At 40.7% G+C, this 138,151-nt stretch overlaps 2 protein-coding genes across 7 annotated transcripts; one reads left to right on the top strand and one right to left on the bottom strand.

Moving 5' to 3' along the window:
- Positions 1-12,147: 12,147 nt before the first annotated feature.
- gria1a (glutamate receptor, ionotropic, AMPA 1a) lies at positions 12,148-92,690 on the bottom strand. 6 transcript variants are annotated; one of them, XM_086308074.1, is made up of 16 exons: positions 92,155-92,690; positions 91,868-92,002; positions 71,585-71,824; positions 66,267-66,451; positions 59,859-59,912; positions 56,431-56,589; positions 55,966-56,133; positions 54,943-55,047; positions 54,076-54,183; positions 45,003-45,209; positions 43,865-44,310; positions 30,297-30,495; positions 29,328-29,575; positions 25,497-25,611; positions 18,704-18,838; positions 12,148-16,842 (listed from the first exon to the last, which is right to left on the bottom strand). In XM_086308074.1, exons 1-16 carry the CDS (start codon positions 92,240-92,242, stop codon positions 16,675-16,677), a joined length of 2,760 nt encoding a protein of 919 aa, XP_086164200.1. In that variant the 5' UTR covers positions 92,243-92,690; the 3' UTR covers positions 12,148-16,674. The 6 variants fall into 6 exon arrangements, 5 of the variants coding, with proteins under 5 accessions (XP_086164200.1, XP_086164193.1, XP_086164218.1 ...); XM_086308067.1 differs by lacking the exon at positions 25,497-25,611 and adding an exon at positions 26,333-26,447; XM_086308084.1 differs by lacking the exon at positions 25,497-25,611 and adding an exon at positions 26,333-26,447 and having other exon boundaries at positions 16,703-16,842; positions 18,549-18,838.
- A 10,209-nt stretch (positions 92,691-102,899) lies between these two features.
- LOC147337686 (uncharacterized) lies at positions 102,900-104,161 on the top strand. The gene is made up of 7 exons (XM_086309053.1): positions 102,900-103,060; positions 103,149-103,216; positions 103,295-103,477; positions 103,596-103,657; positions 103,758-103,805; positions 103,886-103,921; positions 104,000-104,161. The coding sequence occupies exons 1-7, from the start codon at positions 102,900-102,902 to the stop codon at positions 104,159-104,161; spliced, it is 720 nt and encodes a 239-aa protein (XP_086165179.1).
- Positions 104,162-138,151: the final 33,990 nt, after the last annotated feature.

Below are 138,151 nucleotides of genomic sequence, written 5' to 3' on the forward strand. Positions count from 1 at the left end.
CATATCAGACCTAGTGAATACAGGTGGTTAGTTCAGGCCCGTGGCGCAGAAAATCATACTGAGATGTCAGACACGTTTCTTCAAACAGCCCTATTTCAAAGTCACAACAAGAATTTAGAAAGTTGCCAGGTCAGAGGAGGTAAACCCAACTGCAAAAATCCTGTGACTGCTGAAAACACCTCACTCAGAAAAAAAAAGGAGACAGTGGCAGAAAGAGAGACAAAAGAGATGTTAATTATACAGTAGGCTGCTGGCTGTCAGAGTGAAAAAGAGTGGGGCCTCTCCGACGGTTGATGCCACTAATCATGGGGTGTGACACAGCATGACACCCTGCTATCTCTAATGTAATACACAAGTGCACACACACACAAACTCAAACGCACACACACTCAAAGGCGCGTGTGCTCGGCGCAGCGCACGCTGGTACATTCTATATTTGTATCTTCATTATAATAATAATAATTTCTTCTTCCAGGCTGAACAGTGATATGAGAAGCGGGGTGTTGCATGAAATGTTTATCCCAAGAAATGAAAACTATTTCTTCTTCTTTTTTTGTTTTCACCCCTTATGCATCAAAAGGATGATGCATCAAGTCTAAATATATGCAACATACCCGGGGAAATAGATTAATTAGTGCGCTAAAAAGAATTTGAATCGTCAAGGGGTAAGATTTGTACCAAACCATCAGCAGCTTCACTGACACAGCATGAGGTCTGGTGACTGTAGAGGCCATTGGGGTACGGAGGACTCTCTGTGATGTTCAAGAAGCCCGTTTGAGATGATGGGAGTTTTGTGTCAATAAAATATAGGCAACACAGGATGTATTAGGGCGTTTTTCCTTTCGCACATTCAAAACTTTGCTAAAGTGTAGAAGTATTTGTTGTCAAGAGTACATAAACTTTCAAAAATGACACTTCTCAGTAAGAATTACGTGTTCTAATTGAAAGATAGTTCTAGTTGAACGATGAAATCATGCATACTTGGTCACTTGCTGCTAATTATAAAAGCACATAAGCCTGACTTGGCAGTTATCTGTCAGTTATTGTCACGGTATGGCATGGCACACCGTGGAAGGAGTGGGGAAGGAGGACCCAGGCGCGGTGCTCTATGTATGGACAGTGTTTATTTACAAAGTGAAACAACGTAACAATAAATCCCCGTGTTCTCCCAGACTCCCGTGTCGTGTCTCCCCGTGAATAGTCCGTGTTTCTGTGCTCTCTCCGCTCCCGTGTCAGCACCCCCCGGTGCTCGCTGCTCTCGTGTCTTCCACGCTGCTCCTGCGGGAAACAAAAGACGCAGCCGTCAGGACACATACAACTGCGGGCATGCACACACTGACATACAGAAACACAGGGCTTAAATACATAGAAGGAGCAATTAGGGAATGGATCACAGGAGGGAAACACAGCTGGGGCAAATTAGACCTGACGAGACAAGGAAACGTAAACTGAACACACTAAGATAACACAGACTTTCAAAGTAAAACAGGAAACACATAACAGTCACGCCAAACCAAAACGCCTAAAACAATACACTACCAACGCCGAACCGTAACACACACACTAACTCAATAACAGGACGACTAACGTGGAGTCTCATGCAATGATCCCGCGTCAGTGGGAGCTCCAAGACTCTCCTAAGTAGCTCCCCCGACGAGCCCTGATCAGCGGCAGGTGTGTGGCTTCGGGTGTGGCCAGTCCTTCCACAGGGCCACACCCCTCAGGCCTGCAGGTGGCTGAGCTCCATCCTCCAAGCATACCCGCAGACGTACACACACACACACACACACACACACACACACTCACATCTACAAGCATGGAGAAGAGCAGCAGCAACACCAAAATACATATAATAATAATAATAATAATAATAATAATATAATACATAACTGCTCAGGGATCCTGGGTCGCCCAGTCCCAGGACCCTGACAGTTATTTTAGGTAATTAGGTAAAGTAGGTTCACCATGCTAGTCCCTCACATAAACGCTGTCCCATCCCTCTCCACCAGCCTGAACTGTTGATACAAGGCAGGATGGAACCATGCTTTTATCTGTTTTGGAATAAATTCTTGAGACTCTTAAGATCAAGCAACATTTTTCCAATCTTCTGTTGTCCAATTCCTTTTTTTTTTTTTCTCGCCTGTCCCATTTGGTTCTTTAGCCATCAGAATTGTTGTCTGAAGACCAACAAGGATACCCAATGGATTTACTTTGCCAAATGGATCATCGTGGCATTGCCGTATTGGTCCATTTGGTCGATCTTTGTTTTTATTATTTATTATATTTTATTTTCAGATGTTACAGACGGGACAGACATGAGTGAGAGATAGGAAAGGGAGAAAGAAAGAGGAAGGAAAGGAAAAACAGAAGGGGAGAGGGACAGTGAGAAAGGGGGGGGAGAAAAAAAATAAAAATCTCCTGGATCACCTGTTGAGAGAAGAATAGAAAACAAGCAAAAAAAGACAAAAAAACAAAACAAAGCAACATACTAAACACAACACCATCGCATTAATCTAGCTAAGTGTAAACAGCAGTAAATACTAAATATTCAATGTTGTTGTGCAGCACGCAGGACAGATGTGCTTCGAAGTAGCAGCCAAGAAAGGTGTAATTTGGGTCTACGAGCAGTGAACACCCGTGTGCATACCTGTGTGGATCAGCGCGCTTGTATTCCAAAGGTTTCTCCATGTAACGATCTGCTAGGGAGTGTGGGGGGGGCCACAGCCCCGTCCTCCAGGGTGTGAAGCAGGTATGGAGGAGATCAAAACTCCAGACATCCAGAGGCCCCCAGAACACAAGAAACCATGGAAGACCAACAGAGGGGCAGCCGCGCCACTGTTCCAGTAAGAGCTGAGGAGAGTCCCAGATGAGGGCTCACTCAGCAGCCGCGGAGCAGAAGCCAGGGGGAGTTGCAGTGACGCGCCCGTGAGCTCCGCCGGCCGCCAGCTGTGCCTGAGTGACCGAGCCCCAGGCCGAGAGGCCGGGGGCACCCCACCCCCAAAGGGGCCCGAGCGAGCCCCAGGCTCCAGGCCCCGATAAGCGGCCGCCAAGGAGTGAGCCGGTGTGTACCTGGACGCCCACCCCCAGACACAAAGAACCACCAACGCACCGACACCTGAGGGAGTCCGCCACCGGCAGGGGAAGTGGTGGTAGGTGGAGATAGGCCTCCAAACCTTGGAGGGCCTGAGGTGTCCCCAGAGAGGTGGCGTCTGATACCCAGCCTGACATATAGACACAGACATACAGGCACACACAGACACAAACATCCATTCCCCCCCTCATGCTCTCATATGCACTTACTCCACACTCAACCAACGTGGAGACAGACATAAAGAGACGCTGTACACACGATCACACTCCCCAAGCGTACTCTACAAACCGGGTCTAGGTACCCTTGCCCCTGGAGGGGAGAACTGCACCCAGACCCAGGTGGTGTTACCCTTTTCCCTGCGGTGGGGAGAGGCAGACCACCCCGACTCCGTAGCAGCAGGGAGGCCCCACACTCCAGACCGCAGTCGGACGGCCAACTCCACCTAGCCCTCCCGCTCCAGCAGGCCGCAGAGAATGGGTGTGGGAGAAGACTCCAAACCTCCCTCCACCCGCTCATTGTAGTGTTGATGCATGTGTGTTCTAAGGTGCAATTAAAACCCAGGAGGGCATAGAGCTACCTGCCAAGGAGCAGCAGGTAAGCGCATAGTCCCTCCTGATAGCTCTCAATGTCTAAGTATATTTAAAATTGAGAGGTGGGCAACGACGCCAGGGGTGAGGTGTACACCCTGATGGTAATTTGGACTCCGTGATTGTGCCCACCCCCAAGATCCTATATGTATGTGTAATGAGAGTGTGAATAATGTGAATGTCTAAGTTGTGGGATAAAATTGAGGCAGAGGCAGCCAGAAGGGGACAGAGGGGGGGGGGGGGGGGGGGTAGCCTCCTCTGCACCCTGGTGACATACCCCTACTCCAAGGCCCTGCATGTGTGGGTGGTTGTGGTGGAGCGGGAAGAGGGAGGCAGCTGGAGATGGGGAGGGAAGGAAGGGAGGGGTAGGTAACCCCTCCCTGGGGCCAGCTCCCCCGCTGACCCCAGTAGGCACTCCCACACTCCGCGACCCGCCAGGGACAGGGGGCCCAGGCCCATCCAGACCGGGGCCCAGTGCAGCAGCGCCTCCCGGCCCCACAGAGCCCGGGACAGTCCACCCAACCCCACCACAGAGAAAACTGCACCCACCCCACCATCCACTCATCTTCCAGACTACATAAGACAGTAAACGCCCAGGCTGAGATCTTCCTCCACCTCTCCTGTATCTCCCCCTCCTGCAGAGAGAGTTCCTGAAGAGAGGAAAGCTCCTGCAAGATGTGACCATCTCCCCCACCAGTTGAAGAGCCCCCCAGGCGGTTCGACGCACCGGCGGCACCCTGCTCCAGGGCCGGGCCCCCATGCACCCACCCGCCCACAACCCCGGCAACACACCAACCAGGATCCAAGCCCCCGAGGCCCGGCCCGGGCCCCAGCCCAGAGACGGAGCGCCCCCAGAACCTAACGCCCATCCCGGACCCACCCAGGGCCAGCCAGGCTACCAGGTCAGTAACCCACGTCCGTCAGCACAGACCCTCCCCTAGCCCCGCTGCACGCAGCCGCGAGGAAACAGTCACCTGAGAGCCAACAGAGCCCCCAACCGGACATGACCGCTACCCCGGGTTGAGCCCCCCAAGGAAGATGCCTCCGGGGAACCCCCCGACGCCCTAAGCCTGTCCCTACCCCCACACCAATCACAACAGTGAAGGCGGGACCAAACTATGACCCCCCACCCCCACTAGGTGATGGAGCTGATAAAAGGAGTCCAGAGCAATTGATCTGATGTGGTGGCAGAGGCTGTATCAAGACTAATGTAATCTAATAGATAATTTCTATATTGGTTAGAATTAAGATTATTTTTATTTTTCCAGTTCATGAGGACTGTTTTCTTGGCTATGCATAGGGCAGTGAAAACCATATGGGCTATATTCTTTTCTGAAGTGACATTATCTAAGCTGCCCAACAAACACACTAAGGGGGAGGTTGGAATGTTACATTTCAGACACTTTGATAAGTCTTCACATATCTCGCGCCAAAACTTCTAAACTCGTGGACAGAACCAAAGAGCGTGGATGTAATTGTCTGGTGTATTGCCTTGACAGTGTGAGCAGTTGTTGGAAGATGTAAAGCCCATCTTGAACATCCGATGACCTGTATAGTGCACTCTATGTAGTATTTTGTATTGTATTAATTGCAGACTGGGATTTTTAATTAATTTAAAGGTTTTTAAGCAAATCTGAGACCAGAAGTTTTGGTCTAAGCTGACTGATAAATCTGCTTCCCACTTTGCAATAGGAAGGGATATTGATTCCTCTAATTTAGAAAGTGTTCTGTATATTTTAGATAATAATTTGGGGGATTTAAGAGTAAGAAAATGTGCCGCACTTAGTGGTGTTTGTAATTCAACTTGACTGAGGTTAAATTTCTTTTTTACTATGGATTTAATTTGTTGATATTCTAAAAATCTTGTCTTGTTGATCCCATATTGTGCAACTAGTCTGTCAAATGGAATAAATTCTGTTCCCTCTAATATATGTTCTAAGTATTTAATTCCTTTACAACTCCATTCTGGGAAATTAATCATATTATTGTTTTGTAATATGTCAGGGTTATTCCAGATAGGTGTACGTTTGCATGGGATTAATGAAGACTCCGTTATTTTTAGAAACTCCCACCATGCTGTTAGAGAAAAGCTGATGTTGATACTTTTAAAGCATTCATGTCTTTTGATGTTTGAGCTAATAAATGGGAGGTCTGAAATCTCTAGATCCTTGCATAGTGCCTGTTCAACATCTAGCCAGGGCTCAACTAAGAAGGTATGTTTTAACCATTCTGAGATGAACTGAAGCCTGTTGGCTAAGAAGTATTGGTGAAAATTAGGCAGATCTAATCCTCCTCTATCCTTGGTTCTTTGTAGCGTTTTTAAGCTGATACGCGGGGGTTTATCTTTCCAAAGGAATTTGGAAATATATGAATCCAGAGATCTGAACCAATCTTGTGATGGTTTGTTAGGGATCATCAAAAATAAGTAATTTATTTTTGGCAAGATCATCATTTTTATAGTGGCGACCCTTCCCATGAGTGATATGGGTAAAGATTTCCATCTAGTCAGATCGCCTTCTACTTTCTTTAGAAGTGGGATGTGGTTTAATTTAGTTAAGTCTGAAAGCTTAGGAGAGACATTAATACCTAAATATTTAATATTTCCGGATTGCAGTGGGGCAGAGGAAGAATTATGGAAGGAGCAGTTAATGGGGAGAACTGTAGATTTTGGCCAGTTAATTGAATAATCTGAAACTCTTGAAAACCAGTTTATTAAAGTAATTACCTCAGAGAGGTTGGTTTGTGTGTTTTGCAGAAAAAGCAACACATCATCCGCATAGAGACTGATTTTATGTTCTATGTTCTTACATTTTATGCCCTTAATTGTTGTAGCCTGTCTAAATGCTGCTGCTAGAGGTTCGATAAAAATTGCAAAAAGTGAAGGGGAGAGTGGGCATCCCTGTCTGGTGCCCCTCAGGAGACAGAAGCTGGAGGATGTCTGGTCATTTGTTCTGATACGAGCTGTTGGGGAATTGTATAATATTCTTATCCAGTTTATGAAAGAGTTTCCAAAACCAAATTTGTGTAAAGTTGCGAATAAAAATTTCCAGTTAACTCTGTCAAATGCTTTTTCTGCATCTAGAGATAATATTATGGCTTCGATGTTTTTATCGTATGAGTAGTCTATTAAATTAAGTAATCTACGAGTGTTTGTTGAGGAGTGCCGACCTTTTATGAAACCAGTTTGGTCAGGATGAATTAAGAGGGGGGTCATTTTCTCTAATCTCTTTGAGAGAGCTTTGCAGATTATTTTAAGGTCTACATTTAAAAGAGAAATTGGACGATAGCTTGAGGGAAATAAAGGGTCTTTGCCTGGTTTTAGCAGGAGACTAATGTTGGCAGAATTCATATTTGGTGGTAGTCTGCCATTTTCCTCGATTTCCTGCAACATGCCGTGGAATACTGGTGCCAAAATTATCCAGAATTCTTTGTAGAATTCTGCAGGGAAGCCATCTGGACCTGGAGCCTTATTATTGGGCATACTTATCAGGGCTTCCTGGAGTTCACCTGGTGTCAGTGACGAATCCAGTTCCATTGCTTGACTGTCTAGTAATTTTGGAAGAGTTACGTTGTCAAGAAACAGATCAATTTCATTTTTAGATGGGTTTATTTGTGGTGAGTATAAAGTTTCATAGAAATCCCTAAAAATGTTGTTTATTCTTCCAGGATCATATATTATGTTCCCCGATAAATCTTTAGCAGCACATATAGTTGTTTTTTCTTTATTTATTTTTAGCTGGTTAGCTAGAAATCGACCTGATTTGTTACTGTGTTCAAAATTCTGCAAGCGAAGTCTTTGTATAAGGAATTGTGTTTTTTTATTAATAATTTCATTTAATTCTAGTTTTGTTTTGCATATTTTGTTCAATGTTTCCTGATCTTGGTGGGACGCGTAGGCTTCTTCTAGTGATTTGATGTTTTTTTCTAATTCCTGAATATTTTTGTTTTCTTCTTTCTTTTTGTGTGATGAGAAAGAAATTATTTTACCTCTCATCACAGCTTTCCCTGCTTCCCATAGAACAGAAGCAGATATTCCGGGAGTGTCATTAAAGTCTAAATATGAAGTCCATTCTTTTTTAAAATATTTAATAAAGTCTTCATCTTTAAGTAGTGATATATTAAATCTCCAGTTTTTTCTTGGCGTAGTGTTATTCTTGTGCATTAGTGTTAAAGATACAGGAGCATGATCGCTGACAGCTATAGGGTGAATCTCAGTGTCTGAAATGTCACACAGCAGTGAGCTGCTGACCAAAAAATAATCCAGACGAGAGTAAGAGTGATGAACATGCGAGAAAAAAGTATATTCCTTACTGGTGGGGTGAAGAGAGCGCCATGCATCGCAAAGACCAAAGTCGCTCATATACTGTTTGATTATATTTGTGGACTGCCAATTGCGCTGAGTTCCTGTTGTGTTGAGCCTATCCATGTCTTCATTTAGTCCAAGGTTGAAGTCACCGCCAAGAATGAGTGTGCAATCAAGGTGTTCAGAGAGTGCACTAAAAAAATCCGTGGAAGAATGAGGGTTCATCAACATTTGGACCGTATATACTTACAATACATAGTTTTTTGTTCAATATTGATAGTTTAATAATTAGAAATCTACCCTCTGGATCTATAACTGTATCCAGTACTGTAAAATAAAAATTTTTATGTATTAAAATTGCTACTCCCCGTTGTCTAGAATTATAACAGGCTGCAAACACGTTAGGAAACTCAGGTGTTTTAAGTTCGTTTAAACCTGTGACAGGTCTGTGAGTTTCTTGTAATAAAACAACATCTGCCTGTAGTTTTTTAAGCTGGTTAAATATCTTTAACCTCTTTCCTCTGGAGCCAGCTCCATTTACATTCCATGTGACAAACCTCAGCATGCCCATAATTGTGTGTGTATGTCTAATGAGGTATGCTGGGTGTTTCGTTTAGACAGGTGGAGAGAATGTGGAAACATCCCTTGTTTGTAAATAGAAAGAGAAAAAGAAGTGTGGTGAGAGGCTCCATAAGTCTGACTATGTGTGTGAATATTCACTAATATGAATGTTGTCCAATTCCAGTGAGCCTGTGTGAACTGTAGCTTCAGTTTCCTGTTCTTAGCTGACAGGACTGGAGCCTGATGTGGTCTTCTGCTGCTGTGGCCCATCTGCTTCAAGGTTTGACGTGTTATGGATTCAGAGATGTACTTCTGCATACTGCAGCATGTGGTTATTGTTTCCTTCCTATCAGCTTGAAGCGGTTTGGCCATTGTCCTGTGACCTCTTGACATAAACAAGGCATTTTCTTCTAGAGAACTGAATATTGAAAATAATGGATATTTTCTTTTTATTCAGACAGAAAAACCTGTTAGATCAACAACTCCTGAAATACTCTGACCAACAACCATGCTACGTTCTAAGTCACTTAAATCAACTTTCGCCTCTATTCTGGTTCAGTTTGAACTGAGTTGCTGCCATATGATTGGCTCATCAGATATTTGTATTAACAAGCAGAAGAACAGATGTACACGGTGAAGTGTCTGGTGAGTGTGATTTGTTTTTCATTTGTTTTAATCTTATTCTCTAAATGTGCACACAGGTACACAACACCCATGGAAGTCCTTGAAAAGCAGGTTTTTAGAAGATTTCTGGGCATTCAATAAAGTTGGCCACTGGTAAAAATGAACAGTTTCTGCTTTTTAGAACGACTACTGCTTTTTATTATAAGACAAGCTTAGTACCTAATTTAGCAGAAGTGAAGTAATAAAATCTCCCACAAGCTTGGTGACAGGGATCTATTGTATTCCAAAGCGTCCCTTGGGCATATCATTCCAAGGTTGTTCAAAGTTGTTGAGCTCTCATTGACAGATTTTGGGATGCATTTTGAAGAGAAAATTTCAGAAAATAGGTTAAGGCTTTAGGGGCTAATCACTGTGGAGTATTAAAGCTGTCAGTGCTGGATCTTTTACCGCAGTGCTGTCTCCTTCGAAAGCTATGGTAACACTTGTTATGACTGTTCATATAGAATTTCTCAAAAAGTGCTTCCAATCAGTATCCACCTGTACGCTCGGGTTTTCATTCACCATTGGGAAGGGGGAACGCTATTACCACGACTCCCCTGCTGTGCTGATCATGCTGTTTTTGTTGGGGAGTGATGAGGTGAGATGAGCCAAACATAGAACATAGACCGCTTTCACACAATAGCTTCGTTCTAAGCGAGCTTCCTGACTGAATCGAATTGATTCACATAACAACAGCTGAACAGGTTGGAGTACTACCGTGTGGGGCAGGAATGATAACAGCATAACGCAGGTACTTCATGTAAGAAAAATAACAAAGGTGCATGGAACAGAAAAAAAAAAACACTATCTGACTGCTGGCCTAATAAAGTGTGTTAATAAAAAAAGAGCTGTTATAGATTAAATATCTAGAATGGGAAAAATGACTGCCATGTCAGTAGAATGAACAGCATGCCATCACCGTTTTACACTCCCCTTACTTCCCATTACATCCACTGATACACACACACACACACACACACACACACACACACACACACACACACACACACACACACACTGTGCTGTTTGGTAATGCATATGCACTTGCCTGTTTCTGTACAGGAAATGATGCATATTACAAAATCCCAATTAATTCAAGTGAGTTGCACACTGAGTTGCTGCTTGATTAAGTGTCTGTACACACTAATCTCGATGACCCTGATTGTTTCTGTTCAGTTGTCTAGCAGCTTATGTAAAACAGTCTTCCTTCGTCTGCTTTCAAATAAAACAGACTACCTCAGATTATTATTATTATTTTGGATCAGCGCACTCCTTTCAGACCTGGGCAACGCTTTATCCTTCTCTGCTTGTAATATCTAACGTCATATACCATTTGCCTAAGGCACGGAGTGAGATTTATGACTCCAGTGGAAATAAAACTGAACAAATATCCATAGTTTATTCCTTTATTCAGTTACAAAAGCATGATGACTTCTTTCCAGGACACTTTGGTTAGAAAAAAAAGAAGATTTCTCAAAAGTCTGACTCCTAACAGTGTTCTGTATTCTTTTATATTTATTTATTTTAAAACTTTGAACCCATTTATTGAACTTTGAATTTTAAAACTCAATTTTAACATTTGTAGAGTCAAAAAAAAACATGACAGTGTTTCTGGTGATTAGATTCCAGTAGTAAAAGTACCATGAAAAAAAAAGAAGAAATATTCACATGGTGATAGATTTTAAGCACTTCAAAAAAAACCCCAAAACAAAACAAAAAAAAAAACCAACAGGAGATTAAATTAAAATCAACTCTAAACTGGCTTTGAACAACAAAAAGCGTCTGCAGATTAATTAACATCAGTGTGTTGTTTACTTTTTTCATAGCCTTCAAAGTGCCACCTAATTCTCCTTTACAATACAAACACTGAATGTCCCTTTTTTAAAAAAAACAAAAAAACAAAAACTTTTTCATTTTGTTTAATTTTTTTTTTGTTTTTTTTTTTACAAATCCTGTTATGCCATATAAAACATATTTCCCAAGATAAAGCCTCCACAGAAGAGTGCTGTGCTGTCGTAGTAATTAATACATCATCAGAAAAAAGAAGACGCATATGAAGGAGGAAAGAAAAAAGTATTCACACGGCAGGTAACTAATTCTGGTACACTGAGGCTTGATTTAAAGGAGAACAAACATTTTCACTGGGGAAGAGAAAAATCCTTTTATATACATAACAATGTGGAGATACATATGATTTTTGCTTGCCCACTTATGGCGGAATGGCGGAAAGAGAGGTTCCACATTAGATTTGGTACCCTCGAAAAAGGAAAAAAAAGGATACAAACTCAGGAATAAAAATAAAAGCACATCCATTTGTGGAAGCAGAGGATGAGTGCTGCCTTTGTACAGGCGCTTGGCTGTAAAATAAGAGGTCAGCTAGATTCTGCAGTACATAATCCAAAGCTGACCTCTGGCATCCAACAGCAGTGAAAATCCCATTTCAAGCGCTTCGACCTTCCAGTCACCTTAGACTAAACTCACCCCCTTGGACACTGTTAAAGACACGCAGATATCAAGCCAGTGGTGATGGTTGATGCATTTTAGGACTTCTCTTTTCAAGGACTATAATTTTGAACCACTTTTTAAAAAAAGAACTTTAATTTTTACTCACATTTCCCTCAACTTGCTCCCTCTGCTTAATCTTCGGTTTTTCCTATATTTACTTGAAAGCCTTTTAACGATTTGGGTATGTGAAATTGCTGTACTCTGCAGTGGAATATTTGTGGAGGTGGACTGAGGTGGAGTGATAGCTATGTAAGAGGAAAAGATGTTCATGCTAGCTGAAGGCACATAATGCATCCTTTACATAGCTCCAGGCTCTGATGTGTTATGAAAAAAAAAACTGTTAGTGATTTCTCTCCTGGCACATTTTTCAGCTGTACGACTACTCCATTTAAACAATCAGTTTGGCAATAGTATATATATATATATATATATATATATATATATATATATATATATATATATATATATTAGGGGTGCAACGATATTCGTATCGATATTGAACCGTTCGATACAGTGCTTTCGGTTCGGTACGCATATGTATCGAACAATACAACATTTGTAATTTATTTTATCAATTTTCCTTCTGACGATGCTGTCTGTGTTGAGCGCTCAGTGAATCTGCGTTCGACTACTCCGCCTAGGCTGCACTGTCCAGCGCAGATCCACTGAGCGCTCAACACAGACAGCATCGTCAGAAGGAAGAGGGCAGGGCACCTCCCCCACCCTCATTCAGATCTGGCGTTTGGAATTATTTTGGTTTTCATGTGACGTATGACCCTGAAGGTAAGAGAGTCATGGACTAAAGTAAAACAGTATGTTGGATGTGCCACGCAATGCTCAATTACATTGGTGTGAACTAGTGTGTTAGCGCAGTTAGCTCGTTAACGTGTTGGCCGTCTAGCCCCATGCACGGAGCTATCGGCGGTAGCTCGTTAACGGAGATTTGCCGTGTTGTGGCGTTAAGGTCATTTCAACGAGATTAACCTGAAAGCACTAGTGGGAACACAACGAATATGACTGCACATTTACGCCGACATCATCCTAGTGCAAAGACAAGTGGAAGCAGAAAAAAACAAGCAAGCATGCTACTAACTTTAGCCGAGTCATTTAGACAGCTGTTAGCACATGATTCTCCTTATGCTGCTGAGAATATAGCCCAGAAGAAGCGGATAGTATAGCTTTTATTTTGGAAAGAGCCATTTCTCTGTAATAAACTCTCTTTTCCAAAGATGAGTGATTCCTCAATCAGATACAGGGCTTGCAATATCGCTAGCCCGACGTCCCGGAGCTAGCGATTTTTTCAGTCGGGCTACCAAAATCTATGTCTTCCCTGCCCGTCGGGCTATTGTAGGAAAAATATATGTCAATGCTTTTGCATTCTTTCAGAAATGTAGCTGGGTAATTATGTCATTGGCATCGGTGAGCCACTGTCAATATGTGACATATTGAAGTCGCGTTTGAATTTGCGCTTGTTTTTTTGCTTTCACTTTGCAATCGTGCGAACTGTGTATAGAGAGCGACAGCACTGATCTGTGAGTGATGATAATTTGTGCACCAATTCCTCTGACATCGTCTTATTAATTGTTAGCTTACTATGCAAACATGACAAGTGAAATCTCCTGCAGCTTAAACATGTGAGAGGTTGATCGCGCAGAGAATCGCTGAGCTTATGTGAGTGCGTGTGTAAAAGCATTTCAGTTCTGCTGAGCCAAATAAGACAGGTCAGGGTGAAGAAGTGACAGCCAAAGAAAAGCTTACCACAAAACGGAGAAGTTATGACAAATCAGACTATAAGGCAAAAAGAAAGTGCAGCTTTATGGTTTCATGGACAAAAGAATTTCTGTGGCTGCAATATGATGAGCTAAATAACCAGGGCTGCACATAAGTGGTCCGCAGGTGTGCATTCGCTGTCAAAATAAAAAACACGCACAAGGGTTAGGGTTAAATTTAAAAACTGTACTTTTGAGTTAAAATATATATTTATAATTTTAATAAATGACAAATTAAAAATGCATGAACATTTTTTGTATCGAAAAAATATCGAACCGTGACACCAAAGTATCGAACCGAACCGAACCGTGAATTTTGTGTATCGTTGCACCCCTAATATATATATATATATATATATATTTTTTTTTAAATTATTGTTGACAAATCCAATGAAAAGAACAAAACCAGCTATGATTATCAATCTTTCAAACCAAAAATGAACTAGTCAAAGTCTGATACTGTAACTTATTGCTCTGATACTGCCTAAAAAAATATCAGTGAGTCACCTGACCCTGCTGAAATTTCATTTCGATACAACAAACCAGAATACTGCATATTTCCTTCACTTTATCCTGCACCTTTTCTGCAATAATACCCAGAAACTGGGACTGAATGCTTCAGAGAGGCTGGCAAAACACAAAATTCCTAAGGATGATCAAGGCATGATGCATTTGTCGCAAAATGTGCAAGCCTGGGGAGGAAAAAAAGGAAAAAGCTAAAGCACTGGACCCTATCCACTTATATGCTTTTGTGCATTTATGATAAGAGCGCAACATCCAATACATTTCTTATCACCATGTGTATGTTCTCAGTTTTTCTAAAATAACAGGTCCTCCCGCTATTTGCAGTCAGCATAGTGCTACCAATTATTTCTATCTATTTCTATGTAAAGAAAATGCAGAGAGGGCTATCATAGAAAAAGTGTAGAAGTTGTTTAAAAAAATAAAATTGAAATATTACTGTCTGTGGTGAAAGCTTAAAAAAGGACACGTGATTCCCCGTAGTTACTGGATAAGTGGGAAAGCCACATTATTAATGAATGTACTGCTTTAAGGATTATTTCCTAATAAACCTTTAAAAAATACATATAAATTAGGTTTTAATATGTGATGCACTTTGTGGAAAAAAATTACAGCTGACTGTCATTTGTTGGTACATGGTTGGAGGCAATTCATTGGTTTGCATATATGAAAACTATTTTCATACATGAAAACAAATGTGCGCTGTTATTATAATTGCTACTGTCATGAGAATATTCATGAATATCTTACTTGTGTGTAAAATGTTGGTTTGAGGTCAGATGGGATTTAAGCAAAAGCTGTTTCGGCCCGTTGTGATTTATTGATGATCAGAGCCTTGTGAGAGCGACGGGGGTCAACACTGTCATCGCGTTTTGATTAAAACATCTTCATACTGAAATATGTGACAACACATTTCTCCTGGCTATAAAAAAACAAGTAAACTAGTGCAGACAGCAGCAAAACACTCAAATTGTTCTAATGAAAAAAAAAAACAAAAGTGAAAATTGTTGGTATCGTCGCATCTCTGGAATTATTGTCAATAAACGAAAAAAATAAAATTATAGAATCATGCCAGTGTTTCTCGTTTTCCCTCCTGTTACATCATCTTTCCGTTTTAAATCACAGAATTAGCTAAAGGTTTGTTTTCTGCCGTTGGCCACTTATGCATAAGAATATAAATTACCATGGTGTGTGACAAAATGGGCCCAAGAAATACAAAGTGCATCACCGACGGTCGTTTTATGTTAAATGTACTGAAATGCTCTGGTATGGAATCTTACTTTAGGGCCTAAATGCCAAACCTAGGATGTCTGCCCTTTGTCACATCTGCCCTCTAATGTCCCAGGCCTGTCACTCTGATTCCTTGATACTTGATGTGATCTGAAAGGGAGAACTCGGGAGAGCCAAGTAGCGCAGTGATCACCATAACCTTGACTTCCAATAGCAATACTAACTCCAAATCTGTCAGTCACATCGAGTGTATCAATCGCACCCCCTCCTTGCTGTGCTAGCTAGCAACAGCGAGGAAGCCGGCTTTCTGGCTTTTTCACTCAGTACTGAACAAAACATATCAATGCTGCAACAACTGTAGATAAACTCTAAATTTGTCTTCAAAAAGACTGTCCAGTGTATCAGTGATTATGCTATAAATGTCACAACAGCAGAATACAGTTTAAGGTCACTCAGTATTGTACATACAGGATAATGTGTCATTGTGTCATCTCCATTCTCTTTTTCACGTAGGTTGAGGTGAGCATTTATGAATGTGCCCAATGACTGCTTTGATGATCGATGTAAGTACTCAAACTCAATCTGTGTACAATGTTCCGCATTTGAATGGTCATGTGGCACTAAGACAAGGCATGATGTGCTCAATGACGTCTAGCAGCAATGCTTGTTTGTCGTAGCCTGGACAACTTCTGATTTGAACATCATTAACCGTCATCGAAACACAAGTCAAATCAAAAATACGTGAGACGAACTAATCTGCGCTATCAATCTAGCGTAAACCACTATCTCACAAAAATTGGCTATGCTACTCTGAGCACTTAGTCCTTCAAAAATGGAGTATAAATGTAAAAGTGAAGGAAGGTGGGGACATCCCGAAAACAACATCATATCATCGTAGCAGTCACAAGTGTTTGTCCTCCTCTGCCACATCTGTGCAAAGACATGATCCATCAGCCATCGGAAAGCATCTAGGTAGTACAAGGTCAGCAGTGGAGGTGAAGATATTGCACAAGCAGACTAACGTCAACAGCTCCATCGAAATGGCACAGCGCAGGCGTCACACTGAAGAATAAAACTCTTTTTTTTTTCCACATAAATGAACACGGTAAAAAAAAAAAAAAGTCCAAAAACACGCCCAGTTGACGACTTCTTTATTGCAGCACGTTTCCCTTCTTTTTTTCGATATCTATTTTTCAAACACCCACTTACTAAAAAAAAGAAAAAAAGTTGCGATTCTCTGTTCATCATTTGCGAGGAGCGGTTTTTAAGAGTCCGTTTTGGCAGTAAGTTTTTGTTCAAGTTGGGAAAGCCGGGAGAATAGATGGGTCAAACCGGACAGCCATGGGTTTTGTTATGTTTTTTTTGAGGTTATTAGAGTCCTGTGCTCTTCTTCTTCTGCCCCACCCTGCCTATCCCCTCGCCGCCAGCACAGTAATATGATGATCACATGCCGGAGGCACCCAGTCCCATGCTGGCGGTGTGGCTCATGCAGGGCAGTGTCTGAACGGTCTTGGGGAAGTCGTGGGTGAGGATTCGTCCGTTCTCTCCGCCGCTCCCGTTGCCACTCATCCTGGTCAGGGTGGAGCAGTGCATGGCGTCGTTGATGGATTGCTGTTGGAAGCAAAAACATCGCAATTAGCCCACAGATCAGATTTTGGTGTATTTGTGCACACATGCGATATCTTGTAATCAAAACGGTGAATGCAACAGTTTGAGCTAGCAGCACACAGATAATGTCTGCAGAGAAGTCTTTTTTTTTTACGTTAATACACGCACAAAAGAGTCTGCTGCATGTACCTATGTTCCTTTTTGAATGTTAGGCACACCCAAAAAATCTGGAGCAAGTAAACTGTTAAACATTCCTTATCAGTTATATTTGCCGGTGTTAAAATTGGGGTACCAGACATTGTGCATCAAATGTACCAATTTGTAGCAGGAGGAGCCGAGTGAAGGGAGGGCAGAGAGAAGGGAGCTGAGGCTTCACTCATTGGTTTACTAGCTTCATTCTCCAGTCTAGCGCAATAAAAGCCACTGGGCTCGAATGCTGACTTAATGATGTGTGATGCTTGTGTGTGTGCGTGCACGTGCCCATGCGTGCCACTTCGCTATCTGTCCGCATTCTATAGCTGATTAAATCGGGCAAAGCCAGTGCGATCTGGAGCAACCAGTAAGTGCTGCACGGGGATTGGAGAATTATACCGGCCTCTAATTGGAACGGTGTTGTTGTTTCTTTCAAGTCAAACAGCATAAAGGCACCGCTGGACTAATAGGCTCCTCACCATTCTCTTCAGCATACTGATCAGGTGGCCCCTTTGTGGGCTGATTAAAACATAAGAGATTTCATGTAGACGATCACTCCTCGCATTCAGCCTGCCTTTTTTTTTGTTTACATGAAAACGATATCAGTGCGCCCCCCTGGGGGGGCTTTGAAGCTGGAAGAATAAATCAGAGGCTGTTTGTTGTAAATTGATCCACGAAGCTGATAACTAACAGCTGCTGAAGACCAAACCTCACATCTACCAGTAAAGTATAAAGCAACAAGTTCTACATTTTAGATCTGTGAACATAACAGCAGTTTGAGTTAAGACTTTTCGAGGTCAAAGCAGTGATGGAAGACATGCGAGCCGCACGACGTCTGCCTTATGGTATACATATAAACGATGTTCACCACAATGGGGCCTGCGTTAGTGAGACAGTCAGCAAAAAGAGAAGAAGGAGTAGGGCAGAGAATTGCTCAGAGGGACAGAAGTAGATAGATGTACCACTGTGATTCAAATTGCCTTTATACCTGTGCTGTGGTAGATTATTGTAATGGGTTAAGTAATGGGTTTTAACAAAAGGCCTGTGAGGAACATTGTGCAGTGTGACATTGAAAAGCAACATGTGTACTTAACCACACAGTCAAGAAGGAAATATTAGTTAGAGAACAACATATAGTGACAAATAATCCATCTACATGTAAATTCAAAGGCAAAAACTAACTACATTAAAAAAATGCTACATGCTAACAATCCTGCCACATTAACACATGAAACTCTAAGCAACTGCTCTGAAAACTTACTTCTCGAACGTGACGAAACAGGCATAAGGGCAATTTTGGAATCAAGTGATTGAACAACACTGCAGGAGATCAGTGACATAAAGACTGAGCGAGGGAGCGGCAGAGGTAGAGAGAAGTACAGGAGAGCGTTTGCACTGGAAGCCGTGGGAGGCCCTACTGTGATCACGGTTAGATGGGCGGGGAGGGGGTGTGGAGGCAGATGTCATCATCATCATCATCATCATCATCATCATGGCTTGATCACAGCGTTTCCTACCCCGTGGCTGTGCTCTGCCCTTATATCTTAACAGTGTTGTTGGCGTACAGGCCGTAGCTCTGCAGCTCTGTGTAGGGGGCGCTAGCACCACTGTCTAAGGCTGAGCAGTGAAAGGCCTGAGCGGCTGAGGCAGCAGCAGCTCGCGCGGTGGACACCTTCATTCGGCGCGACTCGGTCCTGGACTTGTAGCAGAACTCCACCAGTGCCACCAGCATGGCCAGGCCCAGGCCTCCAATCAGGATGTAGAAGACTCCCGCCACATTGCTGAGGCTCAGAGCGCTGGTCTTGTCCTGGGGGAAGGAGGGCGGAGAGAAGTCGTGAGGAGGCAATAGCGGCAGCAGTATATGACATATAATTGGACTCTTTCTCTCTCTCTCGCTCTCTCACACACACACAGACAAATTTAGCTATAAACTAGTTTCACAGACAGAAATCATAAGTGAAACGACTCAAATGGAGTACATGTACAGCAAAATGACAACTATAGACAAAAATATTGAGCCACCGCTGACTTCTTTACAATATTCTTAGTAAAACTGAACAAATTGTGCAATAATTTATTGAAACTTGTGGAACCACACGTTGAAATACTATATATATTACATTTGCAGTGTGTTTGGTATCATTATCATGCTAAAAGAAAAAAAAAGATGACATTGCACAGTGGAATATAATCTACTTTTCTTTTCTGCATGTCGAGATATTCCAAGGTTTTGAGAATCACTTTTAAAAATTTTTGCCTGTCAAACTGTGTTATATTTGACATTTTTTGTAGATTCAGGTAAAGAATTGGAAACAAATTATGTGTTTTGGCTAAAGTAGTTCTTTGATAAGCTGACCGTTGTATGTAGACAAAACATTGGTTCAACCCTGGAGTTTGGTGTCTTTTTATGCTTGAATCATTCATAGATCACTGTTCAGCAGCTTCAGGAACTAGGAATAGATTGAAAATGAGTGAAAGAAAGGAACAAAAAAGCCTGAAGAACCATTGGCCAGGAAGTCTGAACAATAATCTTGTTTCTTGGAAATAAAATGTTAAGAAATGAGGGTGGCTCGAGATTTTTTTGCACAGTACTGTTTAACCCACACTAATCCAAACCACATTGTAAAGAAAACGCCTCAACTATTAAGGCACATGAAGACAAGTTAACATAAAAGTCGACAAGCTAAGACACACATAACCACACAACAAGAAAATAGCAGGGATAACAATATATTTCAGAGGCCTGGCTCACAAAGCAGTTTTTAACTTTGGATCTAACTTTGGCTTTCTTATCTTGGTGAACTTGGGGAGGAGACCTAAGAGGGGAGGGGGGACCTTCTTATATGATACAAGCAGCAGCAGTAAATACTGCAAGTGTTAAAACGATAAGTGCAAAGGGCACAGAGTTATTCTGTGAAACTGGTTCAGTGACTTTGCTTTTCTGAGAAAGTTAACTCATAAATATTTGAAAGATCGTTGTGTGCGCGGTTACAAAACAGAAGCCCTTACAAACGGGAGGTACTACAAAAAAAAAAAATGTTCGGCATGCGAAGGTAGGACTCAAAAGGCAGTTTGAAGGTACGATGAGTCAAAGTTAGAGAATGGTGTTCCAGTCAAAAGGCCCGAGTGAATTTATGTTGGCACAGACTGATGCCCACTGCAGGCTCCAATGATTCATCAAAACATCCTTAAGCATGAATCGGGCTTAGGAACGCTCCCTCAACATTTGGCTCATTTTATCACCTGTCCCTATAAAAAGGATATCATGAATAATTTGTAGTGCAGCTAGTCTTCTCTCAAAGCCAGTACTTCCAAAAGCCACAAACAAAATCTGCCGTTGCAAGTTAACTACAATGATGAGCTTTTAGTGACTGCTTAGATTTACATAACTTACTTATTCTGTCGCTACAGGAACAGAACATTTGAGGCTAAACTGTAACATCTGATGACACTATCATATACAGCAGACAAACTGAAAAAAAGCCTTAAGTTAAAAAAAAGAAATCAAACTTTACAGAGACATCATAATAAAACACTTTGAAATTATGCTCTGTCTTAGACTAAGTTGGGATTTATTGTTGTCTTCATGAGAGAGGAAGGCAAAATTATTATTTCCCAAAACAGACTTACATAGCACATTAAAATGTCAGCAATGATATTGAACCCTGTTTAATAACCCTACACAAGTGTATATTCTTTTTATAGTATTTCATACTCTACCTGCCTTCAAGTGCCGTGTATCTCTAATTCACTTCCTGCCACTTTGTGCGAACGTCAAGTCAAATTTCACACTTTTATTAAATTCTAAGTGGCTGTTTGCGTGAAATCCCACCTCTTGCATGTGCTCTGTAACAAAACTTTGCTGTTTATCCACTGTTTACTGGACTGAATTTAACTTTTAATTAATGTTAACCATATTAGAGGCTTTCTTTATATGGATGCTAATATTCTGATTCTATTAAGGAAAAATCCGAATAAAGAAAAAGCTCAAAATAAGCAGGTGGAACTGATTACACCTCTTCACAAATCACTCAGAAAGAAGAATTTCATCACGTAATGTTCACTTTCTCGTTTTCTTTTCCTGCACACGTTCTCTGTTATGACGTAAATGTACGAGAACCAAGAGTGGGGACGCAGCGGGTAGCTGATCAATCGTGTGCTACAATAAGATAGCCACTGAGGCATGTGTGACATTTTCATTTCTTCTGCATGTCACTCCGCTCTGATTAAGTGCACGTGCATCCTCGCGTAAACACCAGACCGTATTAAGTCATGTTCCAGCATCTGACCCCAAATTTTCAATCAGAATAAAGATAGTGCGTGCATGACTATGTGCGACTCGCTTTGTGTGGCAGGCCCCAGATAGCATTTAACACTGACTTACATTTTACACAATGTGAAGTCAAAAACATACAAATTACAGTTTTCTTTTTAAATGATAACTTTTTGTTGTGAGGAAATGGGTATAGATAAACACACAAACACGCCCCATAACACATGCATTCATGTGACAACAGCACAAACAAGTTTTTAGTTTGACATTATTTCATATTATGGTTTGTTTATCTCTGCTGCAAGTGCCCCTAACGTTACATCTGTGTCTGCTGATGATATACAGAGGACATTGATTATTAAGGCTTGAATTAGTGAACCTACCAAACTGATATTTTCTGTATATTAAATATTCTTTTTCATGAAATTATGTGGGGAATGTTTTTATATCACTCAAATAGACACATGGAAAGTTGAGTGGTTTTTAGCAACTAAATAAAACTGAGGCATCAATTTGTTTGCTCAGATAAACTGACTTTAAACCAAAGTGCAAAATTGAGTTTAAAGTCTGTCCAAATATGTAGATATACTCTATAACAGGTGACGTGTGCCAAACTATGTGCTACGGAGGACTGAATCTGCTGTTTTATTCCCCAAACACACTAGACTAAATCTTGAATTTGTGTTCAGTCAGCTGAATTTGAAAGTCTTCCAATTTATTAGTTTTGTTATATTAAAACTGGAAGAAAATTTTACCACTTACTCACTTACAGTAATACATACATACATACCCCCCCCCCCCCCCCCAAAAAAAAAAAACAAACCCTAATGACTAGCTAAAGTGTTTTACCACTCTACAGTATAAATATGCTCGCAGAGGGTAGTTAAAGTCTGAGTTTTTCAAGAAGACGATTACAGTGTAGTGAAATAAAAAGCTGAATAAGTACTACAAGTATGCTGTATAGAGATAATGCTAAATAATTAACACTGGACCATTCCAGGTTATTTTGTGGCCACAGAAAACAAATAAAGTATGATGTGGTTAGTTTGAAATCCCTCTGGGTGCTACTAGGATTGTTAGCTTTGGAAAGAGAGTGCTAGCTTAACTGCTGTTAGCTCTTGCTACATTGTTAGCATACAGATCTGAGAGCAGCATCAAACTAATCACTGAATTCGATCAAGCAAAAAAACTTGATCACTTAATTTAAGTACATATGTGCATATATTACAATAAAGGCTTTTAATTAGTCTGTTATATGTATGGTGGCAAGGTGGTTCAGTGGCTGTCATCTCACATCTGGGTTTGATTGTGTGTGGGGGGTTTTCAGGGTGCCTTGTTGTTGCAGTCTCTGTCTGTGAGACACCAGCAACCTGTTGAATCTTAACCCTGTCCCTGACCCAATGTCAAACTGGATATAAAAATTGTATGTCACTATGAATGCACCCAGTGCTTAGCAAAGTCCCACTGTGACTCTTTAAGTTTGCCACTTTTGCTATGTCTTTGAAACCAAATGTACAAGTGAGGTGGGGATTTGACAGAGGAACTGGATGAACATAGGCTTGCAACAAAAAGGTAGCATACCCTGATTGATCATTCACCTGGACGATGACTAGCATATAAGCATCTAAGAAAACGAATGGATCACAATGGTGTATTTAATATGACTTCAAACTATCGACTGAACCTATAATTCCATCAGAACAGTTTTTACTAAGGTCTGTTTTCAACCAGAGGAGACGTCTCCTGCTGGGGGGAATGCAGGTTTATGGCTTTTCTGCAATTACTTTACTTTTCTTGAACACACTATTGTTTATATACAGTTTATGGCTGGGATAGGCTTCAGCTCCACTCTGAACTCTACAGAAAGCCTAACCTCAAATGTAACTCCTTGCAACTACTGTGATTTTGTTTGTAACATGCTCCTTGTAGACTGAGCTCTTCATGGCACATAGTTTGACACTTCTGCATAAACTACCAATAGAACTGTCGGTACAAGCAATGGGAGAGTTCAGTGGGCCACATAGAGGTACATAAAGAGGTATCTGAAGTAATGCGCTAAAGCTTTTCTGTCGGGAGAAACTCCTTTTTTTTTTTACAGTAGATAACAAAATTCTAATGCATGCAAGAGCAGTGGGCAGACTTGATACAACTCCGGGTTAATATGAATTGACATGGCATCCATATATGCATACCTTAAATTAAAAGCGTTATGCCAGGATTATTATAAAGGCTAATATATAAAGGCAAGGGCCAATAGCTCATGTTTCATCTTTCTCACTTCATGCCCTTTTGTGTTTCTCATTCCTTTCGACAAAAAAGATTTATGTTCAAAAAGCCTGCTTGAGTAATTCATATTTGATCTACTGCACAAATATAATGTTATCCTAACACTTTGTGTGTGTACATTTGTTTGCAGGATTGGACAAACCGTTTTATAAGGATTCCTTCTACCCAGATCCAAATGTTTAACAATTAATTTTAACAGTCCTTGCTAATCCACCACACATTGTTTATTTACACACTGGGAACGAACATCAAATCTCTGACAACACAATCTCATCAGAAGGAAGAAATAAACAGCAGAGTACCATTTACTTTTCGTAATCAAAACAGCAGATTTTTTTTTCTTTGAATAATGGAACTGTCGATGCACTTGCACAGTAAGCTGCATTGAGTTCATTTGCTTTGGTGTTGCTGAGAAAGCGAGATTGAAATTATCCCTCGGCATATATCTACTAGTATTGATCAACACCCCAGCCGGCCTGTTTCAAAGTGAAAATATGTACATTTTGAAACAAACAAAAATAAGCTCATTTCTCCCTTGGTAATCAAATGTGTTTTATGCAATAAACAAAACTTTTGATCAATCCAGTAAACTTAGTAGCAAGACCACAAGGTGGTCTCTGATGGCAGTCTGGGGAGCTGTCAGTATAATTATCATAAATTGATGACTGTTGTAAAACTAGTCCAAACAGGAATTCATAAAATATTTGCAAAAGTATTGGGCCACACCTCTTAATCTTTGAAATCACCTGTTCTCAGTACCTTTGCAACAGGTGTATAAAATCAAGTACCTAGCCATGCAGTGTGGTACTGCATGGCTAAGTCCATTCATGAAATCTTATCCCTCCTAGATCCATAACTGTAATGTAACTGTAATGCTGCAGTTATTTAACTGCAGCATTAACATCAGCACAAACGCTGTGTGCCAGGAGCTTCATGGTATGGGTTTCCAGCTCATGGTGGCCCAGTACTTTTGTCTGTATGGTGTAGCTAATGAATTTTCATATGGTCTAAAAAAGATCTGATCAGTTAATGCACATAAAATGAAGTCATCTTGTTGTCCTGGATACACCTTTACATTAACATTTACGTCATGTTTTTGTGGAGCAAGTGGAGCAAAAGTCTAATAGATAATGCTGTGAACCGATGCTAATGACTCACACTGCAGACTTTATGACCCTTTTGTGACATTAAAATTACCATGCCATTTCCTTGCCATTCATATATGTGCACAGGCTTAGTTTAAATAGTACAATCTTTCTTTGCTGGCAAAGGTTAATGTTAATGTTACAGTAGAAGTGGATTGGACAGGCGGTCAAGTGGTGCCACTTTTGATCACGGACAGCCCATAAAGACATTGTTAGATATTATTAAACTACAAATGTAACAGTTTAGCTGGAAGAAAATGAATGGATGGACAGATGTAACAATCTCTTCGCTGTGTACTTACATAGTAGCAAAGTGTTTAGAATTCATTCTCCAGAGTGAAAGCTGAAGTAGATAAACTTTAGAAAAAGTGGCTTTCATTCACTTTGATTTGTGCATTTTTATTGGTTTCCTATTAATTCAAAATTAAGGTAATTAAATCCAAATATTTTGTTTCTGTAGAGAGATTGCAATAACAATTCTTTCAGGCTGAACTGACATTTATTATATTCTTCTTTAAAGGTAATGATACATGGAAAAACATTGATAAGAAAATTTTGTTTGTCTATTTTAATGCATTTTTCAACCATAAACAGGTGAGAGTTATCCTTAATCATCATCTTATATTTGGGCCAATACAGTAGAGCTGCCAGAGCCACATGGGGAGTGCTGCTAAGTGCAGCACACTTTGGGCTGGTCTAGTATTAAAGGAGGGTTGTGCTGCGAGGTGCTGTGAGGTGCCAGGTTCGGGTTGGAGACTAACCTTTCTTCCGGAGTCCTTGCTGCCACACTCCCCTTTATCGTACCACCATTTGTTTTTCAGTTTGTCTAAGACGGCTTGCTCATTGAGCTTCAACACCGCTAGGTTTACTGGGATTCTTCCAACCATAAGGGAATAACATAAATAACATATTATACCATGTTATTTTATGTTATTAATTCAGAGACATAAAGAGCAGCAAATAGATACACATGCCTGGATTTGCTTGTTGTCAAAAAAACAAAACAAAAGAAAAATGTCACACAAACCACACCCACGTGCACACAAATATATTGCAGAAACATCATTAGAAACATCAATCAAAGTGATATGAATTAATACTCCATCTAGCTCGGTTAGTTTGCTCCCTAAGGCAGTAGATGTGTATTACTATATCACTTGGGGTAACCGGCATACTGCTTGCACTCACTTATGCCACAAGGCTTTCTTAATTTGATCTTTTCCTATTCGAAATCAACCATGTTGTACAGCTAAACTTATAGTCCCAGAATGGATGCGTGGGAGCCACAACTTTGCCGTTTTAATTAGCACTGATCAATTTTAAATCAGTGCTATTTTGTTTGAGCAGGGAGACATGATGCAAAAATTCCCCTCTCTATGCATTTCAAATTCATCCCCTGCCGGCCAAGCAATCACCCCCCTCAGTCCTTTCCCTTTGCTCTTCCCCACACCACACAGAGAGATTAAGTGTTGCTGGAGTGGTGGTGCAGCGCAGGCCTGCCAGTTACCCCTCTGTTCCCCTTCCCCCACTTCCCACCCCACCTCCCACTCTCAGTGGTGGTGGGTTTACCCGCAGGGTTTATCAAACTGGCTCTGACCTTGGAGTCCCCGCCCCCGCTGCCGCACTCTCCCTTGTCGTACCACCACTTGTTTTTCAATTTGTCCAAGAGGCCCTGCTCGTTCAGTTTTAACACTGCCAGGTTTACTGGGTTTCTTGAAAATAATATAAAACGATAACCATTAGGAGACACTCTATGGGACAGATATAAAGAGATTGGTCGTATGGTGGTGGTGGTGGTGGTGATAATGAAATGCTGACTTAGAATTGGAAGCACTCCTGCGTTTGGCTACTGGTGTTAAGCAGGAGCGCTGGCTTTAGGATGCACGTGTTAGTCACATACCTGCAATGGGGCTTAAACACTGAGTGCCAATACAGTGGGTTTTACCAAGGAGGGGCTTGCCTCAGAGAGAGGCAGAGCAAACACTATAAATGGAGATGCTTTTGGATGCGGAAGTCTGACTACAGATGGTAATTTCCTTTCAGCTGCACCAGCATACAAATTGCTATGGCAACTAACCTATCAATATTCAAGCCATAACAGCATTCTTGTGAATAGAAGCTGATACTGAATAATTTATAAATAACAGCAGAAACAAATTCCAGCAGAAGCTTCGACGGTTTTAACTGCTACGATCACTTTCACGATAGCTTTATTTCTCTAACTGGCTGAAAAAGATGTTGCCTGACCAACTGCAGACACATCACCCAAAGCACCTCCCCATGGGTAGCTCTGTCTCTCTCTGGTCACTGTGTATTTCCTAAAGCTGCAAGGTTGAGGACAAAGACTATCCATCCACAAATCACAAGAATGCCAGAATCTGCAATCAGAATTTGCATATAAAAGTAAAGATTACAGCCTTTACGTGATTGCCTTTTTTTTTTGCTCAAATCAGCACCAATTCTTCTGCACAGGAACAATTTAGTTTGTCGGCATCCTGCCTTTCTCATCACTGAACACAGAAGAGTCTCTACCCCCAACCTGGAGGACATCACACAGCTGTAGGGAAGACAGTTTTTTTGGAGCTGGTAAAACCTCTAAATTCTTTCTTAGCCTGGCAGACTCAGAGAAAAAAGAAAGAAGTCACGAGAAGAATTAAAGTGGACATGGATGTTGTGGAGAGTCATGGTTTGGTTGGTTCAGCGTGAGCAGATGTCAGGGAGGTTACTGAATGTTAGCGGGATGGTGCAGACCCTGAAGATTGTATATGTCAGAAATGAAGATCAGAATTTACACAGAACGTCAGAGCAATTGACAAGAAAGTGATCTCTGAAGACATTCCTGCAAAATGAAGAGTTATTTTAGGTTTTTTTTCCTCAAAAGTTCTGTTTTCAATCAGGCCTGCAATGCAATATTAGCGCTATCAGCGCTATTAGTCTCATTTACTGTGTAGAAAATAAATCTCTACTTATGCAAAAATCTAAAAAGAATGACAGTATATAAATGTCTAATTAGGAACTTCTATTGGAACGGGTATCAGTTCTGTAGTTCTGCACAGATACTCTATGAAATTTAAACACGATGAGAAAAAAAGAGTCAGATTATTGCTTCTCTAATATCCAGTCGTCCGTGCAAACTGATTCATTATCAATGCATTGCAGGTGCGATTGGACTCAGCTCTTTAAATTCATGGGTAACTCATTCATGTCCCATTCCGGATGAGCTGAATACATTTCCTCCTTAAAACCAAAAAAATCCGTGAGTCATTCTACTTGCCATGCTTTAATACCACTCATGCAATCGCAAATGTTTGTTATCTGTTAATGGAACTCCATATCAGACATCTGTGACCACAATGACAACTTGGGAATAAGGTACATCGCTAAGTAAATAATTAACACAAAGAGAGCGAGATCAAACGGGGGCCACCCTTAGCTGTTCACCACTCTGTCCCACTGCTATGTTGTGGTCTGGGCCAATCCCGACTACATGACTCTGAAGCAGATTTATATCAACCTCTTGTCTTATCGTTCATGCAGCATTAAACTTCATTTGCGGAATCTAATTTGTATTAAATTTTAAAAAGGAGCTTCTGATCGAGGCTTTAGAAGCAGTTCTACTCAGCATTCTGACCTCTGGCTGTCAACCAAGGAGGAAACCCATATGAATCCGCAGCGAGTTTGAATAAAATCTTCCCATATGGCTCCTTTCATTAAAATGAATGAGGCCTATTAGAAATAGATTAAAAGCTTCAGATGCCACCAGCTTCTGCACTCTCTCTGTAGTTGCGGGAGAAATTTAAATGGGAAGTTGGTTAAGGTGTTAATGTAATGTGAAATAACAGCTGTTGATCTTGGACATCGATGGCAGGAGTAAATCCGGGATGAATTATCCTTCAATATGTCAATTATCACATTAAATGTCGCAAAATACAAATTCCACTCTGCTGACTTCACATTCAAGGTGTGAGCTCTGGCTTAAGTGGTAAAGCAGCTATACGGGATTCTTTAAGTTGTAAAATTGCTTTAGGGGCTCGGATTTTTATGATTGGCACGTTTCTATTTTTTGCGTGTGTGTTTGTGTTTAAGGGGGATGATTTGAAGAATATAAAGAGAGTTTGAAATATAATTGGAAGGCATCAAGGAAGCAAAGTGCTACTTAAAGAGGATAAGAGATCTCATCGTCCTGCTTTATACTTCTGCTAGTGCTCACAAGTCAGCTGGGAATAATCTAGCTGCGTACGTAGATGTGCAGACACAAATAAAGATGATCAGAATTGAAAATGGGAGGGATCGAGCTATAAATGCCAGTGCAATATGTGCAAACAGTTGGAGGATGACCGTGACAATAATGAGATGCCTTCTATATCTGATCAGAGCATTTATACTTATAAATTAATCTGGTAGTGCGTGCACAAAGCATTCAGAATGCATGAAATGGCACCAAAAAAAAAATCAACCTAAGCACATAAATATGTTCATAAATGAGCAAATGCAGACCTCCAAATAAACAGGTGAGGGGTAACGCTCATGCACAGGCACCAATAAAAGCACATGAAGGCTTTTATCCAACCACTGCAGTGGCAAAGGTTTACCTGAGATGGGAGCCCTTTGGTGTGGCAATTCCATAACCTTTGGAGTCCAGGTTGCCTCCCACCTTCATAGTGTCACAGGGTTTCCTCTGCTCTATGTACTCATTCATAGTGGACTCCAGCAGGTAGGCATATTTGCCCTTGGACTTCCTGACTCTCATGACACCCTCGTCTGTCGTTTTGACAAACACAGACGGGTCGGCTGCCTTCATGTAAGACCACATCTTCTCAAACACGGCGATCTTAGACCTCTGACAGCCAGAAATGTTAATAAGAAAAGGGATAGAAGTACAGGGAAAGGGACTGTCAGTATATAAATACTTTATTATCTATCTTTAGAGTGTTAAAGGTAAATGTTAAAATCCTTAAAAATGTCAGGACTTTACTCCCAATTTAACTATTTATGCTCTTTTCATCCAACCCAATATCACTGCAAAATGTGTAACAGACGCAGGTCCACCGTGTCCATTTCACATTTTGCCTCTCCAAAACATGAAATGGACACACACGCAGACGTTGCTGCACTACCAGCACAGGGAGTGAAAATAATTCACAGGAAAGCGTTTAAACAGACATTAGTAACACATTTACATGTATGTACACATTAGCTGCCTAGCTTAATGGTTTCTGGTGATTAAGGACCCTGGAATGTCCAGGAAGTCACTACCGACTTTGTGCCTTTAAATATATTATCCCCCCTGCTGGTAAGCGTGTACATTTCACGTTTTAGAGAGGCAAAGCGTGAAATGGACACAGTGGACCGGCGTGTCTGTTACACGTTTTGCCGTGATACTGTGTTGCTTCGTCAGTAGTTACTCACCGTTAGATTGCTGGCAGAGTCCACAGCTGTGTTTTTGTGATTCTACATTTACTGTCCTCTTATAACACTTTAAAATAACTTATACTTCCCAAATGCCGCTAGCTCACAATGAAAATGTTTAAACCCCGGGTGTGCCAGGTTTTGTTCCTCACCCTGAAGAATTCTTTGGTGGAGCCAGCATCCAGCGTTCCATATGCAATCTCTGTCTGCTTGGCCAGATCCTCGGCACTCTCTATAGGAGACACCATCCTCTCCACAGTCAGGAAAGCAGCCAGATTCGCAGTATAGGATGAGATGATGATGAGAGTGAAGAACCACCAGACGCCTCCAACAATGCGGCCTGACAGAGAGCTAAAAAGAGAAGGACAGAATGTTGTTAGTCTGTCAAAAATAGGTATGCAAAGATGCTGTTCACACATATCTTTCACAGACAGAGCCAATTCTGCATTAAGGTGGGGGAGAAATAAATAGGTGGCATCCATCTTTCTCTTTATGGAAAATTCTGCACGCAATCAAGAAGAGCTATCTAAAAGAACCTGGTGATGTTCGCACCATTCAAATGATCCACATTACATCACACTCACTGTATCATTCCTCTTTTCACTAGGCTTGGAGATCATACCCCGGTCTGCTAAGGAAAGATAACCAGCTCCACAAAGGCCCACTCAGCTTTCTCCCTGCCAAATTAATCTCACTTTAAGAAAGTCGCCAATATGGTTTATGCCATACACATTAATTGTTGGGGATTAAGAGGCAGACAAGAACACTTAGCCACTGCTCTAATTGCACTTCCAATAAAAAAAAAAAGCCAAATTCAAATGCCTGCACTGTGCAGTTCGTTTCCTTGTATCTCTTCACCTCAAGAGAACCCAGTTTGAACAGCAGCAGCAAAAATCATGTTGCATTACATATCAGACCCCCTCCCAAAAAATCACTGAGGCACAGGGTGGCAGAGCTTCTGCAGTGAAAATGACACAAATCTGAAACAAAAAATAAAAGGCTTTCGTGATTCACCTTTGTACCCACGACTCAAATGGAGCATGAACATGAAGGCAAGATTAAGTATGGAGGGGAAAAAAAGAGACAGGGAGAGAAGCCGAAACGTAATCATTTAAGATGCTTTTCAGATGACGGGCAGATGATGAAAGAGCAGCCATGGAGCGAGCCGAGAGCAAACACAGAACGGTTGCAGAGCCTTTGAAAAATCAGTCGGGAGGCTGTCTGTGTGTGTGTGGTGTGTGTGTGTTTTGACTTGCTCACTGCTCAAAGATCATATGGGTGTAGGTGAGGTTAAACTTTGACTGCACAGTGAAATCTTGTGTGTGTTGTGTGATGCAGGGCAATATATGTATATTGCCCTGCATATATATATATATATATATACACACACACACTTGTACCTAGGTGAGTTGGGGACAAGAATAACCCCCTCTCAACCTGAGGCAATGGTTCTCAGACAGAAAAGGGCGGATTGCTCGCTCAGGGTTGCTGCCTTCAAGTGAAGAGGTTCAAGTATGTCAGGGTCTCATTCATGAGGTGAAGAGTGGCGTGGAAGACTGACAGATTGCTGCAGTGTCTGCAGCGATGCAGATGTGATGCTATCCCGGTCTGTCCTGATGGGGAGAAAGCTGAGCATGAAGGCAAAGCTGTCCATTTACCGGCTGATCTATTTTCCTACCCTCACTTGTGGCCACAGCGTGTGGGTAGTGACCCAAAGAATTATGGATACAAGAAAGCAATGAGCTTCCTCTGAAGGGTATCTGGGCTTATCCTTTGAGAAAAGGTGAGGAATGTGGTCATTCATGAGGGGCTCAAAATAGAGAGCTGCAGTTCCTCCACATTGAAAGCAGCTGGCTGATGTGCTTGCATGGAGCTGTTTTAGGCATGTCCGACTGTGAGGGAATTTTGGGATATATCTAGGTACAGCTTACGGATGCCTCAGTGTCACCCTAGAAGAGCTAATGGAGGTGGAAGAGGGAGGTCTGGGTATTTATGCTCAAACTGCTGCTACCAAATAAGCAGGAGAAAATGGAAGCGATGATGGATGCCTATTTTTATGATTTACAGATATGTCAACACACTCATATATTTAACATACACAATACACACAAATATTGAGATACAGTTATATAACTTTCTGCACATCTGCAAATAATCCTCCTACAATAATATGCTAAGGTTCTTCAGGTGATATTCATAGAAGTGAACAACCCTTTTGTCATTTATACATTAGTCAAGAAGCAAGCAAGCCAGCCAGCCAGCATCCATACATCACATTATGGTTACTGAAGTGTCTGTATGATTCCTATAAGATCTTTTTGAATTTTCACAAGAAATCTGGAATCTGGCAATGCCATGTATTGATTGTGTGACTAACTATGCTACCTCTGCGGGCTTCAGGTATCACCTCAGTAGTGACACTGACACTAGCTAAATGCAAAACTAGTGAAAAACAGTGAGAAAAGATGAGGAGGGGGGAAAAATGTCAGTGTCCTCCACCTGTAAATCATTCCTGTTTTGGGGGTTGTCTCATTGTTGCCCCTCTAGTGCACCTGTTGTTAATTTCATCAACGCCAAAGCAGCTTAAACTGATTAACAGCCCCCTCTGATACTTAACTGACCAGATCAATATCCCAGAAGTCTAACTAAATAGGTGTTATATCTCGAGCAATGTATTACTATTTCCTATTTGTATAGGTTAAAAAGGCAGATCAGTACGGTCTAAAAAATTAATTGATAAAACAAGAAAGTACAAATCTCAAATAAGCCCGCTAACAAATATATTCAAGATCTAATATTCCACCAATATGTTCCCAATCAGCTGTTTTCTTTAAAATAAATGAAAGCTCTAGATTATGCTTTGCCGGGATCCACTATAAAACTGGCCATCTCCTATTATTCGTGACAACATAGAGATAAAGAGCAGAAATGATGAAAATAATGTTCAAGAATTTCAGAGTCCTTGTAGAAATAAGTTATTTTCAATCCTTTATGTTAGCGTTCAAACTACACGGCACACATTTTATTGTGAAAAGAAGAAGTTAAGTCTGTTATTCTAGGCTGAAACAAGTGAAACGAAGGAGGAATGTGTGTGTGTGTGTGTGGGGGGGCAAATGGCATAGAAGATGAAAAGTAAACTGGATAGTACCACCAGAGGCAGACAAACTCCTTAGCTTTGACTGCTGCTGGCCTCCAGAGATGGCAGTAAACAGCTGTCTAATCCTTCCCCCTCAGTTGCCCTTTTTTTTTCTCCTTTCGTTTTTCTTTCTCTCGCCTCCTCTCTTCCTCTCTTTTCCCTTTCCTCTCCGTTCACCCTCCATCTCCGCTGTGCACGCCTGCCTGTCTCTTCATGTGCTGAGAGGGATGCGATTGGGGGGTGGGGGGAGGGGTGGTGACAGGGGTTTGGCCCGAGACAACAATACCCTACACCTCGGCATTGATGCTGACAAATTCAAGTATGCACGAAAACACACAGAAGTGCGTGCACACACAACACACATATGACCCACATGTGCATTTGCTGCCTTCCCGGGGATGGTTTACTGGCATGAGTGTGTGTGTGTCTGAGCAAGGGAACAAAGGGGTCACCATTTGGACGAAGAGAAAAGGGCTGTGTGTGTGCATGCGTGGATGTGAGGGTCGTTTGTGCACCTCAGTGTGTGTGTGTGAGAGTGTGAGTGGGTGTGTGTTGGGCCTCTTGCAGCAGTCCTCCCCATTTGAGCAAAGTGACTGGCAAACACAGACCTGTTTGTCTCTGTTTGTTTCCTTTTGAACTGCTTTCCTTTGAGCCTCCTTTCCGCCCCTCATACATTATTGCACAGCAGCCAACCTTGGCGCCTCAGTAAAAGATTAACTAAGCTGTCCTATTACAGTAAAGGAAATCTTCCGAGCAGCACTGTAATTTCATAGTCATGTTAAGGCAACGATTAATCAATTATTCACTCCGCCTTTAATTTTTTTTATTGTATTGAGAAGAAAATGAATGTTAATGGAAGCAGCAGCAGAAGCACAGGCTCAACCGCAGCGGCACAGGCAGAAATACAATACTTGTGTGTATGCACATCGTTAGTGCTGAAATGATTAAACGATCAATCAAAGTGTCCAGCCACTGACATGTGATCGAGCAAATATAGCACACACTTACCTACCAAACTCTCTTAACCTTAAAGATCTATTTACCTTCTTTGGCTTCTCTCACTATTACCTTAAATATTAAATTTAAATAAATAAAAAAATACAGTAACCAAATAATATAATAAGTATTTTAGGAGCAGAAAAAGGAAACAGGTCTCATTGGTGTTGTTAAATTCAGTATCAAATCCAAATGAGCCTTTCGTTCTGTTTGTGTATTTTTCTAAAGTCTTTCCTGGAGCGTTTTGCTTCAGCTTCATAGTGATGGAGAGAAAACATGTCATGCAATCAAGAACTGCACCAGGTCTGCGGGAACACTGATTACACAGCTTCTTAAAGCCCCCTCGGCCACCAGGACTCACCACCCGACACCTACCCAAGTTTAGCATTCCCTAAATCAGCTTCTTGCTTACAGTGATGGGGTCCCTCAGGTTTGGCTTGCAGTGGTTGGAAGAGGACTGGGCTGTGACCTCACGTACAGTATTTACCTTTGGAAAGCAGATGTTAAACTCTCTTGTCAGAAAAAAAATCATCTTAAAAAGCTACACACGGCAGACCGGATCTCTGGCTTTGACGTTTCCTACGCGATCTCCACCCACAGTTCCCCGGGAATCTGCTATAGCGCTAAACTCTCATTAGAATTCCCCTGGCTGGCCTCCTCTTTTCGATATGGTAATTAGCAATGACTAATGACTTTAGCAAGTGTAAAAAATGAGCCAGTAATGGCCACATTACAATGGATTAGGAATTACAGAGGTTTAAATGAGAAAGAAAATGGTCTCTAATTATGGTGTGATTCTAAGACAAATCAGGGATGGTACAGGAGTTTTCTGATATGCAGCTTTTTTTTTCTTGTTTCCTTCTTCTAAATTAGTAGCCGTATGTTCTCAATGACTGGGAACGGCCACTCCCAGTGTGTTTCCACAGGCGAGCCTTCTTACATGCAACGGCATGAAACAACAGAAACGGCAAAAAGGGAGTGAGAGAGTAGCAAAGTGGAACTGGTGAGGTTATTGTGCCACTAAGCAGAAATATATATATAGATATAATCCGAGATAGAGTGATTATATCTGAGCTAATCATCCCCTGCTCTGGTGAACTGCGAAAAACATCCTTAGCAAAAACAACTCATTAGACGTGGAAATGAAGAAAGCGGTATAAAGAAGAAAGGACCACTATTCAATCAACACAATGAGACTGCAGAAGATAAAGTGGCCGTGCGTGTGTGTGTGGTGCAACAACCAAGTCAAGGGTTACTCCATTAGTTATTCTAGCATAATATAGCACACAGGGCTCTACAGTCATAATTCCGAGTTGTATGTAAACATTATTTGTATTCTGTTTTGAAGGAGCTGAAGGTTTGAACAGGCCGTGAGAACTGAGGTGAATCATTTTTAATACCTTACTTGATGCGTTTGTCACACAGTGCTGGCACAGGATGATGGCCTGCATTACATTTGAATGAAATTAGAGAAGAAGAAGAAAAATAATAACTCCATAATTTATTCTTTTATTTGGAGGATTAAATGATTCTACTTATATTTCCTTTAAGAGTCCTTCTACTCACTTACTGTATATCACAGGGCTTTTGTTAATGAGCCTTTTCCCCAACTATGCCTCCACTGCTTGTAAATGTTATGGGTTGATAAAATTTTATTTAAGCTTTCTCCACAGTCTCCTTAGCAAATTAAAAAAAACAAACAAAAAACAGGCGGCTCAAATCATGCCTAATTGCACAGGTATGCTGGGATAATGAACCAGAATAGTATATTTATGAGTGCTGAACTTTTTTATGTAAAGCTGCCTCAATATAGGTCGCTGCAGTTGCAGAAAGCACATGCACGACCCCGGTCACGGGTTCAGAGCTCAGCGCAGACGTGGCAGCTTTGGCTTGATGTGCCACACACGATGCTTTTAGTGCACAGAAAGACAACAGACGCACACTTGTCTGACGCTTTTAGTGTGTTCTTGATATTGCCAAAGGAGCCTCGGGGGAACAGTAACACACTACGGCCGATATTGTTGCAAAGCCGCAGGTTTTGCTTTTGTGTGCTTGCGCTTTTGTTGCAAAGACCTCCCAGTTGTTAGGTCTGTATTATTTGAGAGCACTTTCATCTCCAAGGCCAAACTACATGTGAGCTTTAAGCATGGAGCACAAAAAATAACGATTTATTAAAGCTTCTCTCTCCATCTAAAGGTCAGCATTACCATGCCATTGAGCTGAAAAGAGAATATTATGGTAATGTTACCAGCCTGAAGCAAACACACCACAAGCTTGTAATTATACTCATTCAAGTAGACTATGGGAAAAAAACAAAACAACACTGACAAAAGCATTATGATTTCAAACGCTTTGTAATTATTTAATGCATGTTTCTTTCAATAAGAAGCAGTAAAGTTAACAGGCTGCTTTGCAACATATGGCTCATTTTGGAGCGGTCATGCGTGAATGCAAAACAAAACAAAACTTCAGCTTGCAGCCACCGCACGCTGCCGGTGCAGGGGAATCGATATAATTGAGATGCAACTCTAATCGTTATATCTGTGTCCGCACACTTGTTTGCTGAATGATGCTGCGGATTGCTGTCTTAGCCTCAAGTAACCTGAGAAAAGACAGTTCTGGCAATCTGTGAGAGTGCTCAGCTCCGCGCCCACACACATACGCAAAGCCTCTTAGTCACTCCAGCTAGAAAAACAGGCAAATACATCACAACTGTTTCCCGCAAATCAATGCCATCAACACGCGTGTAAGCGGACTGACAGTGCGTTCAGGCTTTCTGAGCATTAATACAAAAAAGAAAAAAGAAAAGGAGATGCTGTATGTGTGCATTTGAGTGAAGTTCTGCACATCAGAGAGACTTGAAGGGAAACTGCTATGATTTAAAAAATAAATAAAATCTCTTTACGGTTGCTATGGTGACACACTCTGCACTCAAAACAGTACAGCTGAGCTGAGAGAGATTTTAGTCATCTCACTCCTCCTCCTCTCACTCTTTTTCCTCTCACTACATATATAAGGGCATCCACCCCTATAGTAGAGTGGGCCTGCCATCACAAAGAGAAAACTCTCATCAACTCGCAGGCCCTCTCATAAGCCTCACAGCATCGCATCTTTCCAGTCAAATAACTGGCAGTGTTTACACTGGCCCAGGTAGATTTCCCATGTGGCCTCGAGCTCGGTGTATTATTCATGGTTGCAAGAAATATATCCGTATACTGTCACAGCTTGATTACAGCAAAAAGAAAAAAAAAAGCCCTCTCTGCATGTGGAAATGTATGTGTGACTGATGTGACAGAGTAAAACGCCTCAGAGGCGATGGTGCCTTTGTCTGTGGTACAAAGTGTGATACGCCAGTGGGGAGTGTATATGGGCTCGTGCGTGCGTGTGCCTCGGTGGTTTCTGTTGGCGAGTGTGCATGCATGTAAGATCAAAAAGTTGCCTTCATGCGATCTCCGAATAAATAAAACATAAGTTGTGCCGTGAACTAAACCGAGCCGTATCTTTATGAATAAATCATCCCTTCCTGAACCCCCACCCCCCCACTCTCTCCAAAAAACTGCTTTATAGCAGCTAACTTATTCCACAATTATGTAACTCGGTGGCGTGTAACACAGTCTATTTTCTCAGTGCTCGCGACATTAATAACAACAATAAACACAGTGTGACATCCCGCTTGATCCCTGTGCAAGATCAATAATTCCCTTGATCACAAGAGTTCACCTGGTTCGTCACTGAGGGTTTGGTTAGCAGCCGAACAATAGCTTTCATGTCAGAAATAATGGGTGTGCCTGCATTATGTGGGAAACCTTTAATTTCAAGTGCAGTGTGCTGCGGGTGAGTCTGTGTTTGGGTTGAAAGGAAGAGGAAAGGAACACGTACAATATTCAGTTTGAAGCGTGAGCCATTTTGAAAGCTCTTCTCAAAATGGAATGAAGACAAACCTATAGGGTATCTATATCTAAACAAATAAAGTGATCACATCCTAAATGTTCTGGAAAAAAGTGACCCAATGCAAAATAAATGTTGAGTCAATGTTACAACAATGTTAAAACCTGACGATGTAATAGTAATGACATTAAAAGAACACAATAATATAATTGATCGATGATGATCTTTCTATAGTTGATCAGGTGACAATGAGGTTGAAAAGTCATGGATTTATAGCTGACCGGGAAATTATATTGAAATGTGGTGGATTTTATAGTTTAAATACCACAGAAGTTCAGTTGATTAGAAGTCATAAATTCAACAATGTGTCAGTATTAAACTGCAAAAATGATCAAGACTCAAAGGTAGAATTCAGGTTGACACTAAAACTTTGATTTAACATATTTTCAATTATTGTTTGCGATCTGGGTCGGGTTTCAATGAGACTCTGATAAAAGTTATCTGTGCTTACATAAGTCAACAAATAAGTAATGGAGGCTTAAGTTGACACATTGACGGCAGAAAGTCAGCATCTCAACAGATGATCCAGATAATCCACGGAAAGCAGGGAAATAATGAACACTATGCTTGTGTTACACATAGTACTTGATCTGAAAATTTGACTGTTATGTTTTTGCTTCACGTAATGCTGGAGAAATGCAGAACAGAGAAATCAAAAATTCCCTGAGAAAACTGAGTGTTTAAACTCTCCTTTTTAGTGCAGTAGCAAAAAAAATAAATACTGACCCTGCTGGGGTTACATTATACGCCTCGTATACAATCCGTTATTGAATGATTCTGACCGCCAGCCTGAGACATTGCTGCTGGCAGGAAGGGTGTGAGTGACAGGGCTGATTTATTTCAGTCTACAGTCATATAACGGAGGGAACGCAGACACCTGAGGACCAGAGTGAACTCCACGGGGCCATGCATTTCAGACAAACGCGCACCTATGAGGAGACACGGACGACAGATGCCGACTTAAACATATCCAAACACATTCACCTGAAGAACACTACGCTCTTTTACTCAAATCCACTCAATATTTCCCTCATTGCATCTTCCCTGCTGCGCTTAAAATATAGTACAAGGAAAAAACTAGCTCTTCACTGTAACACAAGTATAGTGCTCATTATTTCCGTGCCTTCCATGGATTATTTGGATCATCTGTTGAGATTTTGACTTCGCCTGCGATGCGTTAACTTAAGCCTCCATTACTTTGGCAGGGTTCATATGAAGAGTGAGGGCCAAGCCTTGCAACAATACTACAGCTCAATGTTGATGCGATTAGCTAGTTTGAATCTGTTCGCAGAAGGCAGACAACTGCAGGGTTAACCAAAGCCCTGTGTTTTATTCACATTTTATGGATGTGCGACTGTTTAGGATGAGAGAGGTGAGGGTTTTTCACCTCTGAAGAACGGAGAACAGAGTTTATTAGCGAATGCTAGGACTGAGAAGAAGTAAAGAACGAGGAAGTTAACGGGTGCACAGATGAATGGAGAATTCTTTGGGTGTTTATGTTTGTGTGTGTGTTTGTGTGTGGTGAGGGTGAGGGTCAGTCTTGGAATCCACCTGTCTGCAGAGATAAACACAAGAAGGGCCCAACAGCACAGACTGGGGCTTATGGGAGGGCCTGACTGACAGTGCTGACATTTAGAAAGAGCACAGTAAACATGGCCTTGCACAGAATAAATAGCAGGGGGAGCAGTTTGGCCAATACACACACAATCACGTACTGTACGCATTAATGCATCGCATCAGTTTGAAGCATAAATTAATACAAGTGAGTCTATGCATGTGCACAGAGAAACAGAGCTGCATGTACACCTTGATGCACAGGTACACTGTAGACTGTTCCAATCTGATAGCCTACTATTAGAGCGCTGACAAAGAAAATGGCAATAAGTGTTTGCTTTTAATAGAACCAGGCTACACACACACACACAGATACAGGCTGACGAGAAAATTAAACACGCCTACTGATTAATCCAGGACAGAGTGGATCATCAGTGTTGTTCCTTGGCCTTTTGTCTCTGATTAAATGGAGAAGTATGAAGAGAGAAGTGCTTCAGGCTGCCTACCACAGAGCTGAATGCACCTCTAGAACAATCTGTTCTCACCTATTAATAATAAAGGCACAGCGATGAGAGGTTTACAGGCACTGACTGGGAAATGTCAGCAAATTCAGAAACATAATGTCTTTTACGTAGTTTTATTCTGAAATGTATTAATTAACCATCTATCTATCTATCTATCTATCTATCTATCTATCTATCTATCTATCTATCTATCTATCTATCTATCTATCTATCTATCTATCTATCTATCTATCTATCTATCTATCTATCTATCTTCAACCCTACATTTAGGCATGTAGAAGTGGTCAAGACGACGGGCTCGTCTGAGTATTTCAAAAGCTACTGTAATTTTCTCATAACCACATCTAGGGTTTACAGAGCATGGTCTAAAAAAAGAGAAAATATCCATTGAGCGGCAGTTCTCTGGGTGAAAATACCTTGTTGATGTCAGAGGTTAGAAGAGAATATCCAGACTGCTTTGAGCTGATAGAACGGGAACAGCAACTCTGTTATTAAACTTGTTAAAACCAAGCCATGCAGGAGAGGATCTAGGTACCCCTCCTGTCAGCTACGAACCGGAAACTGAGGCTACAGCCAAACTGAGTATTGTTGGTGACGATGCCCATCACTTTATGACCACAGCCCATCTTCTGATGGCTGCTTGCAGCAGGATAACGCACCGTGTCGAAAAGCTCAAATCATTGCTAACATTACAATGTGTTCCTTGTGCTCACAAGGCCTCCATAGTCATACAAATCATATCCGTTCAACAGATCACCTTTGGAATGTGGTTAAACAGCACACTTATATCATGGATGTGTAACCAACACAGCTGCAGCAACTCTGTGATGTAATATGTCAATACGGACCCTAATCTGCTTTATGTCAAATATTATTTCATATAGTCATATATATCCACATAGTCACTTTGTATATCAGCTGCTACCAAATTAACAAGTTCTTAATTAACTAGTTAGAGCTACAACATCAGACAAATCAATATTGTTGATGCTTTAAAAAAAACTAACCTAAGATCAGCCAATCGGCAAGGATAATGCTGATTGGCTGTGCTGCTTACATATGTGCTTACATAATAACCAACAAGTGAGTATCTAGGATTTCATAAGCGGTATTTGCTAAGACATCAATAACATTGCTCCAAAAAATACACGCACAATTCTGAGTGAGAAGTGTTATTTTGTACTTTAGCAAAGTTTTGAATATACAAAATGTTAAAAAAGTGACTTGTGCCTGACAAGGTATCCTCGCTCTAAAGCACACTCTATTTTATTGTCTCTTTCTCTCTAAATGGGACCATAACATACAAAATGAACATAACGCCATATTGAAAAAGACCTGAAGGTAGTGCCTTAGAATATAAACTGTTAAGAGAGTTTTTACTGAGGACGTCCCTGTAATACGCCTTCTTTTCGCAATCCGGAGAGAGAAGTATGGAGGTTTTAGGCACAGCCGCACTAGCTTCCTTTTTCACACTGACAGGACATATTCAGTCTATGAATAAAGTGGAAAAAGAAAGACAGGCTGCAGCTAGGCAAGAAAAAAAAAAAGAAGATGGTCAAACCCTACCTTACATACAAGAACAAAACCTTCTCAAGAAAGAATTTTTTTGATAAAAGTAAAACTGCGTACGCTGTGTAATACTCTGTTCTTGTGAATTTGTGATGTTACAAGCACTGTTGCTTTCATCTGACAAACCGTACAGTATGTCCTTTAACTCTAGCAGAAGAACTCATAATGCTTTAGGAGACACATCAGCATGCACCAGTGTGTGTGAATATGCACTGTGCTAACTAGAGCAACTAGGTCACCCAAATTTTCAAGGGGAAGATGTTTCCTTCAGGCCAGTATTCAGCGGGGTGAAACATTCACTGTGTTGGTTTTTCAAGACACCAAGCAGGCCATGCTGATCGCTACAGCATGTCCTGCTGCACACGCTGTGACATGTGCAGTTTTTTCTTTTTAGAAAAAAAAAAGTCTGTGAATTCCGCTGACGCCCCCCCCCAAAAAATCTTTTACCAAGAACCAAAAATGAACACTCAGACTCACCTTGAAAGGACACTCCAAGACAAAGAGAGGTATTTGACTGAAGTCCTTAGAGGACAAGCGCCCTTAAAGCCCAACCTCACTAATAACACTAATGAAATTCGGTTCCACCTCAAACCTATTTTACACAGAACATAAGAAAGTAGAGAGGAATGGCCTGTTTTGTCCTTTTAGCCGAAGTCAATGAAAGGTCTTGCATCCGCGGAGGTCGTCCCCCTCGCTCCTCGAGCAAAAGAAATGCAAATACTCTTAATTTTGTTTTTTTAAATTGCAAAGTACACACCATTCCACACACACAGCTCAAAGATGGCTGTGCATACAGAAGGAAGGGACAATTTTAAGGAAGCACCGTGACATTCCCTGGCCCTCTCTCTTTGTGTGGCATACAAGAAAATCAATAGTTAATCCAAATGCATTTTCTGCCTGTAAGAGAAGAGCATTTGGACAATAGGCTTCATCTCACATGAAGCACAGCACAGTCTGCAGGCAGAAAACAGTAAATGTCAGATGAAGGCCTGTGGGAGGAGGAATTCACTACCTACATTATGTACTGCTGAGCACCTATGTGCCGCATGCAGGCTCGTGGGTTGCAAAGTTGTTTTGTTTTTTTCCGTTCTGTTATTTGTGCAGGGTGAGGCCAAAGTGAAGATACACCCTTTAATTTGCCACAAGAAGGAAGTCGAGATGGAACGCAACGATGCTTACGAGTACACTTTCAAGACGGCGCGCTGGGATCTCCAACTTCACGGTAGCTGCTACATAATGTATATGCAGCTTAATGTTTAAAGAGACAAGAAGCTCTGTCTACGAGTGACCTAACCTGTCTCTGCTAGTTCAGAGCTTACAGTGATAACACTGACATTATCTTCTCATCTCCCCCTGTTAGCGCCTCTGGAGAGCTCAGAAAGTCGACCTCAGTGTCTCTAATTTCAGACACTTAATGAGATTTTTAATTGGTGACCTTTTGAGAACGGTTTCATACCACAGCTCATGAGAGCACTTGAGGGAAGCCAACATATAACACTCAATACTCACACCAGGATCCTTCATAGCAGCTTCTTAAGGCTCTAATATTTGCACAACCGACTGGCTAATCACTTGTGAGATGCAGAATGGCAGGAATTTTTAATTTTATAAAATACTAAAGCTTTCTACTGACTACCAGTTTTGACTGTCCTAGATTTGTGCCATGTTTTTAGCACTATGGGAATTATCTGGAAACTGAATGAGACCACAACAGTCTGCAACATGACCACATCATAAGCTGGCTCTTCTGCCCTTCATCAAAGTTTTATCACTTCTTTGTATGACAAACGGCTAAGAAAAACACAACAAAATCTCAATAAACAAAACTCAAGTGAGCTGAAAAAGAAAGCAAGTCAGCATGCTGAGGCGTTGGTGTGGCAGATAGATATGTACTACACGTAGGTGGTACTGAATGTCTCTTTGTGTACCAACAAATAAAAGCAGAGACTCAGAGGAGTATAAAGCTTCAAAATTTGTGGCCTCAGCTTCTTACCGTGGTGAAATATCACAGCCTTGCTGCATGAAGGCGCCAAGTGAAAACCAAAGGGAATTGAAGATGCCAAATTCATTGGTTTGCTCTGGACTCTGCTGGGTGGTGTTCTGCTGCGTCGGTGTCTGGCCCTGCTGCACCCCGTTGGAAGCCGCCGCTTGGGTGGGAGTCTGCGGCTCGGCTCCCTCCTCGTAGTCTTCGGCGTGCCACTCGTACGGGCTGAATCGACTGACCAGGAAGAGGACGACGCTGACGCCAATGTAGGCAAACACAATGCACATCCAGATCTCGTAAGCCAGCGGGTCCAGGAAGGAAAACACGCCAGGCTTGGATTTGGTTGGTTTCTTGATCATTATAGAGATACCCAGAGACATGAAGGGCTTGGAGAAGTCAATCACCTCTTCACGGACCAGGGTGATAGTGAGCGGAGCCACAGCCACGTCTGCTTTCTGAGGAAAGAGCACAAAGGCAGGTGTAAACAGTGCTGGATAAAGTAGCATTTCATTGAAATTCTGAGGTGGAATGATACTTGTGTTTCCTTGTTTGCAGCAAAGGTCTGAGAGGATCACCGCAACCACTCAACGTGCACTACACCGTGTCTAGATATAAATGTATTCTTGATCATTATCCAAGTGTATTGCACAACGAGAAAGCAAAAGAAAGACCAGTTCTTTCAGTTTTAAGATGGTGTCTTTATCTTCCTCCCCCTCATCACAGCACAGTTGGTACACACAGCAAAAGTTAGTCGGTAACGATCCAGGTCAAATTAAAAACACAGCACAATTTCAGACTTCTGAAGAACAAAGTGGTTAGACTGTCGAAATTGCAATTCAGAGGAACCTTTAGTAATCATATAATCACAAATTATTCTAGCAGCAAACTGTAAGGATTCGTTTCTTCCAAAGTGAACCTTGCCCAAAGTCTAACATATTAAAATTATATTTAAATAAGCAGCGCAGAATACTAATAAAAAGAAAGCAAAATAGGTAATCATCCTTAACAGGCTTGGGGCCAGTGCGGTTTTCAATGTGTTAAGACCTTCAATAATCAGTATTCACAAAAGACATTTAAAAGTTAATTTTCCAGCTTTGACTGTGGGGAAAACAAAAAGAAAATCTTAGAAGAAGCTCCACCGACTCACCCCATACACCAGCTCTCCGACCATGCCATTCCACATCTTGGTTTCGGGATCTCGGGCTCCGTACTTGCCATCTGAGACAATCTTCAGTTTGTACTGGTAGCCCACATGCTTTGCTATCTCTGCAGCCAGCTCCACGATGTAGCCCTCGTACTTATCATTCCCCACAAGCTGTTCGTGGTTCTTCTTCAGCATCACGTATGGAGACTCCTGTTGGATGTGGGGCAGCCATGAGTAAAAACGGATTTTTTATTTGTTTCTTTTTATTTTCCTAAAGTTTTAAAAATCATTTACAGGAACTCACTCAACAGCTTCTGAAATGATTTCCCTGAAATTAGTGTGCACTTTGAAAATGAAGTGCTATCTCTTGTTCTAAACCGAGGCTTAGGGCAAAAAAAAGGAAAAAAAAGCACTGGCCCCCAGATATAATTGTAGGTTTAAAGGTTGAGAAGAAAAGAAAATTAAATGGAACTACAAGGCATTATTTTAGCTTTGTTCCCTGAAGGTAGGTATGCAATTCATCCACAAAGACCCTCTAAGTAGGATGAGTGCGACTGAATCGTGCACTGAAAAGCACATAGCATGCAACAAGAAAACAGGAATTGGGCAGCATTGTTAGAGCCGAAGAGACATGAGGTATGATTCAAACGAGCACCTGTGTAAGTGCGTGCATGAAGACAATGAAGCTGACAGCTCTCTGAAACCAGGATAACCTCTGCTCCAGGGCCACATTGTTCTTCTTGTTACATCGACTACTGCACATCTCACACTGATTGACTTGCCTGAGAAACTGCAGCTGGCACTACACCTGGGGCTCCACTTTCAGAAATATGTATTTCATACAGAATTAAAGTCGCCTCAGTATAAATTGTCCAGCAGCACTAAGAAGGCCTCAATTCCCACAAGTTGTTATGTGTTCCTGTTTTAAGCGAGAGTTTTCTGCTGAGCTTAGAAAATCCTTCCATCGTGTTCACCAGTGTCTAGATAAGGAGGCGGGGTGTAGGGAGGAGAGGGTTTCCTATATGTGTTACAGCTATCTGTATTCTCCCGCTCTTTATGATCCAGGTGAAGGTAATCATTGTTGCACATAACTTGAGGCTGGTAGACAAATGGCACCCTGGGGAGGCAGTGAAGAGAAAGGACTGGCGTGCAGCGCTTTCACAGTGTACGCACTGGCGCACGCAGTCATAGACAAAGACAGGGCACACGCAACTGTGACCATGCCCACTACACACACACACACACACACACACAGAAATACACACACACATGTACAAATGTGCACATGGAGATGTGGCAAGGCATACAAAAGGTCCTCCAGGACTGAATCACATTGACCTCGAACAGCTCCACTGAGATCTGCTGTCACTCAACCACATTAAATACAATACTCAGACACATTCGCTGCACATTTATACACACAAGAGCACTTGTGCACCTGAACAAATGCAACTACACATGTAGAAGTTCATATTTTTAATACGTTTTAAAAATTCAATCATTTTCTCTTGTGTGCTGACATTACCCAATATATTTTAAGGGTTATACACACTAAAGGCGACAATAACACAAAAATCAGGCATGCTAAGATTAGACACATTTCACTCTTTGTCTGATTTCAGTGCAAAGCCGCAGTCATCAGCAAAGGAAGCTTTGATGCCCCATTAAACCAGTTGTGCCTCATTTCTCCACATCTCCAGGCCTAGTCTGTGGGCACAGGCTTGGACAGCAGGGACTACAGTGAAGAACTATGTGATATCAACACAGCAGCAAAACAACACCCACCCGTAGGCAACGAATCAGAGAGCACAGAAGTTAGAAGGTGTAAAAACTCCTGCGCCTGTGCTCCTCACACCTTATCTCTTCTCTTAGCTTCCAAGACAGAAAACTAATTTATCTTCCCGGAGAAAAGGACACTGATAGGAGATTATGTCAGAGAGAGTTATTTTGGGGGCTTACTCCGGAGACTCCAACTCTTGGGTTTAAATAAGGATTTTAGGCATACTTTCGAAAGTAGATGTCAATAGACTACATGTCAGGATTTTCCTTTGCAGCTACATTAGTGGCTACTTTCTTATATTTAACTCAGTAATCTTATTATAGTAATACTACAACAACCACTTGATTGGCTTTTCAGTGAAAATGATTCTAACAGGATCTCTGGTCTTCCAGTTGTACTGCAGACAGCTGAAGTGGCAGAAGCTACATGCATGCAGAATGTATTCCCGGCACTTCACATGTTCCACGTTGTGTTATGTTACAGCCTCATTCCACAAAGGATTCAATTCATTTTTACCTCAAATTATAAACATATTACCCCATAAAGACAAAGTTTTCTTGAAATTCTTGTAAATGTAGTAAAATTTGAAAACTAAAATATAACAACTACATAAGTATTGAAAGCCCTGGCTCAATATTTCAATCTTCTCTCAAGCTATGTCAGGTTGGATGGGGAGCGTCTGTGCACAGCCATTTTCAGATCTCAAGTCTGGGCTCTGGCTGTGACACTCTAGGACATTCACAGAGTGGTCCTGATGCCACTCCTTTGTTACTTTGGCTGTGTGCAAAGGGTCGTTGTCCTGTTGGAAAACTGGGGCTAAACCAGAACATTCTGGAGCTTGTTATAATCAAGGACACGTTGCTGCATTCATCTTTCCCTTGACCCTGACTAGACTCCCTATTCTTACTGCCAAAAAACATCTCCAGAGCATGATGTTGCCGATGACGCACTGCATTCAGGGCACAGAATTCAATCTTTATTTCATCAGAACAGAGAATTATTTCTCGATATTTGAGAGTCCTTTAGGTGCCTTTTGGCAAGCTCCAAGTGGCTGCCCTCTGGCCTCTCTCTCCTGGAGTGTTGGAGAGTTACTTTCAAACAAAGAATGTGTTTAGTTAACTATGTCTAATCTCTGAGATTATGCACTCTGTTTTTCTGAAAAATAGCCTAAAGGCTTGAAAACTGGGTACAAAAAAACCATGTAAGCTATCAATCTCCTTTTCTCGCAGCTGAATGGATTGCATTAGGGTTCACTTTGGGCTTCATTTAAGCTGAACTGACTACTGCAGCCATTTTGCACTAGTTTGTTTAAACATAATTATATCTGCTAAGTGGCAGAGATAGTTGGCTTCTGAAAATTTCTTTATCTTAATTACAACTTGGAGGCTGACTGGAAGAGTTTTTCTCCTCTCACTGGCAATGATGTCTATATATGCAGCCAATGGCTCTAAAAAGAGTGCACAAGTTGATGTGTACTGATGTCTTTTCTGTTATTCTACATTGTTTCTTGCCTTCATCAGCTCCACTAAGAATCTTTTATCTGGTGTAGTGATGGGTCGTTCGCGAACGAAATGGCTCTTAGAGCCGGCTCTTTGACGTGAACGACGCGAGCCGGCTCCTTATCGCGAGCCGTCACATGGGTTTTGTTTTGTTTTTTTTCTTTTTCTCAGCCTCTCTCTCGCACTTTTTTTCCCGCTTCACTCTGCACGCGAGCCTTGTGCTTTACGCTGGGCAGAGGGGGGAGGGGCGGTAGTTACACTCAGTAGCACAGGAACAGAGCCAGAGAGAGAGAAAGAGAGGCAGGGACAACAACATTAGAAAGGTATAGTAATCATCCACAACTATTTTCGGTTGCAGATGATAAAGACAGGGATAGCTCAGTAGGTAGAGTGGTTGCCCCATGATCGGAAGGTCGGGGGTTCGATTCCCCTTAACAGCTACCCTGAGGTACCCCTGAGCAAGGTACCGTCCCTACACACTGCTCCCCGGGCACCCAATGGCTGCCCACTGCTTCACTGAGTGAATGGGTTAAATGCAGAGAGCAATTTCCCCACGGGGCTCAATAAAGTACAATAATGTACTTTCTAAAGGATTGAGAAAGTTTATTCATGCAGGTTCATATGACAGAGAATGTGCATGTTCTTTTAGTTTTCATATTATAATTTATATTTAATTGTGTTGTGGTTTGCAGTGTTTTGTGTTCTTTTCACTTTAAATTTGTGAAAGGAAAAAGCTGAAAATTTAAATAGTTAAAACTTGAAATGTGAATAGTTGATTTTTGTATTATATGATTTATTTATTACATTTTATGTGGAGTGAATAAATAAAAGTATATTTACGGTGGCCCCTAGAGACAAAGCACATACAAACTTCAAATCACGTACAAACTCTGAAGCATGTACAAACTCCAAAACACGTAAAAACACGTACAAACTCCAAAACACGTAAAAACACGTACAAACTCCGAAGCACGTAAAAACTCAGAAGCATATAAAAACTCAGAAGCACATAAAAACTCAAAACACGTACAAAAGACAACAGAAGTGCTCCAGGATGCTGGGCGCAGTGTTGAGCCTTTGTTATCTTGTGGCTACACAAGCCAGCAAGTACCAACGACCGGATTTGGTGTGTGGTAATAACAGGTAAATGAACTTTTTTTTAAATTATTTGAATATATATATGAGTGCCTGTGTATAAATACACAAACAATACACACATGCTTTCAATTGTGTAATTTAAGTGATCTAGTAGCTCTGCTTTGGAAGTTCAGTTCATGCTAGAAATGTGTTTTGGAGTTTGTACGTGTTTTGTCTCTAGGGGCCACCGCATATATTTATATATAAACATATATAAATAAAACCACTTGTTTTTATGTTAGTAATTCCTTTTGTGCATAATTTTATATTATTGTTAATAATAAATTAATTAAAGCAACAAAACAACCTGAAGAGCCGGTTCGGAGCCGAAAGAGCCGGCTCTTTTTAGTGAGCCGAACCGAAAGAGCCGGATCTCTAAAAAGAGCCGGAAATCCCATCACTAATCTGGTGAGCACTGAAGTCATCTGAAGGAAGGCGTGTCCCACAAAAATCCCACAGTCATGCAGTCTTTCTATACCAGAACTCTGTAAAGGCAGCTAAAGCAGCTTTCCTATCAGATATTATTGAGACTAATAGCCACAACCCGCGAATGATATTCAAAATTTTTAATTCAGTGATAAATTCCTGTCCGGACTCTTCGAGCTCGGCCTCTCAGGCTCTCTGTGAGCAATTTCTTATTCATTTTAGTGGAAAAGTTTTATTACTGAAGGCTTCACACTCTCACTCTCTTGTGCTGAATCCTGTTCCGGTTTTACGATGCATGTCCACCTTTTCTCACTTTGAGCTGTTATCACTCCCCACTCTTAAGGGAATAATTGAACAATTGAGAAACTCAAATTCTGTGCATGATATCCTTCCATCCCGAATTATCAAGGAAAGTTTTGAGGAATTTGGGCCTTGCATCTTATTTTTAATGAATTTATCATTGTTAGTGGGCTGTGTCCCGACTGCTTTTAAACATGCGGTAGTGCACCCTGTTCTTAAAAAAAGTAATTGCGATCAGAAAGACCCTGCCAATTATAGGCCAATCTCAAAACTTCAGTTTTTATCAAAAGTTTTAGAGAAAGCCGTCTTTCTCCAAATACAGGCTTACTTAGTTGCAAAAAATACCACTGACAAATACCAGTCTGGCTTTAAGCCACACCATAGCACTGAAACGGCCCTGCTAAGAGTCTATAATGATCCTCTTGTATTTGCTCACTCTGGTCGCCCTGCTGTTTTAGTTTTATTGGATCTGTCTTCAGCCTCTGACATGGTTGATCATAATATACTCTTGAGGAGGCTAGAGCATGTTGTAGGCATCAAGGGTTCTGCCCTTAACTAGTTTAATTCTTACCTCACAGATAGATCCTTCTCTGTTGTGATGGGAGGATACTCTTCCTCTGTTGCCCCTCTCTGCTGTGGTGTGCCCCAGGGGTCTGTATTGGCCCTTTATTATTCTCTTTGTATATGCTACCCTTGGGCTTCATATTTGAAAAATACAATATTTCTTATCACTTTTACGCTGATGACATTCAAATCTCTTGTCAACTGACTGATGATTTGTCAGCATCACTGAACTCCCTGTACGATTGCCTGAGAGAGGTTAAAGATTGGCTGTCAGATAATTCTCTCATTTTAAATGAGAAAAAAGCTGAAGTTATGGTGTTCGACAGCCATATTCCTCGAGACCAGCCTGTTGCCCTGCTGGGGCCCCTAGCTAACTCTCTCTGATTCTATGCGTAACCTGGGTGTCTATTTGGATAGCTCCTTTAACCTTGATAAACAAGTATCATCAGTAGTTAAATCTGTTTTTTTTCAACTGCGCCAGATTTCTAAAGCTAAGCATTATATCACACAGGGACCTGGAAAAACGTATCCACGCTTTTGTGACCTCCAGGTTAGATTATTGTAATTCTCTCTACTGTAGTGTCCAAGCCTTCTCTCTTCGAAGGCTGCAACTCGTTCACAATGCTGCGGCTCGCCTTCTTACTGGAACTAGAAAATTTGACCCTATTACTCCGGCTCTTGTTGATATACACTGGTTACCAATCAAATATCGCATTGAGTTTAAAATCTTGCTACTCACTTTTAAAATCCTGGATAACATTGCGCCCAGCTACCTCACTGACCTCCTCAATCTGTACATTAAGATCATCAGGTCAATTACTCCTGGCCCAACCTAAGTTTAGACTGAAGACCAGAGGCGATCGTGCCTTTGCTTCAGCTGCACCCAACCTTTGGAACAGCCTCCCTGCTTCTATTCGAGCCTTGGACTCAAGATTGAAAGAATATCTATTTGACTTGGCTTTCCTCACCAGTTAATACCCTTTTAAATCTTTTAAATTTTAAACTTTTAAATCTTTTATAAAATTTTATAAAATTTATTATTTTATTATTAATTTTACTGCTGTTTTTGTCTCAGCGGATTTTGTATTTATCTAACTCTTCTGGTCTGTTAGTGCCTCTATCCTGTCTATGCTAGTGCCCGATTTGTACCCTGTTATTAACTTATGTTGACTCTCCATATTACTGTGAAGCACTTTGGTGTGCCTTCGGGTTTTTAAATGTGCTATATAAATAAAACTGTAATGTATTGTATGCAAAAAAGAAAGCTTTCACAGGATTCTATACAGTCCTGTGAAAAATGAGGCTCATCTCATGATTCAGTAGCTGGTAGCGCCACCATAATTTTAAATTACTATTTTTCTCTATGACTTTATCAGTCACATCATTGTGAAGGAATCTTCACCCACTCTTATTTATGAATTTGCTTTAGTTCATAAAGACTTGTGAGCATTTGTTTAAGCACATCTCTCTTAGGTCTCCCCACAATATTTAAATCAGGTTGACGTGTGGACTTTGACTGGGTCATTGGAACTACTTGATTCTTCTTCTGTTGTACATTTGCTGCTGTGCATGGGAACAATGTCCTGCTGAATGACCCAATTTCGCCGAAGCTTTAACTGTCAGAGAGATGACCTCACATTTGACTCTAGAATGCTTTGCTATAAAGAGCATGCAAGACTTCTAGGTCCTGTCTCTGTGAAACAGGCACAAATCATCACTCCTTTCACCACACTGCTTGACTGTAGGTATGATGTGTTTGTGCCTATATGCTGTGTTCAGTTTGTAACAAACATAGTGCTGTGCATTATGGTCAAACATCTCCACTTTGGTCACATCTGTCCAGAGGAAATCATTGCAGAAACCTTGTGGTTTGTTCAAATGGATCTTTACCAATCTAAGACATGCTGCCATGTTCCTTTTAGAGAGAAGAGTCTCTCCTGTCAACTCTTCAAAACAAGCCATACTTGTTCAGCCTTCCTCTAGTTGTACTGTCACGAACTGCAACATTTAACATGCTAACTGAGGCCTGCAGAGTCTGAGATGTCGCTCTGGAAATTTTTGCAGTTTCTCAGTTTCGCGTCGCACTGTCTGATCTTGAGGTGAGTTTGTTGCGACTTCTACTCCTGGGAGGATTGGTAATCTGTCCTGAATGCCAACTTGTCAATATTTTTTTTCACTGTTGAATGATTGACTTCAAACTGTGTGCAAATGGTCTTATAAACCTCCACAGATTGATAGGCAGCAACAATTGTTTCTAGATATTGCTGGTGTCTTCCCTCCTCAGAATTGTGTTAACATACACCTGAAAGCTCCAGAGCAGCAAACTGCCAAAATGTCTTCCTTCATAGAGATGCTCATACTTGCTGATGTAGGTTGTATTTTTTCACAAGACTGCAGAAAGTCATGTGAAAAGTTTTTTTTTTCACATGACATATAAGTTAAGCTGCTTAATTTCTAATTCTGGTGTGCATATACCTTTCACATATACATTAGAGCCATTAAAGCCACTTTTCACTGCAAAAAAAAACATTTTCACTTTAAAAATATACCACTAGTAAAAATTAGGGAACCAGTTCATAGACAAGCTACTGAGAACATCCTGTACCTCCAGGGATATATTGTACTAACTTTAATATCCTCTACTGTACTATAGTCAGATATTATCAGCTATGATTACAAAATATAATGATACGTGTCACAAGAATGGATTAGGTCGAATCTGACCTCACTTGCAGACCATTTGTGTTACTGCCAATAAATACAACCTGAGACATGTTGGATGACCTAATGATGACATTTATGGTAAAAAAAATAAAAAAATAAAAATTAAAAGGATGCACTGACATACCACAGCCTCATATATAACAGTTACTTTGTCTATTTCATGAGAAGTTCTAATGCTGCACAGACACTTCTGCTGGTTCTTTCTAGTCTGCCTGTTTTTTTTATGTGTGTTGACATTACCACAGAGATTATGTTGACCTTTTGTGAGCTTTTAAAAGTGCAATAAATGTGTACTATACCAACTCTAACAGTCATCAACACTGTATGTCAGGCATGAGATTCTGCACTTCAGATGTACACGGAGCAATAAAGTTATACTGATACTCATTGTTATTCTGAGCAGGCTTCAGTCAGAATGAGAGCAGTTAGAAAATGTAGCTGGGAAAAGAAACAAGAGAGCAAGATACAATTGCGGACGCCTGCTGAATTCTTTCAGGGTCGTGAAATTTAAGGAACTCTACCATGATAGAAAATATGTTACTATTACTTTATCTGTTTCAGTCTCTCAAATTAAACACCCTCGTCCCCTAAAAAAAGCCCTTAACCTCTGTTTGTTTGAGTTTTTTTGTTTTTAACTCATACTTACCAAGATAGTGGTGACTATGTAAGTTCTGTTCAGCAGTGGGTAAGTCTCGTTGCTCCCTCTCAGGCTGGCTGTGGTCACGTACTTCTCATCTTCATTCCAGTAGCCGACCTAAGGCAAGGAGAATGTGTCACAAAGTAGGGCCCGTGTTTAATTAACTGCCTAAAGTGAAACTGACTATATGAGAGAAAAATAACTTTTACTCCCACTCAAAGACTCGAGCTTAAAGGCAGTTTATCATATTTCAGCTTATATTTAAGTCCAGCTCAATGACCTATCAAGCTGATTTAGCAGCTCTTACTGTGAATGACTGAAATCCCAAAAGAGACATGTATGTGGAGTGCACAAAATTTAATTGAAATGATGAGCTGTATTTAATAAAAATGTATAATTTATCAGGCATTTCAGATAAATTCAAGTACTTAAGTCTCCTCACTGGATAGCTTCTCCAGCGCAAGAGGAAAATATGAATTTCCTGCTATTTCAAATAAACATTCAGTTGCATTTGCAAGACTGAAAACATACCAAGAAGTAAGGTAAATCCATGTCTCTAATTTACCTTTCACCCTTAAGGTATTTGCAGCAGTAATGATGTACTCATTTGGGAGCTGCTCAGTGAGGTGTGAGAGTAAAAAGCTACTCATACACTTCACTGAAGGTAGTAGGAGATTTCTTGTTAAATGTGAATCTTAACTTTTTAAATTAGAAACTGGCTCTTTGGAGCATTCACTCGTTTGACTACAGTACAAGGTTTTAAAATAAGCTACAGGGTTAGTCAGACACATGTAATAAGACTGCATACATATTGTCTTTTTAGAAAGGGGGCCCTTGGGCAAGAATGAATATCTTAAATCGGACCCTCAGGCTCACCTTCTTGGGTCCAGAGGGGGCCAGTTCCATGACACTAACAGTGTAGTTGGTTCTGCGGCCTTTCTCATTAAACTGAATGTGACCAGTCAATCCATCTATACGGACCTGTAATGGAGTCAAAGATATCGAATAAGTAATTCAGATCCTCTCACTTCCTTGGCTGGTACGGCTGCCCCGTAACGTGATATTCAACCAGCGTTTCAGTGCTAGGAGCAAGCACTCGCACATCATGCTAACATGACATGCATTCTAAGCGCAACTCGCATGTTTTGTGTCGTTTTCATTTGTGAGTGTCCGCGCGTCACTGTGGACATAAATGACAGACGGTGTGCACGTATGTGTGCAGAGTGCACCGTGTTTGTCTTGGCTGTGTGATGGAATTAATTGAGCGAACACGAACGGCTTCAATCTCCAGTCTATCTGCAGGCAGATGGCGAGACTGATTCGGAACAGGCCTCTGCGCAGCCACTCTGCAGACAGCGCCTTGGGCAGCACACTCACACAAGCACTTGTATTGTACGTAAATCCTCATGAACACAAAAGCAGTTTTTATATTTCCATATTTTGCGTGAATGGTGTTGAATGGCTTGAACTTAAATTTTCTTTTTTTTTATTAGCGTTCTAAATTTAATCCAAATAACTGTCCGTGTTCCTCAATGCACATGCGGGTCGGCGTTCGTGTGTCTCTGTGACATTAAGGAGTCTCACAGCCAGTCCAGCATTTTCATCGCCAAATATTACATTTCTAAACTCAATTGCTGATGTCATATTTCATGATAATCACAGTCGAGTGTTATTGCCTGCAGGTTGTGTTTACTAGCTATGATGTCACATTTGATACTGGAGAGCTCTCCAACGACTTAATGTGAACTTTACACGACAGAATGAGACCTAATTTGTTCAGCCAGCCCAAACTCAGGAGCTGTTAGCCAATGTGCCACTCAAGAAATTGTGTGAGTGTGCACGAGGATCTATGTATTTATGCGTGTGTGCATTAGTGTGTTCCTCTCCACGTGTGCAGACCTGCTGCAGGGCTCTCTGGATGTCTATGCCCTGTCCCCAGGGAGCTGGTGGGTTGGCTAGGCATTCTCCAGCGTTGCCCCTGCGAGATATGTCTATCCTCTGTCTCCTTAAATTCTGAAAGGCTGTGGACATGACTTTCACCCCGTCATATGTTAGAGCACCTGTGTACTGCAGAGAGCAAGTTTAATTCAATTACATTTCATGTCACAAACACTAGAAGCGCTTTGCTTAAACATCAGAGACTTCATTTCTATAACTTAAACTTTAGGTTACTTTCTTATGCCTGTAAATACACAAATACCTTGATATGGTATCACTCTCAGCTTGGTATAGATAAATAATTGCTATAGCAGAAATCCAAAATCCAAAAAGCATATTCAGGTAAGAGTTACCTATTATATAGACACTAGGCTTAGAGACTTATGGAAGAAGAAGAAAGTAACTCAGAAATTTAAGGGGTAGTACTTTGAGTCCAGGCTTGGGCACTTTGGAGTCCTTATTATCAAACTCCATCCACTGCTGGACGATGCGGCTCACACTCGGCTCTGAGTTGTTGACGAGCTGAAAGCCGGTTATGTTTGCCCCGCCTTTCCTCAGATCTGTCAGATCGATGTCCAGAAAACCCTGAGAGGAAACCAGACAGAAACAGATTACACACACATACTCACACAGGTACAGAGGATATGTTAACTCCCTGTGAAATCCAGCTGATATGTTCTTCTACAGCAGTGGATTGCAAACAGGGGTTCTGGTTATCCAGGCGTCACAAGAAAAAAACCCACATGTAAAATGGATCTCGCCTCTACTTTTGAGCTTCATAAGCAGTTTAGCTTATAAGCAGATGGATGAATGGATCAATTATCATAACTTGTTAAAAACTGCATCAAAGGGTTTCAAGCAGGTGAGCATTTTGTAAGAACACTGTCCAAAAAGGTTTTGGAACCAGCAGCAGGGCACCTAACATTTGGTGCCGCTGGTTGGGTAATTTAGCTAACTTTATTACATTTTAAGTACTGCTTTAACTGTGCCATCACAAGTTCAGGTTTTAATTTCTTAATAAAGAAAAAAAATCTTTCATTTTTACATAGGGAGATCATCCCATTGAGCAGACTTCATTTAGGTCTTTCCTGAGGGACAGAAGTAGTGAGAAAGAAAATAGAAAACCTCATTACATGGAAGGAGCAGTCCGGCACTAATCTGTGATAGACGGAGTCCTCATATGCTACTGTTAACAACAGCAGGATCAAAACCTTATAGGCTACTGTGAACAATGCAAGGCGAGCCTCAGGCAAAGAAGAATGGAGGAAGAAGCGATTTACTGTAATGGTATTTCCTTCTTGTATCCCCCCCCCAAAAAAAACTATTATGTGGAGAGGGCTGTTTTTCAGAGGTAGAAAGTAGGAAAGACAGTTTCAGTCTCTCAGCAGGCTTCCTGTCAGCGTGGGGAGAGGAGGAGGTAGACAAGAGGGACCGGGTGGGAGTGGAGACAGAGGAGGAAAAAAGATTTGTCTGTGATTTGTCTGAGGTTTAAAAGCAAAGTTTTGATTGATGAGGAGAAAAGGTGCCTCTCTCTGGATTGTCTCCAGCGTACCATCCGTTTTCTTTCTTCTCTGCTCTGATGTTGTTGTTGTTTTTTATCGTGCCATTTGAAGCCTTGGCTCTTTTTATCACATCCGTTCTGAATTCGCGCTTGTTTACTGTGTTTTGATTTTCATACAGTCAAAAGAACTGAAGAAAAACAAAGAGGACTTGCTGTTCCCTAGCCTAAAGTTATCTAGAATTGTTTTTTTTGGTTTTTTTGCCCTTTTTCATTTAAGAGAAGAAGAAAAATACCCCAAACATATGCGGGCAACCAAGAGGGGCAGCATTCAGTCTGCTTTAACAGCCGCATTTCCCTTAATGTACCTGTATGTGTTGCCAGGTGTCCATATTTCTCAGCTCAACAGACAGACTTATGTCTTTTTTCTGCTCCATGAATGAGCTAATGCTGTGCAGTCAGCTGAGGAGGTTACTATAGAAACTAGCCTTTGCTAACACAGGACGTAGATGGGGGATGTTCCCGACAGAATTGTAACCACAATTTAAGTACTTACTGAAATTCAGTCTGTGCTCAGAATCAACGCACACAAGCACACATGTGCACTGAGGTAAGTAAATTAACTAAAAGGTCCAAGGACGTATAAAGTCATTTTCTTTCTTTTTTTCCCCGTTTTTTTGGTCCAACATTTTAACGGGCCCATTATAAATGACTGTGGCCACTTTGTATATCATCTGTTATTACCGTCTAAGCTTTATCATTTAAATTTAAATCTGGCAAACCGGTTGGACAAGGGAGATTGAGTCAATCTAAAACGCCAGCAGTGAGAAACTGTTCAAGCCAGCATCTGCATATTAATGTTGTTATTACCACAGCTTCTGTTGATGCCAGTTTTCTTTTCATTTAGCCACATTTATCGAGTGTTGTCAGGGTCTAACATGTGTGTGGCGAGGAAAAGGCAGCAGACAAAGAGAGCTAATGGATGTATGCTTTCATACACTGGCTGCCTGACCTTTTTCTGTTGCTGTGAGTCTGCACAGCTTTCTGTCACTGTCGCAAGTCTCCCACTTGTGTTGCTGTGATTTCTATAGCTGTGGCAGTGAAAGGATATTTGACTTAGCTGAGCTGCAGATGGAATGAGGGTAAAACCAGACAATTCTATTGGGTAAACACAACTATTGAATTGGCAATAAACTACTGAAAGTTTGGAATCCAGTTATGAAATGAAATATAAGACAAAAGATACAATTTACATACATTTATATAAATTCAAATAAAGTGTGAATGCAGAGAAGAATAGTGCCGTGCAAAAAGTCCTGAGCCACCCCTGATTTCTCTCTTTCTCTTAGAAAATGAGAAATAGGCACAGTGAGTTACTGAAATCTGCCAACATATATGAACATTTATTCTTCAACAGAACCTGAACTCTTTAACACAAGCTTTCTTTTAACTTTATTTTAAGTGGTCTTCATGCCTGATTGTATTCCATTCTGTATTTTTATATCCAAGTATGATTTACTGCATTGGCAGTGTGTTTGGGATCATTGTTGTGCTGAAATGTTACGTTGTTTCCAGTCATATGCTTTCCAAATAATATTACATCAAAATCTGACGGTACTTTTCTGCATTTATAATGGAGCCCCAAATCATGATAGAGCTTCCACTGTGTTTTACGGATGGTTGTTAACCCGTCTACTTAAATAATTTCCAATCAATCTCCATTGAACAGTAAATGGACCAACTAAGGCATCTCTCAGGTCTTGTGTCAGGTCTTTGTTGGTTTTGTTCCCCTGTTTTTTAAGGAAATGGATACCGCTCATTTGCTATAGTTAGTATTTTTTAAGACCCGCCACTTCTTCTGTTGTCCTCAACTTTTTAAAGTAAACAGTGTCCAGATAGTTTTCAGTTAGTAAGTCTTTAAGAATCAACATGTTGGAGGAAAAATACTATTTTATGCTTGTCAAAGTGTTTTATCTTTGGCATTTTTTGTAGATTCAACTAAAGAAATGGAAACAAATGACATGTTTTTGTGACAGACTGCTAGTAATAAACTGTTGAAAGACTTGATTTAAAATAGATTCTTTGCTAAAGTGTCTGTTATGTGTCAGCACATATGATTAGATGATTCATAGGTAAGCGCTAACTGTGGCTTAAAAAAAATATTTGGAAATGGTCAGGTACAGGAAGTGGACTGAAAATGGGTGAAAAAGCAACCAAAGAACTTCGGAAATGCTAGAGAACTATTGCTCAAGACGTCTTAAAAAATTACAAGAACATCTGGCTTCTTGGAAGCAAAATATAATTGGTTATTGGTGGTTATTAAGAAATTTAAAAAAATGAAAATAGTCTTTCTTACCAGATTAGCCAGAATATAGTGGTAGCTCTTTGCATTCTTTCCTTGATCTACAATCTGAAAGATAAGAACAAAAGAGACATAAAATAAAATGCGTGCCACACACACGAGCACACAAGGTTGTTTCGAATATATTCATGTGTGAGAAAGTGCGAGGAAGGATATGACACTCTCTCGGCATCACACCACAGACAGGACAGTGTAAAGCATTTGATCTTGTGCAGGACAGGCAGAAAGTAGGTTAACAGGAAATCAGAGCAAAGGGACTGGCCTTTGAACATGTTGGCTTTGAGAAAATGACAGTTCTGGAGTCAAAGAATGTCCTTTCCTCCCTTTCCTGCCAGTGATGAATGGTTCTGCTATGGAAGAAGTGTTCTTACAGCACTGCTGTCTTTATGCAGATATTTGTTCCAAAGAAAATGGCACAATATCTACCAAGCAAAATGTATCAACAGAAAATTTTGATACATAACCCGAAGAGGGAACAACTTAAAAATTAAATATTAAAAAAAAGAAGCAAAGACGGAGAAATATACACAGTTTAAGACATGAGGCAGACTCTTCCTAATCCTACTAGTCTTCTCTCTGCTCTCAGTATTGTTCCCTTGTGAGCTCTGGTTTGATCTTTGATCTGATATTTAAATATTTTACAGAGTTCTACTTCCCTGAAGCTCCATCAAGGTCTAACAATACCATGAAATAATGCAGGCTGTTAGTGATGAACTGTGCCAGCCCTTCTCCCACGCTTACACTCTGCATCTCTGTCCTGCCTGCGCTGTCATAATTCTTTCACTGCAGGCGTCGCAGGTCGGCCAATCACAAAGGGCCAGGACACTTTAAGAGATGGTTTATTTATATTATGAGTGGAGCAGGTAAACCGAGCGTCACTTTTACTTAAATCTAAATGTAGATTAAGTATATGATTAAAAAGAAAAAAATGTCATGCTTAGCTGGTGGCTAAATTATTTTTTTTTTCTTGGCTAAATAACGAGTCTGCTGTTGTGTATAGCTACAGCAAATTTGGTTGTGTGTGTGTGTGTGTCCTGACAACAGTCGCATAAAATAAGGTCAAGTGAGCAGCATTAATTTAAAGCTTAATAACAGCCTTAACCCGGTGGATATGAAGTTTGCTTCATGCTCTCCATGCAGGCAGTGTGGTAAACATGGTTTTTCCTTTCTCTTTCTCTTTGCAAGCATTTTGCTTTGTGTATACAGTGCAAAGTGCACTCATTTGTTTGTGTGGTGTTCGCGTGTGCGTCTAATGATGCCGTAGGTCATGACAGAAGGTGGCATTTGTTATTAATGATGACCTCAACACGAGGGGAGCCCTGCGGCCAAGCCTCAGGCAAGGAAAAACAAGAAGGAGGGAGGAGAGACACGAACCAGTACTGACACCAATACACCGTACAACAGGGGGAAACACACAGCCACACTGGACTGTCAAATGGAAAAGTTTTGGCTTTGAGTAGCTTTTTTTAAATTATGCATGCAGATTTTAAGAGTCATTCAGAGTTCAGCCCAAAAAGAGCAGGTCACCCTTTTTGTCTCTCAGTTGGCAAACCCACTGAAACATCTCTGCGGTGGCTTTTCTATGAAACTGCCTCTACACTCGGTTTGTGTGATATACTGTCAGTGGCTGTATTGTAAGACAATATCTGTACGGTATGAGATGAATTAGATGCGATCAGTTGTGAGTTTAAAGGGCAAACCAAGCAGAGGTGTTGTGTATATATGTGTTTCTCGCTGGATGGGTGCACAGGCAGGGCAGCATGGAGGCAGGGAGCAGATGTCGGTGATTGATGGTGGCTGTCTGAATGGAGAACTTCTCGGGCTCAGCTTCTGTAAACTGGTGAGAACTGATGCAATAACCTTAACTGTAGACACCAGGCCATCAATAACATTCACACAGAGCAGTGATAGCCTACAAATACAGATGGGGATGTGTGTGCACTTTTTTTTCTTCTCTGGAACAAACATAAAGAACTATGACAGTCAGACTGATAACATGCGTGGAATCAGCAAGCAAAACAAATTACACCTTGGTGCCTTCATATTATGCCAGAATGCCTGCTTGTAAAAGGCAGTAAACCCCCCCCCCCCCCCCCCCCCCACAAAAAACAACAAAGTGAACAAAAGTTTTTGAAATAACGGGTTCTTGGTTTCAGACAGCGGTTGAATAAAAGCAGCTCATTTTGAGTCAGCAACCACTGATTTTGCTGATTGAAAGACAGCTTTTCTTAGCAGCCTGGTAATTAAACTCGGGAACTGTACATGAGTTAGATGAAAAATATATTTTAATGTTTCCAGTTTGCTCATTTTAAACTGAGAACCCTGTGAAAAGGGTCTCTTGAACCTAAGTACTTCATTCATGATAATGTGCATGATAAAAGACTGTCCGTGGCAGGGCATCCACAGAGGTGACGTTTAATGTGGAAGACTAATAAATAGTAGAAATGTAACAGTTTAGTAATAAAGTGTAGATGTTGTATCCTAAATTATTGGTTTAATGTATCTACTGCTTCTTATTAACAACACTTAATAATCTGCCCTTAAAATCTCAAGAGCTAAACTGTCACCTGAGGCTGTCTCCAAAAGCAACTAATCCCCTTCAGTATTAAAATTTGAAACTATACAGCATAAAAATGTTCTGTTCTGGTCTTTTTAGCAGATTTTAACAATGCTGAATGTAAAACACTGTACACCATAACAGCACCTTCACAGCACCACTGACTTGGCGTTATAAAGCTAAAACTACATTGAGTTGAATTAACATTGTTATGGAAGCCTGTTCACAGTCTGCTAGGCTGCATTTGAGCTAATTCCAATAACCAAATGAGGGATGAGCCTGACTAGTCAGCTAGATCAGGGGTGTCAAACTCAAATACACAGTGGGCCAAAATTCAAAACTGGAACAAAGTTGCAGGCTAACGTTAATAGTTATTGAAATATATTTATTCCTCCAGATATAAGAATGAATCTTTTCTTATGGACTCAAACACATTTTGCTGAAAAACTGAATATGGAACAAGCAAAGCTTAATACTAAACAATATAAGAGTTTGACACCTATGAGCTAGATGTTTGAATGTTTGCCAAATTTGCTAGTCTGTGTCAGAAATAATAGTCTGTTTAATGGATTATTTTTCTTTAATTAATGCAGAAAGGCAGTTACTCGCTCAAAGATGGTTCAAAGATGACACCACTGGCGACTACCTGGGGCTACAGCCCTGACACACAGCCAGCACCCTACTCACGTTCTTTCTACCAGTGATAACAAGCTGGGGAAAAATAAACTGATGACAGCTGTCCTAACTAGCACTGATGTATAAAACCTGGAGAATAACAGGAACATAACCAAGCATCCATAGCCAGGTGTAATCATGTTCTGGATGTAGGGTTGCCAACTCCCTGAAAAATAAATAAGGGACACCTCGTGGCCAGGGCCGGGCGACCCAGTTGTCTTCACCCTTCCCAGTGTGGTAGCTCTTTTTTTGTGTGTGAAATTATTTTTTTTTAACCCTTTGACTTGAATTTGATTTAAGTAGATGTGTATTCTTTGTGATATGAACACATGTGAAACAAATGATCATTTAGCCATTTATTTTTAGCTCAAAATGACAACATTAACACATAAAACAGGTCTCTTTCTTAAACAGAAGCCTGTCATGCTTAACTTTTGAGAATATAAGTAAATCTTTCTTTAAAAGAACTCTGTCCTGCTTAACTTAAAATAATAGAAAACAATAGAAAGAAAAATATTCTTGTAACAGTGCACATTTAGTGCATTTAGTACAATTGGCTTCAGCTGAGGTATTATTTCAGCTTTTCTAATGCTAATCAGCTGCTCCTGTTTGAAAACCCGCTTGTTCCCATGATTACGCATCATAACTCATCATCATTATTCATCTATGTATTACTTTTATGTATTAGTCATCTATTTGTTGTAATCATCTATCCTTGCAGTCGTTTATTACACAAAATAAATTATATTATCACACTTCTGGCCACATAGCGCTGATATTCACTGCACATGCCCATATTAACTTTTTCCAGCCAGGTGTTTTCCTTTTCCCATTCTTCCCTTTCTCTGAGGGGAACAAACATTGCTGCTCTAACGCTGGGCTCACACTGTGCGGTTTTAGGCCCATTTTGAGCCGATTTTTGAGTGATCTTCATCGTGCATCGTGTAGTATACGTGGGGTAACGAGAAGTGATTAACACCTCACGACCAGCTCCCGATCATCAATCGCTCGTGAGCCGCTCACACTGCTCGCGCGCAAACACGTAAACGCCGTGAAAAAGACGGAGCAGCACGGCTGTGCAGCGTGTGATCTGGACACAAGCGATGGAGGCACAACTTGTAGAACTTTGAAAAGCTCATCCGAGCCTTTTCGATGTGGCCTCACAAAATTATCACGACCACAACAACCGTGAAAACAGTTGGATCTACATCGCTGCTAAATCACAGCTGCCTGATCATGTTTTTCATTAGCAATTTAGCAAAGTTGATGGTGGTGGTGTGTCTGTGTGAGTGAGAGACAGAGAGAGCGAGCGACAGATTTTCTGTTATAACCTTAATTTTATGGACGCACAGTGTGAGCACTCAGGTCGCATCAGAGCATCGGGCGGTATAGTGTGAGACCTGCATCGTGACCTACCAACTTCTAACCCCTGCGAGTCAATCGTGCAGTTTGAGCAGGAGCTGAATAACGCGACTGAAAAAATCGCACAGTGTCTGCCCAGCTTTAGGTGTACTGTCGTCCGAGACTTGCACCGCAGTGACGGCGTTTGTTTCCCTGTTGGCCATGCTTCTTGTTGTGGTCATCTGTTGTCTTCCGGTATTTTCTCCGTAAGCGACCTTTCCTTGACCAATGAGATGAGCGGTAATCTGAATTGTCATACTCGAATTGTCATAAGTGTGCTGTCAGCTCATTGGTCACAAAGCAGGAGAGGGGCTGGGAATTATGTTTTCAAACAAAGCGTTAATTCCATAAACATTTATAGACTACTTTTGATTCTCACTGTATTACGGGACAAAGTGCGTCCCTTATTAGCTCAATACGGGACGTGTACTTTTGTTTCTAAATACGGGACGATTCCGTATTTTAAGGGACGGTTGGCAACCCTATCTGGATGTGAATGCTAGCAAGCGTAAACCAACGCGGCTGCTGTTAGTATCACAAAGGTTAGACATACTCTGCCATCTAATCTGATGCTGTGTGTTTGTAACTTTATAAAGGACAAAAAATGGCCCACATTTCAGCGGCTTCCAAATAATATTGAACAAGGAACACGATTGACAATTTCATATTGCTCCTGTAACACACATAACATATTTGCTGTAATGTGGACTCAGTTTAAATGTTTTCTTAGGATCTTTTACACTAGTCTAACTTTTTTCTCTTGGTTACACGACTAACAAATTAGTGATTTAAACAAGAGAAAAACAAACTGTAGCTACTGTCGGTGAAATGCACCCATACAGCTGTCTGTGGACTTTGCTAATAAAGCTAGCTAGCATTAGCCCATAATGTAGCGCTGTTCCCTCTCATCCAGCTATATTCATTTATGGCTCCAAACAACCTAATTGCAAAAAACGCCATTTCAAAAACCAGTGGGTGATGACACAGTGTGTGTGTCCATCACAATATTCTTACAAGCGTATAAACATTCACTTTTCATATTTTTAAACACTATTTTTAGCAGTTGCTAAGGAAACTGCCAACATAACATCCTAGTACTGGATCATGTGTAAACTGCGGTGGTTACTGTGATATCTTCCTTTAGCCAAACTACTGTTTTTGTGAATAATTAGTCAGAACCATTTTCTTCATATTATCTCCCTGTTGTGTTTTTAATAACCCTTTATAAAGGTAACAACAAAGAGACACCGCCTTCGTGATATAATCTGGAGTTCAAGGGACCTGCTCTGCCTAGTTACAGTTGCTAAGCTATGGTTGGACAGTCTGTGTTTGATGGAAGGGGCTGTGAACAGTCAATTGCGATGATAGGATCCTTTTCCTTTTAACAATGCGGAGGTGAGAAAGTGATGATCCTATCATGGGAGAACTGCTGGCTTCAAATGCCAAAGCTGCGTTATTTATCTTTTACTGTCCTTGATGCTCCAGCAGACGAGACATCACAATAGACCAACAGCCAACCACCACATTAAATTTATATCCCCTCCTTTCTTTATCTGATAAAAATGTGTATAAATTTGTCCTGAAATGTTTGTGCCTTTTTTGTATGTCCGACGAATTCTTTTAAACTTAAGCCACATACATAACTAATACTTAGCTTGACATCTGTCTAAAAGAACAGCTGTATGCTTTTGTTGTGCTATGAGGCCACGTTTTTATGCTAAAATTTGATTATACATTGTGAAAACATAAAAAAGAGTGAATGTTTTTACCATTTGCAGTATGTTGTTGAGTCTCTCAGTCTCACAGTCAATGATAATCTGGCCCTCCTTTCGCTTGTCCAAATCCTGGAACACCTTCGCAAAGGCATTACTCGATATGGTCTCCACATTGACTGAGGTCACCAGCCAATTCCTCTCTGCTGCCGTGTCAAGAACCTTCTGCAGCACAGACAGACCTGGAAGACAAGCAAATGAGAACATGTGTTTTTGCCAAGTGTACGGAATAACTGAAATGCGCAAAGAAAGCTCTGGAGGTAACTGTGTGGGCACCTGTAACAGAACTTCTGCAAAGATGATGAATGACTAATTGGTATTCATCTACTGGGAGCAATCCAACAGTGTCTACATCTTATTAGACAGCATGCGAAATAAATTACATGCGGGGTAACCTCATGCTTTGTGTAGTTATATTATGAACTGCAAGATAAATTAAGACAACTTGTGAGCCAAACAGAAGCTGCACAGAAACCCAAACTGCCCCTGATAAGCTTATCCATCAGAATCTCCCTTGTAGCTCTGGTGATAAAGTGTAACGAATGCGATAGTCCATTAAGCACACTGACATATACAGGTGCACATTTCCAACTCGCACACCGCCGGGCTAAATAATCACCATTTTCATGGTAACAAACAATCAGCTAGACGACACACTCACAGTAAGCTTTAAGTCCTCCAAGCCCCAATTACAGGTGGCTCTACTCAATTACACTGTCACCAATACCCTGCTGACTCATTCGAGCATCACAGAGAAGCAGGTAGAGCAGCCAAAAAGCTAAAGGCTCATGCTAAGACAGGATATAAAAGGTGATTATGGAACACATTGATCTTGAGCTCTGATTTACAACCTGAGTCACTGTTGTACTTCTTTGCTGCTGGCAGCAGACCAATCAGATTCCTCTCAAGCTGGCAGCCGCAGTTGTTCCACAGAGTAAATGAAGTAATTTCACCCACGGCAGACTGGCAGCCATTACCCAAATGAATTATAGCAATCACAAAATTTAGAATTGCAAACTGATACACGACGTAGTTGTGTTTGCTTCTATGTTACTTAGCTGGCAAGCGCTGTTAAAGACTCCTTCGTTCCGCACATCACGCGGTTCACATATATTCTACGATAAATGCACGCAAATACTGGCTTTCCCACAACAACAGCAACAGCAGCAACAACACAGACCCTGTCAAAAGAAGAATGAGAAATGAAGTCACAGCCTCTGAAAGATGATTGCTTGGTCTTATTAGAATGCGCACCAGCTGCTCTCCAGGCAATTCACGCTGCTTTTTTTGACAACGGGTCATTAAGAAATAAAAAGATGGATGGTGTTTCACCTCTTTAAATGACCACAATATAGCACATGTAAATAAATTAGGGAACCAGACGAATGTGAGAATGCTGAATGGAACTGATACAGAGGGGTTGGTACATGGCTATTCCTTTTTACCTCATGGTGCCGACGCATTTAACAGAAAGATGAACGATAGAGTGATGAGCACGGGGAGACAGGAGATAGTGAGCTGTGAATAAAGTCACAAGGCCGGCTGTACTTTAATGGAGTCGAGCTGTAGTAAGTGTTTCAGCACCATGGACAGCACCACTCATTGTAACCAGGACCCGTGTTCCCAAATATGATAATCCTCCCAGAGAGCTCATCAAAAACTATAAAGAAAACTGTAAATAAAACTATAAGCAAAGAGTTCCAGCTTAAGACTGAGTCAGCTCAAAAGACAGAAAGGTGGTGACCCTGTCGCTAGGTATAACTCATTCTCTCAAAGGTTGTGCTTGGTTCAGTGAAAATGATGGGCAAAATCGGCAGACCTAATCATATAATTTACTCTGGAAATGGTTTAAACATGAATATAAAATTGTAATAAATAAGTTAGTTGCATAAATCTGAAGCCATACTTTAGTCTATGAAATATTTGAAAACACGGACCTACCAGTTTATTATGTTGGCATACTTTGCGCTTAATTATTAACAGTGAAAATTATTCAGCTTTTACAAATTACACCTACAACGCCGGGAAGTTCGCCATGTCTGTGAATGCTTTTGCAAGTCTGAGATGTGAAAAATAAAATGAACTGAATCATAATACGAGACCGTGGAAGAGCTGTAATTGTTTGTGTGATCACTCAGCTGATGAAAGCTGGACCGACCAAACTCATCACTGCTGCACTGCTGCACTGCTGTGCTCTTTTTCTTTTTTTTCAGTTCAGTGTTATTGCGTTGGCTGGAAGATGTGAGTGAATTTTAAATGAGATCGACCACAAACATTATCTTAGCTCAGCATTTGGAGTTGACACACATGCAAATGCACAATTTATTATTATTATTATTATGCAGTCACTGTTATTATGGTGGGAAATTTAAATACTTAGTTACACTAGCTCCAAAAGTCACACCATTTCTAGCTTTACCTATTTCCATACAGCCACTGTGTAAAATCTTTGTATAATCCTGACTTTAAGAGAAACTCTGTGAATTTACTCATTATTTTCATTAGCAGCTACTTTTAGTACTGGGACACATTGAACCCAGAAGTTAATTGATTTTCATCTTTTCATTCTTTTGCTATTTATTTTAAATTCTTCTATTTCTTTTAAAAACCTAATATACTTATTTAGTTCTTAATCTGATTTTACCTTGGAATACAGCTGGTTAGCAGTTAAGGTGTGCTAAAATTAGTATTTGAATCTCATTAATGGATTCTAATGTTTTCTTTATTTTTCATTTGTTTTGTTACAGATGTATTGATTGCTTGCCTCACTGACCGACTGATTTACCTCAAATATCCTCTCGCATTTTTAAATGTGCTTGATGCACTCCTCTAAATCAAAGTCAGTCTGACAGGAGAACTCACAAAAATGTTCCCTCAAAGGCATACTGAGAGAGAATGATATCATAATGGAATCTGGCTGTCGTAAGCACCCTTTTGGCCAGAGGCAGTACATGGGCGACCAGGGCAACAGACAATCAAGAACAGAGAAAATAACACTTTAGCAAACTATTTCCTGAATATTGTTTATGATAGGTTTAATGGGCTATCAAATTTGTTTTCCCATTCTTGGCTTCTGAAAATAAAAATGATAGGCACATTTATTAGGGGATGCTGTAAGAGAGCAAGACAAATGGTAATAGAAAAGGGGGGAAATACTAAAGCCTCTCAGGTGGCAGGAGAGTGATAATGCATGTGATATATTTGTATGTCCTTGACTGCTTTGGATAATGGATTAAACACTGGAAAAATGCTAACATAGGTAGACATTGAATATGAATGTATTAGACTAGAAATTAGAGAGCTTTTGGTCTTTTAAATCAGAAAAATGCAGGTTTACACAGTAACAGTCTGGTCTGAAAGTACATCTACTAAGTGAGCAACACACCAATTTTACAGTAAAATACTGTATTTTTTTAAATTCTCAATTTAATAGTGTTAAAATGTTAATGTTTAGCTATGCTGTGTTTAAACTTTGATTCCTTGCCAATAACTGGACTTTTTTAAACCAGGAAGTGAAACTTCACAAAATTTGTTTTTGTGTCCTGGGTCATTGTAGGCAACAATAATCTAGCATTTTTGTTTGTTTGTTTGTTTGTTTGTTTGTTTGTTGTCATATGAGAAAATCACAGAAATAAATGCACTGTGGCTCCTCCTCACAGAAAGTTCACACACAGTGCTCACCGCTACAGCCTATGCTATGATGGCTAGCCCTGTTAAGCTATGTTAATCTTTAGCTAGAAGTGGCCAAAGCTCCTGAAACAAAGTAAAGGTTCTGGCCAGTGTTCATACTCAGTGTTGTTTCATGTAGAGGACATTCCTACAAAAGCTGAGATCTTGTTATAGTTCCAAAAAAAAGGACACGGAGTTTAGGGTCCATAGACTATCGACATATGGTTGCACTTTGTTCCTCATAATGAATTTTAAGACAGAGTACAGACAAATGATGACAAATAGTTTTGTATGGTTATGGTAAACCTTATACTTTAAATTGTACTGTACCATAATATGTTGTTGTAACTTACAAGAGATACACTGTAGAGTGTACGAGAGTTTCATGCTAGAAAATTCAATTCAGTTCAATTCAATATAGTTTTATTTATATAGTGCCAATTCACAACATCTCCTGAAGGCACTGTCAACTTAACTGATGCAGTGTACCTAATAAAACATAGTTTGATGAAACATTTAGAAGAGGCAAACACAGCTGCTCTATACCATACTACACAAACTGATCAAACTAAATACGATTTCTTTTAAAGGCTTTAAATAACCATGTAGGAAGAGTGACTGCAGTATAGTATCCAAGCAACAGAGACGACTGATATGGATTCTGCTGGCTCCATCCCACTACTCACAGGGGTGACCCTCTCAGACACAAATATACACACACACACAGGCATACGCAGAATTCGTGAGTAGTTAATAAATGGATCACAGAAGATAAAAAATAATAATAATCTGAGGGGCATGTGTGGCCGCTACGGTCATCATGCATTGACAGGCCAAAGACTGCTGTGAAATCTCTACTGTCACTGCTTGATTGTGTGCTGTGTGGAATGACATAATGGCATCTGTCTTTTAAAGCTGACTTAAATCTGCTATTTGTCACACACAAGTCAAACACATAAGCAGATACAAGCTGCAATAAGCTGTCATACAGCCTAAATGTATTGAAGTGCGCCTGCTTTTGGGCATACACAAAAAATACACAAATCATGGTCATGCTCCAAAACCCACAACACCTGGGACAGATGGCCTGGCATTATGGGGAAAGCTATAGCTGTTTGGCTCTGGGGGAGATGGAGAGGAAGAAGCAGGAGGCTGACAGGTGTGCTACTTTATTCTTGTCTGACTATGCAGGAGTGTCATTAAAATGTTCAATTTAAATGCTACAGCACTCCTTTTTTTCTTTCATCGGACGGACAAAGGAACTGCAGCAACCCTGGTCTCTGTTGAGGAGCGCTCAATAAAAAGCTTAATCTTTCGTACCATTGTGCGATTTATCTGATAGTCAGTGCAGGTCAATATTTCTATTCGGTGCTCCCTGTCTGTAAAAAAGTGGTGGTCTAAAATAAGCGTTCTGATGACTGCTTGTTGCTGCACAATGGCTAAAATTGACCCTGCTGCTGTCGCCATGGCAATATAAAGATGACAACTGGTGGCTGGTCTAACTACTGGTACTGGCTGTCTTCGTCTGCACGCATGCTCGTTTTCATGAGAGAAATTCCACCGTCAGATTCTGACATCCTTCTTTTTTGTAACGATGGAGGCAAGCCTAAACATCAAGTCAAACAGAGAGCCAGCAGCTTTCCTACCTGAGTTGGAACTGTACATGTAGACAAACTTGGACCATCCATAGTGTTCGATAACTCCCACCAGCGCATCCTGGAGCTCGGGCCTGAGCTGGATCACAAATTGGTTGGCTGTTTCAATGGGGAAGGATGGTGTCACAAAGCAGACGTGCAGTGCTCCACAGAAGGACATGAGCATGTTGACTGTCTTCCTGTCATACAGGCCAATGATGGCATACACACCTTTGGAGAACTGGGAGCAAACTGCAAGGGACAGAACAGAAAAACAAGCAGATATACAGGGTGTTAGTCTTTAAACCTTTGAACAATGAAATCAGCAAAAACATCAATCCAATTATCTTTTCATTGCTGTTACACAGCGTCTATTAAGCGACAAATTAAACTTTGTCGCCATCCTGCCTACATTTGCTAGTAGGATAAGAGTGATATGGTCCAATAGGCAATTATCGTAATTAGCCTGTAGAGCTATCGTGTGCAGGTCTGAAGCTTTTCTGAGTCTAAGGTTATAGTAAGATGAATATCCAGGAAATTGAGAAACGATCAGGCTAATCGAAAAAAAATAATCATTTCACTGGATGTGGTTAGTCAAACTGAACTAACCACATCCCACAACAGAATTTTGTCTGAATTAAAATCAATTTAATCCATGGTTTGGATTTAATTTTGGTTTTTAAAGTGGGAGGATAGAGAGAAAGAGGAAATAAATATCTGTGGCATGCCGGGTGCTGTGAAGTCTTTAGAGCCTGAGCTATTAACTAGTACTCAATAGCATGTTTATGCAGGGCTCATCTGCTGGTCCAGCTGCATAGCATTAATCTGTGTGTTTTGCCTTCAGTGAAAGGTGGAGGTGGTGGAGGCAGATTAGGTGTAGAGAGGTTAATCAATGCATCCCCAGGGTTCCACTGACATTTTACTAGCAGCAGGAGGCGGTTTCCAGCTCTCATTTGCCTTTCTCCCTCAGTCCCTTCATTTTTCTCTCTCTCATTGTCTGTCTGTCACTCTGATTTCTTTCACACCCCCTAAATTCTTAAAATAGCTAATTTATGTTCGTGATCTTCTCTCGGCACTTTATATCCTCACCGTGCTCTCAGTAGAGCATGGTATCTTTGCACTTCCAGGTCTGGTCTGGGCTATTTTCTGCTATGGCGATGGGTGGGCCTTACTTATCTCAGTATTTACCAAACAGATTGAAGACGGTGCCTGTACCCACACGAAGGCCAGCTTGCAGCTAGGAGCTGAGGGAAAGACAGAGAGCGAGGATGGCCCATACCCAAAATGCCTAACCTGTCACAGACCTGCACCCTCCGGTCAGGCACGTGTGTGTGACGGAGATAGAGGGAGAGTGAGGAACCGAGAGTGGGAGAAAAAACAGGGATATCACAGAAAAATACACGCACGTACACGCCATGAACACGCACACACATATGCAGCCTCTAGTGCTCCAAAGCCTGGTGAGTCACCCTACTTAAAGCAAGCCCTGAAATAGACATTTTGCGCCTCGCCACACTGACTCAGTAACAGAACTATCTTTTCTTCATGCTCTTGCTAATAAATGGACACTCTCTCAGCTACTGCTTTCCACTAGCACACATTATATATATCCCCTTACAATTTTCTAGGACCAATTTGATGCGGTGTCCTCCATGTTCTGCTTGAATAAAAGGTAACGGGAGCTTGTTTGACTTTTTGTGCAGTGCCCCATTACTCTGCCCTACAGCAGGTTACAATGTTTCACAGAATATGAGTCATTTCTCATCACTTCAGTGTGTGCGTTTGGAAAAAAAAACACAAAAACCATGCGACAGAGACCTCCTGCTCCGAGTTGGCAAGACAACCATGCGCCTGTCTAATTCGACATAAGCATTAGCGTAGCTCAGCAGTCCGAGTCTTGATAGCAGTACACACCGGTAGCATGTTGAGTCTGTTTGTGTGTGAGCAGCTCGTTAGTGTTGCTCCACATGTGTAACGGCACTGGACGCAGGGCTGAGAGACCTAAACTGATCTCAAAGACCCCGGCAACACCTGTCCACTCTGGCACTGCGTATCTCCTCGCCACAGTTACAGCTGCCATGGTGGCAGGACTGGGGTTGCCCTGGCAACAGTCTGTTTCTCTGGCAGGGATTACAGTAGCTCAGAGCTGCTAAAGGACTTTCGTAAGATGGAGTGGGAATTGTGGAGTGTTTGGACATTTTGTCATAATTAGGGTTTTCACCTCGAGGAATTAGCAAATTTGCAAAAGTGACTTGGTTTTGCAAAATCCTTAGATAATTTCTGAAATAATGAAAGACAGTAGGGCTTCACTGCATCCCATTTTTATTATCACTTAAAACGAGAAAGGGATAATGCCCAACAAATTCTGACTTGCTATAACTGCGAGGTAAAGCTCTGCTGATTCTCATTTAGAAGCTATTTATCCTTTTTTAAGGTTGTTATTATTGATTATATAAATAACCCCAGTTCCAACATCTCCAGCTTAGCTCAGCTCAGGCTCTCTATACATACAAATTAATGCCGGGGGGAGCAATTTAGAAACACCAGCACCCAGAATTCAGGTTCTACTTGTTACATTTCCTTATAATAATGTTACTTTTAGAAGTGTTTTGTGACATTATAACATTAAAAAACATCCAAAATTGCAAAATTACTGCCATTAAAAGGAAATTTGTAACATTAAAACATTTATGCCATTAAAAATAAGCATGAAACAAGAAGAGTTTACTGTTATTGAAATGGATCTTGTTACATTATGAGGTCCATTAGAAATGAACTTGTAATAACAGAAAATTATTGTCATTAAAATGGAATTTGTTAATTTACAAGTTTACTGCCATTAAAAATCAACTGCAAATGATAATAAACATTACAGCCTTACCTACAGAGAATTACTCATTAACATATTTTTGCCTTATCAAAAATGAACACTGTTTACATCAGGTTTTGCAGTTTCAGTCAGAGTATTGAATATCCTATCATCTATGCCATGTATTAACTTTAACCCGTTTCATATCAAGCTGACACTGGTAGCATTTCCTCCACCACATCACCAATAAGAGACTGAACTCTTTAGCCACAATAAAAGCTAGCCATTGCTTTTTCTGAGCTGTCAGTGGCCACCAGTGTGTGAGTTTAGCTAGCAGATATCACAATGATTTGTGTTTACTCATAACTTTGTCAGTGCCCGTTTTAAAAAACTAGTCTCTCTGAATCTCCCTGGCTGAGCTACACAGTCATCTTCACTGGGGCTGGTATGGTAAAAATTTTTACTGTGAAGGATGGTACATCTGGAAAAAGTAACTAAACTACAAAAAACAAAAACACTAAAGGATACTTTTCTCTCTGCTTCATCTTTCCTTTTCATCCATTTTGGCCTTGTCGGCATAAAAGCAGTTAGACAGTGAGCTCCTGTGTGCCAAGGATCATACTATGCGAGTGAGAAATATCTGTGACTTTTTGCTCGTGAAGTTAACTGTTTAAAAGAATTTAAAGCTCTGTGCTCCTGATCGGCTGCCCACCACTAAACGCTAAAATTATAATATTTCAACAGCCGTGTATAAGCCGAGCATCCATGTAACAAATGATTTAACTGTAAAACTGTGACAAATTACCTGCGGTGTATGATAGCAGCCTTGGTGATTTCTTTATACTTTCTCTTTTTGTGGGATAAATAAATGATAAATGTGGGAGTTAGCAGATATTTGATAAACTCATACACACAGCGGATTGCAATCAGTCTCTGAGAGTTTCATTACTAACCTCTTAACTCTTACAGTTAGGCCTGTGTGTGTTTACTATCGAAATCTTAACATTGTCTAATGGTGCCTATCTGTAACTGTGCTTCATTTTAAATGAATGTAATTCATCAACCTGATTATTATGAGTGACTATCATTTGCCTGTTTTGGTGGCTCCTCCCTAAGATGGCAGCACTGTAAAAAAATATGTGAGAACCCCACAAAGTTAAGTTTAAATGCATTACCACCAATTACCCATAACAATGTCCAAAAAGTCAGCAACTAATTGTTTACTGCATACAGCTGCAGGAAAGCTCATTGGAACCGAGCTGACATTTTTATCCATACCAGGCTTTTCTTATGAATGAACAATATGTTGATTTGCATTTGTTGTGGCCAAAGAGCTTTGGGCGGCAGAAAAAAGGAGAGAAAGAAAGAGAGAAAGAGAGTGAGAGAAACTCAATTCCTAAAGGGGCTGATACTCACGCAACAGGAGGAATTGTCAGAAACAACTCACGCACTCACGTCTTCCCTGTTCTCTGTTTCCTATGCCCTGCAGCTGTTCTTCTGCTTAGCATGAGCCAAATTTTAAATGACAGACGTGTCTATGCTGGCTGCATGAAAGAGGGATGTTTGTGACAGTTGCTCCTGCATCTGACGGGCTATTGGGCCGGTGTTTGGAAAAGGTGCCTCCTTAATAGTGACCATAACGGTTTACGATAGAAATATGGATAGACGACTTGATGGCTAAAAAAAGTACACTTTAAGTATTAAAACAGCATCCTGTTAGTTTTGATGGATAGGAAAAAAATATATTCGACAGATTTTTGGGAAAACAAAAGAAATTCATTTAAGGATATGTCAGTATTCGCCGGAAATATATACATATATATATATATATATATATATACATATATATATATATATATAAGTCAGAGGTGTCAAGGTGCCCTTGCACATGCCTGCCTCCCAGCAGCTCCACATCAGCTGTTCCCTAACCTGTGTACAGAAACGCGGTATTAAAAAATTGCTTCTTTGTGTGGGTGTATGTGATTCTTTTTTTCAATAGTCCGGGTTTGCTTGACATGCCAAAAAGAAATAAATAAGAAAAAAAAATCAATGCAGCTGAATTGAATTGTACCAAGAGCCCTCACAAATGTATTTTTAGGGCTTCACACAAACAGGTTTGAAAGAATCAATACTGTATAACAAATGTCATTTGAGTGCTGTGCCTAATGCTAAATCAGTAATTGATGTAATCTGGACTCACAGGTTTACGGAGACCATAGACAAACCACAAATTCTGATATGTGTATCAGAATCACAAACACACGCAGACACACACAGGAGGGACACACGTATCTACTATTTTCCTCCCTTGGGTTATACATGCTATTATAATGTGCAACATTAAGGTCAGCGGTAGACAGGAAATTTCACAGCAACAGGAAGCTGGGTTTAGCTGGAGGGAGCATACTGATTGGAGAGTTCTTGTTCAGTCATCCATAAAGATCGTTTTTTTTGATAGAGCCTCACTACTGAGAAGTGACATGCCAGATGACTCCATAAAATAGGACATCCGATTTGGTTGCTCATCTTATCCTCTGGTCGACTGTATACCGTTCTCAGTTCGGTGAATTATTTACTGTGAAACTTCAAAGAAATCTGTTTCAAATGCTATGAAATCATGAATTTTTCCTGCGGGCATCACTAGACTAAGACTGAGCGCTGCAAGCTGCTAAATCCAGCTTTCTTCTAGCTCAGCATACTGTTGCTAGACTGATTCATAAAGTCATCTCATCCAATCCTACACCTTTACGTCATCACGATTTTCCAACTAGTCCCTTTTCAGCCTATAGAAAGAGGAAAACCAAACACATTATTCAATTATTCATGAATTCTTGAAAAAGGAAATTAAAAAAATAAGAAATTAGGAAACAAAAAATGCCCAGTGTGAGAAATTTAAAGGTCCTGTCTAATTTTTTCCCCTCACAACCCTGGAGCAACATCATAAAATCAAGGGATGAACATCGAGATCTGTTACAAAAGAGCTCCGAAACTACTGCACGGATATAAAACTGCAGATTTCCTGTAGTTCCAATGAAGCTATTAAGGTTTGATTGATTAATCAGCACAGTTACATTTTATAAAGGAATGAATGCACAGTGACCAGCGGCTGTGAACCTGTAGCACCATTTTATAGAAACGGTACGCAAAATTCAAGGTAAGTCAAGTTTCTTGTGGATCTTATGCTTCCAATCCTGCCCCCCAAAATGACAACTACGGGTAAGATTCCTACATGTATCGTTCATATCAACACAAAATCAAATCCTCAGATCATTTATATTTAAATATATTTTCATTTAAAATGTCTTTATACATAAAATCCTGATGATGATAATGAGACGCTTTTATAATTAGCCCTGGGACACACTGCTTATTTGGCCTATTTTTCCAAGTGATACAAAGTGGTTCTCAACACTCGAGACAGTGGAATGATCTGTCAATAGTCCTATTTATGTCAGGTAAAAACAACATCACATAACTGAAAACCTCAAGTATAGTTTCAGTGTCCACAATAGGTTCTAATCCTGCTAAGCACCTGCACAATTTATCACTGTCCTGTGGACTTTTTGTTTAGTACGAAATACCAAATATCCCAGTTCTATCATTTCTAACAGCAGGTGTTAGGCTGCGGTAAAACTAGTGTTGAGATATGTACAGCATTGCACAGTCACTACCCAAATGATTCTAGCAGGTTGATGTCTTTCTTATCTTTCTTACACTGTTTATTACTGGAAGCGAAGATACTTTTTTGATTCTTGAACTGTCATGTAATAGATTTTATAGGCCTTCATATAAAATTTAGGGGGGGACAAAATCAGCAGCAATCCACTAGGCTGTCAAACATTTCCTTTTAGAAGTGAATGTATTGGTTGCAGTGTAGGTATGAACCTAGTAGCTAAAGCAACAGAGAGGCTAGTTGGATACCATTTCCCGTTTTTCTGCACCTGGTTCTGTAATGAAAGCCTTAAATTCCTCACAAAATAACGAAAAATCTATATAAAAAACATTTTAAATTTTTTGTTTTCAGAAAAGTAAACTTCCTTTTCTTTGCTGGCTTACACTGGTAATCCTAGGGTTTGGTACTTTTCTGCACTTAGTTTAAAGTATCCTTTGGAAACATGAGTGGAATGACACCAGCAGGAAGGCAGCTGTCACATGAGGCAGCAAAATACACCACCTTCACAAGGGTGAAGGGTCACTCAATCAACCACAGAGCACTTTGAGGGGAGATAAACACATCTGACACCAGACACTGCTCGGCGCACAGTTATCCTCCACTCAGCCACCCATGGCTAATAACTGCCAGATAATGTATGTAATAAAAACAGAGAGCATGTTGTGGTCCCTCTGGTCTCATCCATCTTCAGGAGAGCTAATCAGCTATGTTAATGAAAGGACGAGCAAAAGAAGTCAATAACCGATTCAATCAGACCGCACATTTGTATGCAAGCATTCAGACCTGATTTTTCTTTTAAGGGTAAAAAACAATACCCCTTCATAAACGTTAAGCGCTAGCTCAAAAATATTTCAATAAAAAAAATAAAAAATAACAATAATGTCTCACTGGGTTTGACAAGACAGCGTATCACACACAGATCGTGCTTGTAAAGAACCCCCCAGGTGATGGGGTGGAGGTGGCCTACTCTGCGAGCCCTCCAACACAGCATGACTCACACAGTGCAATCAATCTCCTTCTGCGCAGAGGACAGGGACCCAGGGGACCAAAACACAGCACCAACCCAGATCTGCATGAAAGTCTCCAGACATGACTGCGTAGGAGGGTTTCGCTGTCAAAGCAGTTTTCAGTTGCATCGCCTTAAAAATCCTGAAAAATCTGCCAACGAGTATTTTTAGTCATAGTGCATTGTAGTGGTAATTCTTTGATCCATGTATGTTCCAGAAAATCGATACTTAAGAGTTAAGGGAGTCAAAACTGGTTCAAGAGGTTTTAAAAAGGGCGTTGGTTTTTTGACAGACGGCAATTTGTTGCTCCAGCGATTTGTTGTTTCCCAGGTTAAACAGCGTTACCTTCCCAAGCTCAAAAGAGATGTACTTCCTCAACAAAAGCAATAAAATTGTGTTTTGCAACAAAGAAAAAGGGAAAATTGAGATAGAGGATAAAAAAGAGTGGCTGAAGGAATAAGAAAGGGGGCAAAATAAGGAAAATATCGACTAACAGGACTTAGACTGTAAGTCAGGGCGCACTGGATACTCATGAGAGTTTATATTAGTTGAAAACGGGGCCACGGAAGGTTAATAAGGATGAGCAAAAAATGAAGTGAGTCTTGAAAATGTAGGTGACAGCAGACAGAAGGCAAAGAAAGAGAAGCACGGGTGTCTGTGAGAGGAAATGATAAGGAGAATGCTGCGAACAAAGAGAAGAGATGCCAGCCTAGCAGTGGGAAATAAAGGGACCACACAGTGAAATCTAGATCTCTCCTATTTCCTCTAAGTAATAAAACAATGGCACCGCATCGCCTCATTAAATGGGTAATCGAGGGTGTGAAAGCATTCCCCTCCGCTCCGAACATCTCTCTCTCTTCTGGTGTCTCACTCTCTAACCCTTTCACGCCAAGCTATTGTCTCTCCTTCTTACTGTTTCTCACCACGTCTCCAATCTGGTTTGCTGCGGAGCCCTGCCGCCTGCTGAACAAATGCTTACCTGGGCAACGGGTCAGAAACATAGCCCAGACCAGCTCCTGTCAGGGGGTATGGAAACTCCAATTATCTCCTTAACAATTATCCCTTCGCAATTATCTCCCCATCTGCGTATCAGTGTCGACAGGTGCAGAGGGACAGTCCCGCTCACACGCTTTCATTTCTCTGACAGGGGAAGTGATGGAAGTGGATATGAGGGGCAAGGAGAGCCAAACTCACAACCTGCAAGCTAATTCACTAGGAACCTCTATATAAATTAAAAACCTTCTTCAACAGATTCCAGCCGAGCTCGTGGGAAATGATTGTGGTCACTGAGCAGAATTTATGAGCGCTGCAAAAAATCATTTCTATCTAGGGCTGCAAAAGTAGAAAATGTATTTATTTGAAAAAAAAAAACCACACCTAGCAAACATTTGACTGTTAGTGCTTGATAAATGAATAATGTTATAGCCAGTTTTTTCTCAGCTAACTAATTGAGCCATTGACTCCAACTTGCAGATACTAGAGACAATCAATAACAGTACAGGACAAGGCACCTATGGATAATTCATGGATTAAATCCGCTACCCTGATGTATTTAAATCTTGATATCGATAACTCCGTAGAGTGGATTAGTCTCAGGCGTTTGAGGAACTGTGTACACATGCAGTTACACTACAGAATGTATGCGGCTCACAGGTTTGACAGATGAGTTCTATCATTAACACAAGAATACAAAAGCAAAAGCGCAAGGAATTAATTTGAAAGTGTAAAAAGGAATCAGCTGAACATGAGCAATATAAGGAGATCGTTTGCATTTGAGTGTGTGTGGGGGGGTTGAGGACTAGTAACAGGCATCAGAAGAATTTTGAACACCTCAAAACTCATTCCATCATCTCAAACGGAGGCATTGCAGAGTTACACAGAGTAAGGTGTTGTGTTGGTTATTACTTTTAAAATGTCCCTGAATGTTTTTTTTAGAAATTGTGGTGGCTGTGTCTGATGTTACCATGTGAATCCTGTGTAAAATGGCAATTTGAGCTTGTATAGGCTAGACAGCTCATGCGCGAGTATTTAGAGATACTCCAGTGCTTAACAAAAATAAAGTAACGTCATTACTGTCGAAATATAAAGTTGTGGTTGTGTGTGTTAGTCACAATATTGGAATTTTAAACTTGCTACAGATACTCAGGAAAATACTTCAAATTTGATACCATGGGGCGATTGTGGCTCAAGAGTTGGGAGTTCGCCCATCTATCCATCAATTTCCATTGATGGATAGATGGGTGAGATACATATAAATCTCCCTTTCACTTTCCTTGAGAGGTTGGTATGTGTGTTCCTCAAACTCACCTGGGAATTTGAGAGTATTTCACAGTATCTTTGCTGTTACCAGGACAGCACTGCACCTACAGCTTGATGTCATCCATGTACGGGAGGTGGGTTATGGCTACTCCACTCTTGACTCTACAGGGAGTGCAGAATTATTAGGCAAGTTGTATTTTTGAGGAATAATTTTATTATTGAACAACAACCATGTTCTCAATGAACCCAAAAAAGTCATTAATATCAAAGCTGAATGTTTTTGGAAGTAGTTTTTAGTTTGTTTTTAGTTTTAGCTATTTTAGGGGGATATCTGTGTGTGCAGGTGACTATTACTGTGCATAATTATTAGGCAACTTAACAAAAAACAAATATATACCCATTTCAATTATTTATTTTTACCAGTGAAACCAATATAACATCTCCACATTCACAAATATATGTTTCTGACATTCAAAAACAAAACAAAAACAAATCAGCGACCAATATAGCCACCTTTCTTTGCAAGGACACTCAAAAGCCTGCCATCCATGGATTCTGTCAGTGTTTTGATCTGTTCACCATCAACATTGCGTGCAGCAGCAACCACAGCCTCCCAGACACTGTTCAGAGAGGATATCTTCCCCACTCGCTGTCTGAGGAGGGTGCACAGTATCCTGCGGGACCAACATCACCCTGCGCGCCACCTTTTCCATCTGCTGCCCTCAGGGAGAAGGTACAGGTCTATACAGGCCAGAACATCCAGACTGGCCAACAGCCTGTATCCACAGGCTGTGAGGCTCCTGAACTCTCTGCCCCCCTCTCACGGACAATAACCATATCCAACTTCTTAATAGCAATGAACTGGTCTGCATTGGTGCATCATATCTTTATTCTCTTCCCCCTCCTGCCCCCCCCCCCCCCCCCCCTCTTTCTTAAATAGATAACTATCATATCTGATATCATATCTCACAGTACAATAATATTGAATGGGTTGCATTGTTGTATTTTGTCATGTTTCTCAGGTCTTTGTCTGAATTTCTACGAACATTATTGCTAAGGATTGTCTTATTGCATTGGAGTCACACTGGGTTAAATATGTACACTTGGGTTTTAAGGGGTATTTATTATTTTCTTCTTTTTTTTGGGTTGTATGGAAGCCCCAAACGCAATTTCATTGTTCTTGACAATGACAATAAATAAATAAATACTAAATACTGTTTTCCCTCCTTGTAAATCTCACATTTGATGATGGACCACAGGTTCTCAATGGGGTTCAGATCAGGTGAACAAGGAGGCCATGTCATTAGTTTTTCTTCTTTTATACCCTTTCTTGCCAGCCACGCTGTGGAGTACTTGGACGCGTGTGATGGAGCATTGTCCTGCATGAAAATCATGTTTTTCTTGAAGGATGCAGACTTCTTCCTGTACCACTGCTTGAAGAAGGTGTCTTCCAGAAACTGGCAGTAGGACTGGGAGTTGAGCTTGACTCCATCCTCAACCCAAAAAGGCCCCACAAGCTCATCTTTGATGATACCAGCCCAAACCAGTACTCCACCTCCACCTTGCTGGCGTCTGAGTCGGATTGGAGCTCTCTGCCCTTTACCAATCCAGCCACGGGCCCATCCATCTGGCCCATCAAGACTCACTCTCATTTCATCAGTCCATAAAACCTTAGAAAAACCAGTCTTGAGATATTTCTTGGCCCAGTCTTGACGTTTCAGCTTGTGTGCCTTGTTCAGTGGTGGTCGTCTTTCAGCCTTTCTTACCTTGGCCATGTCTCTGAGTATTGCACACCTTGTGCTTTTGGGCACTCCAGTGATGTTGCAGCTCTGAAATATGGCCAAACTGGTGGCAAGTGGCATCTTGGCAGCTGCACGCTTGACTTTTCTCAGTTCATGGGCAGTTATTTTGCGCCTTGGTTTTTCCACACGCTTCTTGCGACCCTGTTGACTATTTTGAATGAAACGCTTGATTGTTCGATGATCACGCTTCAGAAGCTTTGCAATTTTGAGACTGCTGCATCCCTCAGCAAGATATCTCACTATTTTTGACTTTTCTGAGCCTGTCAAGTCCTTCTTTTGACCCATTTTGCCAAAGGAAAGGACGTTGCCTAATAATTATGCACACCTGATATAGGGTGTTGATGTCATTAGACCACACCCCTTCTCATTACAGAGATGCACATCACCTAATATGCTTAATTGGTAGTAGGCTTTCGAGCCTATACAGCTTGGAGTAAGACGACATGCATGAAGAGGATGATGTGGACAAAATACTCATTTGCCTAATAATTCTGCACTCCCTGTATATCTGTATCAACTCTTAGTGAGGAGCTCACTTAAGGGGTTGAAGACAAAATGGCAGTGGGGACAGCGTATCACCTTGGTATATTCCACACATTATGATCATTCACACTTTACAGTTCTAGATGAATGTTACATTATTATTACACTATTATTACACTATTAGCCTTGTATACTCCAAAGCACTCCTGTATCCATGTGTGGGGCAAGAGTTATAGGATTATGTGTAGCCATGTGGTGCTCAGGTTAGTTTGGCTGGTGTACTGCTCTGTCAACCATCAGCTTCTGCTTTGACCCTCTGGTATTATTCCCAATGCTGTTCTGAGCTGTGCTCATGTCTTCACTCAGCTTGGATATTATGATGCCTGAGAGGATCTTCCATGTTGTGGCGAGACAGGTAATTGGGCAGTAGTTTGACGATACTGTATGCTTGTGGGGATTGTTTTGCCCTGTGTTAGCCAGTAGTGGATGAGTACCTGCTGTTAGCAAGTCCCTTATTTGTGCTGCCAGGCTTTCATGGTGTGCTCTTAGGTCCACTAGTCACTTGATATTATGGAACCTTTTCCTCCCAGATGTTCTTCCAGCAGTACGCAGGCAGACCCACCTAGCTCTGCGAGAGTACATCCTGAACGGATCTTTGGAGAACAAGGCATTTATTTTCTTGGCCTCTGTTTCTCTTGCTATATCTCTTCAGCCTACTGGCTTGAGCTGTGAGCCTTTGTTTGGCAGTTTCTAGAGGCTCGTTTATATCAATATTAATAGTGGTATCATGTTGTTCTTATTCATCAAGGACCTATCTCTCATGATGCTCTTCTACACATCTATCTATCTATGTTTTCTGAGATGGTGCTGCAGATGTTTCTATTTAATTGCTGGTAGTCTTTTCTCAGAATTAAATCTCAGACTTTAACAGAAACATAGATAGATACACAAATTTTTTTATCCTTTTAAATTAACACTGTAATGTTACAGACGTGCAGGACATATAACGCTAGCTCCAGCATTACCGTTACAATCTTATTATTGGTCACAGCTGCTAGCTGCTACATAATGATAACAGATGGTTATTTGTATCGGATAATTGCTAATAGTTAATAGCGTTGTGAATATCAACCACATTTCATGTGTTTAGCTGCTAGTGAGGGGAGGGGCTATGTGCCTGCCCGTCTGCTGTGTAAAGCTGTGTGTCAACTGGAAGAGACAAAGACAGTGTGGATATCAATACTTGCATCAATAATGTTGCAAATGCATATCCATTCCAACAGTAATTTTCAGTAGCAATTATTAGAGTCATTTGTTTATTTAGATACTTATTTTAGTATCAAGTTTGACATCCATAGTATCAAAATTAGTAATGTTAATACGTAATTATAATTACATTATCTTGTGGGTTTTTCACGCTTGGCTAAGTTTGACAGCCAAGACTGACAGGCATGATGACCATCCAGGTATCAGTTATAATGCTAATTTATGCTAGCAAAAAGTTAAATCTAGTATTGCAATGCATTTATCTGTCTGATTTATAACACTTCAGCCACACAAGTTAATGCGACTACACATAAGGAAATATACACAACAGTCTAAGCTGTAAGGCAAAATATGTGATGATGCATGATTTTCTGTTTCATTTCTTGCCTTTTCTGCTTCTGCGACTTTTAACAACTGTTGCAGTTCTTGTGTCACTTTTGTGTAATCTGCGCAACTGTGCCAACAACAACAGCAGTTGTATTGTGTGACACTGCTTAATATGCTTGTAGGCTTTGTTCCTCGTTACAGTACACAGAGGCTCCTATAATGCACTGTATGACAAAAGAGGGACTCCGCTTCTGTCTTTGCTGCAAAAACATGACAGCTGCCATCATCAGGCGCTCGTCCCTCCACCCTGCAACACAAATCCTGGTCCTCATCCGCGAACACATTGTTTTCTAATTGCCAGCCCCAGATGTCTCAGCTCAGACCTCCACGTCCCAGCTCCCATTACCTCCAGAGGCGACAGATTTTTTTAAATACTTGGTGAGCTTGCATGAATACAGAGGAGGATTTGGAGTTGGTTTTGAAAGACAATGAGGGGGACAAACTGAAACAGAGTGGACACAATCATCAGTAATGTGTGTGCGTTTCTGGGCTAAATAAGATGTGTGATAAAGGCTGTGGTCTTGTCTTCACAACAGAACTGGCTGGTCAGTTCACTTTCATGTGGCAAGTCTTTCTTAGAAAAAGTCACATGAGGGTGAAGATATTAAATGACAAGATGCTTATTTTCTGTTTCGCAGCCATTACTCTCTTCTTCCCTCCCTGCCCCATGTGTACATTCCCTCTGTCTTCCTTGTACAAAGCAACAAAAGCGCACACACACACACGCACAGAACATGGGGAAAAAAATCTACCCCCCTCCTGCTCTGCATCCTATCAGTCTGCTGCTCTGGGAGAGGTTTTGGCTGATCTGCATTGATTGCTATGGGTCTTTCTCTATCCCTGGTGCTCTGTAGCAAGAAAAAAAAACAAAAAAACGGAGTCTTCTCATTCATCAAACCAGCACCTGCCAGACTCTAGCCCAAGAGAACTGCCACAAGTTTTTTTTCTTATTTGTTTTCCTTTTGTTTTCTTCTTGACAAATAACTGTGATGTCCCAAACAGTCAGAAGGGAGCAGTGATCTGCTTTTTGTCTGCCATTTTCAATAGCAAATTGAATACTCTGTAATCCCTCTGAACATGCATGCACTGTGGAAGTCAGTCACCACAGATGGACCTCAACGACTGATACAATTGCTACAACAGGAAAAAAAAACAACCCCCAAATACAACCAGCCAGAGTTTCACTGACACCAGCCACCGGGCTTGAAATTGCAGCTTAACTCCCTACACCCCCACCACCACCACCCTCTTACACTCATTGCTTTCACCCCAACTGAAACATGTCGGTTTGCACCTAGAAATGGAAAAGAATGAAGGATGACATCTTTTTCTTTTTTGAAGTTTCTCCTATGGAAAGCTGAACATTTCTAAGCATTATAGTGTTTAACAGAGTTGGTTGAATTCTCTTTTTTCTGTCGGCTTATTATTACATATTTATGCTTATAACTCCACGGAGTGATAGCTTTGGATGTGCTGCATTGAATAATACATTAAATGCATCTGTTCAAGCTCTGTCTCTTGTTAGCTATTGTGTGTGCGCGCAAGGGTGTGAACAGAGGATTTCAGAAAGCAGTCTCACATGCTCGCACACATTTCTTTTTTATAGTCAGACCATGGTACTACACTGATGGGGAAAACTTGAGCCATGTAAATGTGGCAGCGCATACACATGAGAAAACACAACATGATGGCAAAAGTTATCTCAAGGTAAAGGATTTTGTCCACCAGTTTGGTTACTGGAACGTAACTCCTATTGATATAAGCGGTTTGACATGGGATTGTAGCCCCAGTGTTCTGGATCACATGTTAGACTTTAATTCTTTTAATTTGCTTTTTTAGTTTAGGGGTCACAAGCCAAAATGTTTGGTAGATATTGATCTACATTTCCATATTTTGCATTTTGCACTGAGGCAAAAAATGTTTACCTGCACAACGGTGAAACCACACACTAAATTTCAATCAGTGACTAGAAGTGGTTACTACACTCAGAGTTCTCCTTTTTGTTTTCCTTGACGTGCTTTCTTTATGGCTGACAGACACCCTATATTTCCTCCCATGCCAGACCTCTCAGCCTCACTTCCATTAAAGCTCCTATAGTGACAAATTTCACAAGCTTTCACTTCTTATGGCATATAAAAAGAAATGATCCAGACGAAGTCAAAAACAGCCCTCCTTTTTGTTTTAGTCCACTTTAGTTCAATTTTATTGATATAGTGCCAAGTCACAGCAACAGCTATAAACAGTTGTGCGACTATATCGTAAGGCAACAATACAGAGAAACCCTAACAATCAGATGACCCCCTCTAAGCCAGCAAATGGTAAAAGTGGAAAGGAAAAACTCCCTTTTAACAGGAAGAAACATCCAGCAAACCATGCTCAGGGAGGTGCAGTCACCTGCCATGACCAGTTCGGGGTGATAGGAGAAAGACAGGGCAAAGAAATGGTGTGGAGGAGCCAGTGATTATGGATAAACTAATAATAGTCAATAAAAGAAACAATAAATCACCAATTTTTGATGTTTTTTTTCTGAGGAGTGGTTGCTACAGTTAATTAAAACTTGCTTGTTTGGTAAGTCCTTATTATGTACATGTCAGACTGTTACTCCACGACCCATGTCGGTATAGTACCTGTTTAGTTTCTTCCCATAACTCATATCCTCACTGATACTGTCTATGTGATACTATGTGATTTACAAGCAGCACACGACCAGTCCCCCCCCCCCCCCCCCCCTCTCTCTCAACCACCACCACCACCCCAAACCCACACCTCCATCTACGCTCTATTGATCAGCTAGGCAGGCTACCACAGAGCGCTCACTTCATTGATCATTGCCGCCTCACACTCACACTCTCTTTAGGTTTTTAACTGACCCTCAGAGAGCTGGGGAAAATACTGCTATCTACATCACACTGTCAACGCATATCGTGTTTTCCATGAACACTAATTAGTCCTAAAGAAAGGTTTATTGTCAAGATGGCTGAACGTGACACAAAATCAAATGTAAGTTAGGTGCTGCTGAAGCAAAACATATATTATTGGAAATTCCACAGTCTAGCTTTGCTGCTAAGTGCAATGTTTTTAATTCATTTATTTTTTATTTGATTTTTTTGCCCTCTTTTTTCTTTTTACATTTTTAACCAAAAATAGCCAAAGATTAGTTGTAAGTCTTACCGCACATCAAAGTGAGAAACAGAGCATACAGGCGGGAGCCTGCAGAGACTTTGACATGAAGCTAGTGAATCAGAGACATCTGCATTATAAACCAGTAGCAGATTATGGTAATGTGATATCTAACTGTTGGGTGACTAACATTCTCTATCTATGCTGAGCATCCCTGGCAGCTATTTTAAACGATGCAAACGTATACAAGGAAACAGTCCAGCAAGCACTTTTACTGGAAATGTGAAAACACAGCAGTAAAAAGGCAATATTGCTAATTCTGTTACTTTTTGACTCGCTTTTGCCTGTCAACGTAAGATGGAAGAGGAGAGAAATGCAAATTAGCCTCACATTATGCAGACAGTGATGCCATCGTTATTATTACTACCCTGATGACTCCACATGCAGGAAATAAAATGAACCACTTTGCCCATAACATTCAGCGTTTTATGGCTTTCTTTATCTCTTCTCATTTTCTCTGTCACCTTTGCCCTACTTCCAGCCACCCGCCCCTATTCCTTTGCTCTTTAGGCAGGTGCCAGCGAGTGTGTGTGTGTGTGTGTGTGTGTGTGTGTGTGTGTGTGTGTGTGTGTGTGTGCGCGTGTGTGTGCGTGTGTGTGTGTGTGAGTGAGAGAGAGAGAGCATGTGTTTGTGGATGCTGTGTAGACTTGCTTCTGGAGGAAGTGGCTGGTCATAAGAGCCAGCTGATGAGCATCACCCTCATCCGGAGCTCCATTCATCCCCGTGCACAAGGGCCCATTCACCCTTCTGCTTTTCACACTCACGGACCCCAAGAGTCCCGGGCACATTCCCACAGTCGCACGCTTACAGAGGTGACCTGTCAGTCACCCGAGACATCCTAAATAGAAAGGGCACCCAGATGTAGATTCACGCAAACAAAATTCCTCCACGTTACCACACAAAATGGAAATCCAGGAATAGGCTGCGTTTCTCATCTGACTCATTATAAACAAGCCCCGGAGCCTTTCCTTTTTCTTCTCAAACATGTCTCTATAGCCTTCACATCCAAACACTTTTGAGAGCAAGTGACACACAGCAGGAAGAGGTGTCATTTTCATTTTTGTCATCTCCTTCCACTGCAAATCTTTCTGACACGCTTGTACCGTAGCCCATCATCATACCCATGGACTGCAATGATGTGCATGACATGGGAGGTGGGAGGGGGGTCAAATTTAAACATCAAAGACAGGACAGGATGGGTAGATAGAAAAGAAAAGGAAAGTCTGTTTGCATCATCTGCAGCTAAAAGAGAATAGATCTAATCAACCTCTGGGAAAAGTTGGATAATAGCAATGACCCTTGACTGAATTATTAGCACCAAATTACCAAAAACGTTAAGCTCTGGGTATGTGTGTTGCTTGGTAGGATGTCTGTGGATATCTAAGATATATATATTTTTAAGAAAATATGTACAATCAAATGGTTTCTGGAAGCAATTCTGGCAAAAATAGTCAAAAAAAAAGACTGAGAAAATCTAAGAAAAAAGGCAGGCGAGAGCCATCTGAGTTGTTCTTTGTGCTGATGTCTCGCCACTGGCTGCACGCGGTGACAAAGACGTTAATGTACCACACCACCACCACCACCAGCAGCAGCCTCCCTACTGCGATAGGATCCATGTTTGATCCACTGGAGAAATCTGCAAACATTCAACAGCAGCCTGCCTCCTATATTTTACATCACGCTCCCTTCTGAGCAGAGGACAGTCTCTTTAATGAGGGCATCTTGGGTGTGTTTACATTTCATTACACAGTGCTCCCTGGCTCTGTGGCCTAAATGGCTGAAGGGTGGGGGAAGTTCAGGGGGATGATGGTTGAAATATCTGCTGTGGACTTTGCAGGTTTTGCAGTATTTCCCACAAGACACGCTGCAGATGGATGTCTCTGTATAGGTTGTGATTCATAAAGCGTGTGGTCTTGAGAACAAGTCACAGCATGAAGCTTAATGATATATTTTGTTAGACTCTGACAGATGAGGGTAAATGTCCTTTCAGTGGTTGTGTTCAGCTTTCAGCAGCAGCCAGCACCTGATGTCTATAAATCTACATGAGTGCCGCTGCAAGTAATGCTTTATTTCCAATCCAATTTTAAGCTCATAACCGAATCTCATAAGAACGACTACAACCACATTACATTAAAACTCTGAGTCAGAATACCATTACACTTGCATTTCGTGTCTTTATAAATCAACATTAATTTCTCTTCACTTATATCATTGCTGCATACATTCCGGCAGGGAAGTCATAAAGACCGGTTTTTGAATCGCTGGGAGGGTTCAGAGTGAAAAAGCAACGACTCAAAGTGGGAGTAGGAGTAAATGTCTGTGGATGAAGCAGTATCACACACCTGCCAGACAGACAGACAGGGTTGTCAAAGGGTATCTCCTGGAAGTGTGCGACTTCACTACAGAGAGTGCGAGTGAGCCACGGGCAAATTCAGAGGAGTCGAGGATGAAATGAGAAAAACACAGCTGAAGAGCCTCAAGGGTGACAAAATCGTGTCAGAATACAAAGGAAGGATGAGAGCAGGGCTAACAAAGATGAAACAATTTAGACTGACATTTCTTTTGCACAGCTCAGACACGGAGCAATTGTTGGTGCTGGCATAATGACACACATTATCACCAACAGGAGAATAGCATTCACACTGCTCTGACTATTGGGTTTCACCAGCAGGACTTTTAAACTTGCTTGATGACCATAAATCCTGTATCCCATTGTCAGAGAATCTGGCAGTTTCTCACTTGAGTTAGCCGAGGATACGTCTGCCTGTTCCAGATCCATATTAATACAAAGAAGGAGGAGGGTGAAGTCCCAAAAGTTAAAACGTTTATTTTGTGTGCTGGTGTTTGTGAAGCTTTCAGGGTGGGAGGGTTTAATAGTCTGTGTTCTGCCAGGAAAAGATAATCGGATTGTGATCCGTGGCTAATTAGAAATGCATTTGGAGTATTTTTTTTTTACCCTCCTCATTGTTTGGAGAGCCATGATCTGCGCTGACTCCTTGTTTTCTTTATAAAAGAAGCATAAGGCGCTCTGGGATCATTGGCAGCCGTTTTAAAAATCATATACGAGGAGCCATAAAAACAAAAAACCTGTTGTTACATGACTGAAGGAAAGCTGTCGCTGTCGCATAGGTTGCTTTCGAATCCCCGCGGCTTCCCCAGAGCGCAAACCACGCTGCAATCATGTAGAGGAAACAAGTCCTTTGCGGTCCCACGCAACAGTTAATAAGATAACCTACGAACACACGCTTTGCAGTAGGCCTGTATTAAAAGCAATTACAGCCTACACAGGCTTTTTTCCTCCTTCTTCTCTTCTCTTACAAATGGAGTTGCAAGCGCTCTTTACAAAGTCAATAAACGGATTTAAAGATTTAGGTTCAATAGGTGGACTACATGGACTAGTATGTAATCAGTTTCCACTGAGATACTTACAGGCATATGTCATGGAGAAGCTGTTCCCCATCATGACCATATCCACCTGCGGCACCAGTTTGGGGATGTCCTGGTGGTGAGAGAGGGCGAACCGAAAAACCTCATATTCGTGGGATCCGCTTGGGAACAATCCTCCTGTTGAGAAGCAAAGAATGAGGAGTTAATGTAGTACACAGTGGACACGAAAAGGAAAAAAATTAAAAAAGAGACACCGACTTAAGTTGAATCAGAGGTTGATGTTTTTTTCTCTCAGACAAAAGGTGACGATGTGTGTGCGCCATTCTCACCTATATTGATGTTACTTGGAAAACTTGAGCTTGAACCCAAGCACATCCCCAGTAAACTGGTGTAGAGGATGGTGAAGCTTCGCTGCATATTTCCTTTTGCATTGGCGAAGGGAAAAAGAGCCGAAATCCAAGCATAGGTTTTGTCCGTGTGTGAAGTTAAATCCCCCCGCTTCTCCTCCACTCCTATTGCCTCCCCTTAGAGCAGCATTTGCACCGACATCGATTCAACAGCGAGACAATTATCGCAATGGCGAGAGGAGGCACCTTTCTCTCTCTTCTTTTCCCTCTCACTGCTGATGCTCTCTTGTCCTTGGTTGCTGCTGTATGAGACGGAGAATGACTTCAGCATTAGCCGCACTGCAAAAAATAAACCCGTTTTGGAAAAAAAAACCAACAACCTAAAAAACTGTTGAACCTAAAGACAATTTTAATTGCCTTTTACCCTAAACAAGGATTTCCCCCCTCCACGATATAGCGAGATAAGATATAGCGAGATAACTTCAGTTATTTGATATATAGAGCAAATTTTGGCTTTTCAAAGAAATATTTCGAGAGCAAGTGTCACTGCAACAAGTCTGGGCAGCGCGCAATAGTAAAGGAAATGACACAAGGACAGAAGCGAGCATTACTTAAAAAAGGCTGCTTTGGACAGGAAACAAGTAGCAATGTGTCACTCGATAGGAGGATGTTACAGCTGGAAAAGAAAATGGAAATTTTCACACTCATTATTTGACTAATGACCTGCGGGTAAATATTTTTTGCAGTGTGCGCCTTTGGAGCGCACACACAGGTCCCCCAAGACACGCACGGGGTTTAGACATTCGTTCGTTTCGTTGTGGAGCAAATATATCAACACTGATAAGACAGTGTTTTTGTAATGTCACTTTTATTTTGTAATAATTTTTGTGCCTGTAGATTTACATTAAAAAGTAAATGTATAACCCATATAACATCTAAAAACAAGCGTATTTCAAAGATTTAAGAAATGAAGTTTAAATTGGGTGAATGCGAATAAGAATTAAGTTTATTTGATATCTGTCTGCTTTTTAAAGAATACAGTCTAACAAGGAAAGGAAGCCCAAAATGACATGACTGGTTATTCCTTAAGTCCCTAAATTTAAAAGATATTTCGGCATGTAACATCGTAAAACAGTGTTAAGTCCTTGCACTGATCAAGCTCATGTGGCATGGTAAAGAAGTCCAGCTGCTAATGAACACTTTGGTGAGGCTGTTTTCTCATCTTCTTCGCCATATAATAACTCTATAAGATACACTCTGTAAATGATATTCCGTAAAACCACAAAGGACATTTTCAGCATTGTTTGCACTTCATTTTATTTTGACAGCCTTACTTTGTTAAAGAAGTCGTGTTAAATCACTTCATGCCTGCTCTACAGTATGTACAGTTATGAATACAAGATGACACTGTATTAGTGTATAATATGTGTTTTGATGGGGTACTAAGACAATGCAGCTAACAAGTGTTTTTTCAGCTGGAGCAATGTTGTCTGTAGGCTATAGTTAGAATAACAGAAGCATATTACAGTCTCTGACGTTTGCTGTCATTGATTACCATGTTACTGTAAACCATTATAATAAAACGCTGACATTTGGAGGAGGAACAATTAGAGGTTTGAAAGTGAGGTGAGTCAACTTTGCTTGGTTGGTAATTTAGGATTAATTAACTTTTCACATATACAATACACACTCTTTTTTTTTAGCATCACTTACTTCCCTATCCAGGACCATACAATAGACAATGACATCTCGCAAAAGAACCAGCTGAGAGATAAGTGAATCATTAGGTAACCTAATGGTTAGTTCATTATTATCCATAAATTATTCATACTGCAACTTTCTTTGTGAGTCATTCCTAGTTAAGGTGATCCAAACACAGAGCAGCACAAAGCAGTAATTACACATTCATTATTGATTATTTCAACATTAGTTCTTTTTTGTGTGTTTGTGTGTGTAATAAAACCCAGTTTAGTTCATGTATGAATAGTTAATATTATAATATGTTACATTATATTATAACCAAAATATAATACTTTTAAACAATAAAATCCAAATTCAAACAATATTATGATAAAACGATCAAACATCAAATCTTTTAGCTTAAGATACGCGCATTGCATCACAAGTCACCTGCATCCCAAATGTTAAACAATGAATGCAAACATTTATGGGTAGTACTTTCTATTACAGCCAGGTAATACTGTGATAATAGTGGGGTAATAAGCTGGAGACAAGGGGGGAATGATAATATAATTATATACAAAGTTATATGGCTAGCTATTATTACTTAATTACCAAGATAATGTACAAGTAATCATATTGTGTTAACATTAGTTATAGTTGAGTAATATTACACTAAAAGTCATGTAACTGGGTAAAATCAGACTACAGACTAGGGGTACAAATGTGTAACCAAACATATACCTATGAGGCAAAACAATTAGTAACAGCAGAGTAATATTTTGCTAACAATGTGATGACCTGCTAGATGGTATTAGAATTTTTATACACTGACTGGCTGATGTTTTAGTATATTAGGATATTATTACTGTATTGCAATGTTAATGTTTTTATGTATATTATGGATATTTTATTGATGATTATCCATTCTCCAGTCTCCAATCTATCTTCTTAACCACTAGATTCTTTGCTAGCTGTCATAGCATAGCTGTCAATGCTTCTCACATTTACGGTATTGCAAATGTTTGTGACAATTATGAAGAATAATTGTCTCACTTTACTTCAGGACATAAAGAACAAAAATAAAAGGTAAAGTATTCCAGAAGAAATGAAGAATTACATATTGGGCACTTTGTATGATACTTTCTTTACTACACGGAGCAAAAAAGTGAAACTAATGTTCAAGTATTCGATAATGAATGAGTAGTTAGTAGGATGTGCTGTTTATTATTAATAACAAATAAATGAGTGTGAAATATTCACTAGTACACTTACACACACATAGTGCAGGACTGGTACAACAGTGGTTATGACTTTGACCATGCATTGTTAAAGTCAGGTATTGTTTTGTACACACTGAAATATTAACCAACACTGGGAATGTTCTCATGGGATGGATTGTAAATCATATTATGCTGTGATGCCCTGGCAGTAGTTTAGAAAATGAAGTGTTTTTTCTTGGCAAATTATGCAAATTAGGTATCCATTTATCACACTAAGTACAGCAACTTTCTTAAGTTAAACTCAATTTTGCTACTTATTGTTTCCATAACAATAGCAGGCATATCGCTCCCAGAAAATTATATTTAGAAGATTAGAAGCTTGCTTGAATTAGATTTCCAGTGTTTCCATTTGAGGAGAAACATTTTCTATTTAAAAGACTGTGGCTGACTACCTCTGGCTGTGCTTGAAACACTTGAGAAATAGAATTGCAGGAAGTGAAAGGTTATCTAATTTCTGAGTGATAAATTGTATATAGATACAGGCAGAATGGCTGATTTTCCTTGTCTTTGATCAAAATGATAAGGGGTTACCTCAAACATAGATGGTTGTGCAGGCATTCATTCCACTACTTTTATTTTTTTTTTTTTACTCTGGGTATGACCAAGAAGATGCCTGATTTATGCACAATATTCATCTTGCATCACAGTGTTCATGTCAGTGTTTCTGTTCTCTTTGTGTGAATGTGTTTGCCTGCGGTGCCCCGAGTGTGATCAGTGCCAGGCAGTCTTTTTTTAAGTAATACAAAGAGATCTTAAAAAAGCATTATAAGCAATGGCTAAATATTCTATGGTGCTAAGTAGAGGAGTAACTATCGCAGATGGAATCGCTTGTTGTTCAAGGTTAAAAATATTACCATTCGACAGAGTCTGTGTAACAGAAAAAAGGACATACGCTGTCTTTTTTGTTCCTAAGGACGTCTTCACCATAGATCATAATGTGAGCGTCTGTCTGGAGGGTTTTAATCGAAATCTATGTGAAGAGTATAATGGGCCTAATCTGTCAAAATCTGCTGGTTCCACTCCAGTTTGAGTGTGGAGGGAGAGAGAGAAAAAAGGAAAAATTCCCTGCATGTTATTCCTATAATTGAGCTACCACTCTTGTGCTGTTGAGAACTTGTGTGCGTCACACGGCTGCTGGCAAAACTATAAAACGTAATGTTGCAGAAAAGATAAGGGAACAAATATATCAAATGAGCTGAAGAGTAGTTGTTAGCAATCAAAATGCCAACCTCCTGCTTCTCTCCTGGTACCACAGAACCCAATGATAGTGAGGGCAAAAACACCGGTAAGGTATGAGAAAGTAAATGGCCAGACTATTATATTCCTATAATAATTTTATCACTGGCTGTATAAATGCCAGTGTATAAATACCTACTCAACTCAAATCAATATTTGTGTTTTTCTAAGTCTTGTTAAAGTGCTTGAAAAAACTTTCTTTCTATTTTGGGTGACTTTTTTTGGCCAAAGCTTTTTCACATTTTCACGATGATTAAAGTTTTCACCGCTCTCCAAAGGCAGTTCTCATCAGCAGACCCAAGGTAAAGCATTGCATGCTACCTACCTTCAGATTAGTGTTAGCAGTTATTAGCACATTGGTTAGTCTGCTCAGCCTAGATTCCTGAGATCCTCTAACTTTGTTTTTTTTTTTAAATATTAAATAAAGAGTAGAACGAAGACATTTAGAGATACTGACTCTGTATTATTGGCATCTCTAACAGCTATCCAAATGAGATTATTACACTAGATACAATAAATAACTTTAAATGAAATCTCAAAACCTATTATGCTATTATGTGCAAAAATCTTGAGTTACCTCTCATTTCTTTATATTGCATTAGGAAAATGGAGAAATGACTGCAGTGATTTACTAAAATATGCAACCATAAATGGTAATGCAGTACAAAAAGGCAAAAACGGAGTCTTTACAATTCTAACACCACCGTTATTCTTCAACACAGCCTGAACTTTCTAATGCAAGCTTGTCATTTGTTTAAGTAGACTTCCGGAATAGTTCTCCAGGCTTCTTGAAGGTAATTCAAAGCTCTTCTTTGGATGTCGGCTGCCCTTTGCTCTGGATTTTGTCAAGATGATCTCACACTGCTTTAATAATTTTGAGTTCTGGTGATATTATGTTTGAATTTTCTGCACTGGCAGTGTGTTTGGGATCATTGTCATGGTGAAATCAAGAGGTTTCCAGATGATGTTGTGTGATGGATTAATAATAAAGTTCATAAGTTCATCAGTTTTGACAGGATCCACAAGACCACTGGCTGCAATGCAGCAGCTATAGTCACCTCTCTCCTGACATCCTCTCTACACTTTGACAATTTGAAGCAAAAATTTCAAAATTGGACTCATCACTCCATAAGACCTGTTGCAGCTGACTTTCAGTCCAGTTCTTGTGTAATGTGGCATACCTCATCCTTTTCTCCCTGTTTTTCTTCCTTAACAATGGCTTCTTGACAGCCACCCTTCCACTGAGGCCCTCCTTGGCTTCAGGGAGGAGTATGTGGATCACCTTAAGGGCCACATGCATCTCTCAAGTCATATGTCAGGTCTTTGCTGGATTTTTTTTTTTTCATTTCTTAAGGGCATGACTTTCAGATGCTGTTCATTTGCTGTAGTTAGTTTGTGTGTGTGTTTGTATAAATACTGTTTTATTCCTGTCAAACTCTGTGATCTTCAAAAAAGAATTTGTAGATTCCACTAAAGAAGGAATAAATGATGGATTTTGGCAACAGGCTGCTAGTAACCAAGTGTCTAAAATATCATTTAAAATTACTTCTTTGCTAAGTTGTCTGTTGGGTTAGGTACCAATTTTATGTTTGAATGATTCATAGGTCAGTTCTAAGTGGCTTAAAGAAAGAAAGAAAGAAAGAAAGAAAGAAAGAAAGAAAGAAAGAAAGAAAGAAAGAAAGAAAGAAAGAAAGAAAGAAAGAAAGAAAGAAAGAAAGAAAGAAAGCAAGCTCTTGGATGCAAAATACAAAGAAAGCCTGGGACGATTGTGCTGCATGGGACTTTGTTGATATCAAACCTATTTATTACTTTATCTTATTATTTATAAACAAATGACATCATCCTCATTTGATTCTTGATTCATGCCCACATTTTTGATGTTTCTTCAATCATTCTTAAGCACTTTGTGTTGCTATTGTTATTTGAACTAAACAAAACTTTTCTTTTCTTAATCAAAAGAAAAAATATCTAATATATAAAAACAGTTGTGCTGCGTTTCTGTATCACAGCATTTGTCTTGCTGACAAATGATGAGACACGTAGGGTTTTCAGTTTCTTCATTTTTATTGGTCTGTGATGGCATGCCACACATGGTAAGCTCCACACCTCACCACCCGCTGTTCACTTTAGTTTAATTTACAGTCACTACTTTAAAATATTCTACTTATTGTTCAATATTGTTTCTTTATTAAATGTATTCATTTTTCCATCACACCTTCCAATGTTTATATGGCGTGCACACATATTAACCTTGCAAGGTCAAAGTTCTGTTTTATGTTATATTAATACATCTTTCTTTGTTTGAGTTACCTGGGGGTTGGTGTCTCCTCCTGTGTGGCAAAGGGCTGGGAGACCTGAAGTACTACTGACAGCCTAATTGGATTGCACCACATGCTTCATTGCCTGGGGGGTGTTTCATGTTTGTTTAAATGTTTTGTATTAGTTGGTTATATGACAGCCATCTTGTTTCCCCCCGTGTGTGTCATTTCAGCAGGTCAGTTTGTCATATGGTTGTTTGAGGTTCTGTTAATTATTATCTTGAGTTTAGTCTATTGAGTTGACCTCTTTTATTGGTCTGCCTGTTTAAGTTTTGGCTTTGTTAAATATATTTTCATATTTTTGGGTCAATAAAACCCATTTTTTGAATTAAAACCACCTGTGTCCTTTATGCTTTACTGCTTGGTCCCTGACATGGTCTAACAATTAATGTTGAAAAACAGTATTTTTTAAACATTGTGGGATTTTATAAGTAACATAACATATTTTACATTTCCATGAGGCAAAAACTGTAGAATATTTTCTTTTTGTAAATAAACAAAATAAAGATTTAACAGTTAATCCAGTCGTCTGGTCTCATCTGTATGCAAAGACAGGAAGATGAATTTAGGCACATCTAGATTATCATAAGACATTTATGAACCCCACAAGATGTTTCATCCTATTTGCCTTTGAAAACATTAAACAGATCCGTAATAGGCAAACAAATAAAGCGTGTGATTGTTTCCTTTTAAAAAAAATCACAGTAGAACAGAATTCACAAAGTGCTAATGTGAAAATTGTCTCTCCCAATGAATTCTAACAGTTGTGAAACACTGATTGGACCTCACGTCACACGCAGAACACAGTAATGCATTCCAATGGTTTTTGCTTGGCACTTGTTGACTGACAGACACTGTGGAACTACACCAGCCTTGGACGACTGCCTGGCATTAGTACAGAATCAATAGGAAGAAAACTGTCCTGGACTCAATGCATACCTGATTTCTGCTCTGTACTTTAATTGGCATGAGTTATTGACATGTAGCTTAATTACTTGCCCTGGTAATTTATTTACCAGGGATGCCAAAGACGAAGCGTGCCTTTTCTAACAGGAGAAGATTGGTGAAAATGTTCACACTCCATATATTGGGGCACATTTTCTCAGAACTTACACATTTTACCTAAGATCAAGGTTACCTGTCATATTTAAAGACACACCTTTTCATTCATTTTCATGATATTAACGTTTCTAAGATACATTCTCATAACAGCTGACATCATTAAACAGCAATTAAGGAAATAAAATAAAAGCATTAGGTATCACACTGATACCTAATGGTTGCACTAAGACAACATAAACACACAGGAACAAGGTGTATTGTGGTCAGTGAGCTGCACCACGGAGAAAGTAGTGTGCTGCTTTAATACCTTCCCCAGTGCAGTTTTCAGTTACCAAACTATGGAAAGGAACTGCAGATGGCCACGCTTAATACTGGAAACATTCAGCCTCGTATACCCAGAGAGGCTGTTTATGCAAAAAGAACACAGTCAATCAGATAATGCCAATTATCAATCAGGCATACAGTGCAAAGAGAAAAAACATTAAGTGGTGTGGGAAATAAACATGCACTCCTGTTTTGCTGTTTATTGCTATTCAGGTGCTCTCTTGCTCTCTCTCACTAACTTTGTCTCTAGCTCCCTCGCTCTCATATGGTACCTGCATAATTGCCTTTCCCCTCCACTGGCCGCAGGGGAAGTGGAGCTCTCACAACGTTACCGTGGTAATACTGATTGATGGAGTCGATACTTGTGCGGTTCCAGAACATCGAGCATCGCCACACACAGACATGACAAATTTCGAGGAACAAATTATAATAGCCCGCATCATGATTAATCCCCTCTGGGGAAATGGAAATATTGTGAATACCTACGAACTCATAGAGGACATAGAGCTCTACAATAAGACCAGACTCCAGGCGCTTTTGTAACCATTGTCTAGCTGTACAGACGGGAGGAAGGATGACGACGAGGAAATTCATGGTTGGGGCTGCCGAACAATGCTCGAAGGAGTATCAGATGATTAATCAGACAGATTTTAAATTCAGATTTTTTGCATTATGATTAGCTAAGAAATCATTTTCACTCTCTGCGTTCTCTTCTTGATTTACAGGAGCTCAGTGTGAGCTTTGAGGAAAAAGAATAGTTATGGATTGTTATCACGGTCACAGAAGTAATTCAGCATAAAAATGGTGTGTCCATGTTATTTCTACTACATCCATTTACAGCTTGATCAATTACATCACACAACCCAGAAAGTAGATTAAAGAGAGTAATGTGTAGTAAATAAAGAACACTGCAGAATCACCTAAATACAAGTTTGTTTACATGTGAAGAAACTTAAATAAGATATTAAAGCATGACTAATGTTGGATTGTTGCATAAGATGCCAATATCAAGTTATTAATATTATAGGGCAATGGTGGATAACGGGAATTATGGGACTGTCTTGTGGTTTCTGGCAACAGGGTGTTGGAATCACATCAGTTTTGGGTTTTGTGAGTGGTGGCAAAGTTCATGACAATGAGCAACCATCTTGATAACTTCTATGGCTAGTTATTTACCAAGTAGGATTAGCAGAATCTTGAAAGGTTGGTCACTTTGTCTCCGAGTAAGACTTACAAAGAATTGCACGGCATTACTTCTGTTTGTCTGTGAAGGTTCTCAGTCATCCAGGTCTGGACTTTTTTAAGTTGCTCGAAAACGTTTCACCTCTCATCCGAGATGCTTCTTCTGTTTGTTTTTAATGGGTTTTTTTTGTACAGCTCATTCAACAGAGTACTGAACAAGAACTGTGCTAACTCAAATTATGAATAAGAAAAACAATAAATAAATACATTCACTTCCCACTCCCAACTAGAGGAGCTTACAGACATGTTTCAAAAGAAGATCAGGACAATATAAAAAAATCAACCGGTATTTACCTGGTTCTAAAATGAGGTAAATTCACACTCACACATGACACATTAAACAGTGTCATAATTTATTTAACAAAAACGAAACAAAAATGCAGAAGCTGTGTGTGAAAAACTGAGTGCACCCCATGATTCAGTAGCTTATAGAACCAGTTTTAGCAGCAATAAGTTGAACGAATCATTTTCCATATGATTTAATAGTTTTTGTTGCTTGAGTTCATTGATGCTTGTGAGTCTCAATGTCCTGCCACAGTGCTAATGTTTGGACTTGCATTTACGTCAGTTAAAAACCTGCCAAGGACAGAGACAGAGCTTAGAAATGAGTGAGAACCAGAATGTTTTCTCTTAAGATATGATATTTAATATGCAGCAAGTGTGTTGAGTGGCCACTAAAAAGGTTCTCGACAAACTATGTTCTAGAGTTGAAAAACCATCAAAGCCAAAAATCTGTTGTTTTTTTTTACAGCTTTCTTCTTTTGCAGAAGAAACTCTATATAAAGAAATATGGATGATGAGTGCTGTGTGTACAAAACAAGGAAATGAAGCGAAATAACAAACACAGATTTTTTCATTAATTTAACTGGAGACCCAACAGATTTTGGATTTTAAATTTTAAACCCTGACACATCGGCCGGTATCTTTTTTTCTTTTAGACATTTGATGCATAAACAGATTTTTTAAATATCTATTATTAGTTATTTATGAGTACTTGATGAGATCAAATGACAATACATTTTAAATAGTAATTTATTTTACTTAACAAGTTGTGGATTACTGGTTTATGCTATGCCTGTATCAGCTGACTGTGTGTTGCCAACACAACAGAGTGCTGTCTGGTAGACAAACTAAATAACACTGACACTCATAACATGGTTAATGGGTGTTTCTCCTGTCATTCTAAATGCAGATATCAATATATCAGCAAACAGCTAATATTGGCTAATATATCTGCCGTGCTGGTATATCAGTCGCACTAGTCTAAACCAGCTATTTATCATTCCTCATGAGGCGTACATTAACCTCACTGCCAAAACACATACTTTATATTCCACATGACTGTATATGTTTCCTGGGGCCCGTTCTTCGTACGTCGCTTACTACATCCAAGATCAAATGACACATCCAAGATCAAATCATCGCGCTAACCGTGAGCTCGCTAATCCGGTTCCCCGAACACACCTGCTGTTGACGATTACTACAGCTGGATGAAGTAATGCGCGATCACTGGGTGCCGTAAAAGGGGCTACGCATCGATAGCAGAAACAGTGATCGGCAAGCCTCTGATTGGTCGGCGAAAATGTCGAAGGAGCGCGCACAGTACTTCACCGCAGCGGAGCAAGAACTCCTGATTGAGGGATTTCAGGAGTACCAGAGTGAAATTAAAACGCAAGGTAACAGTGCGAAGGCTGCAAAAGCAAGGAGAGAGGGCTGGCAGAAAGTTGCTGACAAATTAAACGCGTAAGTAATGCAACATATTACATGGCACCATACCATATCATATTTTATCATATCAAATCATACCACATGATATCCTCTTACACATTAGAGCCACAACCGGACCCACCAGAACATGGGAACAAGTAAGAGTGAAATACAAGAACATACTACAGAATGGTAATATCTATCACTCATATTGCTGTCAGTCACTTGAAAAGACACCCCTGAAACAATCCCTGTGTTTGTGTATAACAGCAACCAAGAAAAGGGCAGAGCAACAAAAGACAGGTGGTGGTCCTGCACCCCCTCGTCACACCCCAGCAGAGGAGCTGGCCCTAAGGTTGAATGCCACCAGACCCATTGTTGAGGGCATCCCTGGGGGCAGCTCTTCCGGAGACCAGAAGCCGGGGTGCAGTAGCAGCAGCACCTACATAACTGGTGAATGGGCTCATGATTCCATGTGCACAATGTCAAATATGTGGTTGTTGCCTAAATGAAAATGCTATTCGAACTGTGACATTCATTCATTGGCACTGTGGGTTTTCTCTGTGTGTAGTGTTACATGACACACCATCACTTTTACCTGTTCCCATGGAAGGGGTGACTGGAACATGCACAGTAAGTTGGGAGATATACATATATCTGTCCCCACCCAATTGTACAGACCTATAGGCTGTACCACACCCCTTAGTAACACCATTGTGTTACCATTGCACAGGACAGTGACGCAACCCTGTCAGATGGCTGTGGTGTGGCGGAAGACCCTGTGAGTACATGCATGAATTGGCCTGAAATACCATCTACTTGTGTACTGCCATGTGTGTCTGACTGCAGTATGATTTGCAGGCCAAGAGGCCGGCAGAGAGGCCTGCTGATGCAGAGGTGGGCAGTGTTGTGATCAATTATACTGCCTATATGACATGTATTCCCCGTTAAATGTTGTCACCACAATTGACACAGGGTGACATACGTCTGCTCTACAAGAGAAGTCTCCAGCAAAAAATGGAGTATACTGAGCTGAAGAAACAAAAGCTCCTAGGTGAGATCGAACTACAAGCCCTAATGAGGCATAAACTACAATTGGAAATCGAGGTGCTTCAAAAGGAACTCCAGAGTAAGTAGGAATACATGTTCATACGGAGCACTATTGCTGACCCTGCGTGACGCAGTATACATGCTCTGTTTTCCCAGGCAACTGATGACTGGCCTGTGTGTGGTGGGACAGACAACGATGCTCAAATAAACGTCAATAGAAAATGTGTCATGTCATGTTTTTATTATGCGAAATTGTGTTGCACAATCCTGTCCCGTGCAGCTCTGCCACTAGGTTGGTCCAGGTGCACTGGCTGGAGGTCATCATCAGGCTGCACCTCCACCACGGGGGTCCTCTCTCTTCTGATGGTGGCAATGTTGTGCAGTACGGCACATGCAACAATAATGTCACATGCCCTGTCAGGTGCAACCCTCAGGCGTTTTAGACACTGGAATCGTTCCTTCAGTTGCCCAAAGGTCATTTCAATGCGTGCCCTTGTCCTGGCTAGGGCTGCATTGTAGCGGGTTTGTGGCCCAGGGTTGGGGTCAGGGAACGGTGTCATGAAGTACTGCCTGCATGCATAACCTCTATCTCCGAGGAGGATCCCATCGTAGTCCCCTGTGTAATGAAGAAATGCTGTTATGTTAGGCCCGACATGAGTATGTAGCATCAACATAAGCCTCTTTTACTTACCACGCTCAAATGATGTGCATAACCCTGACTCTCTGAAGATCCGTGAGTCATGCACTGATCCGGGCCATTTTGCTTCCACATTTGTGATATGGCACATCGAGTCACACACCATCTGTGGGATTCCATTATGTGTGACCACACTCCTCCCATCGTATATTGCCATCTGGAGTGTTAGTATTGCTCACCTGCACATTTATACTGTGGCCCCCCTTTCGGTTGACAAAGTCCCCTTCAGTGGGGCCTGGGGGGGCCTTGATCGCAATGTGTGTGCAGTCTATGGTGCCAATCACATTCGGGAAGCCTGCGGACGTTGGAGCTACAGTTACCGACATAGGTCATGATTGCATCACATTCACTATCCAATTTACTGTACCTGCAATGGCGAAAAAGCCCTGTTTGACGACCTGTGGTCTTAAGTGGCTTGGAAAAACCACAAACACACCCAGGAAATGCTTGAGTGCCAGGTACACTTTGCGAATGGCCCGGCAGACGGCACTTTTCCCAACGTTCTCTGCGTCTCCACAAGTGTACAGGAACGTGCCACTCGCAAAGTAGCGCAAGGCAATGCACACAGTTTGTGCAGTTGTTAATGCCCGACTACGGTGGGTGGTACTCTTAACATGGGGATCCAGCAAGTTGGTTAGGTAGATGATACCCTCACGGGAAAATCGGTATCTCTCTATGAGCACACTGTCGCGCTGTGCTAAAGGATCCTGTCTATCCCGCAATATACGTTGGATTCTGAACACTCTCCTTATCACTCTTGCACCTTCCGCAATGGGTGGCTCGCGTAGAAACGGACAGGACATGGCTGCGACAAACTTCCCACTTCCACCTTCGCTTTTATAGCCGTGGTCTGTCATCTTGATTACACGACGTAATTTGCTATTCCTCTACTGTGGAATGTGTGTTGCATCTGGCGTGATCACCTACATGCCATAGCGTGATTACTCGTACATTTCCCTTTTTTTAGGGACTGACCTGTATGTATCTGTGTGGAATCAATAAAAGGATCAAGTGCTGCATTATCTTTAGTTACATTGATGTTATTTATTTGTGGTGAAACGGTGGCGGAATGTCGCTGTTGCTTTCGTATGATGACGCGGACATACCTGCGTGGCCGCGATCTAATCCTGTTTACATAAAGTAAACCTGCTCCCGAGCAGGTTTACGCTTACGGCTCTGTTGCTGTGACAGCAAGTCCCGGATGAGCTTCGGGGAACCGACTGATCCAGGATCACGCGAAATCGTCAACAATCTAATCCGGCTAACCTACTTAGCGAGGTACGAAGAACGGGCCCCTGGTTCAGTTGTTGACTGGCTTTTTGTTTGGAGACACAGAACAACAGCTCTATGTTTGATTCCATGATTCCCTCTTATAATGTCTCCAGTTGGGATTAAGCCTGAGTAGATTTGTCACAATATCAGGAACATGAATGTCGGGTTTACACATTGTATGTGCAGTATGTTGTCAGTATGTTATACTGACAAGAAAGAAAGACGGCTCATTATTTAATCTCCAAACATGTATATCACAAACTAGTTAGGAACTTTACACAAAGACACTGCTTAACTGCACACTACCTGAAGAAACTAATACCTTTTACTCCACCATCTGCTGGTACACTAATTAGTAAAAAAATCAATAAACAGAGCTGTTTACTGCACATTATTTTAATGACGGCAGATATGTTTCAGGTGAATGTCTACGAACAGCAGTAAATTTGTACAGCGCAAATGGATATGTTACGTAACTACCTCACTACCTAATAATTTAGAATATCAAGGCTGCTGTCTCTGTGTGAATATTCAAATCAAATCAAATCACTTTTATTGTCACATCACATGTGCAGGCACACTGGCACAGCACATGCGAGTGAAATTCTTGTGTGCGAGCCCCACAAGCAACAGAGATGTGCAAACACAACAACACAAACGAGCAAAATACAAGAATGGCCAACCTGAAACTAATAAATATATGTACAATATATAATAGTGTATGCATTTCTGGATGTGTATACTAAATATTTTCCTACGTGTGTGTGTGTGTGTGTGTGTGTGTGTGGTGTGTGTGTGTATGCACATTTTTACAAATTAAATAGTTAAAAAAAAAATTAAAAAAATAAATAAATAATAATAATAATAATAATAATAATAATAATAATAATAATAATAATAATAATAATAATAAAATATATAAAATATACAGAGTTGAATATGTGCAAAACAAGTGGCATTTATATACAGTGTGGAGTGCATAATGTTAAAGTTCCAGTAGTGAAGCTGAGGTGTCTATGACGTGTTCAGCAGTCTGATGGCCTGATGGAAAAAGCTGTCTCTCAGTCTGCTGGTTCGGGACCGGATGCTGCAGAACCTCCTTCCTGATGGAAGCAGTCTGAACAGTTTATGGCTGGGGTGACTGGAGTCCTTGATGATCCTCCCCGCTTTCCTCAGGCACCGCTTCCTGTAGATGTCTTGGAGGGAGGGAAGCTCACCTCCAATTATCCGTTCAGAGCACCGCACTACTCGCTGGAGAGCTTTGCGGTTGTAGGCGGTGCTGTTGCCATACCAGGTGGTGATGCATCCAGTGAGGATGCTCTCAATGGCACAGTGATAGAAGGTCCTGAGGATGCGGGGGCTCATGCCGAATCTTTTCAGTCTCCTGAGAAAGAAGAGGCGCTGCTGCGCCTTCTTCACTGTTTTGTTTGTGTGTACTGACCACGTAAGATCCTCAGCCAGATGTACTCCAAGGAACCGGAAGCTGCTCACTCTCTCCACAGCAGCGCCGTTGATGGTGATGGGGGTGTGTACTTCTCTGCACCTCCGGAAGTCCACTATCAACTCCTTTGTCTTTGCGACGTTGAGGGTGAGATGGTTGTCTTGACACCAGTGGGTCAGGGCGCTGACCTCCTCCCTGTAAGCCGTCTCATCACCGTTGGTGATAAGACCCACCACTGTAGTGTCGTCCGCAAACTTCACAATGATGTTGGAGCTGTTAGTGGCTGTGCAGTCGTAGGTGTAGAGTGAGTACAGGAGAGGGCTCAGTACACACCCCTGTGGAGCACCAGTGTTCAGTGTGATGGGGGATGAGGTGATGCTGCCCAGTCTGACCACCTGGCGTCTGTCAGACAGGAAGCTAAGGATCCAGCTGCAGAGGGAGCTGCTCAGTCCTAGATCCTGCAGTTTCCTGTCCAGCTTCGAGGGAACGATGGTATTGAATGCTGAGCTGTAATCTACAAACAGCATCCTCACATACGTGTCTCTCTTCTCCAGGTGTGACAGGGCAGTGTGTAGTGTCAGGGCTATGGCATCATCAGTGGACCTGTTGTGGCGGTATGCAAACTGTAGAGGGTCCAGTGAGTCGGGTAGTGCAGAGCAGATGAAGTCCCTGACCAGCTTCTCGAAGCATTTGCTTACGATGGGGGTCAGGGCTACAGGTCGCCAGTCGTTCAATGAGGAGATGGTGGAGGATTTGGGTACAGGGATGATGGTGGCCATTTTGAAGCAGGCTGGGACTACAGACAGAGAGAGGGAAAGGTTGAAGATGTGCGTGAACACTCCAGCCAGCTGAGCCGCGCATGACCTGAGGACGCGGCCGGGAATCCCGTCCGGACCAGTAGCTTTGCGTGCGTTCACCTTCCTGAAGCACTTCCGCACATCCTCCTCAGACACAGTGTGTGCACTGACGTCATCCGCGGTGCGCACACTGTCCGGTCTCATGGTGTTCGCTGTGTCGAATCTAGCGTAGAATACGTTTAGATCCTGACACAGAGAGGCCGTGGTCTGCGGTGTGCTGGTTTTCCCTCTAAAGTCTGTGATCGTGTTTAGTCCCTGCCACATACTCCGAGGGTTGTCAAACTGTTGCTCCACCCTGTCCCTGTACTCACGTTTGGCTGCTTTGATCGTCTTCCGGAGTTGGTAATGTGCGTGTTTGTAGTCCGATGTGTTCGTGGAGGCAAAGGCGGTGTTCCGTGCCGCGCGAACATCTCCGTTAATCCAGGGTTTTTGATTTGGGAAGGATTTGACTGTTCTGGATGGGACGACATCTTCCACGCATTTCCTGATAAATCCACAGACTGAGTCTGTGTATTCATCAATGTCTCTGGCGGCCACGTGAAACATTTCCCAGTCCGCGTGATCAAAACAGTCCCGCAGCGCAGACTCCGATTGGTCCGTCCAACAGTGCACCGCCCTCCGGGTTGGAGCTTCCTGTTTCAGCTTCTGCCTGTAGGCGGGCAGGAGCAGGATGGAGCAGTGATCTGATTGGCCGAATGGGGCGCGGGGGAGGGCTTTGTACGCATCCCGGAAAGAGGTGTAACAGTGGTCGAGTAGCCGGTTTCCACGTGTGTTGAAAAGGATGTGTTGATGGAGTTTTGGTGAGACTTTCTTCAGGTCTCCCTTATTAAAGTCTCCGGCTGTGATAAACGCTGCCTCTGGGTGTGCGGTTTCCTCGCTGCTGATCGCGCTGTACAGTTCCCTGAGTGCACGGTCAGTGTCGGCTTGTGGGGGAATGTAAACAGCCGTAATAATCACTGCTGTAAATTCCCTCGGTAGCCAGAATGGCCGGCACTTAATCATCAGGTACTCCAGGTCCGGTGAGCAGAAGGATTTGACCGGGTGCACGTTCGCATAATCACACCAGCTGTTGTTGATCATGAAACACACACCACCGCCTCTGCTTTTCCCAGTAAGATCCTGTGACCTGTCCGCGCGGTGCACAGAGAACCCCGGTAGTTGTATTGCGGAGTCCGGTACTTTGTCCGATAGCCAGGTTTCTGTGAGGCATATCACGCAGCAGTCCCGCATCTCTCGCTGGAATGAGATCTGTGCCCGAAGCTCGCACAGCTTGTTCTCCAGAGACTGCATATTAGCCAGTAATAAACTGGGTAACGGTGGTCTGTAAGTGCGCCGTCTCAGTCGAACCAGAACGCCAGATCTTCTCCCTCTGCGTCGGCGTTTGCGGCCTCCAGGGCCAGAGAACAAAGGCGTCTCAGGTGAGATGAATGGGGGGTCTGCAAACGGAGCGTCCGTGTTGCAAAACTTGAACTCCGGAAAGTTATTAGAAAGACCGTCTTTTATGTCCAGTAAGGTTTGTCGGTCGTACACAAGGAGACATGTGCTACTCGTGAAAAAATAAAGGAAAAGTAAAATTAAACACAGAAGAAAGCCGTTGCTTGGGGGAGCTCGCGACGAGGCTGCCATACTCGGCGCCATCTTGAATTATGTTATATTCTGCCTTTGCTAATAAGCATTTAGGATCCATCAAAACAAATTAATGTTCTGAGCAGCTACCAGGGTCAGCTCAAATGAGATTGGACACACTCAAAGGCACAGTTAAAGAAGAATGAATGCTTAACGGGCCTTGAGTCAATCTTAAGCTTAGTAGCTTGTGTTTCATAGTGAACTCCTTTAATAGGATAGCCATTTCAGGCTAAAATGAGTGCATGTGTTAATTTTAGTGGTCACTTAGCCGGTGGGAGAATACAGTCTTGAAAATGTTAAATTATTTTTTTTGACAGTTGACCGTTATTATTACATGCTGCCGAATCAGTGGTCTGAATGTTAAGTAGTTGCATTCACCAAGGCCCTCAAAAATCTTTAAAAAATGGGAAGAATTTGAATGCAGTTAAATTAATTTTCTAATCATGAAATCCCCTTGAAACCTTTGAGGTTCATTTGAATAAGCACTCTGCTCCCTTCTTTCTCTCTGTCTCATACGCACATGGATACAGACACGAAGTTTAATATCATGACTCACGTGTTTCAGTATACATTGCAGGCAACAGAGATGGCATCGCCTTCCTGTGAAAGTAATCATGCATTGCATATTTGTCCAGGGAAATCAGTGCCAGTCTAATCAGTGTGAACATTTGTTAGTGTGTGTAGGTTAGTAACGTAACCTTTAATGGTACCTCTGCATAAGTTGCTGCGAGATGTTAAATCAGCAGCTCTAATGATCTCCAAGGCAACCTGATGCAGTCTGACTGACATTATTATCGCAGAGGAAACTGGAAAGAGGAGCAAAGGTGGAAAGGGCAGATCTGATGTTGTGGATGAGACTAAAGGAGATTTAACACAGTAAATAAAACTGAAGAACTAAAGGAATTTCATGAAGTCTGAACTCTGGCGCATACCTTTAGCACTCCTATTCTCAGCTGAAAACTTTATGAAGCAACATTCTCCACAACCTGACTCTTAGTGAAATCACATGGAAAAAGAAATCACATTTGCTTGTTGCCTGTTAAACACTGAAACCACTCTCTGGCAGTGCGCATCGCTCTGCTTTGATCACATTGCAGAACTGTTGACAGCAATAGTCAAAGAGCATTTGCTCCCAGGTGTCCTGCAGCTTGGATGCAGAGTTATGATTCAGTAGTGAGCCCGATAGATAGCCGCCTGGTGTTGGGCAGCGCGAGACGTGGAAATCAGAGAAGTGTGAGTAATACAGGTGAATGTGCCCACAGTTACTGGGTCAGCAAACCAGGTCACACACATTGACGCACCTAGTGCATTTACAAATACAAGCGGACTGGGATGTCCTCTTTCTTGTGACTCCCACAGCTAAGAATAACCTGTACTGTAGCTCACTGATCATTTCCTTTATTATAAACTCAGGCAAGCTATTTGTCGTCCCTTTCAAAGATTAAACGTTAGATTGAAAGATCTGGGTAAAACAGCGTTAATAATGAAGGTTGTAGGTACGCTTAGCGAGTATATTTACCTTTTCTTGACCTTCCCCAGCCAGTCATGGCGAACAACTGCCTTTCTCTGAGCCTGGTTCTGCTGGAGGATTCTTCCTGTTAAAAATGAGTTTTTCCTTTCCACTGTTGCCAATTGCTTGCTCACACAATATTCAACTTCATCTTTGAGATCACAAGACATTGCTCCTCTAAGCTAATCTGCATTTAATTTGGGTGTATGAGATATGTAGAGTGTGCTTGATGTGACTATGGATGCTCTACATAGTTAAACATATCATGATTAACTATGTAGGGTCTTAGTCTTTGCATAAATATTACAGATATGCAATATGGTCCGTTTTCTGTGAAGGTCATGCTATAAGGTAACATAACAAATTTTTAACATGGTGTAATGCAGTTACATGGTGTAAATGCTTATATTCCACAACAGAATGAAAAATGCTTTCTTTTTTAAATATTCTACTGTAAATTAAAAGTTTCCAAAACTGATTAATGTCTTGCAAACAAAAAAACAAAATAAACACTGCAACATGACTTTTTGAGTGCCAACTAAGGTGACAGCACTGGATATGATGTAAACATAGTATAAAATATAGCAATTATAATAATTTAGAGTATTTGTTGACTATAAGGCTGAAAAAAAGAAGCTTTTAGGAGCCATGTTCAAATCTTTATTTTCCAAACGTCATATTTTAATTAAAACTAACACCATCGCAACAAACACTGTGACCAACGGTACACAGCTGGCATAGTATCGGGCATCCCCCAGGCCAAGGGTGAATGCACAACAAGAAGGGTGTCACTGTAAGACAGCATGTGAGCTTAGCCCACGAGCACGGCACAAATTACAAAGCTTTACAGTGATTATTATAGAGCATATTTCCTGATGTCACACAGTAAACTATGAGTAACATAAAAACTCTGCTTACTGTCCAGCCTATGTGTGTGCCTGACTATTTTCACCTGTTCTTGACCATGCTTCCATTGTTAATTCACACTGTTTCCACTTGTGTCTTTTCAGTTCACCTTTCTTGCTTGCATCATGCTTCCAGTGTTCTCAGTTTGCTTAGATCTGTTCCTATATTTTTGTTCTATCATTTGGATATTGTGCAACCTGCCTCCTGTGTCCTGCGTTAAGCTGTTGAAACATAACATTCATTTCAAATCATGAATATATTTTCCACATAAAAATTCTAACTGAAATCTTTTGAATTATTAATGATCATGGGTTTCTTACTAGTTGGTTACTGTAAGTAAATCAAGTCCATGATTATCTGGCTACGCATACAAATGCCATGTTTTTAACTTCAGTCGAAACAATTTTAGCTCCTCAATAAGGTTATGAGTCTAGAATATTGATGTAATGTACTCTGAAATGCTGATGGAGCCACGGCTGCAGCAGTCAGACCTGTTTGAAACAAACAAGGACAAAATGAAGCTCAGTCCTCATAAAGTCATGAGAAAAAGGTTTGTGAAGGTCACAGCACATTCTGGCTGCTGAGAAATCAATTTCCTTTTCAGCTAAAATGTCCCTTGTGTTTTATTGACCCATATCTTTCAAGTTGCCAACCCTATTCTCTGGTCAACCCCAAGTATCTGAGGGCCAGAAATGGACCACTGAATGGCAGTATGCAGCTCCACATCCGTACCTATCCATAAGAGTGGAATTCGATCATTTTCTCTTACTATTTGCATCTCTGTAAATTTTGCATCCACACATTCACAGCATGAGCTGCATGCTTGAGTGTTCACCATGTGGAGTTCTTTCCTTTTGTGCGTGGTTTGTGAGTGTGTATTTGTGTGTATGCACGCGCACGTGTGTATGTGTGTATATCAGACTGCAGAATTTGTGCTTTGCTTTGAAGGACAAGGAAGGAGGCCCGGGAAGCCAATCTGTTCCTCTGCAGATTAACTCTCTCATTCCAGGCTCCGTCTTTTCACCAAAACACCCACTATCTCCAGCGTCTGCCTCTCTCTCCCTCCTCTCCGCGGCTTCATCACTCTCTCCAGTTCCGGCCTTATTGCTTCTGTATACTCTCGGTCTTTCTCTTGCTCTCTGTCAATCAGAGACCTACATGGGCTGCTGTGGATTTGTGTGGGAGAGTGATGGATCTGTAGCTGGAGGCGGTGTAGAGATGCACCCCCAGTTTGAGTCAATAGCCTTGGTCTTTAAAGCTTCTTTATTCAGGTAAGGCCTATGCAAGGAATACACTGAGGAGACAGACCAAGACTGAGACCAGAGGCTGAGAAAAGACAAAGCCAGGAGCTGGTTTTGGCCCTGAGAAAAAGGCGCCCACTTTTCACTTCATTCAGTGAGTGGGAGGGAATGGATTAGGAGAATATTGCTCTCATTTATTAATATGTGTGTGGAAATGTTTTACCCTATACAGAAAAACAAGTATAAACATAAAATTACCATCAGATTTATGCAACACCGGCCTATTTTGCTCTTGCCACTGTAAATTAGAATATTCTGAGCCAGAAGGCTTGTGCAATCTGTATACAATCTGCATGATGACATGCCTTTATTTTTCTATATAAGGAAACATGTTTGCTTCATGGTGCATGGAAAAAGTAGTGCCAGTGTTCCAAAAGAGAAGCTTGAACCTCTGAGACAAGAAACCAGGAGAAATGCAATTGTTTCCAAAGAGGAAGCCAGGAAAGGGGTGCAGCTTTGTAAAGTGTTTCTGGTGGAGTAATAAAAAAATCTAACTGTAGTAAAACAACAATCAAAACTGATACAAAAGAAACAAACAGACTACAAGAAAAAGAAAAAAAAAAGAAAAAACGTGTGCATGTGATCTGTCAGATGAGACGAGAAACTCACTGCAATGAAAAAAAGAACCCAGATTCTCCAACAGCTGTGCTGATGCTAAGAAATTAAACTGTAAGTGATATCCATCCAACAATAAGTCATTTTTAGAGAAAGATGACATAATCTAAGACATAAGGAATACATTTAAGGAACAATTTTCATTTATATTTTGTTTTCTTTAAATGTAGTTTTTTTTTTTTTTTTTTTAATTGTGATTCTGATCATTTTGTGTCATATGATTTTGTGCCATATTGTGTTTGGGGAAACTGTAAATAATAATACAAATAATAATTAGTAGCAGTAGTAATCATTTTAAAGACTCGTGTTTACATTTGAGACAACCAGGCGTTCATTTCTTTATACGGATGATCAGCTGTAATATACAAATTTGTTGCAAATATGTTTTGGGACAAAAATATTGATAAATTGCTTATTTGAGAATGTTGTGCATGCGCGATTTACATGGATAGGGCCACTGTTTTTTCTTTTTTTGTCCAATTAGCCAAGTGACTTTTCACTTGCTGTCTTTTTTGTGAAAGTGTAGCAAGAGGATAAAAGAGAAAGAAAGAATTAGAAAAGAGACTGTGAGAATGAGGACATGTGAAAGAACACACATTCCTGACCCTTGGGAACTCCTTGCATCTCCTCCTCCCTCCACATCAGGCCAGACAAGCACCAAAAGGAAAGAGGAGAGAAAGAGAAGGGTGAAATATGAATAGAGCAATGCTGAGTGGAAGTAGTGGTAGTGGGTGATGAAGGAAGAAAAACCCTGTGGGATTTTTCTACCTCTCCCACATCTTCCTGTTTAAACTTTTTAAGTCTGTCCCTTCTGTAATAGAATTTTGTGTTGAAAACAATGAAAAAGAGAGACACAGGGAGACAGAGGGGTCTTAGAAAGGTGCTGTGGGAGGGTGGCAATATGCAGAGGGTGGTGTATGGTTGGATGAAGAGAGCTGAGAATAAGTGCAGGGAAACAGCGAGGGTACTAGCACTCTGCACGCTTTCATTAGCACTATAAATGCTAATGAATAAGTTCATAGCTTTGAAGATGCAGCTATGTTAAATATGCATGGATAATCCAACACCATACATAGAGTGGGGGAAAAGGAGTAGAAGAGGAAAGGAGTGACAGTGGGGAAAAAGGAGGAGGAGAGAACAAAGGAACGTAAGGAAGGGAGACGATTGAAAAAATCCTGTCTTTTCCTTTTCTCCCCTCTCATCGCCTTTCTGCTCTTCACCTCTCCTCTCATCTGGTTGGTCTGTTAAAGTTCTACAGCTGAAATTCCCACTTCCATTCCCCTACTTCCTTGTTCCTTTAATTCCTTGTCCCTTTTGTTTCCTTCACTTTCTTCTCCTCAGGTCTTCTCTCTTCCCCTCTAATGGGGCATAATTTTTTTTCATTATGAAAACCAAACTATCATCATGGAAGCACTTTAAGAAAACTGATGAAATGTGAATTACTGCCTTAATTGTCGCAAATAAGAGTTAGCATGACTTTTCATAGCATTCCCGTCTCCCCTCCTACCCGCAGGGACAGATGCGGAGCCAGTCATTAGCGTTAAGTCAAAAGACATTAAGGCAAGCTGCTTGTGGTGCAGTAATGACCCGGCAGTTTGAAGTGATGACAACAGCAACTAGGGCCAAATCTCCGAGGAGAACAGCTTCGTTTTTTTCCTCCCTGCTAGAAAGAAAAGTGTAGGGTTTTGTCAAGACACACATCCCACACCCACATACAGATGCATTCTCAGATTATACTTGTAACTCACAATAAATTACAAATAACAATATCAGCATTTTTGCAAATGAAAAGCCTCCCTTTTCATTTAAAAAAATGGCAATGCACCAACTCTCAAACACAATTTAGGAAAAAAAAATGCAAATGATGAATACAGCGTGCTGGTCGTTAACAGGTTAATGGCTTCCATTAATACCTCTGCAAAAGTGACAGGGGGATCAGAGGAGCTTCTTCAATTTGATTTCCAATTAATATGTATGAGTCGACCTGAGATGATATGAAGACACATTAAAGGAGCTGAGCAGAGATGACAAAGTTATCAGATGACTCGGTTTAAATGGGAAGTGACCATACTATTAATGGTTTCACCAGTGATACTGAAGATCAAGGAAAAAGGTGAGGTAAGTCAAGTTTATTTCTACAGTGCTCTTGAACAACATGATTTGGGTTGGGAATGACATAGAAAGTTGTATGTCCATTTAACTGTTATTTTATATGACAAAAGGGTTTTATGTCTCTGGCAGCTGGGTGGAAGAGCGCCATGTGAAAGGAGAGACGTTCTCATGGATGAACATTTAGCGACCAAGACACTAAGCAGTTTGTCAAATTAAAACCTGATGCCTGTTAGAGTAGTCATTACTGCTGTCAGTGTAACGTTAATGGATTAAACATGAACTTCAAGTAAAGTTCAGAACTTAAACGCAGCATTTCCAAGAATATTTAATATATTAATGATATACTTAAAAAAGTTATAAGATGCAGTATTCTAGGTTTCATGTTTTTCTCTTCAGACACAGGTGATGCAATGAAAAGCAACAATACAAATGGTTTAATGCATCAGAATTAAATCCCCATTCCACTTATTCGGCCTGCTGTGCCGTTTAACTTCACACCACGTTCTCACTACCAAACAGAGATGGGCAGTAACGCGTTACTTGTAACGCGTTACTGTAATCTGATTACTTTTTTCAAGTAATGAGTAAAGTAAGGGATTACTATTGCAAAAACGGTAATTAGATTACAGTTACTTTCCCGTAGGAACGCTGCGTTACTGCGTTACTAAAACCGTGATTTTTTTGCGAGAATGTCTCACGACAGTGACGTAAGCGAGTGCGACATTCGTGGCAACAGCTGTGTGCAGATCAACAATGGATCACATATCGATTGTGGGAGAGAGTATGAGCGTGCAGCGTTTAAAGCGTGGAAGTACTGACCTTACTTTGAGTTTGATTCCATAAAAAGTGACAAAAACATTAGCGTCCATTGTGCGTGGGAAGAAAACTTCTTTTTACAGCGAAAAAAACTGCTAAACTTCCGAGCAAGCACCGAGAGCGCAACGACTTAATGGGAAATTCACAGAGAAACTCGCGGATTCTTCAACTGACCGCTGTGGCACACCTGCACCAGGGTAAACCTCCGCCTATCGCAGTCCTGCTTTACAGGTGAAAATAGAGCAACAGGACCGCTGAGTCTTTGACTTTATTTATGTTCTGCTGTGTTTTACTTGCATCTATTTGAAAGACTGAGTGTAAACACACACAAAAAAAAATCTTTTATGTGCTGGAATGTGCAGAAAATAGGTTTAAATGTTAAACTAATTTATTCAAGTCAGAGAATGTTGCATATAATTAAATTTTTGCTTGATGCATGAAGTTAAAAGATTAAAACTGATAAAACAAGTTAAAAAAAAAGAGACTTTTCCATTTGATTACATTTTGTATGATGGATTATGCAGAAAAAGTAGAATTGGGCTGAAAGATCTATCGCTTTATCACCTCTTCAGGTTGTAAATCGTGTTTTTAAAAAGTAACTAAGTAACTAAGTAATTAATTACTTTTGAAAATAAGTAATCAGTAAAGTAACGGGATTACTTTTTTGTGGAAGTAATCAGTAATTAGTTACTGATTACTTTTTTCAAGTAACTTGACCAACACTGCTACCAAAGCATAACATTTTATGCTAGGTGACAAATCATCAGTATATTACGCTTTCGGCCACCCAACACGTCCCTATATTACGAGTTCGGAAAAATGAGGAAACATTTGATTGTCCTATACAATCCTATACCGTCTGCCTGAGGGCAGCAGTTTCAACAGGGAATGGCCGGGGTGAGAAGTGTCTTTAATGATGTTCTGAATTTTTTTCAAGCAACGGCTTTCATGTAAATCCTTCAGCATTGGGAGAGGGCAGCCATTGATCTTTTGGTCGGTGTTAAAAACCCCTTGGAGTGCTTTCCTCTGAGCTGCCGTAACAAATGCCTATGCCATAAGTTAGTACACTCTCAATGGTAGCTCTGTAGAAGGACACCATCAGTCTTTGTGTGATATTACTCTTCCTGAGAATTCTCAGGAAGTACAGTCGCTTTTGGGCCTTCTTCAGTAACTCAGAGGTATTTATGCTCCAGGACAAGTTCTCCTCCATGTGGACTCCCAAAAAATGAAAGTCTGCCACCCTCGCCACACAGTCTCCCTTTATAGTTAGGGGTATATTGCTGCTTCTTTCTATCATCCCAAAACAGCAGCTGCATCATTGCTTGCAAAGCCAACAAACCGTGCATGTAATTTTTCAGAGACATCCTTCATAGGAAGAGTTTCTAAAAGCAGCACGCCACCACAGACAGCCCTGGTGCATAACTGCAGTTCAACAACTTGAAAGAAAGAGCTGCATAACTCAACTTTGTATGGAGTTTTCAACAATGAGGCAACTTGCTGAAACATTTGTATTATGGGTCTGCTATGAAAAAACTGTGATTTCTCCTTTATTTCGATAACAGTAGTTTTCAGTCTGGCACGGTGGCTTAATGAAAGTTGGAGTAGAACAGATCCTGATCAACACCCCCTACACGGTGTCATCTCTATTGTCATAGGATTGCAGCATTGAAAGTAAAAGCCATTTTATGATTTGATTGTTTTTGCACTGTAGACTCTTTCAAGATGCAGCACTAAAAATCAGAAGGGGTTTGGGGATCAAATGTTATCCCTACTGGGGATAAAAACAAGAGAATAAGATAAAGGAGGGAAATACAAATAACAGCTTACTCGTGAAATGTGTGAAGGCATGAATGAATACTATTGATTTGATTTTTTTTACTGATTTGACTACAGTTAATCATAAAATGTGTTATTTGTTTCATCTTTGTTTAACTACAGATGCTGGTGATAAATATAGTAAAATATTTAGCAGCTATACCCAATCTAAGTCACTCAGAACATGCAAATGTTAAACAGAAGATGCCCAAAAACTGAGCCTTGGGAAATTCTGCATGCAACTTTTAAACACTTGATTGCCATGAAAAAGTTCCTCTCCATCTAACACGATCACTGGGGTATGTAGTCTCACCCACTTTCCTTGTCTCTCTTTTAATATGGTGGAAGAAAGAACAAAAGGGAGGAGAAGGTGGAGAGATAATGGGGGTGAGTCTAGAAAAAGGCATGCAGATTTCAGGACATATGGTGCACAAAGCTGGATAGGTGATTTGAGAAATATGCTGACAGCATGCATGAGAGCCAGAGAATCCAGGGAAGTTGGATAAAAGGTTTAAAAGTTGAATAAAATTTGCATATGTAGGCAGTGGGTGCAAAATAAGACCCAACATTTCAGCACAAATCCAGTGAAATGTGTCATTTTGCTGGGGGAACACTTTGATGTCAGAAACACAGCGCTTACTGTAAAACATTATATGTAAATGATAACAATACTGAAGCATCTACTTTCCCCCCCTCGTGCACTGATATGGATGTTAACGACCAGCTATTTGTCGACTCACAGTAGACAGCATTAAAGCACATTACTCCTCCATCTGTACCACTGTTCTCTGTGTTATGAATTATGCTGTTTAAATGGGTTCCCCCCCTTTAGAAGAGCTCTGGGCAGGGAGGCATCTAATGGCAGCTAAATGAATTCATGCCCAGATAAGGCGTAGGCTGCAAACACAGCAAAGCAACAACAGCTGTCACAGATAGAGAGGGAAGCAGAGAAAGAAGGGGAGGGGGCAACATAATTGGAGAGAGCAAAAAAAGGACCAGAGATGGGGAGAAGTACAAAGATGTAAAAACAAATGGAGTGTGTGAGCGGAAAATGAGAAAAAAATCTGTGCTGCGCTTTCCAGCCTCAACAAGTGAGGAGGTGTGTGGGAGAGAACAGAACAGAGAGTGACATTAGTTGTGAGGAAATCTATTGATTGCCACAGCAGCCATTATTCTCTAAGTCAAGAGACTAAAGGAAATAAAGGAGAGGAGCGTGATGGTTGGTGTTTGATGCGATACAGATTTTCGCCGACTGGAGGCTGTTGGATGGTGTCCACAATTTTTTTTGTTAATAATGATTTTTTAATTGAATTTCTTTTCAACTTGCTATCCATTTAGCGATGGCCTTTAAGGCTGGTGCCAGAGCTGTTGTCGCGCTGCGTTATGCCAATCAGGAAGAGCGACTGACATAGGCAAAAAATAGAGATGCAATCCATTTATTTCTTCCTGAAAAGATGTGTAGTATTTTAAACTGTGGATGACATGCAGTCATGCTTTAGCCCAAAGCAGGCAGAGATATGCTGAAGGGGAGAGAAAGGGAGGCAGAACATGTACTAACAAATGAGGAGGGGGTGGCAGCTCGGTGGTGGAAAGGAGGGGAGGGAAGCATTTATGTATGATGGATGAGAGGTGCAGAGGACTGCAGACTGTCAGATGTTTCCTTTCTCTCTCTTATGCGTTTTTGATACGCAGATTGGAGGGAGGTTGGAGGGTGCGAGAGCCGAGAATCGAAGATAGAAGGCAGCGGTGGAATAAGGTGAGAGGGTGAAGGAAAGGAGGAGGAGATTGTATCGCTTGTATTGCCTGGCAGAATGTTCCCAGCACCTCTACTCATCTTTAATGAGGCCAGGAGGAACATTATGGAGATGAGCTGCAATGGGCCCAGGACTACAGCCCTAATAGGGTCACCGATCAACACATCTCCCCTCTTTCTCCTTTTTCCTCTTCCAGCGATCCCACTCTTTCTCTGTCCGCCTCATTGTCCAATTTGCTTGTGACCTTCCCTTCCCACTATCTCTTTCAATTTTCTCCTTTGCTTCCTAACCTCCACCTAAACACATCCTTGTGTTTGCCTCTCCGGCCCATCCTAATCTTCCCATTCTCCTTTTCGGAAAGCGAGATTGTGTCATCGATCTCTTCTTCAGGCAAACTGGCTGATCAAAAGATGAATAGGGCCTCTTATGATGTAAAGATGAGATTCATTGCAGAAAGCGTGCTTTAAACTATCATCTGTTGAAGAGAGGAAAGGAGACACGAATAGTGAAGAGGGGGAAATTAAAGGTGGGGAGTGATGCGTAGGATTTGGTGCATCTCAGATGGAATTTTGAGGGCCATTCCTAAATGACGGCTCATCAAGCTCTTTTTTTGCACATCGCATTTAATTGCTTTTATAGCTGTTCCTATGGAAACTACAGTTCTCTTTTAAGCTGCAGAGGGGGGTTGTTTCATTGCCTTTTCTCTTGGGGGTTGGTGCTACCATTACATGTATAGTTTGGATAAAGAACACTATTGATGGATAATATCACTGGGCCTCAGAGGAAAAGAATCACAAACCAGGGGAGGACGTATAAGCAGAATATGGGATTAAAAACACAGCATTTCATACATAAGGAAATGCTGAATGTGTCCATACGTGTATATAAGATGAATCCACATATGCAGAAATTGTCAATTAAGGTATGTCCCCATCAGATGACATAAAGATAACTTAGTGTGCAACAACCATTTTCATCTAGAAATCTTTCATGGTTTGTGTCTTGAAGCTACAAAACACTGTTGCTTGAATAAAACTGATGGTCTCACAGTTATATGATAATAGTCAAGAGATGTTATCAGCGGGTTTGTAAGAGCAAATGTTGTAGATTCCTGCGCCACTGTCTCTCAGCAAACTCATCAATTACACTTTTATTTCATTTGCCAACCACAAGCATTCTGTTGATACGCAACCACCTCCTAGAGTGATGGATGAATGTTTTGTGGTAATGTGGACATGATTTTAAGGGAAAGCAACAAGAAATGTGCATTTATTCTTAATTTAACTTCACAGTACATCAGTTTAGTTTCTTGCTTTACTCCATGACTGTCAAATATTTTACACACTTGCACAAGCTGTATACTGGTTACTTTTAGCCATGTGCATGTTCAGAACCTACACAGTCTCACAGAGTATTGGAGGTTTAATTCAAATTACCTACCAAAGCCCTGACGTATTTAGCAGATGAGGGAAATTGGAGTAATAGTTAAAAATTGATTTCCAATTCATTTTATTTGGTGTAGGATAACCTTTTAGTTTATTATGATATGGCAGTCATAGATTATTGCATTTTTTATAAGAGCTTATGATATTTGGTCAGCTTTAGTCTCAGCAGCGGTAAAGTGTTTAATATGATTGTTTTGGTGTCCTGTTTGTGGAATGCTCCTGGCTTATGATGCCTACTAATATTGCACAATTCTCTAAATCATTGGTTGTAGAGTAATGATGCTGATACTTAGCTGTATGAAGGATTTCTTCATTCCCTATTTATACTGCTAAGTTTAGTATACAGGGTGGGCCATTTATATGGATACACCGTAATAACATGGGAATGGTTGGTGATATTAAAGTCCTGTTTGTGGCACATTAGTATATGTGAGGGGGCAAACTCCTCAAGATGGGTGGTGACCGTGGTGGCCATTTAGAAGTCGGCCATCTTGGATACAACTTTTGTTTTTTCAATAGGAAGAGGGACATGTGACACATCAAACTTATTGGTAATGTCACAAGAAAAACAATGGTGTGCTTGGTTTCAATGTCACTTTATTCTTTCATGAATTATTTACAAGTTTCTGACCACTTATAAAATGTGTTCAATGTGCTGCCCATTGTGTTGGATTGTCAATGCAATCCTCTTCTCCCACTCTTCACACACTGAAAGCAACACCGCAGGAGAAATGCCAGCACAGGCATCCAGTATCCGTAGTTTCAGGTGATGCACATCTCGTATCTTCACACCATAGACAATTGCCTTCAGATGACCCCAAAGATAAAAGTCCAAGACCTTGGGGGCCATTCAACTGGCCCACGACGACCAATCCACTTTCCAGGAAACTGTTCATCTAGGAATGCTCGGACCTGGCACCCATAATGTGGTGGTGCACCATCTTGCTGGAAAACTCAGGGAACGTGCCAGCGTCAGTGCATAAAGAGGGAAACACATCATCATGTAGCCATTTCAAATATCCAGTGGCTTTGAGGTTTCCATTGATGAAGAATGGACCCACTATCATTGTACCCCATATACCACACCAAACCATCACTTTTGTTGTTCCAACAGTCTTGGAGGGATCCATCCAATGTGGATTAGTGTCAGAACAATAGCGGTGGTTTTGTTTATTAACTTCACCATTCACATAAAAGTTTGCCTCATCACTGAACAAAATCTTCTGCATGAGCTGAGGGTCCTGTTCCAGTTTTTGTTTTGCCCATTCGGCAAATTCTGTGCGCTGATCTGGGTCATCCTCGTTGAGATGCTGCAGTAGCTGGAGTTTGTAAGGGTGCCATTTGTGAGGAGCTAATATCCGCTGAAGGGATGTTCCACTAATGCCACTCCCCAGTGACATGCGGCGAGTGCTACGCTGTGGGCTCTTGCTGAATGAAGCTAGGACAGCCACTGATGTTTCTTCATTAGTGACAGTTTTCTTGCGTCCACATTTTGGCATATCCAACGCTGAACCAGTTTCACGAAACTTAGCAAGCAGTTTGCTAACTGTAGCATGGGAGATGGGTGGTCTCGTAGGGTGTCTTGCATTGAAATCTGCTGCAATGACCCGGTTACTGCATTCACCAGATATCAACACAATTTCGATCTGCTCCTCACGTGTTAACCTCTTCGACATGTCAATGGCTGTGAACAAAGAGAAACTTGTAAATAACTCATGAAAGAATAAAGTTACGTTGAAACCAAGCACACCATTGTTTTTCTTGTGACATTACCAATAAGTTTGGTGTGTCACATGGCCCTCTTCCTATTAAAAAAACAAAAGTTGTATCCAAGATGGCCGACTTCTAAATGGCCACCACGGTCACCACCCATCTTGAGGAGTTTGCCCCCTCACATATACTAATGTGCCACAAACAGGACTTTAATATCACCAACCATTCCCATTTTATAAAGGGGTATCCATATAAATGGCCCACCCTGTAGTTTAACTATAAACCACCAGAAAGTGTCAGTACATTTAAATAATTCTCAGTACATCTATTTCTTTTAAATCTGAAGGTTCTTATGTCGAGTGTTCAGCCCTTGAGCAGATAAACAGTCCTAATATTCTGAACATTTAATTTACAGCTTGAATGAAAAAAAGCTACAGCTACAGCTTTTCTCCCTCCTATAGAGATCAATTTGTCCGCCAACAGCCCTCAGTCCACTCCTTTTTCTACAGTGCTACTAAAGCAGAAGGCCACTCAAGCTTGAAAGGGTCATTGGTCGCTTGTATAGGTGTATTACACTTCATTTAAATCTAGTCTCTTTTGTGCTTTCAGTGTCTAAGCCACTGGAATTGGTAATAAAGAAGGATATATAAGAGTTTTCAGTTCTAGATTCCTAGTCTTCTTGTATTCCCAGAAATTCTCATGTTGATAAATTAGGTGCCATTTTACTGGAAATTCAACTACTATACACTGATGCTAATTAACATAATCCATCCATCCATCCTTTTCAGCTCTTCTGCTTATCATTTTCAGGGTCGCAGGGGGCGCTGGAGCCTATCCCAGCTGTCATAGGGCGAGAGGCGGAGTACATCCTGGACAGGTCACCAGTCTGTCACAGGGCTAACACGCAGAGACATTCACACCTATGGGCAATTTGGATTAATCAATTAACCTATCCCCACAAACTACATGTCTTTGGACGGTGGGAGGAAGCCAGAGTACCCGGAAGGAACTCACGCAAACACGGGGTGAACATGCAAACTCCACACAGAAAGACTCCGGCCTGATGGTGGAATTGAACTCAGGACCTTCTTGCATAATAGTACATAATACATAATAACACAATCCAATAAATATATATTTTTCATACCTAAGAAAAAGAGCCATGAAAAGGTTTTAGACTTCAACCCAGAAAATGCCCATGCTGAATGCCTTAGGAAGACACTCCTGAAAATCACTTTCACACATACAGTGCTGTGCAATAGCCTTGAGCACCCCTCATTTTCATACTCTGCTAGAAAAATGAGATATACTTGCAGAAATTTATTGAAACGTGCAAACATATACAAACAAAAAACAAAATAAATAACTTCAAATGAACTCTTAAAAACGATTATGTATTAATGCTATTACACAGAGTAGTGTGCAAACATGTTGAGTTACCCCACGTTTCTTTATACTGTGCTAAGAAAATGGGGGAAAGGAGTGCAGTGATTTATTGAAATGTGCAAACATAAATGGAAAAACAGTAAACAGTGCCAGGGAGGGTGGTAGGACAGCTGCATTGCATCCAGTAATCACACTCTTACCCCTTCAGTGACACCGGGGCCTGGAGCAAGAGATGTGTGTGGAGTCTGCTGGAAAGCTGCTCCACAGCGTCGGCGAAGACAAAACTCTGTTCAGTATAAATAAAAACAAATCTCAAGCACCACAAGTGTTACATGTCATGACTAGGATTACACAGAGTTTGTACAATTCTAACAATTCTAAGGACAGTTAAAGCTCTTTGTGGATGTTACATGCCTTTTATTCTGTTTTGTCAAGATTATCCCACTCTGTTTTAATAATGTTGAAATCTGGACTCTGGTGAGGCCAGTCCATAACTCATAATGTTCCATTGTGTGTTTTTCTATCCAGATATACAGTATGTATACTGCACTGGCAGAGTGTTGGTGATCATCAGATCAGATGTGGGTCAGTTGTATTTCATGTGGTATTACATTCATCAAACTTTTGCAGCCCCCTACACATGACTGAAGATGCTCACTGTTTTACTTCTTTTCTGATTCGCTCTATACATATTGATACATTTTATTTTTTTATTCTAATTTGGATTGTCACTCCAGAAGAGCTGTTGCCATTGATTCTCGGTTTATTTTTTATGTGATTTGGCATACCTCAGTCTTTTCTCTTTGTTTCTCTTCTATTTTTTCCCCAAAGTTTGACATCGCACATTGCAAGTGTAATACACTGCTAAGAAGCGTTTGCAGTGACACAGACTTTGTTTTTCCATTGTCTTTTTAAATGCACAGATGTGTTCTTTTTTATTTTTTTATGCTTCCTTTTACACTTTTTTGTTTATTTTTGCGTTCCTTTCTCTGTTTCCTCCTTTCTTAGCTCTGTGAAAACCATCAGTAGTGAGTTGTTGAGATAAGCTGATGTTTTAATCCCCTCTAGCCCCTCATCATGGCTCATTGCCTTATCAAGGTCAAGAGATTGCTTAGCAACACTTACACCATTTTATTGGCATATTATTCAAGTGCAGAGGAAAACAAGAAAACAAGCATTTAGGCCAAAAAATCACTGCCAAATATTATTAGGCCCTGTAGTGTTTCTGATGACGGCCCATAAATAAGTTTAATGTTGCTAGTGCTGAAACTCAACCTTATAATCATTAGAGTCTTATTTTTAGCTTCTAATTGCTCTCTTCTAATTTGAACTAGCCTTGGTTACTAACTTCATAGCTATGCTTGCTTTCAAGAAAATCCTCAATCTAGACTTGGCTTATCCCGAGGCTTAGCCTTGGCCTCAAACCTCAAAAGCAACATTGTTCCTCAAACCATTTTAAGAATAATTTCAAACATGCACACATTACAGATCTGAGACCTAAATTGTTTTACTTACCAACTATATTCACAAATTCCTATTCCCTGTGGCTTAACCAAGTATGAAATAGTTAATAGTATTTGAAGCCATGGCTGTAATTGCTGGTTGTACAGGGCCAATCAAGAGGGTGTTTAATAGAATGGAAATTAAAAACAAAACTGTTACTTTGATGTCTGTCTTCTAAGGCTGACAGCAGGGAGTGAAGGTTATAACCCAGTGAGTGTAGCGTTTTAACAAGGGGCTGTTTGAAAATCAAGTGCAGCCTAACTCAAGGAAATATAACACCAATCAGGGCAGAAAGGATAAATGCCTCATTACATTTTAAAAAGCCATGTAGCCTTTAAAGTAACAGACACTCAAGGATACGTTCTGAGGTGGAGGCCAAAGGGATTTTACTAAAATAGTGTTACTTTGATATATGAAACCACTTACTTTTCTATTTTTATGGCGTTTAATAATCGATAATCACAAACATAAGTGCATACACTGTTACATGTATTAACTAACTATTAATCAATCAATCAATCAATCAATCAATCAATCAATCAATCAATCCCCCTTAATTAGATGTAAATTTACTTACAACTGAGTTTATATTCTCTGTATCATGAAGCGCAGGACTCTCCACTGAACCATATCTGTAAAATGTAATGACTAAGTTAATCCACATTGCTTGCTACAGGCCAGTAACTCTGAGAAGTGAGCGCAGTAGGCAGTAGCACACCATTATCCCAAAAAATTAAGAGATGGAAACACTGCACATGTAACATATAGTGTATTTAGCAGCAGTGTTGGTCAAGTTACTTGAAAAAGTAATCAGTAATTAGTTACTGATTACTTCCACAAAAACGTAATCCCGTTATTTTACTGATTACTTATTTTAAAAAGTAATTAATTACTTTGTTACTTAGTTACTTTTTAAAAACACGATTTACAACCTGAATAGGTGATAAAGCAATAGATATTTCAGCCCAATTCTACTTTTTCTGCATAATCCATCATACAAAATGTAATCAAATGGAAAAGTCTCTTTTTAACACTTGTTTTATTAGTTTTAATCGTTTAACTTCATGCATCAAGCAAAAATTTAATTATATGCAACATTCTCTGACTGGAAGAAATTTGTTTAATATTTAAACCTATTTTCTGCACATTCCAGCACATAAAAGATTTTTTTTTGTGTGTGTGTTTACACTCAGTCTTTCAAATAGATGCAAGTAAAACACAGCAGAAAATAAATAAAGTCAAAGACTAGTGTCCTGTTGCTCTAGTTTCACCTGTAAAGCAGGAGGTAGGCGGAGGTTTACCCTGGTGCAGGTGTGCCGCAGCGGTCAGTTGAAGAATCTGAGAGTTCCTCTGTGAATTTCCCATTACGTCGTAGCGCTCTCGGTGCTTGCTTGGAAGTTTAGGGGTTTTTTTCGCTGTAAAAATAAGTTTTCTTCCCACGCACAATGGACGCTAATGTTTTTGTCACTTTTTATGGAATCAAACTCAAAGTAAGGTCAGTACTTCCACGCTTTAAACGCTGCACCTCATACTCTCTCCCGCACTCAATATATTATCCATTGTTGATCTGCACACAGCTGTTGTCACGAACGTCGCACTCGCTTACGTCACTGTCATGAGACATTCTCGCAAAAAACTCACGGTTTTAGTAACGCAGTAACGCAGCGTTCCTACGGGAAAGTAATCTAATTACCGTTTTTGCAATAATAATCCCTTACTTTACTCGTTACTTGAAAAAAGTAATCGGATTACGCGTTACTGCCCATCTCTGTTTAGCAGATCAACTGTGATGCTTTAGAGCTTAGTAAACACAAGTATACGAAACCTTTTGGATGGATATAAAGTAGATTTTAAAAAAATTAACTGAAAATTCGATATTGCTATTGAGATTATAGATGGTTCAGTATCACAATTCTTGTGTTGACTCAGCCCCAGTGTTGATATTGTTGGAATTTAGCACCTAAATCATTCAGTCCTGTCATTCATTGCTATAGTAATGAGTAATGTAACTTTGACCATACATTTTTCATTAAATCTTTTTTACAGACTACCCAAGCTGCATTAGGGAGACACTGTTGTTTATACAGTATTAAACGAAAAAATTAAATGTGTCGATATTTTTGTAGGGAAATGGGAAATAGGTGCGGGGATTTATTGAAACATGTTCCAATTTATAACATATAGGGCAAAAACAGAGTTTCTCAAATTCTATTGAAAGGTAATATTTGGTATTACCAAAATTATTCTTCAACACAGTCAAAGCTTTCTTATAATTTCTTTAAGTAGTCCTCAGGAATAGTTGGATCGATGGATGTTGGCTTCCCACAATGCATCAATAATTTGGAGCTGGGGAGGCCAATCCATGACCATCGCGTGCTTTTCTATCCATGTAAGCTTTTATTCTACTTTTCTTCAGTTTTGTCCAGTTTCCTCAATTTTAAGGATACGCTGCACACCTTCCTAAGATATGCCAAGTTTTTGGCTAATAGCTCTTTGGGAATCACTTTGTTGGTTGAAAATTATGTTTTATGCTTGTCAAACTGTGTTATCTTTGGCATTTTTCATGGATTCAGCTAGAGAAATGGGGACAAATTATATGTTTTTGTGACAGTCCACTTCTAACATACTGCTGAAAGATACAATTTAAAATTAGTTCTTTGCTAAGTTGCCTGTTATGTGGTCCATCCCTTGAGTTAGGTTTCTTTTTTATGCTTGGGTCAATGTTGAGTGCTTAAATACCCCCCCCCCCCCCCCCCCCCTCCTTTGAAGCAAACTATAAACGATTGATGTGTGCCTCAAGACTTTTGCACGATACTTATTTGTTGGCATGTTTTTATGGAGTAAAAAAATTTTAATTTCCACATAGCATAATTAACATAAAGACAGTATAACTCACTTTAATGTGTTAAATATGAGCATGTATGTATACATTTTGTTCAACATCATGTAATAACAGAATCTGCAGTTTAAACAGTTAAAACACAGACTTGCCTTTGATCCTTTTTATATAGGAGTATATATATTATACTCTTTTAGCAAACATATAATCCGTAAGCAGCCCCATCAACTAAGTACAGTGGGGCAAAAAAGTATTTAGTCAGCCACCGATTGTGCAAGTTCCCCCACCTAAAATGATGACAGAGGTCAGTAATTTGCAGCTGTGTGTGAAAAAAAAATCCATGAATCCACATGGTAGGATTTGTAACGAATTTATTCGTAAATCAGGGTGGAAAATAAGTATTTGGTCAATAACAAAAATACAACTCAATACTTTGTAACATAACCTTTGTTGGCAATAACAGAGGTCAAACGTTTACTATAGGTCTTTACCAGGTTTGCGCACACAGTAGCTGGTATTTTGGCCCATTCCTCCATGCAGATCTTCTCGAGAGCAGTGATGTTTTGGGGCTGTCGCCGAGCAACACGGACTTCCAACTCCCGCCACAGATTTTCTATGGGGTTGAGGTCTGGAGACTGGCTAAGCCACTCCAGGACTTTCAAATGCTTCTTATGGAGCCACTCCTTTGTTGCCCGGGCGGTGTGTTTTGGATCATTGTCATGTTGGAAGACCCAGCCTCGTTTCATCTTCAAAGTTCTCACTGATGGAAGGAGGTTTTGGCTCAAAATCTCACGATACATGGCCCCATTCATTCTGTCCTTAACACGGATCAGTCGTCCTGTCCCCTTGGCAGAAAAACAGCCCCATAGCATGATGTTTCCACCCCCATGCTTCACAGTAGGTATGGTGTTCTTGGGATGCAACTCAGTATTCTTCTTCCTCCAAACACGACGAGTTGAGTTTATACCAAAAAGTTCTACTTTGGTTTCATCTGACCACATGACATTCTCCCAATCCTCTGCTGTATCATCCATGTGCTCTCTGGCAAACTTCAGACGGGCCTGGACATGCACTGGCTTCAGCAGCGGAACACGTCTGGCACTGCGGGATTTGATTCCCTGCCGTTGTAGTGTGTTACTGATGGTGACCTTTGTTACTTTGGTCCCAGCTCTCTGCAGGTCATTCACCAGGTCCCCCCGTGTGGTTCTGGGATCTTTGCTCACCGTTCTCATGATCATTTTGACCCCACGGGATGAGATCTTGCGTGGAGCCCCAGATCGAGGGAGATTATCAGTGGTCTTGTATGTCTTCCATTTTCTGATGATTGCTCCCACAGTTGATTTTTTCACACCAAGCTGCTTGCCTATTGTAGATTCACTCTTCCCAGTCTGGTGCAGGTCTACAATACTTTTCCTGGTGTCCTTCGAAAGCTCTTTGGTCTTGGCCATGGCGGAGTGTGGAGTCTGACTGTTTGAGGCTGTGGACAGGTGTCTTTCATACAGATGATGAGTTCAAACAGGTGTCATTCATACAGGTAACGAGTGGGGGACAGAAAAGCGTCTTACAGAAGACGTTACAGGTCTGTGAGGGCCAGAGATTTTCCTTGTTTGAGGTGACCAAATACTTATTTTCCACCCTAATTTACGAATAAATTCTTTACAAATCCTACCATGTGAATTCATGGATTTTTTTTTCACATTCTGTCTCTCACAGTTGAAGTGTACCTCTGGTGCAAATTACTGACCTCTGTCATCATTTTAAGTGGGGAAACTTGCACAATCGGTGGCTGACTAAATACTTTTTTGCCCCACTGTAGATATAAAGTACATGGATTTTTCCAAGAGTAATAAAAACCCTTCAATTATCTTCAATTTTGCCACACAAAAATGCTTGGAGGCCTGATTCTTTCCTTGTGTCTGTATTTTTTTAATTCTCAGTGCATCCTAATATGCATTACCAATACATTACAGTAATTCACTTTGACTTTAAATCACATTTTGCCCATTCGCTTTTGTTGCATTATTATGAGGCAGCAGTGCTGAAGGTGGATACATCAATTAACATGGTAAGAACAGGTTCCAAGAGTTGCTGGTGAGTTCACAGGTTCATCCAAACAGTGCTTATCTCCAGCTGGCAGCTGGACGTGGTAGAAATAACTCAATTTAATACCCATGGCTGTTGCGTGATAATAGCCGCACACTTGTCACAATGGGAGACTTCTCACCTCTTTAACCCTGTAGCTTCACTTCTCTTCTGCAAGCCACTGGCAGACTGAAGGAGATAAAATTTATATTGTCTGTCCTTCATCCTTTCTCTCATCAATCATCTCTTGCAAAATATTTCCAATTCTTGACTTTTGTATTTTTGTTTCTTTTTACACGTCTCCTCTTTTGTCTTGAGAAAATGAGTCTTAATTTCTTCCTTTTGAAAGCCAAAGTTACAAGTCCGCTGTATGCCAGGGTCACACACCTGTGACTCTATGGCATGCTGCTGCTCTAGACACCGAGTTCTGGAGAAGCTTTCATTAAGCAATGCAATCCAACCTCTCAGGAAGAAAGACAGCTTGGTGACTCACAGCCAATCTTAGTATGTCATACAATATTTGGCCAGACGAAAAGATTTCAATTCAGTCAATCTCAGACATGAGGGCTCACCCACAGTAATGCATGAGAACTTAAAAAAGATACAAATGACGAGACTGCCAACTCTGTGGCTAAACTTAGTCATAGTGCGTCCTTCTATACAACATTTGGTCCAAAGGAAAATATCAGTAAATAATTCCCCGAGTCAAATTAAAATTTGGTATTCAGAAAAACATCTAACATCTTCCCCCCTTTATAATCTCTTCAGTATCACAACTGTCTAGTTCAAAGTTTCTCACTGACTAATGACTTCATCCATGTCCATAGTTTATGGATGAACCATATGATCCAAGAATAGCAAAACTATTCTTGGGTCATATTCTTGGAGCTTTTTCCAGCTTTCATAGGGTGAGAGGCGGGTTATACCCAGTACAGATGGACAGGTCACTAATGTGTCGCAGGACTAACACATTGAGAAAGACAACCATTCACGATCACATTTACAGCTACAGCCAATTTAAAATGACGAGTTAACTTAACCTCATGCATGTCTTTGGAGGAAGACAGAGATCACACAGACACGGGGAGTGCATGAAACCTCAACACACAATGACCCCTTCCTAGAATTGAACCCAAGACCTTCTTGCTGCCTTTAATGTTCAGCAATAGTAAATACTTACCTTCTGTCATCTAATGTGGCAGTCAAGATCACCAGAGAAGCATCATTTTTCTTTTCTTTCACTTGTAGCTCTACAGTATGTTCCTGTGCTCATTTATCATTTACGGACCAGTGATTTAAATGAATAACTGACTGTGACAGCAATGTCATGAAAATAAATCTCTGCATAGATGTCAAAAAAGCACAATAAATAATTAATTAAGAGAAAACCTGATTAGCTCATTACTGTGTAATCCAAAGAGGTGCGGTTTACCTCTGTTGTTGTGCTTTGTGACTAAAAACAATGCCAAATTATTTGGATAGACTGGATGTGCTTCTCAGCCTTCAGTCTCTGCAGAACTTTATGTCTATTTGACTCATCTACAGACACAAACACAGGGAATGAAAGCATGTTGTTGGTGGGCCAATTCATTGTCTATTACACCACATAATGTGCTGCTGCCTTGTGCTGTCCGTGTGCTCAACATAAACAACAGTGCTTGCTAATGTCTAAAAGTGGGAGGACAGATTCTCTTAGGTAATTCAGTTATGTCAAGCTATTCTGTGGAAGTAAATCAATAGAGCTGTTCACTTGATGCCAGTGGCTGTGAGTCACAATGAATTAACTCACTAAAGGAACAAATAATGCAGAATACCCTATCGGTCCACTGACCTAGCTTCAAACACAGTACTCAGATACAAGTGTTTGGGCTACATATGGTTTTGACTGATGACATTAACTCCAGGTGAATCTACAGTAAGTTAATATCACTTAGCCACTGGTACCTCTTATATGGACCAAATTTAAGATATATTATGACATTTGGATGTAGCCCAAAAATATACTACACTGGGTAACCTGGAACTTAATGCAGTAGAAACTGTGTAACTAAATTAAATGGCTGCATGTTTTTATTTCCCTCATATATTTATATGGTGGGCTTGAGAACTGTTTCTTTTGGATGAAGTAAAGCATTAGGTCCCTTTGACACGGAACATTCCACATCGCAGATGTTGCACATAAAGGTACATTGTACTGCTCTATGAACGATGCAATAATCGTCCACTGACTTTTCAATGTCTCTAAAAAATTATCCAAATATAAAGGACTTTTTTTTTTTATCATATTACACGGTGTCTCTGTCTGTGTCTTTATTTCTTTACCCACAAATGTCTCCTAGACCATCAGGACTTCAGTATCCAAACTTCGCACATTTGTTCTTCAATCATTTGCATTGTTTTTTTGTTTGTTTTTTTTAAAGATTTTACTCATTGTGCAGCACTTTAATCAAAGCCTGTTGTGTTTCAATGTGCTATATAAAAAGTGACTTGACTTGACTGGCAATGTACTAAAATGACCTGTTTTGTGCCTTTATTTATTTAGCAACTTATAAGAGAGTCATATAGTTTAAATTTCAGAGCAACCGCATCTAATTTATATTCACAAAAGCTGGATGAAACTTCCCAAGCAACTATCTAGCAACAGGCTAAAATGACCTGATTGATGATTTTTAGCGTATAAACAACATATATCAAGCATTGTTTCACACTTTTCTCATTGTGATTAAATGTCTGTAGCATAGGCATGTACTAGTAGAAAACAATATTTTATTTATTTGACTGCCCTCGAGTGTTTACAGTATTTCTCTATGATCATCATCCCTTGTAAGCCAAATGTTTAGAGCCTGGCTAACCTGTATATACAGCTTAAATAACCCCTAAAGTTACTCTGCATAAAAGCTTCCATTTGATGAATCTGGAGCGTAGAGGGTAGAGAACAAATGACAAATCAAAGTGGGGTACAACCAAAATCAAGCTAGCCAGAAACATAAGCCTAATGAAAAAAGACAGGCAAACAAAGCAAGGCTATCAGCGCCCCCAGAAACATGTGACATTCTAACAAACACAAAAATGGCCAAAGGCCCCAAAGTGTATCTTCAAGCAACTTATACAGGCCTTGGAGCGCAACCACTGGCTGCCACACTCAGACTTCAGCCAGTGACATGAAACACAGGGACACCAGCCACCATTAGCAGGGAGGGGTGGGACTCAGTTCAGGACCCGGAAACATTAACCTCACGCATTTTCCTTAACATTCTTTTAAGGGAACATAACAACAGGAGAGAAAAAGACCGCAACCAGCAATGGAGTGCACCAACTGACAGAAGGGAAGGCTGAGCAGACAAAGATGTTTTACTGTGCCACATCAAATTATTGAGCTCCATTTGCAGTATTATCATTGTAGATTAACATTTTTATGAGTGTGTGAAATTACCCATGAACGTCTATTGCCATGCAATACAATGAGGCACACAAGTCCCATTCCATGAATGGAGAAGCTGATAATAAAGAGGCAGCATTTTCACATCATCTGGTTTTGAAGAGAAAGGTTTCATGCACCAGTTGCATGTTAAGGCATTAAAACTTTTGGAGCCCTTTAAAATACTCCAGTCACAATAGAGAATAATAGTCTCACATCAAGGTCACCACTACAAATATAGCTCTGAGAGCTATCACTCACACCACAAAAGCTCTTTGTGTGCTTTATATTATTGTTGTATAAAAACCTAGACCTGAACCTCAGCTAATAAGTTAAAGAGAACTGCATACTTAATTCACAGATGTCTTTTAGTTTCCTCAGCTCTCAGTCCTTGGAGAACATTGGTCAGACAACATGTAAAAATGTATCCTCCTGTGGCTCTGCTGGAGTGTTGCTGTGTAAAATTGCCAGACTTATCTTGATCACTGTTCCAGAGCACAGCTTTACAGGGGATGAGAGGATTGTGAGGTAGAATAGAGTTTGGTGACTTTTTTTTTATCTTAAAGCATACATGGAGGGACAGACCGCATTGGCAGCCTGAGCCACGAGTATGCTACAGCGCTTCTTGATAATCTTGTTGTTACATTAACAACAAGGATAAAAGTGTATCCTTCTCCCACACAGGAGACTCTATACACACAGAGAGAAATTCATCTGCCAGCCATCTGAGGTTTGTAAACACAAACAATAAGTACAAATATGTGCTTACTTAAATTGCCAGCCTCTTTGCCAACGAGGAAAAAAACATCGGGATGAATCATCAATTTGAATCTGAATTGTGCTCTCTTCACGATGCCTTTCTCTTGTTGACACTAAAGAATACAGACTTTTGACATCAGAGCTACAAGACTTCTGGCTATCAGCACAAAAAAACAAGAACTGAGATTCCTGTTGATTGGTACCAAAAAGCTTCCATGGGTCACAGGATCAATTTTGCAATAAAGAGGGTAAACAGCACACTGCCCAACAGCATCTGAAGATATGAGATGCATTCATTCTTGTGCGTTTTTCAGCCATGCTCCATGACTACTGTCACATGTGATTGATGGATTTTTCTATGCCTCAACACATCGCTATCAATAACTGTCAACACGATTACCACAATAACTGGCCGCTACTTTGCATTGCATGTGGCCTATCCCTCGACAGGTTAAATACATGTTTGCTTTTCTTTTTCCTTTATACGCCATACAGTCCGATCCAAATCAACATGAAAACTCTGACATATATATTTGAAAAGCAGCAGCTCTCATATAAAAATGACATATTTGATTTGCATAGCAGGCTGGCAGTGTGTTCAGAAAGACTAGATAGTACCCTGTTGTTGTTCCTGCTGTCAGAAAGAGGCAAGGCTCCTTTGTTAAATGCCCCACTGTTGACAAGTATTATGACCGTGAGCAGAATTGAAAAGCCATGTAGACAGATTTCATTCAGCACACACTGATGACTCACTGGCTTACTGAAGTGAATTTTGATGCCACACATTTGAAACTGTTCAAAGCTGTGAGGGCAACTATAACCACAACACTGCCTCCATGTATACTTAAAAGGACCTTAGCAAGGCACAAGACAAAGCAACTGTCACCAGCTTTGCAAAGAACCATGGAGAGCAGTAAATAATCAAACATACATTAATAAAGATGAGACCCAAAAGCCAAGAAAGGCCTGAACATGGAATTAAAACTTGAAAGGAAAATACAGCATCTGTTATCTTGCTGACTAGGAAAAAGTAAAAAGGAACTATTACATTTTTTATTTGCCCATGATGCTGACTTATGGAATGAGTATAGGTAAAGCCATAACTTTACCTCCTTCTGCTTTTGATCTGCAGATCAATATTTGATTATAAAAAGTCTAGCTGGATCAGTGGAGACACACAAATGCGCGCGCGCGCGCACACACACACACACACACAAACACACACTCCCACAAACACACACACTGTTTGTGGCAGTGTCGGGCAAACAACAGAAGAACTAGGAAGAGATAGATGAGCTGGCAGAGAGGGACTACTCTTTTGGTCCAGACTGCAGATAACTGAACATCTTTCACTATCTGTTCACACAATCCCTTTCTGCTTACAGTATTTTCTCCAGGATCATGCACCTCCTGTACATGAACCTAACAAGGTATTTTGATCTTATTAATGTGCGGGCATAATCAGCATGATATATTATACCTAATCAGCTATGGTAATAAGGTCATTCATTTAGCCATACAATGCATTAATTAACAAATACTTTAATGACTTTGTACAACTCATGGGATCTATAAATTAAAACTTTGTATTTTAAAGTGCTGAAAGTCATTTAAAAAAATAATTGTACCCCCATTAAAATGCAAATTCATTTATCTAGCTGCTCTGAAAACAGTTCATGCAGTGGGTGGTTATGTTTTCTGCTCTAAAGCATGGCGTGTGCTTGTTGTTGTGTTGCCATAAGCACATGGACATACTGATTGGATTGCATCACACCTGAAAGTTACTACGCTTGATCTAAATCGGGGTGTCCAAGTCCAGGCCTCGAGGGCCGGTGTCCTGCAGGTTTTAGATCTCACCCTGGGTCAACACACCTGAATCAAATGATTAGTTTATTACCAGGCCTCTGGAGACCTTCAGGACATGTTGAGGAGGTCGTTTAGCAAATTTCATCAGCTGTGTTGGATCGAGGACACATCTAAAACCTGCAGGACACTGGCACTCGAGGCCTGGAGTTGGCCTGCCATGCTTTAGGACAATTCTAATGATACCATATCCATTTAATGTGCTAATATTTGAAAATTAAATCTTAACACAGAGTAAAGGTCCTGTTTTGTTATTCAGAGACTGACGTAAGGGACAAAGTAAAATGATGGCTTTCATGATGTGTAGTAGATTAAAAGCAAATAAATCATTTAACCCTTTAAACCCC

The sequence above is a fragment of the Aulonocara sp. 'chitande type north' Nkhata Bay genome, linkage group LG2 (genome assembly GCF_057382095.1).
Source record: "Aulonocara sp. 'chitande type north' Nkhata Bay isolate Kocher_YH1m ecotype deep benthic linkage group LG2, A_spYH_male_GT1.1, whole genome shotgun sequence".
NCBI classification, from domain to species: domain Eukaryota; kingdom Metazoa; phylum Chordata; class Actinopteri; order Cichliformes; family Cichlidae; genus Aulonocara; species Aulonocara sp. 'chitande type north' Nkhata Bay.

What these genes read in the sequence shown, in the direction of transcription:
- LOC147337686 (XM_086309053.1), top strand. Translation starts at nt 102,900, where the DNA reads ATGTCGAAGGAGCGCGCACAGTACTTCACCGCAGCGGAGCAAGAACTC. An exon ending in GTTGCTGACAAATTAAACGC is followed by an intron (nt 103,061 to 103,148) that starts GTAAGTAATGCA and finishes CTTACACATTAG; the next exon opens with AGCCACAACCGGACCCACCA. An exon ending in AGAGGCCTGCTGATGCAGAG is followed by an intron (nt 103,922 to 103,999) that starts GTGGGCAGTGTT and finishes CAATTGACACAG; the next exon opens with GGTGACATACGTCTGCTCTA.
- gria1a (XM_086308074.1), bottom strand. Translation starts at nt 92,242, where the DNA reads ATGCAGCGAAGCTTCACCATCCTCTACACCAGTTTACTGGGGATGTGC. An exon ending in TCCAAGTAACATCAATATAG is followed by an intron (nt 92,003 to 92,154) that starts GTGAGAATGGCG and finishes GCTTCTCAACAG; the next exon opens with GAGGATTGTTCCCAAGCGGA. An exon ending in CTTCTCCATGACATATGCCT is followed by an intron (nt 71,825 to 91,867) that starts GTAAGTATCTCA and finishes TGTCCCTTGCAG; the next exon opens with TTTGCTCCCAGTTCTCCAAA.